At 40.6% G+C, this 144,179-nt stretch overlaps 4 protein-coding genes across 6 annotated transcripts in view; all 4 read right to left on the bottom strand.

Annotated features, from left to right (window-relative positions):
- Window positions 1–618: 618 nt before the first annotated feature.
- lrrc4ba (leucine rich repeat containing 4Ba) lies at window positions 619–34,071 on the bottom strand. The gene is made up of 3 exons (XM_042505380.1): window positions 33,933–34,071; window positions 7,934–8,475; window positions 619–3,295 (listed from the first exon to the last, which is right to left on the bottom strand). Exons 2-3 carry the CDS (start codon window positions 8,177–8,179, stop codon window positions 1,337–1,339), a joined length of 2,205 nt encoding a protein of 734 aa, XP_042361314.1. The 5' UTR covers window positions 8,180–8,475; window positions 33,933–34,071; the 3' UTR covers window positions 619–1,336.
- Window positions 34,072–42,737: 8,666 nt separating this feature from the next.
- Window positions 42,738–62,921, bottom strand: med25 (mediator complex subunit 25). Of its 2 annotated transcripts, XM_042505003.1 has the most exons (20): window positions 62,803–62,921; window positions 61,949–62,084; window positions 61,798–61,843; window positions 61,545–61,669; window positions 61,320–61,418; window positions 60,320–60,440; window positions 60,001–60,157; window positions 58,782–58,906; window positions 58,557–58,632; window positions 57,859–58,121; window positions 55,363–55,464; window positions 52,652–52,737; window positions 52,499–52,556; window positions 52,295–52,402; window positions 51,526–51,702; window positions 46,405–46,515; window positions 46,133–46,204; window positions 44,580–44,750; window positions 44,355–44,475; window positions 42,738–43,183 (listed from the first exon to the last, which is right to left on the bottom strand). In XM_042505003.1, the coding sequence occupies exons 2-20, from the start codon at window positions 62,071–62,073 to the stop codon at window positions 43,080–43,082; spliced, it is 2,247 nt and encodes a 748-aa protein (XP_042360937.1). In that variant the 5' UTR covers window positions 62,074–62,084; window positions 62,803–62,921; the 3' UTR covers window positions 42,738–43,079. The 2 variants fall into 2 exon arrangements, with proteins under 2 accessions (XP_042360937.1, XP_042360938.1); XM_042505004.1 differs by lacking the exon at window positions 46,133–46,204.
- A 10,109-nt stretch (window positions 62,922–73,030) lies between these two features.
- syt3 (synaptotagmin III) lies at window positions 73,031–110,767 on the bottom strand. Its single transcript, XM_042505840.1, has 13 exons — window positions 110,525–110,767; window positions 104,405–104,760; window positions 101,849–102,273; window positions 95,826–96,221; window positions 93,108–93,216; window positions 91,418–91,594; window positions 86,305–86,431; window positions 81,644–81,862; window positions 79,302–79,422; window positions 76,985–77,156; window positions 76,151–76,280; window positions 74,745–74,838; window positions 73,031–74,250 (listed from the first exon to the last, which is right to left on the bottom strand). Exons 3-12 carry the CDS (start codon window positions 101,997–101,999, stop codon window positions 74,749–74,751), a joined length of 1,692 nt encoding a protein of 563 aa, XP_042361774.1. The 5' UTR covers window positions 102,000–102,273; window positions 104,405–104,760; window positions 110,525–110,767; the 3' UTR covers window positions 73,031–74,250; window positions 74,745–74,748.
- A 20,181-nt stretch (window positions 110,768–130,948) lies between these two features.
- si:ch211-51c14.1 (protein kinase C and casein kinase substrate in neurons protein 3) overlaps window positions 130,949–144,179 on the bottom strand; it is a 17,429-nt gene continuing 4,198 nt past the window's right edge. For both annotated transcript variants that reach the window (XM_042505700.1, XM_042505701.1), the window contains exons 3-10: window positions 138,387–138,543; window positions 137,941–138,176; window positions 136,964–137,119; window positions 136,657–136,832; window positions 134,499–134,619; window positions 134,280–134,350; window positions 134,061–134,140; window positions 130,949–133,463 (exon numbers count right to left, since the gene is read on the bottom strand). In XM_042505700.1, the coding sequence (XP_042361634.1) occupies window positions 133,354–133,463; window positions 134,061–134,140; window positions 134,280–134,350; window positions 134,499–134,619; window positions 136,657–136,832; window positions 136,964–137,119; window positions 137,941–138,176; window positions 138,387–138,543 (1,107 nt within the window). In that variant the 3' untranslated portion in view covers window positions 130,949–133,353. The remainder of the gene's footprint in view (window positions 133,464–134,060; window positions 134,141–134,279; window positions 134,351–134,498; window positions 134,620–136,656; window positions 136,833–136,963; window positions 137,120–137,940; window positions 138,177–138,386; window positions 138,544–144,179) is intronic.

The raw sequence follows: 144,179 nt of genomic DNA on the forward strand, positions 1-144,179 counted from the left end.
TATGACAAATAAAGCTAAAGCTTGTTATCATTATTACCATTATGATCATTATTATTAATGCTATAGCTACACTGTATACCAAATGATGAGGAGCTGTATTTCATATTTTTCGTAGTCTCCCGTCACAGCTGATGACCCTGCTTATGTGAATGCGACAGGAGAGGAAAAACACTTTGTGTGGCTACAAAAAAGTTGAGACCAAAATAAATTCACTCAAATACTTTGCCAGGTGTTTGTTTTAGCTCCCTCTTAACGGACGCCACTCTCCTCCACGTGTCCAGTTGGAGTGGCCATCTTGTTCCAAGTTCAGAAAAAAGTTGTAAGGGAGGGCCACTACAACAGCTGTGTGTACTTCTTTTTTTTAAATATATTCTTCAGACATTGTAGTTTTCAGTCAGAAGCTTGATAAAGATTCTTTATAATTTATTTCTTTGAATGAAAATATATTTACGGTATATATAATATGTACTTTCGGTCCTTTTTATATTTCTCATTGTCCTTTATGCCACAGGATTTTCCGTCTCACATGATAACCCACTCTGTTTCTCTCCTCCTTCAAAGAGTAGCCAGAAAGGTGTAAAATGGAAAAAAGTGAGAAAGTGAGAGTGAAATCGCTCTGAAAAAAAAAAAAAAAACAATTGTTGTTGTTCTGTCTCCCTGCAAGGTATTACTCCGATCCGTGTGTCCTGGACAGAGTTGCTGTGCTGCTCTAATTTTGCTTTCTCTGTTTTGTTTTAGTGCTTCCTGGAAACCTGGGACCATACTGCTCACCCAAACCATTGTTTGTTATTCAGTGTCTCTGCCAAACACTAATCTGACAACATGTTCAATGGCCAATATTATGTCCCCCTCCAAATATATACACTGAATGTGTCTGGAAATATACGAAGTAATCTGTAGAAAACCTAGAGTGGCTCATGTGTTTTATTCATAGCTTTCCACTGTGATTGTGGACGCAAATGAAAAGAGCTGACTTGATCTCGGACTTTGGCAAAAACTATAACAGGCTGCACAGGAAACTGAATGATTCTGATGTTTGTGGTTTCCATCTTATATGTTTGTGTCTGATTTAGTTGAACAGTGTGTGTGGATGCTCTTTGCGGGACTAGTGCTGATCAGATATCGTACTCTGTCTCCTTCAGTTTTCCTCTCTGCTTCTCTCTGTCAACAGATTGACAACACAAAGCAGCGACTATGTGAAATATAATCTTTTCTGGAATCTGTCCATGAGGACAGTAGGCTACAATCAGTCTCATATACTCGGTCTCATGGGCTCTTTCTGTCTCACTGTCTCTACCAGCATCTTCTTACCTCTTACTTCCACTCTCACTTTTACTCAAATTTGAGTCTCTTGCACATTTTCCTTAGAGCCACTCTTAAAAAGCAGGGGCTCATTCTGGTTTTTCCCCATAAGGCCTTTCAGAGAACTGTGGAGACCCATCTGGGGCAGGGGCACTGGAGAGGGCAGGGTGCCACCTGTGGGCGTTCCTCCACTGGTTGGGACCTGGGAACAAGATATGGACGTGTTTTGTGACTGAGAACAAGGCGAGGGGTTGTTGTTGTTGTTGAGGACCACACCAGTGCCAGTGCCCATGCCCAGGCCCATCATGTTGTTGTTGAAGTGATGGGATTTGTAGTAGTGGTTGAGGTGCTCTGATCGGGCCAGGTTCGGCAGGTTGACAATCTCTGGGTGGTGCAGCCTGAGGCTCTGGCCCCCTCCTATTCCACTGCTCCCGCTCTGCGTCACAGTGGAGCCTCCTGAGATGCCACTGCCTCTCCCACTGGCCCCAGCCCCCAGCTCATCCTCTACATTGATAATCTCAATAGCACGAGCAGGGCCGTGGTGTTTGTGCAACTGGTGCTGCTTCCTCAGCTTGTAGAATACCACTAGCATCACCGCTGCCATAAAGGTAATGGCTACAAAGCAGCCAATGATGATCTTGGTGGTCTTCATCACATCATCCAGGCCCGAGAAGCCTGGCTCTGTGATGGGCACAGTGAACGTGGGTCGGGTGGCCCGAGGAGTGGAGGAGGACCAGCCAGCTGACAGAGAGGAGGCTGTGGTAGAAACACCATCGGGCCACAAGTGGCCTGATGGCGTGGGGCCAGGGTGGACACGGATGAATGTTTCGTTGATGGCTACCAATGCAGACTCTTCCTCTCCTGGCGTCTCAACTGTTTCCACTGTGACCGTTGTGAAGTAGGTGTAGTTGACACTGGCATCAGCAGCAGTGACATTGAGGACAGCAGTCGCTGTGGTATTGCCAGCAGCATTGGTAACCATGCAGGTGTACTGGCCTGTGTCACGCAGGGTGACATTCGTGAAGTTGAGTGTGCCATCATGCAGGACAGATATCCGCACCCGGTAGGAACCATGGGTCATTAATGTGCCATTAGGGGTGATCCAGTTGACGGATGTTGTGGAGGTGCTTGTGCGACACTTGAGTTCAGCGGCCATACCCTCAGTGACATTGAGGTCTGTAGGTGGCTCCACAATGACCGGCGCATAGCAGGTGAAGTGGCTCTGGTCAAGCTCTCCAATGTACTTTCCCTTTAAGAATGGGGGAGCATGGCAGCGGGCGCAGCAGGTGGTGTTGCTGGGCACTGTCTCTTTTAACCACCAGCTGAGCCAAAGCACATCACAATTGCAGATCCAGGGGTTGTGGTTGAGGTGTACCCTCTCCAGCTGATGAAGGGGTGTGAAGAGGTCATGGGGCAAGGAATGCAGGGAGTTATGGGACAGGTTGAGCTCTTCCAGGTTTTTCAGGTCATCGAAAGCATTGCGCTCGATGACGGACACCTGTGAATGCATTAGCCACAGCTTGCGGAGGGACACCAGGCCCTGGAAGGAGCCGGGTCTGATGATCTCCAGTCGGTTTCCCGACAGCTCCAGCTCCTCTAACCGAACAAGGGCCGTCAGTTTGGGAATGTCCTTCAGTCCGCACATGCCCAGGTTCAGGTAGCGTAGATTGATGAGGCCCACAAAGGCTGCGTCAGAGATGAAATCCAACTTCTTGAGCTCACCCAGATCCAGGCGACGTAGCGAGGGCACACGGTGGAAGGCATAGCCTGGCAGAGTCTCAATGGGGTTGTTGCGCAACCACAGCTCCCGCAGCTTGCTGAGGTACTCAAAGGCATGTGATGGCACCAGTGTGAGGCGGTTGTCGAAGAGCTCCAGTGTGTTGAGGTTGGGGAGGCCATTGAATGCTCCGACTTCAATCTGACGGATCTGATTCTTGGAGAGCTGGAGGATCTCAAGGTGCCTCAAGTGCTTGAAGGTGTCTGACTTGATAACCTGGAGGGACAGATAATGATGAAGTTACTGCACAACATGTCGAATGATTCATGTAGATTGCAAACACACATTGAAGTCAACTAAGTGCATTCTAAAGCTGGCTCTGGTTTCTAACTTTGTTTGAACAATAAAACACATATAGTAATTGAGGAATTTTTGATTATGAAAAAAAATGTTTGATTCTGTCCATTTAGAATGTTTAGTTTGTGCAGTTTCATGTAGCTGACCAAAAAAGCACCAGTGCCCCTCATACTTAGCATGTTTTATATTAAGAGGCTCCTGTCATAGGTGGGTTACAACACACTATTTTTATGGGGAGGTGGGTTCAAAGTGGGAGACATCATATATCATTCTGAAACTTTTCCCATGAATGGACAAATTCAAAATAAAGTTTATTTAAAAAAAAAAAGATGTTATGAGATATGGGGATCTGAATGATGTCAGATGATGACAGATACTAGGGCTTAAATGGTTATGTTTGTTAATTTTTTTGTAAGTCCCTCTCCATGTGCAGATGTGCTTTGCCAAAAGCTTCTCGGATATTAGATTTGTGTTGTAATTAAACTTATATATCCACGGAAGAACAACTGAGGCTCATCAACTTCATTTCACTAGTTATGAATTACTTGTTATCACATACAGTATAAGTTTCCTAAAAGTTGATGTTTAATTTACTGTTCATATATGATTTATCAAAGCCTTATCGTGGCTAATAACCTTTAATTAACACAAAGCTCTAATAATAACATATTATTTATTAAACCTAGACATGGTATGGATGAGCAAAACATTATAGGTGTATCTTGTAAAGAAAAACAAATCATCGTCGATTTAAGATTTATGGGCACAAGCATGGCTAAACGCATGTTTAAATAAGCAAACCATACAAATATAAATAATTCATTTCTCTGCTCATAATGCTGATCTTTCCACCCCAGTGACTACTACTGCTGTCTATAAGGACTGTCCTGGCCTCCACACTGGAGCTTCCGTGTTATTGATGAAACAATATATATATCAGGTTATTGATGATAAAACACAATACCCTAATCCTAACCTGCAACCAAGCACAGTTGCCTTGTTTTGAAGATTTCGTTAGCTCAGAGCTCAAAATAAGTAATAATAAAAAACATACAGTGACCAAAATAAGGTTCTCACAATTAAGGTTCTTCACAACCAACATGACTATGGTTTAATGGCATGACACAAGATGTAGGGTAATGAATGTGGAAAATGGGGGGGGGGGGGGGGGTCCCGCTTAATTTGTAGTTCTGAACCTTTTGTCAAAAATAATGCTTCAAAAAGAAGGCGTTAAACATTTTATCTCTAAGCACCATAGTAAACCTACAGTAAATCCTGTCCTATTGCTAACCCTGACCTTATTTTAGTGCCTGCTCCAGGCACTAAAGTGCTTTTCACACTGTTGTTTCAGTGAGACTCAGGGGACCTTTTACCGACACATTATAATCCCTCAATAATTAGCTGATTATCAGTGTTGGACTATTCACATGAAGCGTCACCACAAATTACCATGGAAGACAAAACCACGAAACTAAATGAACACTTTTTTTAAACTCTCGATATTCTGGGTGACACTTTTTTTATTCTGTTTTGCAAACAAACAACATACAGACATGTTTTTCTGCAAGAAGACATGATTCTAGAAAACATGAGCGCCACGGGTCCTGGGCAGCGCTATCATTGGGGCGGCCCAACTGGTGCTTAGTTGGCAAGAAGGCAAAGACGCACAGCAAGTGAGCGCAACTAAAAGCCCCTTAAATGTCTGATTGTTTGGGATATGTGTGGCCAAAGCCCTCAGTGAGACACACACAGACTCCTGGAGTCAGGCCACTGCCACTTCCGTATGTAGAGCAGGAGCAGGGGGGGCCGATAGGCAAAGAGGGGGGTAAGAGATGGAGGGGAGGAGATGTTAAGAGGGGGTGGGAGCTGTCAAGGCTTTACTCTCAGGGTACTCAGTGAAGGAAAAAATAAGCCAGAGAATCTAGGATGCCTTCAGGTGTTAAAACATTTTTAGATTTTTAATCATTTCAAGTGGGGCTGCAGGATACAACAAACCAAATCGAAATTTGTAGGCTAAAAACGAAACGCAACGAATATCGTTATTATTTCTGTAATTTGTCTTCCAAGTGAACAGCATCTCTGAAAGCATCACATTGTAAATCATGTGGCGTAATGTCCCATTTATGCTCCGCTAACATCACATAATGCTTAATAAGATGTTTTCTCTGAGGAATAGAGGACATCAGACTGCTCCGTCCAGATGAACAAAGCAGTGTGACACGATGAGAGATGGAGTGGACATTTTTAACAATGTATAGGACACTAGTTGCTATTCATTAGAGGAAATAAAATGGAGTGGAAATGAATTTAAAAATCACAAAAGAACAAAGCACTGTCAGCAACATAAAGAGGGACCCATTTACTTCAAATACTGCTGCAAAGAGTAAAATCAACCCACTCTGTTTATAAATGTAGAGATTCATGTGCTTTGTATTGATGGTCCATGGTTAAATGATCTCCCTTGCAGCTGTAAAGCCACATAAGGCTGTCTAGGGACTCTAGATAAATTGGTAATGAATACAAAAGGCAGCACAGTGTCATGGAAATATGCCTTGCTTTCAATTCATAAAGTATTCCCTCAGTTCAGCAGAGGCTTAAGTGCCTTCTTCTACCATTATCACCGTTTACGTTTGTGCCTTTTCTCACAACTAACGTTTCCAAGAGAAAACCTGTTTCAATAAGTTAATCCTAACATCCACAACTGGCTGCAAGAGCAAATGTTCCCTCTAATTATAGGCAAAAAATACATAGACACATAAACTGTATGTCTCTGTGAGAATTTAATTGTGTATTGTTTTTTCACTTTGAATCTGCCATACAGGCTTGTCTTTTCTGTCAACTAACATAAGTAGCAACAATGATACAATGATAATACTGAACTGTAAATTAAATCGTATTAAGATGTGTCAACTATTTGCTGAAAAGACACAAGCTGTGTTCGAAACCGTCCCCTCATTCACTCACTCACTATTCACTATGTAGTGTGTATTAAATAGTGCACTATGTAGGGAGTAACCAAACGAAATTTCGGACACTACGTTGGAATTTTTTTCCAACGGAAATATATGACTGCATTGAATTGTGGTAGATGGGAGTTGAATGTAGTGTACATCGTATGTACACTCAGATTTGCTGTGCATTGTGGGCATTTTATAGTGCACTATATAGTGGATGAAATTAACAGCAGAGAATTCAGACACCACTCCAAAATGGCGAACACACTATATAGTGCACTATATCTGTGATAGGGGATGGTTTCAGACACAGCTACAGTGAAAATGAAAGACACTGAGATGTTTAAGATCAAATGTATATTTTCTCTGTGTAATGTCAACCAGTTCTCATTCCCTGGTGATCAAATTCCACCGCTTTGATGCAAAAGGCTCCCCATTAGCATCAGCATGAGATGCACCGGGCTTTTAACAAACTCTATTTGAAACACATCCATGCAAATTTTTGATGCTCAGAGCAACTGTTGTAGTATAGAGTCAGAGAGTCTGCAGAGGGAGGAGGTTGGAGTTGATGAATGGGTCAAATCAACAAGGGACTTTCACCCTGAGAACATTGTTTGTGTCTCTTTAAAAAGCAAACGTCAATATTCAGTTATTTTAACTACCCAAGTCATGTGACCACGATACATACTTAACTTATGCTAGGTTATGTAACATGCATACTTATTTTCACTTTTATTTGTAAATCCACATACTACACGTGCACACAGCAGCTGCCAGCGCGCCAAAGTCAAATTCAACAATAGCTTCTTCCCCAAAGCAGCAGCTGCAATTGCCAGCTACTGTTGTTCAAGTCTAAACGAGAATAACAAAAGCAACATTTAACCAGTGCAAAATTGATCAGCATAGGACTAAAACATGGGATACTGCCATTGGTGTATGTCATCTCATTTGCAGATGGGCAAATGGCAGTCAACGGCGTGAATATCGATTGATACCGATGTTTGGCCAATGAATCAGTACATTCCTACCTAAACCTAACTGAAAGTTTATTTTGATAAGACACTGTAAAATGAGCAGAAACTGTACATTTCCTGTATCACTTGAATGTATATAACGAAAGGAAACAGACACATTCAAAACTGATGTGAGGGGTGCCTTCAGTGTCAGTGAACATGCTGCTGTATTGGACAAGCTGGGGGTAACATTATTATATAATATATATATAATATATGATTACATCACTTGTTGCAACTTAAGAGAATTTTACAGTGTTTAAAACATTGATTTATTTATTTTTGGAAACTAAAAGATAGGTTTGTTGATATTCAGCCTCATAGAATGGTTCAAATGATATCCTACAAAAATGCACACACAACAGTTCATATGAAATCCTGCGAATTGGTGCACTACGAATACATCCTTAACGTAAAGTATGGTAAAATTACAGAGGTACAACTAGTTTTTGAGAACAGCCAGTGATATTTCAACACATCTGTATATTATGTATTTCTGTGATAATCATATACAAGACTTTTTGTCATGTGATATGTATTTTCATTATTGTGTATGAAATGCATAACACAAATCAACATGACATATTTACCTGTATCGAGTTCTCCTGCAGGTTGAGGTATCGTGTGTTGACTGATATGCTTTCGGGCACCTCCTCCAGGTTTTGCCTGGTGCAGATGACTCGGCTTGCCTGGTTGGAGCAGGTGCAGAGGGAGGGGCAGGAGGAGGCGGCTCCCACCAACTCCGGCCCAGGGAGGAGGAGCCGCAGTAGCAGCTGGGCCAATAGAAAGAGGAAGGGGGAAGGGCCGGGAAGGCAGGTCAGCGTGGCGATGCGCATGGCAACTGGGACATGACCCTGCTCTTTAATCCGAAGGTACAGGTGAGGTGACTCCACGCTGGTGGATCTGCGAGAAAAGGTTTATTGTCCCTTTGGTCCTCCAGTGACAATTTGTTCTTTCTAATTCCGCATCCTCTGAGATGTTTTTTGTCCTCTGTCGATCTGTGTGTTTCTTCCTCTTGTTTTTTGTACATAGAAATATGCAGATAAACAGATGTTATTCCCTTTTTTTTTTCCTCGTGTCGTCTGGGGATTTGAGTGAGGCTTTTTGTGAAGTGAGAGGAACCCAGGAGTTACTGTGAAAGAACAAAAGAGAGAGAGACAAAGGGAGGGAGAAAGAGAGAGCAGATATTAAAGACAGAACACAGACTGCGCTTCATGTTTTCACCAGCAGTGAATGAACAGAACAAATAATAGGTAGACATCTACAGTATAGCTTATCATGGGAGGGATTGTCAAGAAATCTTTGCGAAGCATTAGAACTTCTGTGTCACTGCTCATATCAAATCCCACATAATCCCTGAGCAGACATTTTGTCAGAAATCAAATCCTCACACCCAGGGCAGGTGGAAGCCGATTTCTGTAATTAGCGGTTCAAGGAGGCGGTACCGAAATATGGAAACAATCAAAAGTAGGACAACATGGTATTTGCTTCTTTACAGCGATGCATTTAGCATGTAAACATAAATAAATTAGAGAGACATTAATTTTTGAAACGTTGTTATAACCGTTGTAAACAAATGAGCACCATCACACACAATCACAGTGAAGGCAGTGACTGGTTGCATTTAGGTCCCGCTCAGGGTTCTCTGGGGCAAATTTTCAATGTAATTGTGCTGGGTTTAGGCCTGGAAGTACTGGACTTATTTTCATTACCAAAAGTTTTTATTTACTAATCAATTAATTACACAGTCAATAGAAATCACTGTGGGGAAAGTGATCTTTGCTCCAAGTCAAGCACATGAGGGAATAAGTCATCTAAAATTTTCAGTAACAAAAAGATCAGGTCAGACAGACTGTAGACTCTGCATCAATCAAAAACTCTTTGGGTGAGAATAGCTACAGGCAGAAAACCCATGGTTCACATACATTTAAGTTCAAAACTACAACTTCCTGTTTACATAGTTTGAAATATGTTGGATTTATGAGGAAGTTACCATTTCCCACTGCATATGAATGATTACAATGGCAGATGATAAAAGGAGTAAAAGGAAAAATTATTTTCTCCTCAGTTAAAAAAAACTACCCTCTGACAGGAAGCAACAGGGTTCATGGGACATGTGGTCTTGATTTTGAGAACCATTAATAACATCCCCGGTGTGAGATAGAGGCTTCCAGTCATCTCAGCGGTGGTCTCATTTGTTCAAGCTAATTATACCAAGGTATAACAATTAATACGACAATGATGTATTGATGTTTGAACATGCGATTCTAAGCACCTTTAAGCGAACTCACACTCATGGCAGCAAGTCCCAAACCTTGAAAACAATAAGTATCCAGTAAGCAATGCCACTTTTTTTTCTTTTTTCTTTTTTTTTTTTTTTGTTGTAGTGGTGTTTGTACTAAAATGCTAATTCCATCCCTGTACCAGCACAGCATTGCATGCTCTAGGGGCTGGAGAATGGCAGCGAATGGTGCAGTCTGCATTAACACTAATAGATCGCCAGCTCAAGTCAGGCTCTACCAGCCTGGAGAGGCAGAGTGCCTCTCTTCCCTTTTGCAGGTTATTTAGACATGAATAACCTTAATAAGGGCATCCAGCAATCTAGATACGGTTATTAATGGTGATAGTTGTAATGATGGGACTTTGACACGCAAACTCATTTGACACGCTGAGCATCCTCACTTGGCACAGTAAGAAAGGAGACGGGGGGAAGAGGGAGAGACAGAGAATGAGAAGGGGAGAAGGATTATTAATCTGATAGATGACTGTATGGCTGCAGGCAGAGAAGGGAATTATCAACACTACAGTAATAGATGAATACTGAACAGCTGCAGAGAGCGGGCCGGAGAAAGAGGGAGAGAGAGAGAGATGGAGATGGAGACAGATGGAGGGAAGGTTGAGTGAAAGGGATGATGAGGGATAAAGACCCAGAGAGAGGTATAAATAGTTGGAAGAGCAGAGGAGAGATCAGCAGTAAAAGAAAGATTTTTTAAAAAAAGTGAAAGAGGGAAAATAGGGAGGGAGAGAAGAAGAGACACATTAATATTAATAATCTCTCGCTCAGTGAGAGAGAGAGAAAGAGGGGAGGAAGGCTCAATAGAGAGATGAATATAAAACAGACAGAGACGGAGGGAGGGGAATGACAACACAGAGACGCATATAAAACAGACAGCGACGGAGAGATGGAGGCAAAAGAAAATACGGAGGGAGGAATATGAAACAGGTGATGTAGAGGGAGAGAGAGAGGGAGAGGGAGGTGGGGCTGGATGGGTGGGAGCGAGATTGATCAATAATGCGTACGCAGTGCTCCAATGACATTAAAACACACACAAGGACACTATGATAAATCATATCGGCAGCAGCATCTCTGATCAGAGAGAACAGGACACCAGTGTAGTAGGACGACTGCAACACCATGCAACAATGCAACAGTGGACGGCAGCTCATGCTGCCCTGCAGCTGCACCTCATCTGTATCCCGATACATGGCACCGACGGATAAAGAGGCACTCAAGTGTTATTTTTGGATTGACTCTCACCTTTTTATGTATTTTAATTTCCAGCCACCTTTTTTTTCCCTCTCTCTCCTTTTTTTCCTTGCCAGCCAGAACTAAGTGCCAGAGCTATTTCAGGTAGACAGCATCTGAGCAGAGTCGAAAGGTGCAAAAAAAAAAGAAGGAAAAAAAAGAGAGAGAGTGAAAGAGAAAGCTGGTGGAGGTTAAGATGGTAGCTCAGATGGTAGGGTGAGGTGGTGAGTGAGAGTCCATAGAAGAGACTTAGACTAGTTGGAGCTGACAGCTGGTTAGAGGCTGGTTGATTGTATACTGCCTCACTGCTGTCACTATTACTATCACTTACAATAGTCCTTACCTGTAACTCTACCTCCTTATCCGCTCTCTCTTCTTCCGTTCTCCATCTCCCTTGATATCTTTCTCCCCCCTATCTCCCATCTCCTTCTACAAAAGTAGGAACACTCTCTTCCTGTCCAGGAACTCTTTTGCAAACTCATTCAACCACCGCTCCCCGACTTACACCTCCTTCCTCTCGACTACTACATATTTCCTGGACACCCCCCCCCACCTCCCCAGTGTCCAGTGACGGGGGTAAACGCTGCATTGACCCCGCAGTTTGATGAAAGATTAACCTGCTACAATGATGCATATTAACCCGTAACCCCCCTTTTTCTCCTTCCACTGCACACAAACACACTGCAGCTTCCTTTCCCCCCTTTTGCTCTCTCTGCATTCAAATCTTAGCCAACAGGGTTACCATGGTTACCTATTCACCACAGTCTACCACTCCGTCCAGCTGTATCCCACCAATTCCACATCCACCCCTCTCCTCCTCCTTCATTAGCACCCTATACACGCTCATATACAAATGGCACCGAGCAAACATGAGTGCGTATGACATCAACACTCCAAAAACCATGAGGCTGCATTAGAGCAGGCCGCATAACAGTTTTTAGCACAGACGACGATGATGCTATGATTTACAGTGAAGGTGAATGCACTTTAAATTGTCCTGTGTGTTGCTGAAAATGACAAGCAACCACAAATCACCAGTGCAAAGGTCAGGGTCTTCTGGCATATGTTTCAGTGGCAAAATGAAAGGTAAGTAGACTGACATTCTAAGGATTAAAATTAAAGGGCTACACCAATGTACTTGCAAGGTTTAGAGCCTTAAACCACCTGTTTTCTAAATCAGCTTTTTACTACAAGTCCTTAAAACAACGAAAATGCACTGCTTGTCCTGCTCCTATTGGCAAGAAAAAAATGTTACAAATGTTACAAGTCACCATTGAAAAATGCACAAGATATGGTATTTGACAATGCTTTGGTTAAAGGTGCTGTAGGACATTTGAAACATTAATATAGCAGCAAACAAGTATTGCTGTGTAAAGATATAGTGTATAGAGTAATGGAGTCCTTAGCAGAGAATGAAGTCATGCTCCCTCTGTGTGTGATGTAATCCAAGTTTCTCTGTTCGCTGTTGTTGCAGATGGTCCGGTCGCGCCAGCATATGTAGCCTATCCCACTGGCTAGCTAATTGCTGCTGTTTTGCACTGCATACACATGGCAGTTACGGGCGGTTACTGCTGATAATTGCGTCATTGTGCAAGCGTAACGCCCACCCTCCACAGTTGTTGGCCCGAATAATGAAATGAATGAAGGCTGATTTTTATTTAGCAACTTCAATTTCAGGACCCTGGTATCATCCATGCATGGCTCACTGTCACTCCAGAACACCTTTTATAAAACAGAGCCATCTTTGATGTTATTAGTAACACCTGTGCTTTTCCTACTATGACAACTTAAAATGTCTGCTGTCGAAAAAAGGTTCATCAGAGCACCCCTGATTATTATGGCATGGATTTAAATGTAGCAGATTTGTCAGCTTAACATTAATTTTGTGACTTCTACTTCACCATAGTCTAGTAAAAATAGGTTACATGATTAGTAATGCTGTTTGCACCGAATTTGTACCCCACCTTTGTTATGTAACCTAAAAATAGTAACATCAGACATATTTTGCCAAATTTTAAGTGGCAGGTGTGGAAATTAGTCATCCACATCATTTGTTGTTATGATTTCAAAGTGGTAGAACAATTACATAAAAAACAGAATGTAGGTTCTACAGGATTATTATTGTCAGCGGTAAGTGTCATGTTTTTAAATGATGTACAGATTTTTAAGGCATTTTATTATTTCATATGGCTTGAAAAATGGTGCATACAGCCGCTGTAAATGGGAAAAAATATTCCTCAGGGAGATTGTGTCCACACACCTCCAAAGGTGGACTGAACCCCAAATGTGTATATTATCTGGCTCCGCCCCTGGTAGATGGGATAAAATTTGCAAAGGGACTGTTAAAGTCTTTAAACATAATGACAGAAAAAAATTAGTTCTTGCTTGTACCCCCTTTAATCGTTGAACCAGAATGTTCCCAGTATTCCTCTTAAATTTTCCCTTGAGCTTCAAAGAGTAGCTTCAAAGTTGAATAAAACATTTTTCCCACACTGTTGGACAGCATTACACATACAGTATACCCTCTGTTCTCTTAAATATTAAAATTCAAGACCATTTTTAAAACTGTATGACTCCATCAAATGAAAAATTCCAAAGGCCCTGTGCATCATTTTACACATACAGGACTTCACTGTAATTCAGTCTGACATATTTGATATCTCTGGGATCTTGACAGGAATTTAAAATTGAGTTTTGTGCGTCTATGCTTGGTTGCCCAGTATGCTTGACTTGCCAAAGGCTCCGTAGGGTTGAAGAGGTTAAAAGACCCCTATCTTCATGTTTTTGATCCTAGCCGCTATGATGTATCTTGCGAATTTTATTTCATAAAGTTTTATGTCAGCCTCTAAAGGTTGAGTAATTGAGTTTGGATAATTTTACCCTCCAGTACATCTCTACCTGTGACCACAGAGCCATAATACGAGAGTGGAGGCTTGGGAAAAGAAGCAGAATATGCAGCTTAGGATTTCTGCCTATTTCTCCACCAGCAGTGATCATTGATAGAGTATACTGGACAGTGCAGCAAATGGTTAGATGGAAACTTCTCCAACAGATACAAATAGTGAGAGACGGGCGGAAAGATAACCAGAAAGATGTGCTGACAGTCGAACATGCGGCAAGACGAACAGACAGGAGTACGCTCCTTCTCTCCAGTGTCCTGTCTGCACATCAGCGTGGAGGCACATCAATAATGACTCGGCACACACCAAGATGGCAGCTCATGCAGCCAACGAGAAAAAAAAAAAAAGAAGGGGAGAAAAGCTCATCATGTCGGTTGTGTGCGGTGGGAATAGAGCCATGACCTTTCCTGATCGCGGTGACATCTCAGCAATCAGGGTTGTGCCTGTGAGGCTTTAAGACAGTGGAAAATCTGTTCTAACACACCCCAATTTCTGAGACAAGGAAGTAATTTAAAATAATAACCAAGGACAGATTTTCTCCCAAAGAGCAGATAGCAAATATACCTACTGCACCACAGCTGCTGATACTTCTGTCATATCTGGGGTGGTGTGTTTCATGGCAGCTGCTGGTTCGGTCAATTTATCGCATCAATTTAATCAATTTACTTTTTATTAAAATTCAGCTAGTGGTGATCCATGGCTGATGTGAGGGACAGTATCAATATTGATCAATGACACCATCTGAAGCTCTTAATCTGGGCTCAATTCGATAGTCAGATCCCACAGAAAGCAGTCAGATTTTTGTCAGTATCCAGTATTTTGGCGCAGACTTTTAGTGCCCCATGTTCTTCTGTAATGGCGGTTTCAGAGACTTTAACACTCTGAGAAAAATAAAATTCTGAGCGAAATTGGCTCCTTCGATCTAAACAGCATCAATATCAGCCTTAACAGCCCACATAACAGATACCAATAAAAAACGACCCAGAAACAACCTCTCAGAATTTGAAGTACACAGGATGTCTGTAAATAGGAACAATGCTTGTGGTCTAATTGGTCACGACTGGCAGTGAACTAGTGTAGTGGGGGTGATGAAGAGGGCAAGAATAAGAACCCAGATCCACCTCCTGCCTTGTTTCCTCCAACCCTTCTGTTTCTCACTTCAGTATGAATGCCAACAGCGACGAGTGGATGTCTCCTCACAAACTGACACAGTCTTGGCTCCTTGAGGCATCGCTAGGGGGCGAAGTCTCAGGGGAGAAGTGTATTCCTTGTGTCGAGCCTAGGATCATCTTCTCCCTCCCATCTTTGTTCTTTTGAAATCCATTTTCTAGGACTATACGACACATTTTTGAGTGCTTATCCAAATGGTCAAACTCACTGTGCCCCTGGCCAGTCCACTTTTTTTCACTGTGTGAGTGACAGAAGGTGATCTTTAAAAACTGAATTGATTTTTAGCAATTCAAGCAATGTATCAAATGTTATTTAAAAAAGAAATATCTTTTTTTGAGTATCAGGGGTTATTTTCAGTGTCACTTTATTATAAAAATAATGAAAGTTCATCTTCTCATTTCGCATTATTCCAAAAGCTTACAGTAGCCAAATGAGTGTTTAAACCATAGTCTGTATAAAATAATGGACATCGCTCACCCAATAGGTCTGTGAACTTCTGTTTTGAAGCCTTGAGTTTTGCAGTAGCCATCTTGGTTTTTTGGAGCCAGAAATGACCATATTTGAATGAGATAAGGAGGACCAAGGGATGGATCTGACTGAGAATCCAAGGACATCGGGGTCTATGAGGATTTACTGTGTGCTGGAGCCAGCCTCAAGTGGCCATTTAGAGAACTGCTGTTTTTGCCACTTCCAGGTTGGCTTCAATCTCTGTTTGGTTTAGACTTACAATAAACTTTTCCATAATATGGCTACAGTGGAAGCAAGCTGTGGATACAATGGGCTTATTTTTACAATTTAAGTTTATTCATAAATCGGAGGGTTCCAGTCCTTAATTATGATTGACTGAGCCACGTTTTTAAGCTGTTGTAAAATACTTACAACTGTGACCTCTTTACATTATCAGTATTACTGTGCCAATTGGTCACCTATTTTCACACGAGCAACCTGCCGGCTGAAGGCTGGATCATTTATCAACTGCCAGGACGAGAACAGTCTGTGTACATAATGCTGTCATTCAATGAATGCACAAAAAAAACAAAAAAACATAAAGACGATATGAAGAGCCCATAGGGATTTATGTTTGAGCAGCCAAGGAACCCCCGGTCCTGTTTCCTTTTTGGAGAAATAACTGTCGATGCTGCCGCCCAATCCACCATCCTTTTATCTCCAGCCAAAGCAAACTAAACCAACAATGTATGGCAAGTTTGCAATGTAACTTTAGCTAGTTTGCATGCCTTTATTTGTGGCATGTCATGCTCACCTTTCTCTATGTTGTTAATTGCCAGAAATGTTATTTTTGTGTCAGTGCTTGGCTCCTCAGAAAGAAACGTAAGTTACACAGTAACAAAAATGATGACACTGTCAAGTGAGAACAGCTCAGGGAAAGTGAGCATATATTTGCTGATAGTACAGAGCATTTGTCAATACAATATACCTTTTTTGTTGCTCTGTGTTTATGTTACGAAACATTGACAGCAGTAACCATTTTATAAAAGCAAAAAGCCACTTAAGGCCATGGTTAACTGTGGTTGTAGAACCACAGGAGATTTCTAAGCACTCCCCTCTGTGTTGTGTTAACAACGGCACTTTAGCTGTTCTAAAATCACTGTAAACCACGGTCACTAATGGCTTACTGCCTTAATTATTAACACTTGTTAATAAACAGGTGCTTATTCAAACATAGTAGATGTGGGGCAACATTACCATTCATTTAAAATGATGTTTCTGGCGACCTTGCAAAGCAGGTCAAACACTTACTCCTGAAAAAAAAAAGTTTTTTTTGGCTGGAAAAGGATCAACTATTCTCACCAGATAGTCGCTAGTATGTTAAAGGGAGACTAATTGTAGACTGCTTTCCTAATGACAGTATATCAGAGCCATGTAAACGACTCTGCAATAGATGAGTATGCCTTTTTGTTATGGTTTATTATGGTGGTTACTTGCTTTTTCATAGCTCTTACTTATTTAAACTCTCTTTCAGTGCAGACTGAAATCCATTTTTTTAGGACTATACAGCATATTTTTTAAACTAAATGTGCCCCTAAAATGAACATGTCTGTATGGGTGTCGTAATTCCATCACTGCCCATGGAAGCCAATTGGTGCTGATGCCAATAAATACCACTGCAGTCATTTAAACCGTGAGAGAATGTTGACTGTAACCGTTCCCATACAAAAGTAAGATGTTAGTGTATGTTAGCAGTCAGCAGCTGTTGTGGCTACAAATGACAATTGGGGGATAATGCAGAAAGCAAAGCAACTGTTAGGCATTTAGCTAAAATGCTAAGCTATTGTAACAGAAGTACAAGTAGAAAGGAATCATTACATTTGCAAACTAACACAGTAATGTGTGTTATACAGAAATATACACTATAAATATTTCCCATTGTTACCTACTCGTCATACTAAACCAAGTAAGGCTGTAGCAGTAAAACCCATGAGTGTATTCAAATGATAAATTGTGTATTTTATTCCTTATAAATTCCATTTTTTAAGTTGTAAACTTCTGCTAAATGCTTACTTTCTCTCAAAATACAGTAGTGAATGTTGGCAAGTGTTAGCATGCAGCATGTGGACTTTTTCAGATTTCTCATTATTTAAAAGTAATTTAAAAGCAGGCAAACGTCCTCTAAATACCACATCAGCTCAATCATAATTTCTTAAAGTGATTCAGATTTCCAAAGAGGCTGGCCCCTCCAGTGAACTGCATTTGAACACAAAGCGCCAAACCAAATCAGTCTCATCTCACTGCTTCTTATTAGAAGGGAATATGACGGACCACAATACAATCAAGTAAGAGGCTGCAGTGAGGTCTTTCACTTTCCCAGACGTTAATTTCTCCAGGCCTTCCCAGGCCGAGGCGGAGCCGCTCTATCATAAGTGTGATCTCCATACTGCACAGCTCATAAGAAGCAGACAAATTTAGGATATGATAAATCATTGCTAATATGATACCCTCAGTGTCTGCTAGTTAACATAAAACAACCACTAAATTTTCATTTGGCAGGCGCTCCTCTCTAAGCCTGCAGTATCTGGTTTGTCCCAACCAGGGAAAAAAAGCAGCCCAGGCAGCATAACATACAGTATGCAGAGGCCAAACTAAATATAAACTGTGGCACCTAAGCCAATCTAAAAAAGATTTAATAATTTGAACAATATAATGAAACATATTCCATTTGTTTCAGTATGCTTCTGTAGTCATGTCAGATAGTAATCCTGCCATATGAGACAGTTTCACCATAATCAGCCCATTATAATCCCATCCAGACCTTCCACAGTCTGCCACCAACCAGCATTAATTTTTAGCCCAGTCTGCTCATCTAGCCTCATTTTTCCTTTACACTCAGCCCCGTCCTGGTCCCAGGGTAGTCTATCACACTTTAAGCTTACACTCTTCACAGGCACTTATAAACATTTAAAGCATTTGACTAACCGCCAGGCAAAATTGACTTTGGGATGAAAGACCAGGGGGCTTTTAAAAAATGAAAAGGGAAATTCTGCATCAGGACACAGAAGCCCTGATTTAATGGAAAACAAACAACAGGAAAAAAGCAGTTTTATTCGGCAGAAGTAGCCGAGTCACGCAGAGGGTTTTCTCTTTTTAATGATCGCAGAAGGGGGATGGGGGTGGGAATACGGAGCTATGACAGAAGGTACTTGTGAATAGTTTTTAAATGAGGAGGCAGTGTTGGTGGAGGGGGGACACCACTGGGTGGTATTGTGTTGGGTGGGAGAGAAGAAGCCCCGCACTTCCCCACTTCCTTCCCTCTATCTCCTTTGCCGACCTCCTCTGCTGTGTCTACCCTCCCACCTCATGGCATTGAAAGAAAGCTGGACGAGCACTGGCCTTGCTGGTGAATGAAGCTCTGACGTCACTTACCCACGCAAACACACACACACACACACACACACACACACACACACACACACACACACTGTAAGCAGTGTGACTAATAGCGTACTTACGTCCTTTGTATTGCATCAGTTATACCTGATTCATGTCTGGCTCTCAGGGGAAGGAGGCCCCCCAGGTTATTGAAATATTCAGACATTAGATGTTAGTACAGGTGAATCAATGATGCCAGTCGATAACTCCCCCCCTCAACAGGGATTTAAGGATAGGGGTGTGTAAAACCAGCACGCTACCAGATTCAGGTGAAAACACGACCATTGTACTTGATATCGATTTTTTTTTTCTCCTATTGCACGCAGTGATTTCCTCACAAGGTTTATGTAGAAACACATTCGAGTCTGTCTACCTATTGACTCGATCTGTGTTTGATAGCTGATACCATTAAGTGGCTGGTACGTTGTAACAGGACAAACTGAAGAATGGCAGTGGGGGATTAGATTTCAAGTGTGGTTTCTTATTATTACTGATGAAACAAGCCTACAGTACAAAAACCCGAAGTGCGCTGAAGGAGAGATATGCATCTGCAAGGATGTAATGTTACACTGACAAACATGGCACCGCATTTATCTGCATCCTGAGATGTGTTTTACTGTAAGAAACAGATATGCAATCTTATAAATCCTTCTGAAGCGTACTGAATATTTAAAAGTCACAATCGAATATTTTTTTCAACTCATGAGAGAATAATATTGCATTCCAATTTAACCCCTCAACAAGCTGAAGGTAGTATAAGAGCTGCTACTTCAATGGGGCTACATCATCTGAAAGCACTGGAGCTAATAGCAGGATTGCATAAAAAAGTAAATGGTAAATTAGTAATAATAATTAAAAACACAAAAGGTGAGAAAATATATGTGTTTCACTAAGAAACTGACTCTGTAAATTTGGTTAAAGGAACACTTTGCTCACAAAATGACCATTTGTAAATCAGTTAGTCATGCCATGTTACCTTAAATTTGTAAAGAAAACTGCAGACAAATTGATTTATTGATTGATTGGGGACCACGTTAAACAGTAAAACTACACCAAAACATCTGCTAACAAACTCTTACACAACTCATGTAGTATAATCCAAATCTTATTTATCATATGCTCAGTGCTTTCCAAACACATGCATTTTTGCAAAAGAACATAATATTATATTAATAACATAATATTTTAAACTTAACTGAAAGTGAAACTTATCTCTAACACAGATTCCAATACTAAGGTTTTGCAAATACCTGTGAGGCTGATTGTTAACAAAAAAATTAAAGCAGAACCTGTGAAAACGGGAGAATTCCCTCCATATTTTTTCATGCCTGTTCATTTATCTGTATGTAAAGAGAATAAAATAAAGCTTTACAAATCAGATCTGGCTGAAAGAGCAAATGTTCAAGGGACAAGTGATTGGGTTTTGATGTAGATCAAGGAATTCATTAACATTTATGTTTTCGAACATTTTAGTTCACTTCTTATCAACGCCATATTTAAATTTAAAGAAATTACATATATCATACAACGGGATTGGAATTTTTTGCAAAATATTGACTGACATTGTGCAGTTAAAGGCAAAGGTGTGCACTCCAATTTTGTTCACTGGTGATACTGGTATCATGTTCATGATTCACTTTTGATCACATACCTTCAGTAACATTCAGCTCTGGATGGAAATGTGTCAAATAATGGAAACGAGATGCTCTGATAGTCACGTTTACTTGCATTAAATTGCATTATAATGGATTACAAGATGATTAGACGCTCATTAATATTTCCTTACAACAAATTCATTATTATCACAAACTTCAGTAGACTGCACTGATTTCTCATATAATGCCACATACTGTAGCACACACTAAGTTATTTTTTCTCTCATTGGTTTCATTATATCATGTTCCTGGTGTAATAAATATAACATGTCCATAATGCAGTAAATGTACTTTTGATGTCTTTTAATGCCTTGTTACCAGTTGAGCTAATCTGTCATTTTGTACTCCTCAGCTGAATGTACAGAAGGTCAACTGAGCTTATGATTGTGTGATAAACTATTAATTAGACAGAAACTCCTCCTCATTTCCTCCCTGTTTACTTATTAAGCTTCTTAATGTCATCTCATGACAGGACATGTGGCCTCAGATGCTGCTACACTCTCATGCATTTTAAGTGTACTACAACAAACTGCTCAGTTTGGTTATTGGAGCAATATTACAATACATGCTTATTTTTAGAAAACAGCAGAACAGCCCTGATGAGGTTTCTTAAACCGGAGCATTCGGCGTTCCACATTTTAATCACTACTCATCCTTGTCAAATAGGATATACTGCAGCCCCCTCTGCACTGTATCCGTCTCCTACCTCGTCCTCCCACTCAAAATGTCCAAAGACGCGCCGTTGCTCTCATTAGGATGCAGGATGCAGAGACAAGCCCTGATCTATTCAGAATTGCTCCTACAGGAGCGGGGACCTCCTCCCCTTCAGAGGGGGCCAAGAGCTGCAGATTAAAAGTCACTGTGTTCATCACCCTGCTAAAGCACTCCCATTAACAGACTTTACATTACCTACCCCACATGTTCAAATCCTTAACTGGGGGCTTCATACCACTTGTCATTACATGCTGGGATAAAAGTCTTTTTAATGTTAACATCTTCACATTCACTACACCAGCTCTCAACTTCAAATAAAATCCACTTATTACTGTCCATTCTGTGGCACCGCCTGGTTGGGACGCCGATTTTGTGAACAATTAATCCGTATTTAAGGTTGTTAAGTGTGTTGATACACTCAATTCTTGTGCGCTGAGGGGGAAGCCAAAGCCAGCAGCTAATCAAAATGTCTCTCAGCCATTTACAGAGCAGTGTAAACTGCACAATTTTTGGGTTGCTCTAAAACCTTTTCCCAGTGTTTCTGAGCTGAGCGTTTGTTGCTCCCAGCTGTTTTGGAGAGGAGGACTTGGTTCAGCATTTCTGTGTTTCATGCTGCCCTCGCTTTGGGTTTTTTTTTTTTGCTCAGGAGAAAGCATGGGTGTGTGTTTGTGTGTGTTATTTCTTTCGGGAGGTCAAACTGTAGTGTGTCAACTCTGAATGCATGTGATAGTCTGTGTGTGTGTGGTGACATTTCTGTGATGGGGTCAGTCTATGCCTCATACAGTGTATCTCATGATGAAAAGTTTCATGTGTGAGAGAACAAGCTACAGGGCTTTGTGTTTAAGTGCATGTACGTCTATAAAAAGAGGTTGCTTTAAAAGGAAACTACGGCCATTTTCCCAATTCATTACATGTTATTCCTTTGGTCTGAGACAGTCCAAAATTATTATTAAAAATGAATGACTTTCTCCCAAATACAAAAACTAGAATGCTAAATCTAAAATTTGTGATGTCATAGGATATAAAGACCAGAGCTGCCTACAGACAATGAATTGGGAAAGACGTTCTAGATGACTTGATTGCATTGCATTTTCTGTTTCAGAGCTGAGAACACCACAACAGAATAAAGCTCATCTGGGCTGGAAAACTAAAACATATATTTTGTGGGTCCACAAGATGAGCCTCAGATACATTGTTAAGTATTTCCCGCAAAAATCGGAGTGTATGGAGAAACAACGATGACAGCAAAGGTTTTTTTTGTTTTGTTTTTGCTTTTGGTTTATTCTTAAAATGTGTCCCTTTGTGTCATTCTGTGCCCCTTCTTTAAATTTGGTGTTTTTTGTGAGTCCGTGAATGCAGCACAGGCAAGGCTCTCTAGATCTAGAGATCTTTTTTTCCTCAGCAGCAGTTTGTAATTCTTGGGGTGGATAATTGATCTGTCTATCTGTTCAAAGCTGATTGGATCAGATCGATGGATGAGAGGAGCAGCTGCCACGAGTGACTGCAAACTGTTAGATCCAGCACAATGAACAGTTAAGTTAACTTTAAATGTGCTTGATGTTCTGCTACTCTATCTGTGGCTATAGTATGCTCTGCACTCCAAGACTGTGGTGCAGTGACTAACCAAACAGTATATATATTACAGTAGTGCTCCTAATTAACAGTGCAGCTCCAAATATTTATGGCGGCAGACATTTTTAGGGCCACCTAAAATAAATGAATGAGTGGGAAACCCTGTAGTCTATGGAGCAGCTTCAGACTTTATAGTGAATGACACCACAAGTTTACGACTTACTTCTCTGGTTTCTGGTTTTGAGAGAGAGTAGCTCATGTTAACAAACATTGGTTGACCTTCCCAAGACCATGGAAATAACATATTAGAATTACATATCAGAATTCTTAATTTAGGTGGTGTTCACTTTTAAAAATGTTTTCCTTTACAATCAGAAACACAAAACAAGACAAAGACCACTTTCAAACACCAGATTACATTCAGATTCAAAGATAAAGGTAGAGAAAAAAAAACATAAAAACATAAATTTGTTATTAGTTAAATTCAGTGTCATTTTCTGAAAAATCAATAGATTTTTCTACATATTTTCTTTTGCTTTCCTGCTAACGCAACAGGATGCATTTGTTGAGACTGAAAAAACTATTTTCATTTGGATACAGCTGGAGATGGGTGTTTTTTTCTTACTTACACTCCTTGGATTATTGATGCATTAAAGTGATTTTCTACAATCACATGATAATACTGAAGTATATCAGTGGTATAACAATAGCTGGCTGTCAGGTACACATTGTACTTTTAACTAAATATACATTTGCTTCTCCTGTATTGGTTTTTATGACAAACTATTGTTGCTTGTATAGCTATTTGGCTGCTAACTATTAGATCTCACATTTTGGAGCATCTCATTAGCACGTGAAAGCATCATCAAGTCAACAATAAGTGTTCCAAAGGAGTCTGCACTTAAAACCGAATTACCATAAAACAATAAGGTGGCATTCATGAACATAAAAAAAGATAGATTCCTTGTGATGTATTACTTTTGGTACCTCAGGGAATTTTTTTTACATCATACTGAAATCAAACTAATGCATGGAGAATGTTTTGCAGACACACACAGAATATGGGGCTTGATAATTACAGCAATTACAATTACTCCACTACACAGATCTCGAAAATACAAATATTTGACTAAAACACATTGTTTGTGCTATGCCAGATTTAGTATTCAGCATCATTTAGACTACAGTCATACTATTGAGAGTCTCTGGAGAAGCATTAGAGATTCTGACCCTTTTTCAGAGTTGCCTTCTGCCTTTTTGTTCATTTATTTGTGTGAAATGTGCTGCTGAAGGGATTTAGATTTTGCACCAGTTAAGTGGTGCAGTGCAACAGAATGTGCACTCTTACTATTAAGTATGGATCTAACAGTTGAAGGCTGGTGTGCTGCACATCCACATACCAGGACACAGCTCGCTGATTCTCTAATTGGAGCGGGGAACTTGCCTAGTTTCACCAACGCTGTGCAACAGCAACACTTTGGAGTTAACAGGTGTAGTTTTTTTTTTTTTTAAGTTTTAAGTCTCACTTTCATTATGAACACACACACTAACCCTACACTTGAGCACTGCTACAGAGCAAACACACCTGTTTGCAATCAGAATGTCAATGCAAGTATTACTTTACTACTCAAGGTCAAGGTCAAGGTCATCAGTGTGGGACTGAACAAATGGAACTATAGCTTCCTCTCATGCTACACATTTGAGAAAAGACATGAAAAAATGGGCTGTTCTAAAAGTACGCAGTTAAAACAACCAGAGAGTTAACAATGGCCAAACAGAAGCCCTATTATGTGTGATTGTTAAAAAAAAACCCAAAACTTTTAAAATACATAACAGACAGAGAATCGTATACATGTTCATATGTCCAGAAAAGTCAACAGAATCTGCTCCAAAATCATCTAAGTCTCTTTTGTTTTACATTACCTTCCTGCAGTTGTTGCATTCCCTATTTGGGTCAACTGTACAGTTTATCAGTTCTGTACTGTTATTACTATGCACAGACTATAATATGAAATTTCATAGAATATGTCACTTATGGGCCATCAGTTTATACAGTGATCGAAAAGGGGTCCCTTCAGGAAAAAAGGTTGGTTACGGCTGATTTACAGCATGAATTGATGCAGAAAAGGCACAAATAGGTGCATAACGAAGAACCAGGATACAGGAAATTAGGTGCTGATACTTAAAATATTCTTGCACAGCCCCCAAACCCCAAGTTTCAAACGTGTTCCCCAGTGTTGAGATAAACTTACGCCTTTAGGTGGTGCAAAGATTACAGTTTGAGAAAAGGATAAAAAAATATGGCGGAAAGTCTAATGGTATTCTAATGTTGTTGTACATTGTGGCATATTGCACTGAATGAGAAAGATAACATTAAAGAGATGCAAAAGAAAAAGGAGTTGTGCAACATCAGCAGTGCTCTTCAGCAACAGATCTTACACTGTTACTGGGCTCACTGTTTAATTAGGATTTCAGAGGTGCAAAAAAAGGAGGAATAAACATTCAGACAGTATGGTGCAACATGTGGAGCAGAGGTGGATGTAAGCTTTAATTATGTGTCCATCTGTCTGTGCATCTCCAGCTCCGTGTTTGTACTGCACCTTACAGTTTTCAGTGGAAATGGCTGTCTTTTTACAAACAAGCAAGCGTGTGCATGCATGCGTGATAAGCAACACTCTCTTGGCCCCCATCCATTCAGGCCTCGCCCCAGCTTTCTCTATGAGTGACACACTGACTAATACACAGACAGATAAACACTCACACTGACAAACACGATAAGGCTTTGCCCACGAAACACTGACACGGACTGACTGATGGACGTCTCCATGGAGACCAGTCACCAAGACTGACACAATGTCTCTCGTAGCCGAGCGCAGTGCCAAGCTAAATTGGAGAGGTGAGGGAGAAAAACAAAAAAGAAAAGGAGAGAAAAAGAGGAGATAAAGAGTGGAAATGCACTGTGCAGCAACAGAATGATTACAAAGCAGTGCTGAAATATCCCAGCGTCTGCGTGGATGCAGTGCAGATGTGGTCTAACGGGCCACGTGATCGTCGTTCCTGCCCTTCGATCTGCTCCTTTCACACCTTCAGTCTCACCCCATCACTCACACCTCTCCATCACTTCATCCCCCCTTTACACTCTTCTCCTACGGTTCTCCTCCACGTCTGCTCCTCTCTTCGCCTCCTTCCCTTTCCTACACCTAAGGCTTGTTTATTTCCACACCTCACCTCCTCTGCTGATTTCTCCACCCTTCTCCTCTCTGCGGGTTCTTCTCTCCACCCCTCTCTTTCTCTCTCCTCTCTCCCACGCTGTGCGAAATGGAAGCTCTCACAGAGACCTGAGGTTGCCATAGTAACCTGCCATAGTAACCACTCACCATCTTGCGTGTCTCTGTCACGTTGGCGGGGGCTCGGGGCGTCCGCGGCCCTGCTCTGCAGCTCCCAAAGCGGGGCGTCAGTTCAGTAAACCCTGCAGTGTGATGGAAAAGTCCCTGCATCCAATCTGCGTCTGCTTTGCAAAACTTCCAAATGACAACGTTTCTGAGGGAAGTGATGACTGATAACTGACAAAACAAGTATTACCAGCAGGTCAGTTTGATGTATTATTAGATGCAGGTCAACACAGTCACAGTGCTGAGAGGAAAACTGGCTCTGAATGCTCCAAATAAGCTTCACTCAAATTTAATAAAAATAACTAATTAGGACTCAATTGGGCTTCAGAAGTGGCAAATAGAAAACTATACCAATTAAAGGGATAGTTCTAATTTTTTGAAGTGGGGTTTTATGGGGTACTTATCCTTAGTCAGTGTATTACCTCCAGTAGATATTAATCAGCAGGCCCCCAGGTTTGGAGTTCGACACAGAAGCTGAGCCATGCTGTGGACAGGAGTCAGCAACAAAACGTTTTAATTTTAGCCATCTAAAAAAAGTCCCTCTTAAAAAGTCTTCAATCTTAAAAAAATCATAGCGTAACTGCTATATTGAGAATAGTTTCAATGCTTTACCCTACTTGTCTGTCATAACAACCCAATAATAATGTAATTTTGCTTTTCTTGATTACATGACTTTTGTATTTATTTATTATCCTCACTGAGGCAAGATTCCTCATGAGCCCCGAGAGGTTTCTTAATCTCACAACTTTGTCTTCTTTTGTTGTTGTATTTCTGTTGCTTTGTTTTGTGAAATTAAACCAGTCATTTTTTGGGCTGTCAGCGTTTATTCGTAAATCACGATGCAATTAAGATCAGTACATAACGAGTTATTTTGTACTGGGCTGAGTTTTGAAGCTAGGGGGATGATACTGTTATATGCTAGCCTCTTTGGAAGGGGGCTAAGTAACGCTCCAAAGTCAGGCTTAATTAAAAATAAAATAAAATAAACAGCATAGCCATTTCACATTGGTCCCTTGACCTCTGACCTCCAGATATCTGAATGAAAATGGGTTTTATGGGTACCCATGAATTTCTCCTTTACAGACTTGCCCAGTTTATGCTTGCAATTAATCGTGACTAAAAAAAAAGAATAATTTGACAGCCCTGTAATTTTAGCTCTCTGTACATCGGAGCTGCTGGTCTTCATGTCTACTTTTTATTATTGTTTGGGCTTTGATGAATCTGAACTATCTTTTTAGGTAGGACTTTGTTTAGGTGGCTAAAATACGTTTTGCTGATGACCTATTCTCCAAAGTGGAGGTGTCCCAACTGACATCTTCAGTATGTAGTATATTGTCAATGGATAAGTAACTCATAAAATTCTATTTCAAAAAATCTGAACTATCCCTTTGACAGCCATTGTATCAGTAGTCCAGACAGGGGAATTTGAGCCTGAACGCCTCATCGCTGCACCACCCAATCCAAACCTACCACAAGAGAAAAGTGCAAGAAGGGCAAATATATAAATAAACTAGTACAACTGAGTCAACACTCTACATATACAGCGGGGAGTCCAGGGAATGGGAAAACAAACAGTGAAGGCATGTACGGGTTCACGTGATAGCACTGAGAGTAATCGTCCTAACCACGCGGCCGAATCCGTGATTTATCACAGCAATGGCACATAGTTTCACTAACTACCTCCTCTGTGGCTGTTAGCGGCCTCCAGGGACTACTGCTGGCATGTCTCATCACCCTCTTCTGGAGCCACCATCTCACCGTGACATCAGCACCCACCCCCCACCCAACCCCTCTACTACTGCCCCTAAAAATGCGACAACCTCCAACCAGATCCAAAAAGGACGTTTGATTACGTGTCATCTTGTGCGACAGTGCGCCCACACTCCTCTCCAGGCGTCTCATCGTGATCTCTCAGAGCGCTGTGGAAACCAAACCTGTCTGTGTCAGGCTTGAATCACACAGAGTGAAAAAAAAAAAACAAAACAACAACAAGGAGAGAAAGAAAACTGTTAAGCATCACACTTTGGTCATCAGGGTTATAATTTCATGTTTACTGCTCTCATGCACTATCTGTTTCTTGCCATCTACATCATCAATATTTATACTGTCATCATCATCAGCATCAGTATGCCACTACTGCCTCCAGCCAGTACAGCCAGTCAGTGAGGCAGACAGAGGAAAGGCCCCAGCCTGACTCTGCAATGCTGTATTGAGCTCTTATGCCATCACTGACCCGAAACAAACTCCCTCAAGACTCTGTGCCTTGATGCAGCCAAGTCGGCAGTGGCTGCAAAGCATGGTGGTGGTCACTGAGGCCTGACCGCCTTCATTACCCAATCACATTTACTAATACTTAATCTAACCAGGAGATGATAATATCTGTTCTCTTTGCCAAACTCAATATCAGACACACAGGGCTGACCGCTCTCTCAGGCCGGCTCATTTCAAACAGAATAAAGCGCCCCAACTGTTAAGTCTCTCCAGTTACTGCAATGCTACTTTTGACTGTCCTCACAAACACATAATTGGATATTTGGCTCTTGCATTCCCAAACTCACGAGGAGGGAGGGGAAAGGAATCGCCTCAGTCCTTTTTTCCGGCATCCCTCTCCACTTTAGGTCATGATGAGAATATATTCCCCAGGGGAAATCTTACCATTTCTAATTATGTCAATTCAATGGATTATAGCATTAATTTTGTGTCATTAACCATTGCCATTCTTCCAACTATTATTCAATAATTAATGCCCGGACAGTCATCATGATCCCCCAAGGGCCAACACCCAGGCCTGGATGGGGAGACTCAATCAAACCAATCACGGCTAATTATATCCACCCCGCCATCACAGGCGGCTTAGCATTTCTGCTGTGGATGGGTCAGCGCTCATGTACCCCCATCCCCCTGGTTACTAAGATTCAAATTGTGCCATATCATGTGCAAAAACAGATTCTCAGATATCCGGCACGAGCACGTGGCAACCAGCAGGGGTGATATGATCCCTTTGTGCTGCATTATCAGAGGTGGAGGAAGTAAGGGAAGTATTCAGTTCCTTTACTTAAATAAAAATAATAATACCACATAATGGAAATACTGTTAAAAGAAGAAGTCCTACATTGCAAATGTTACTTAAGCGAAGTGAGTATCATCAGGAAAATGTACTCCAAGTATGAAAAGTCAAAGTACCCTATTCAGAGCAATATTTAAAAAAAAAAACCCTCAAAACTATTCATAAAAATAGAAATGACTTAATTTTTATTAAACAGTTGCCAAAGTACCCAATTCAGAAAATTAAACACTCAAAACTATTGGAGAAAAGATAATGACTTAAATTAAAATATTTGCAAAAGTAGCCAATACAGAAAAATCTATTTTAAAAAAGAAAGAAAGAAACACCCCAGAAAATTCAAAGCTGTTAAAAAAATGAAAAAAGTGAATGACTTAAGTGTTTATTTAAAAAGTTGCCAAAGTACCCAATACATAAAATTAAAAGCAGAAAAACACACAAAAAAAACTATTGGAGAAAAAAGAAAGCAAATGTCTTAAATGTTTTTCAAAATAATTGCCAATTTATTCTCTGTCAATCTGCTAAGTGGATAATCCATTAATCACTTAAGCAGTAGTTGTATAAACTGATGGGTAGTTAAATGTATAACAAAACATCATATTTTACTCACTCCTCTTGTGTATTTATGCAAAAATCTTGATTTGTAAAGTAACTAGTAACTAAAGCTTTCAGATTGTGAAGTAATAGTACAATTTTTCCCCCTGAAAATACTCATAAATAAAGTAAAGTACAAGTACCTAAAATTTGTACTTACGTACAGTACTTGAGCAAATGTACTTAGTTACATTCCTGCACTTTGCATTATTAAGGGACAGCTGGAGGTTGTTCCCGCAATATTTAGCCTCTCATGGCTGATCAGCGACTCACCCTTCAACCTGTATACATCAGCAAGTCGTGCGGCCATCAATCAACGACACCCTCGCCCTGCGAAAAGATCACCGACCAGCTTGCCCTGATTAGAGCATTTTCAGTGTCATCTATAATCTCTGTCTCTAAAGAAATACGTGTATGTGCATAAACACATGAGCATGCACAAACGCACACTCGCAAAGACACCAAATTTAGGGCAACAGTTACTCTCTTTGCATCCTAATGTAGCAGTGGAGACGTCCCTCAGAATTAATGCAGTCCTTTGTCCTTTTAGGTACAGTAAAGGGACGAGGAAAGGCAAACTACTTTAACCAGATTGAAAGCATCCTGGCTGCATTGGAGGCACAAATCACTGACATTGGGCAATATTTTAGGGGGTAATGGTTTATATGCTGGACTCCGCTCGTGCCCTTTCCCCCCTCGTGTGTTTGTTTTTGGGGAGGATTTGCTGTGACTTTTTTCCACATCTCCCCTGGAAATAATCCGCAATGTGCTCCACAATTCCAACAGCGCTGGAGCAGTGGGGGGGCTGAGCATTATCTCAAAGTCACACCTTCCCTCTAGGCCAGGTGTGCAGGTGTAATTTACCATGTCCCTGTTAACCTGCTTGCTTGTTTTCATCAAGCTCATCGGCCATGCATAAGTGGTGTGCCTCTGAAATTAAAGAGCAGCCTGGCCTGATTCCTCAAATGACTCGAATCGCTCAGCCGGTGCTTAATTTGCGACACAGGAAGGAGTCAGCGCTTCTCTGGGGCACGTGTGTGTTCAAACTGACCGCTGACAGTTAACCCCTTGAGCAATTTGGCTTGATTTTTTCATATAAAAGGCAATGAGCAACCAAAGAAGAAATTACCACAAAAATCGCAAGAAGTTAGGAAAAAGTACAAGAAAATTACCAGAAATTTAGTTTTAAAAAAAGAGGGGGGGTTATTAAGGCAAACAAGACTTAAAAAAGTGCTTTAAAAAATCATTATAATAATGTAATGCAATATTTATATAAATGTGTAATAATGATAATTGTAAATATAGTTTTCCCTGCCTTTTTATTCTAGACATTTTCCCTAGCTTTTTTTAAAAAATAATTCTTTAAATCTAATAATGTCTTGCAATTTGCGTTTCTTACCAAGTTACTTATTGCTAATTTTCCCCCATGTTTTTGAGAGAAATGGCATCAATTTGCTCAGGGTTCAAAGGTTAAAATATTTTTGAAGGGCAGCTGAAAGCAGCACAAAAAAGTGATGTCACCTTAGATTTCAAGTGGTTAAAATAAGTAAGATGGTCACTTTCTCTGCTGTTCTTTGGACGCCGTCAGATTGGTGAAAAAGATCTTTGTTTCTTCTCCCACAGTAGCTCAGCTGCTGAGGAATTAAAAGTGGATCTGCTGCATTACGTAACTGTTAAAAGGGTTCTGGATTTCAACTTTCTTACTGGGCAGACATGAAAATTTATAAAAATCTCTCTTTCCTTCAATTAACCAACAAAAGGCCTGAAGCCAGCAGTGCAACAGTCTGTTACAGGTGCAAATCCTTAAAGGGGGAATCAACTGAATAAAACATCCCTCCAGCACCCCATTAGCTTATCTGTGTTAACCTTTCCTTGTGAATCATGACATTGTTCAATTTTAATAACATGCCCATTAGGTCAAGAGGTGTCGTGACTTTGATCCTTCAGGACTTAAAAGGAGGTTTGACCTCAGTAGTGCAATATTTTTCCTCTACTTCCAGGCCTTTACTAATTCAGCACAATTTCTCTGCCACCAAATTCCCAGGAACAAGACTTGTATGAGTTCACCTCCATAAAACAACAGCACAAATGCTGAATAGACCTTTTTTTTTTTTTTTCAAGTGACTGCATTCTCATAAATGGCTGCCTTTTAAGCAACCTGGCCCATTTTGAATTTCGGCTTAGGTAACGCTTCTTCAGTCAAGGGAGTGGGAGGAGGTCACCGACAAAGTTCAACACAAACAAATTCCACTGACATTTTTTGGCCTTGCTTTTTGCAGCAGTGAGATGTCTTGATATTTTGAAGAGCTCGCCCTGAGCTGGAGGACCTTGCCTTTAAATGTAATGTCATGTGACAAGACTCTCATGAAGCCGGGGCCTTGCAGTGGCTGGTGCTGTTGCATGATCAGCTGTGAGAGAAGAGCCTCACTTTCTTCCTCACTATTGAACAATAAAGCCCACGATAAAATACAGACAGCATAAAAACTTACCATCCTCTTAAAGTTTTACTCCTGTGGGCCTATTTTGGATCTAATGGAGAGAATATGCTGTGAAGCGAGGGCTCGTAAATGGTATGTGTCATGGTCATTCACTAGATGGTTGGCCTTAGAAGTTTACAGGTGCTGTTACAGGCGTTAAATGTAAAACGGGTGCATGAATAAAAATCACAGGACATTAAATGCACCAGCAAAACTGGAGTGATTAATAATGCTGTGGGGAAATTGAAAATGACACCAGCCATCTGACAGTCATGTGTCAAACAAAATGCCTTACAGCAGTGGTTCCCAACTGGTGGGTCACGGTCCAAAAGTAGGTTGCGGGTCTATTCTGAATGGACCACAAGTGACTTGTGATTATGTCAAGTTTGTAAAAAAGACACTTTATTTTGAAGTATATTTCTGGCAAAGAGCTCTTATAGTGAAGTGCTATTTCTGTTTATTCTTGTAATACGTTTAATTTATTTGTGCTCTAAACCAATGTGGTGTTTACATTTTGTGAAATTAAATTGAAAATATGGTATTTATCTATTGTGTGGACCTTGAACTAATGACTAAGAAGAAATCTGGACCCCAAGGCTGGGAACCACTGCCTTACAGCATCCTTCTTCTTAAATGCAAATCTGCAAAAACTCTCACTGTTGGAGGGGTCTCTCAGTGCATCATCCCTCGTTGGAGCCTATACACACACAAACACTCACACACACCCCTCTCTTGTCAAATCCTGCCCCAGTGCCCCACTTCACCTTCCAACACCCCATTAATAACTTATTCTCTCTATAATAAAACTCAGGAGATCAACCAGCTGGTCCACACACTGCCAGCAATCTCCTCCCGCCAGTCCCAGTCTGTTCGGATTTCTCTGAAACACTGCACATTAGCATTCAAATCCTCTCATAACCGTATCATTGTGTTGCAGATAGAGGCAGTAGATCTTCATTCATCAGTCCTAATCTATCTGCTCCTTGTTCTCAGCCGGAGGGGCCCCAGGCTCTGACTCAGAGCTTAACCCACCGCGCATAAACCGCAAGGTGCCTGCGCATTTTTTCCCCTTCCGAATCTGGGGTCATCAGCGGGGGCCAGCCAGGGTAAATGAACCCCAACGCGCAAATTAGCACCGCAAACGGCTCCGATTACTTTAATTGACTATATTTGAGCGAAAGCTGCGCGTTAAACCGGATCAAATATTAAGCCCTGTCAACAGCTTGTGCTCCGGTGGATGCTCCGTTTATCGCCAAGGTTAGATTCACTTGTATGAACAAACAAAGATGAAAAAAAGCTGGGAATGGGAGAAAAGTTTGTGCGTAAATCAGAATTTATTTTTTCTCTCTCTCTTTCACACACACATACACATGTCTGCCTCGTCATACATGTAATTCCTGGATATTAGCCATGCTGTCAGTGAGGATGGGCCCTGCACCGGATTACACATGAGGACACTTCACACATCACATCAGGTCAAATGAATGCGGATTTCCATCCCGACGCGTTTTCAGTACTAGTTTGTTGCGCGTGGAGCAATATGCACAAAACTGTCCGGACGCGCGCACACGCCAGACACAAACAACAATAATCTCAGCAATCTGTGTTCATGTCATCGATAGAAACAATAAGAGACTTACCTTTGTTAATTATGATGATTTCGGATGCTGCGATCAAGTCCTGAAACACATCAACACGCGCTGGTCGGGTACTCCGAGAGCTCTCACCTTCCCTCAAATAACAGCGTATTCCACTGCAGAGCCGCCGCCGACGCTGTCTTCTTCTCCTCTCCCTCCCCTCTCTCTCTCCCCTCTGTCTCCCTCACTGTTTCTCCCCTCTCTCCCTCTCTCTCCTTCTCTCTCTCTCTCTCTCTCAGATTGATTCACCCTTTCCAAGTGCTGCGCTGCCACCGCTGGTAATGAGAATTGTCTCAGAAATCTTCAGGTGGATGGAACCACTGGCCGACGGTGAGGGGACGTTACATTTCTGTTGCTGCTTTATAGGGACACTGAATATGGAACTTTATTCATGCACTCAATATTTCTTATTTTTGTGTGCAAAAATATCACAATGTTGCAGACATATCACTATGCACACTGCACACAAGATCCATTAAATAGCCTTAAATATTTTTTTTTAAAAAATACATCAAGAACAAATATTATAATCATCTTCATCATTGCTATAATTAGTTAGATGAGCCCACAATTCTCCTCTACACTGACACACTATTGCATTCCAGCGGCACATTTTCTCTTTCTGCAGTTATATTTCAATCCTCATCACTTGCACACGTGTGTCCATATGATCATATAATCTCTATAATATGATGATGGTGGTGTTTACAGCTTGTTACAGGGAACGTTTGCTGTTTGGCCGGTTCCCTTGGCAACGCTCAAGCACACACAATGCTGAGCCCCACCTGTACAGCACTGCCTCATTGGATTGGAGTCCTGCCTGCCATTGCAGCTCCACATCATGTATATGATGGTACGTACAGCACATGTGGATGGATTGTGTTGAGATGCAGGAAAAGGAGTGCGTTTATTTTACAGAAATTCTTTTTCAAGAGAAATTATGGGATTGAGTTTAAATGGGAGTTTAGCAGAGGTTCCCCAACGATACATAATTAAAGGGGGTGAGGTTTAAGGTCAGGTTAAGGATACAGGTGTGATCAGGGCTGAGTTGTCAATCACCTCAGCAGGTTATTAACATGAGGAGTGTGTGGGTGGTTGAGTGTCCATCAGATAGCAGAGGGAAAGAGGGAGGTGGAGAGCAGTGTGTGTGTGTGTGTGTGTGTGTGTGTGTGTGTTGGGGGTGCAGTGGTGGTGGTATTGGGGGGGACGTTGAGACGGGTGATTAGTGCTGGATTGATAACGTTCTATATCGAGACTCAGAGGATCGCTTTCTCTCTCAAATCCTTGCACCTCAACGCCAGCTCTCCATCACAGGCACGTGTTTTCACACACAGTCCTCACACACGTGTCTTCCTCCCAGCTTTGCCCCAACACACACACGCAGAAGCATGATTAAGATGGGGGAGCAAGGCAGTGACTGACCTCTTACATATTCAGTCTGGATGCAGCAACAGGGTGGCCAACCTGTATCTCTCTTATTAAACATTGCACACTGCACAGCTCCGCATGGCCTCGGCCGCCCTTTTCCACTTTATGCACAATATGTTCTCGCTCACTTGACCCCCCTTCACAGCCCCCACACTCTGCAGTGAGGGTCTAGCGGCGTCCACAGCCTGTCCCACTCCTCTGTAATTCCAACAACAGCGGCTCTCGCTCAGTGCTTTTGCATTGCGTCGCTTCTTCCTCTCTCTCTCTCCTCACCCCTCCCTTGCTGCCTTCCTGCCTCCCTCCCTCTCTCTCTCTATTAAATTTCTAGTCACACAACAGTGCAGTGGATATCCCTCCCTCTCTCTAACTCTCACACACTCTCCTCCGCCACATCCCCTCCCTCCTTCTCTTTCTCCCTCTCCTGCACATACATACCTCTGTAGTCTGTGGAGGTGTTGTCGTCGTCCTGGATCTCTCCCTATCGCTCCCTCTTGATATTAACTGTTCTCTCCCCCCTTTACTTTGAACCTCTCAATCTCGCTCACTCTTGATATGGGGCTGCTCTCTTTTCACCTCCAGTTGTCTCATCTCCCCCCTTCTGCCCCCTCCCCTCCCCCTTTCTTGCCTCATTATTTAAAAGAGCCCCCTCACATTTCCTCTTCTTCCTCCCCAACCCACTCTGTTTGTATCTCTGTGCTGCAGTGTCTGCTCATGCTATATGGTGAGGAGTATAACCTCCCTCCTCCCTCAGTGTGGTGGGTGTGCAGGGTTCGCTCCATCAGACCAGCCTTTAACGGACTGATTGAGTGGACACCACAGGCCAATGAATGAATAAAGATGGGAGCCACTGCGAGGATTAATGCACCTCATATGAAGACAGAAAGCTTGCCATCTAGTATTTCTGCCTGTGCCCTGTGGATGAGGCTGCTCTCTCCTCCTGTGCTCTGCCTTGTGTTGCTGTGCGTTATGCTGTGCTGGCATATTGGTTTGAGAGACGTGCCGGCGCTTTCTTTTGCCCTGGGTTATGTTCAGGTCCTGGGGCCTCGGTGGCAGTTGCTGCGCCAGGGTGAAACCTCTGTCTTCGCCATGCTGTGCTGGAACAACATGGCGAGAGGAAGTGGGGCAGATACGCCGGTGGTGTTGAGAACATGCCTGCCTGCCTTTTTCCTCCTGCCGTTTCTGCATCCCCCCCCTCCTTCTTCCTTGCACGCTATCTCAAGACTGAACTCTCCACAGCCTCCAAGGCCCTAACTGAGCCCTGATCCGTATCTGATGGTGAAACAGCATGCCACCGGCTGCAGAGATTCCAACCTGTGTGATACCAAATTGAACACTCGGGCTGTCGTGACTAGCAAGCAAGGGTTGAACGCTCTGACGCTTATGCCTGTGTACACCCTAAAAACGCTATGTTTTCACCCACAGAGAAGGAAGCGCTTTTAAACACAGAGTTAACCAAGCTTGTACCTCCACCACTAAAGCCAATACTCCTCCCTTATCAAACAGCCCTGTCTGGCAACCGCGTCCATTAGGCCCCGATAGTACCATTGATCTTCCCACACCCAAGCCAAGTGGACCTTGACCACCAGCCCCTGAAGACAAATCCAATTTTAGGTGTTATATGCTCCTCCGACCCGCACCCTCCTCTTAATCTCTCCATGTGCAGGCTTAACTCATCTACTGCCACCACCACCATCAGAACACATTCACTTTCTGAGTGGGGAGGCTTAATAATAAGACTGTCTCTCCTGCTCCTCTGTTGCTTGCTCCTGTCAACACCTCCTCCGGCAGGGCGTAAAGCAAACTTTGCCCCCAGGCCTATAAACCCCATTATGCTGAGCAGCACTTGTGCCACCAGGCTGTATAATCTTCATCTCTACCCCACAGCCTCCTCTGACTGGGCCTCACACTTGTCCGCTACCTCTGTCCTTGTGATAGGGACAACAACCCAAAATGTACCACAATCAACATGTAGCAAACCACTCCGACCCAAACCACTCTGCAGCAAAGAGCAGTCTCAGCTCACACTTTGCTCATGTGTAAGGATGTGTGCAGGGATGTAATGGGCGAGGTTAAGTGCACTTAAAGTGTTTAATCACATTTTTAATGCAAATGTCATAAATCTATATGAGTCACGTATATTAAAGGAAATTTCCATACCCAGAAGCTTTATATTGAGATGTTTAATGCATGACAGGAGTTATTTTGTCCTGCCTGCTAATTTTACATCTTTTGCAGTTGGTGATTTTCATCCCTGTGTCCTCATTGCATATTCTATACTAATACTTTAAAGTATACATTATGTTCTGCAAATTTTTCCAGTTAGTATACAAGACACATTATAGCAAAATGTCATCAAACTTTGGAGCACTTTTTTTTTTTGCATTTAAGGTCCAGTGTGTAGGATGTGGGGGGTATATTGGCAGAAACTGAATATAATTTCTAAAGTATGTTTACTTTGGTGTATAATAACCTGACAATAAGAGCTGTTATGTTCTACTTACTGTAGAATGAGAGGTTTTAATCCACATAGAGGGTGGGTCCTAATTTTTAAGTTAACTGAAGTTGAATCATTACAAAATTACCCTAATATTTCTTCTCAAATCCAGACAATTTATAATCTTAAGGCAGCCAGGACCCTTACTTCATAAAGTTAAAAACAATAGTTTATTTTTACAGTGCATTTGTTTTGGAGAGGAAGAGACCTCTGTGGATAATTTGTCTCCTGGTAAAAACCTCCTGAATGTCTAGATCTTAAGTTATCAGAGAAATAAGATGAGCACACTTCAGCAGGTGCTAGCCTAACAGCCCGATTCCAACAAACTGAAACACTGATTTGAAACAGCTTTATTCAGTGTTTTTACCGGCTTTAAATCACCTGGTCCATTTGATTTGGAGATGAGTACATCTTTGCTGATAATTCAGCGTCTGGTAAAAACCTGCTGAACAATGAACATTAAAGGAATTCTAACGTGAAGTTTCAGCTGGTTGCAATCTGCAATACTCACTGCGAGATGCCACATGCTGTTTCTTTAAATGATTTCAAGGGAATTTATTAGTTGTTATTTTTCTTGGGCAATTACCAGTGGCATCACACTGTTTACAATGTATTCTATATTTGTAGGTCATCATTTCCAATGTGGGGTTTTTCTATTAACCCCAAAAATCAACAGACTTTTGTATGCATGTGATTTTTAAGAACACGTTAACCAATCAGACTTTTTACACACCGAAAATGTTGGAATTATGGTGAATTTGGAGCACTGGGCTTTATTTCAGAAGGGCCTGTCTGAACTTGTTGCATTATGAGGTGCAGGTGTATGTGGAGTGACTGTAGAAATTGATAGTTACAGCAGCTGAGTGTTGCTACATTGCATTTTGGTCTACATAGATGAAAACATAAGGTTATGGGGGTAAAATTGGTCACCACAGGAAAAACATTTGTCATGAATATTTCAGCCTCACAGTGCAGATGCAGGCAGCTTTGGTGTAGAAGGAAAACTGTTTCAAACTTTGTTTTGGTGGTAACTTTCTTGTGCTACACAATTCTAAATTGAAGTTCCATCAATCAGACGCCAGTACTGATTAAAGTAATGTGAATTCATGTGTTTTGAGTTCATAGCGTCACCGCTCCGGTCGTGACTCCAGGTTTTCCTTGTGTTCCTTTCCCTGTCTCACTCATGTTTCCACCTCCCCTGTGTGTCTGTGTGTTGTGGCTGTGGCTTTCCCTCACCTGGCTTCTGATTCAACCTGCACTCCTGTCTTCAATCATCTCGTCACCATGCAGTATAAGAACCCAGGGACTTCACTCATTTATTGCCAGATTGTTTCACCACACCCTGTTTCACCAGTCTGGGCCACATTGTAGCTTGATACCAGAGTATTTTTTACCTTGTGTTTTTGAGCCTCTTTTTGGCCATTTTCTCCTGTGCTACACATCTCCAGCTTCTGCCCTCACACCATCTTACCACCTCTATCTGAACCTCCACACCCTGCCAAGCAAGCCCATCCAGTCATCTTCCTGCTTTTCACTGCCCCAGCCAGTCCCAACTCTTTGTTGTCCCGTCAGACCTGTCTGCCCCTGCCATCTTAAACTTCCCACTTTCTCCCAGCTCTCTTCCTTGATAGTGATTGGATCACTAACTGTGTGCTCATGTCTGCTTTTCGGTCCTAAAGAACACTAAGCCCTAAGACATAACTTATTAACTTGACCACATGAATTTCCTCTTGATGATGGTAAGTTTGCCTTGATCTTAAGAAAAAATGATTGCTGAATATGAGAAATGAATGGCCTGGGAACCACACGAATCTACAAGCCTGTTTTATTTGCTCTGTCCAATACATAATTCATATTTGCGATTTGGTTTGACAATGTCAAGCTAAGACATCATTATTTTGGATGCTTATGAGATTGTTATGACATAGCACAAATCTTTAAATCTGCCAATTCCAATGGTAATTTGGGGGAAAGTAATGCACTTTTGTGAGTCTTTAAACATTTCCAGCAGTGTACTTAGAGTTGTGGAATATCTAAGCGGTGTCTATGCTGCTAATTAACTTCAATTAGAAAGCTTAATTTTTTAGATATCTTTTTCTTTTTGTTTCATGTGACCCAGAATTAAAAAAATTGAACTTCTTTTTACTACTTCAGTTACACAAGTTATCCTCACAGACAAAAAAACCCACTTGCAACTCAACAGCTTTTTTTCACTCTTAACATTACAATGATGCTCTTCTCCTAGATCTGATTTTTAACATTAATTTTGAAATAAAGGACTGATATTTGTGAGAGAATACTTCATGTTGGCAAAGCCCGCTACCCACAGAGAACATGCTACAGCTTTCTCTCTGGGTATATAAGGCCCAGATGGCTTTGATGGCTCATATTAACAGCCCTGCATCCCCATATTCCCACAGCAACCCCCACATGACACCCCGGGAGACATGATCTCCAAGTCCACAAAGCACGTGTAGACAGCTGCCTCCACAATGGAGGCTTTGAACATAGCCCACTCAAGTTTCAGTTTCTCCAGCCTCCCCAAGAAAGAAGGGAAAAGTCCCTCTGAAAACGAACGGCAAGTCCCTCCTGAACTGGAGACAACCAGACATTCCCAGTTAACTCTCACTACACCATTTCTGTTTGCCAGGTCTAACTATAAGACCTGATTTAACTCAGTATGACATACCCACCTGGTCTGGGAAGCACTTGAGAGAGGGTAGAGGCCAAGGGCTACATCACCTAAACTGCCACCAGCCACTGTAACCCAAATCATGATGAGTGGAATAGATGGAAACCCTCATAATTTCAAGAACCTCATCTCAATCATGACTTTTTTTCATAATTCATACATTACTGCCAAGCCATAAATGCAGGATTTAAAGCCACAGTTATGAGCCAAGAGCACAAAGTTATCTTTCTTTGTGAATTCAATCAGATGTCCATATTTCTAACCATCGTTGGTGGAGACATTGATATCTCATTCAACTGTAGTGTCTCCCCTATAGACTGTATAAATAATGGGCATAGCTACCATGACTTAACCCACTGGTTTGCAGAGTAATGTTTTGAAGCCTCAAGTTTGGCATTTTGACCATCGCCATCTTGGGATTTTGGAACCAGAAGTGACCATATGTGAATGAGAGGTTGGAGCTGTGGAGGAGTGAGGAGTGGATCCAACTCGTCTTCTGGAGCGACACCACACAGATAGCCTGTCACTCAAGCTGCCCTGCACTTATCATGGGTAACTTAAAGCCTTAATATAATGTAAAGGGCTGAGTTTTTATTTTTTTTAAATCACCGCCTGTACAGTTGAAATTAGCTATCAGAGACCAAGACTGATTTTTGTACCAGACTGTTAACATGTTTACTTCCGCTGTAAAGCTGGGCATTTTAACATGGCAGTCTATGGTCACTGACTTTGTTTTGAAATCAGCCTCAAGTGGCCATTTGATAAAGTGCAGTTTTTGGCACTTGGGCTTTGGCTTATGTTTTGGTTATTGCTACATTGTCTTCCCGCAGCCCCATGAGTCGTCAATGCTGATGCCATGAGCCATGGTGGGGAAATATAGTGGACTCAACTGGAACCTGAATTATCCTTGAAGAGTGTCTATAAAATGCATCAAATTGTTGTAGCTTATATGAGGCTATGAAGGTTTTAAAAGGAAACTTTAAAATAATACTATTCTTATAAAGTGATTTGTTAAATATTGATTTTTTAGAAAATGATTATGGAGGATGTTTGCCGAACGACCATCATGATCGGAGGTCAGTTTAGTCATCATTTTATTTACTGCTACAGTTCATCACAAGGACCTGTGAATATTTTTGGCGTTAATAAAAGAGAGACTGAAAAACTTATGAGCTCAGACAGGCGCTAATAGCTCGATAGTGAGATGGAGGCAGATAGATGGAGATGGAGAGAGAGCGAGCGAATGAGAGAGAGGAAGATAAAGTGAAGCTAAGCCAGGCACTGAGGGACGGCCAGTGATTAAGGGATGGGAGGGATGAACACCAGCCACTGAGGGACTAGTGTCTATCTGTGTGAGTCCATGTGAAAGCGGGGCTGAGGAAAAAGCTCAGAAACAAGAACCCACTGTCACGGTATCTTAGCAACCGTCTCTGTCTCCCAGGTGACAGGGACTGACATCACTTCCTGTTGGTGAGTGTGTATGTGTGTGTACACAGTGTCCAAGTGCAAAAAAAAAAAAAATGCACAAAGTGATACGTGAATGTGTCATGAATGTGTGGTTGAGCAAAGTTCATGTGTGTTTCTCTCCCTCTGCGCAGCTGGCATTTAGCTCTGCAGCTTCAGCACCAGTGTCACCATCAGGTACATGACAGCAGAGTGTCTGTTGGTGTGGAGGATTTAACTCGCATGCATCGTGTGTGCATGCGAGAGCATGTTCCAAAAGCAGACTGTGGGCATATATGTAGAGTTGGTGCCATGTGCGCATGCGGTCAGCCTGATTGTACGTTATGCCAGGGGAAACATGGCCAACTGATGCCATCTGGTAGGACTACTTGGCACAAGGGGACTCTCTATGGTTCCACGACATATTGGAGTAGTTAAAATTAACACTGTGACACTATTTGGCAGAAAAAGACACTGAACTATCTATTACTGTGTCTATTTCAGTCTCTCTCTCACCTTAAGTGTCCAAGCTGCATTCACACAGGGGGAAGCAGGACTGTGGAGACTCTGGCTGGCCATCACGAGCACATGTGCATGCTTCAACAGCAAACACTCTTCACAATGATCTATACTCCATGATTTTACTTTGTCCTCATAAAAACAACTTTATTAATAATAACAATAATAAAAAAAAAGAAGTCTAGCAGAAAAAGTTAAATCTCAATTAAAAAGAAAAAAATAACACTATTTCATATTTGAATGATAAAATTCAAAAACAAAAAATGAACAGAAAAATCCAAAAGTATAACGTAATCTATAATATAACTGTTTCCACTGGTTTCCTGTAAGTAGCATGGGGGATTAGCATGCTGACGGTTTGACCATTTACATGAAAAGCTAATGCTCACATTGTCTGCCCCTAATTAACTTCAGCCGCTCAGTCCCGTTAAAAAAAAAAACTCTTCATGATTTGTTCCTTAATTATGTTGGACATTTGTAGCAATAAAGCAACCGAGCGGATGCATGTGTCCAAACTGCCAAATGGCTGCTGAGATTCAACTAAAGATCCTGTTCCTGATTCAACGATGCTCAATCAGATAAGGTCCATGAGAATTTCATCCTCCATGACACTGGAGACCTGGGGCATCCCAGGCTGCGGTACAGTGCCTCTCTGACCTCCGGACATCAGCATTGGGCCTGCACACAAGAAATAGTTTAAGGAGAGCTTCTCTTTACATTTTCAGAATTGACAATTTCTATAAAGAATATTTCATAGTATTGTGTGCTTTTTGCTGTTATCCTTGATTCAAACATACAGTAAGTACAATGGATTCTGGAGTCATGTTTTGCCACTACATCTGAATACATTATTTGTATCACTACACACTGTTTGCCAAGTCATACCAGACTTCATCAAGCGTGTTTCTTCCTCCCATGCTGCCATCTGTTTCCATTCATTTTATTCGGAAGGTCAACTCAGAGGCATTCGAGATTTGATTGACGTGGGTAAACATCAAGGTACTTTACTGGTGTGTACAGTGATTTGAAATGTTTACGATGTGCATAAATGTACTGCTTCGAAACTGCGGGACTTCTAAGTCAACAGTGGGACTAGATGTATTCGTGTACGATTTTATCCAAAAGTCAAACCTGAACAACAAATGAGGCGCAAATAGGGATAATGTCGACGTGGTTGTTTCTTTATTTGGAAAAAATACTTATCCTCCATTCAGGCATATTGCTTAAAAGGTGACCCTATTATGCTCATTTCAGGTTCATACTTAACATACTAGTTCTATATCATCGTCAGTACACAGGACCATAATTCACAGCAAGTCTGGCCATCAAGAGGAAATTATTCTTTTAGCAATGCAGATCTTTAAAGTTGGAGCTTTAAATCAATAAATAATTTCACTGGAAGTTCTGCAAAAATCTTTTAATTGAAATGGCAAAACTTAAGTAAGTTTGACAGGATAAATTTGGGCAGCATTTAACTGGGATGGAATATCTGACTCAAGCAAGTTGATTTTTGTTCGATACAGATGACCGCATGTGAAACTGAAGCAAACACATTGTTTAAAAAAATGTATGCTTTCTGTAGAAATGCAAGGTTTGCGTGAAGAAAGGATCTAAAATTTTACTCTGGAAGCTTGATGCTACAGTTGTGTTTAAGCAAAACTGACTTATCTCCTATAAATTAGCCAATATTTAGCATCATGAGTTTTTGACACTCTTTTGAAACTCTTTTGGATATCAACCTTATAATCCTTCAGAGAGTACATTTTCAGACAGATATTCTAAAATTTCATGACTACTTGAGTCACATGTTTCTGAACTCTCTCCACCTCTGCGGGGGGTGCTTGCTGACCTGCCAAGGGCTGCCTCCACTGGCCCTGCATCTGAGCCCCCCCTCCTGGTGCCGGATGGACCAACTGCTGCCCCAAACCCTGGTGAGACATCATGCCTGGCATGTGAGACACCCCACCCTGCTGCAAGGGTACAGAGACAGAAGAGGCACGTTAACCTGTGCAAGTTACTGTATGTACTGTATTTACTACAGGGCGATTCACTCAGCTGTTTGTAGCACTCTTACTGGCTGCTGTTGGCTGAGGAGAAGACTGCGAAGCTGCGGGTTGGCTCCTGGATTTGACAGGCGGAGTATGGGTCCCTGGGGCTGGGCTTGTCCACTCTGTGCGACCTGGTTGGGTGGAGCGCCGCTGACCGGCGGCTGCTGGTTGGCTGGCCCGGCTGCTCTCATTGTCATCTGACAGAAAGTTGAGGATGTCACACACCACATTCATGTCGTTCAACAAAACGCATTTGGAACTTGTAATTAAATAAAACAAAAACAAAACTTCCACATACATGGATTAAAAATTCAGTTTCAGTTTTTCAGTATCTATTTCAATAACTATTTCTATAACATAGGGTAAAAACTTCCAGCAAATGGTTGCGTCCTTTCTATGCCTTATTAAAACGTGTTACCACCGGGCAACTTGCATATATTCTTTGTTGGTTTTATATGGATTGCAGGAGTGGTTACCACCTTCAGGCTGCTATTAGTGAGGCTATTATCTGCAATGTTTTCTATGACATTTATGCAGCCAGAGGTTGTATGTAAGCACATTTACTTGAGTACTCTACTTAAGTACAAATAAAAGGTACTTTTACATTGCTTGAGTATCTTAAATGTCATGCCACTGTTTACTTCTACCCCACCACACATCAGAGGGAAATATTGTACCTTTTTACTACACCACAATGGTATAATAACTTTAGTTATTAGTTACTTTACAAATTAAGATTTTACACACAAACCATATGAAAATATACAACTGCAGCTGAAATAATTAGTTGTTGGTTTATATTAACTCGCAACCCTTTTGAATTGACTTGACTAATTTTAAGGTTTTAAAGAGGTTTTTTTAAGTTGAGGTATTAGTACTTTTGCTTAAGTAATTCCTCAAACACTGAATGCATCATTGGGTGATGAACAGGAAAGATAACTGATACAGAGTGATGTAAACCATTGTGTTTGGAACAGATCTATCAGTACAGTTAGTTTTGTGCATGTCACCTCATGCACAATGCAAAGAGCTCCTATTCAATAAAATATAAAAACTTCCTGTATACATGCATGTTATCAATGATATATGTTTTTTTCCCCCAGTGGCATGCTACAGTACGAGAGAAACATTCAACAGAAGCTGGTAAAGTCAACACATGCTGAAAGGAAATTAGCTGTGCACCAGCCTGATGCTGAGCAGTGGCATGAGAGTTATAGTGTGTTTGTGCTTTTGTACGTGTGTAACACGAGATTCCTAACAACATGAAATAAAACAGGATGTCCAAAAAGACTGGAACTGCCTTTGATATAATTCAAAAATAAACAAAAAAAAGGCGGCTCACTTCTTCACTTCTTACCGATGGTTATTTCTGACAATAAACGTGGGCAACATAAACACAAGGACATATAAAAGACATTGTGCTGGAAAATGAGCACTTATGAGCAAATATATAGTTCAATAAAATGTGAGAAAAGATAAAACTGAATGATTGTGTGGTACTTTAAAGCCCCTAAAATTTCAATTGTGGACACCCTGACCACATGATGCTTGTATGTTAAGAGGCCACTGCAGGTCTCACCATGTTGTTCTGCCTCTGCTGCTCCTCCATCATAGAGACCTGACTAACAGGAGGCATGCCCACCACCACAGACTGGACACAGGACAGATCAGAGAGAAGGAGAAGGAGGGAGGGGGGAGAGTGGTGGAAAAAAAGGAGGAAAGGGTTACCAGCAAGGCATGCAGAAAACAGCGGGCCCCGGGGCAGTAAAGGTGTCAAAAACAGGCAGTGTGAAAAGGGAAACTGGTGTGAGACCACAGGCAGACATGCCGGCACAGAACGGCTTCATTTACCTGCTGCTGGACGTTGCCGTGGGAGACGGGAATTGGGCCAGGGGGCCTGTTGAGGAAGTTCTGGTTGGGGGCGACCTGACTGGGCTGCATCGGACCGGCACCGCCCAACTGCTGCTTTGAAAAACAGAGAAAAAGTGAAGCAGCAAAAAATCTATTTTTTCCCACAGTGTCATGCTTTTATCACCTTTATTTATCAACTACGTATGCATGCTCCTCACTCTCACCTCTGCTTCACCTCAATACTCATTAACACCTTACAGTTGCCCAGAACAAAATAATACACTGATTTTTCCTTGTTAGGTTTAAGGACTGAAGGTGACTGTGGCTTTCCATTTTGCTCAAGAGCTCCACAGCAGTCAAAGTAGAGGAGATCATCAAGGTCGCTGTGATCTGTTGTGTTCACATTCATTAACAAGAAAGGTCCATGTGTCTAATTTGTGTCTATGTTGTATAGCCACGTTAATAATTTGCATTTGCTTGAAAACGAGATTTTGATCTCAATGACTATTGAAATAGTTAAATACATAAATACTCACAAGCCCATAAGTGCATTAAAAGCTTTACCACTTGCTGTAATTGCTCTTTCTCATACTGTCCCCAAAGAGATCCCCTCTTAAAGCAATTTTAATTTGAGTGATGGGGGGGACAAAATCCTCAGTCCTCATTTAAGGCAAAAGTATTCTGAAGTTCAACTAAAGCTAAATTTGAGGCTTCAGCTGTCTGATTTACACAAATCTTCCAAGGTTTAAGTCTTTTTTGTACCAAATTTACATTTAATTTTTCACCAAACAAGGACTGTGGGTTTTGTCCCATCCCTTTCAATGTATAGTCTTGTAAATACTGTTTTAAAAAAATACTTCACCCCAAAAATGACTGTTTAAGTATTAACTACTCAACCCAAGCTACCTTTAAGTCATAAAAAAAATATTGTTTTTGTAAATGGATGTTTTGATATAGTTTTGCTGTTAAATGAGGACCTGGTTTACTTCATCAAGAATGTTCACTTTTTTTGGATTCTTTGTTCACCGTGGAAGCATGCAAGAAAAACAAAGTTTTCTTCATGATTCAACATAACACGCAGTAATTAATATACAAATGGAGATTTTGCAGGCAAAGTGTGTTTGAACATGTAAAAAAAAAATCATGCCCATTACAAAAAAAAGCTGAACCAACAGCCCTCTGACCAACCCTGTCGTCTGCATGAATAGTCTGATATTTGGATATTTTTGTATTGCCATAATCAATCCATAATCTGCTTTTTCAGTCGACATATTTTCCGCATGTAATGGATGTTTACTGTGTTAACAACCTTGAGAGTGTTGGGCTGAAACCCAATATTCACTTTGTTTATGAGTGTACAGATGGGAAGCAAAAACAAACATGGATAGGATGATACACCAGTGGAGATTTTAATTCAAGCACCACCTGCTGAGGTGTTTGCTGTTTTGGATTTCACGGTTAAAAACAAACCGAATGCTTGATGACTAAAGGGAGTAAAGCAAAGTCTGGAGTGGGAAAAGTCATATGCAATATCCATCCAGAGTTAAACGCCAAGTGAAAAGAAAGGGAGCAACCTGTTGCTGCTGTTTCACCTGCCAATGGATTCTGCAAACGCACCTGCAAGGCAGGTTCTGATTATTCAGAGATATATCCTCACACCTAGAACGCTAAAGATACACTGAGCCCAGCTCACATTCTACTTGCACTATCCTGTACTTAAAGTGGAAACAGAAAACTCCCCTCAGACCTTAACTTTCCAGGTGGTATTATTCTTGGCACCACTGTTGCAAGGACAACCTTTTCGTTTTCCTCAGATCCTGGCAACCAGTTTCCTCAGTTAATTCTGTAATTTAACCGCCCGCCATTTCCTTTACTGGAGGTAGCAACTACAAAGAAACTGAATTGATACTCTCTGGTAATTGGAAATAATACCTGCCAGAGAAAACAAAAGCGCATCTTTTTCCTGTTTTGGTTGCATTATAATAATGTATATAAAAGCACTAGTGAAATCAGGATATTTAGACTGCAACAATCCCAAAAAATCAAGGAAAAACCTGGAGGGCTCCCTGTAATAGGGAACCAATCCAAACCCAGGTGGTGTCATTTATCAATAGCTGATACATTGTGCAATTAATATTTACTTAATTACATTTTACATAATTATAAGTTTAAGCAAAAAACTTTTCTATTTCTATTTTATAATCCCAAGATGAGGGTGATAACTGCTTGCAAAGGCAACATTTGAAAGTGGCAGCAGTGCTCCTGAGGTAGCTGTGCTCTGCAGGTGCTGTGATGGTTTGTGTGTTTCTACACTGAGGGAGAGACGAGGAGGATGAGGGGCGTTTCATCCATCCTCTAGCACAAATTATTAACTACAGACTCAAGAAAAAAAATGCAATGGAAAAACACCCTCACCCATCCATCTTGCTGAATCTGAACAAATCACCCTGGGATTGCACTAATGCATGCTGTGTTTTCTGACCAACAATAACAGTGCAACACACAGCTTTAGGTCTTTTGAGGGAACTAACAAAACGGCTGCCTCTTTCTCTCTTCTCCTGCCTGTGATTTATCTCCTGTCTTTAACCCAGTAACCTGTAAAATCCTAGATCGCGATTTAGGGCCTGCATCACTTTTTGGGGAGAAATATTCAATTTTGACTCACTGTAAACAGAACAAACTGCAATCTGGCTCCTGAAGAATGCCACTCCAGGGCTTTCCACACAGAAATCTTAACTACTGGTCCAAATTGAAATTTTAATTACGTTAAGATTGCTGTGGCGCTTCCCTATTAGCAATGCAGCACTGAATATGTGATGATACACAAGAGCCAGGAAAAAAAAATCTTCATTACAGTTTCATGTCTTCTGCCTTCTCTAAATGCCCTGATGCTCACACACACACGGCTTCAAGTTACATATAGGGTTGACGCGTTTTTGCGAAGACATAAAATTAGCAGGGTGAGTAAACAAGCGCTATCACCGCTGATGAGAGCAGACTGCGAGGAGAAATGTAATCTAACTCATGTAAACCCGACAACAGGCTTCATTTTTAAATGGAGACTTGCTGCTTCTCTGTGACTGGATGCTGCATCGCTCTGAAACAATGCAGCATCCCTCTGTGCTGGATGCAATAAGCTGGAGTGGAGCCCTGTGATGGAAAAGACAGCTAATCCAGAGGACACATTTTAAATCACCCTGTCTCCAGGGATGAAGATGAGCAGAGAGGGAAAGTGAAATTTCCATGTCATGTGGACATGGCAGCAGCATTTGTAACCTGTAATGAACTCAGAGACAAGAAGTGGTCTACCTCTGCCAGAGAGGCTGGAAGGAGTGGCCTTTCCTCCACAGTTCTTTATCCTGTCCCGAAAGATTGGTACACACCACTGCAACTCCATCGCTTCTCCTACAGCAAGTCTCATGTAATGTTAACATCTGGGCAGCCTCAAGTAAAACATTTATATCTTCCCCAGTTGTGCTTTGTTTAAAGCTGAATCTACAACTTAACACATTTTCTGTTTTATTGTTGGTATACAGTAATTTGCCATTAACTCACAAGGTAACATAAATGTATTTTTTTAACTGCTAGGATGATATTACGCAGCATGAGTATTGTAAAACAACACAAGTGCAATAGGATTCATCATTGAATCCATGTGTACATTTGTGCCAAATTTGAAAAAAAAAATCCCTAGAACTGTTCTTCGGATATTACTTTCACAAGAATGAGACAGACGAGGCCACAGTGACCTTGACCTGATCGCCAAAAATGAATCAGTTCATCCTTAACTCAGACGTTTGTGCCAAATTTGAAAAACATTCCCTCAAGGCATTCCTGAGATATTGCATTCATTATATGAGACAGACAAGGAACAGTGAGTGACCTTGACCTTTTACTACCAAAATCTAATCAGTTCAAGAGTACAGTTGTGCCAAATTTAGAGAAATTCCCTGGAAGTCTTCTTGAGATGTCACGATAATAGGACGGGAGGATGGACAACCTGAAAACATAATGCTCCCAGCCACAGCTATCGCAGGCACAGAGGCACAAAAAGCCAAACAGCTTTGAAATATTTGGAATGTTAGCCAGATAAAACAAACCATATGAAAATGATACCCTGGGCTCTGGGAAATTATACAGGTCATGTTTCACTATTTTCTGACATTTTGTTGACAAAACAATTCAGTGATTAATCAAGAAAAAAATGGCAAATTAAACAATGATGAAAATAAATAAGTGTTGCAAGTGCTGCAAAATTATTTTTTCTGTTCACCGGCCACATGACAAGTGATTTTTCAATTTTTACCAGCCACTCAATAGATTACCGTGTTTTTTTTGGCTGTGCAGCAAACCTACCAGCCACTTGCATGTAATTACCAGTATCTGGCTGTTGGATGGTGCTAATTTTGTACCCTGGTTGCAGCCCTAATGGAAAGTGCCTCACACTACAGTCAATGTCTCATTTCTGGTGTATCACCACATTTCACCACAAAGTTACAGTAGGTGTAATAATTATAATGATTAAAAAATATTACAAATTTAAGCTTTAAGATTGTTTTAGGTTCATATTTTCAACAGTTTGCAGTCAATTGTACAGGTGCCATAATTAAACGGACACTATATAAACCCCATGAGTAGTGTACTGTATGGACAAGAGCTTAAAAGCCATTAAGCCCTGAATGCATGTTAACGCTGTGTGTTTACTGTAAATAATAACCTAACAATACACAATGTTAGGGAGACACTTTTGTTGAGGATGCAACCATTTCAACATAAACAGTGCATATGTATTGCACCTATATTTCCCTTGCTTAAGCATAGATAATGAGGTGGGAGTGCAACAGTCAGCTAATGCTGCGGCAGGAATTTAGCTAATGCTAGCCCCATTAGCCTCCACTAGAGTGAGAGACGTTAGTGGCTGCTGTGAAGATACTGGGCGCCCTAAATGAAATGTCAATAACAATGCACCTTAATGCTGTAAACAATGCACCTCAATTCCCTGGTGCTCCTCTATAATGCCTGCTCATTATCACCTCCTTTTGGTCTCCCCACTCCACACTGAAACCTTCCTCCCTCTCTTCCCCCTCACCAACCCTGCTCCCTCCTCCTATCACCGCTCACCGCTCTGTGCTGCTGGACCTGCTTGTGGTTGGTGATGACTTGCCGGATGCCGTTGACGAAGCCGCTCTGGTCGTTGGGGATGAGGCCCATGAATATTCTCTTCTTGGATGAGTAGAGGAGCATGAGCACCCGCACTTCACAGGGCGAAGTGGTGTGGGGGAAGTGGACGCAGCCAGCCTGCAAAGAGGGTCAAAGGGTGGATTGAGGCCTCGACATGTGACTCTGTGGTAGTGATGGGATGGGCTCGAGCTTTGAGACATAGCCTACTCCTGAACTCCTTTGCCCAGTCAAACATCGGTTTTATAAACTGAATGTAAATAGTATTAACGTAATTCATACTGTGCTTTCCCTGGGCTGTAAATCAAATTCAGGCAGAGTTCAGCTGGACTGAATACTATAAATGCCTCTGCTATTCTTCAATGGTGTTACCTGATTAAAAATGCAGCTCGGTGATAAAAAACCCTAATATTTTACTACCCTTCTGGAACTGAATCAAAACGAAACAATTAAAGGTTTTTGTCTGAACTGATGGCAAAACATGTTCGAAAGCTGGCTTGATTAAATGTATGGCCTGTAACCCCCTCTAGAGTCTTCACCACAACACTGCAACACAAACTCATGTTCAGCCCAACTACTGGACAGAGGAGGGACCTGCACTCAGTTGCCACTCATGGAAAATGTATTCAGGCATACTGAATGATGGATAAGTTTGGGGACGTGGAGGGAACACACATTTTAATCTCGGGAAATAAAGTGCTTGAAAACTCACAAAGCCATTGGCCATAATGCGGTACAGGCCTTTCAGCGACTCCATGTCCTTGTTGGTGAAGAGAAACTGAACCATTCGAGAGTTTCTGAAGAGGTGACCTAAGGTTGTCTGCAGAAAAGTGCGGGCAAGAGAGGACGTCATTATGCATCATTCATAAACACAACACTTTCACACACTGAAACAAACGCTAAAGAGCAGTCTCACCAGTAGCTGCTGTGGAATCAGCTGCATGATGAGCTTCTGAGGCCACTGGTCTGTGTTTCTGTTAAGAGACACAATGGAAGCGGTAAACTGCGTGCATGAAACAACCTGCTTTTCACTACAGATGAAGCATACAGTGTTTGACTGGCAACTCACAGGTTTTCTCCCTGGTTAACATGTACTTGACATGGAAGAGAACGTGTCAGTTTGGTGGTTGAATCCATAGAAGAGGCTTTAGGCTTCTGCAGGAAAAGGTGAGGGTGAGGAGTGACACAGAAGAAGAGAAGAAGTTAGACAGCAAGTCTGAAGAACAACTGGAGGAGCACACGGCAAACATCTTAAATCCCACATGATACCTGTAAAGTAGAGGTCGATCTATTTTATCTGTTTTATCGGTGCAGATAGGAAGTTTCAGAAAATAACGTTATCAGCAGAAGTCTGATGGCTGCACAGCCTCCATCAGTTATGTGTGGACGTAGATCACTGCTTCGAGCTGAATAGGCGAGGGCTGCGTTAAATGTTCAGTGAATAATACTCCAGAGAAGGCAGAAGAATTGGTCTTCATTTTAAGATGTATTTACATGACCAACTTTGAAAGATGTGTGCGAGAGTATTTAAATTGATACCTGCACTGTCCTGTACCTGTGTATATGGCAATAAACAAATCTATCTGTCTAACTAAATAAAAATCTAAGTTGTCAGAACCACCATACTTTCAATTCAAGGAATACAGAAAATGACACATAAATCCTGATTGTGTTGAGGAAAAAAAAAATTATGATAGCAAGAGAAATATGTTTGCAAAATGTTTTGCTGAGCTCAGTCTGCATTAATAGGTTCCCTCTGGGCTGGTTTTACACTATTTTGCTGATCTACAGGTAGCGGTAAAAGAGTGGACATGTGGCTCAAGAAAACAAAATACTGTAAGTAAAAAAAAAAAAATGCTTTTAACACACTTTTATATAATTCACACCTCCATATTCCTTTCTTTAAAAGAGGACTGGGTGGTTTGTTCTAACTGCCTTATAACAGTCTCTGAGAAAGCCTACGCCAAAGTGGTGCAAAGGAGTCTTCAAATATTCAGACTTTATGGTAGTCCACTCTTCTCTCTCACAAGTAATTAAATGGACATGAGGATTTTCTACTTTTTTCTACATGTTTTTTTTTTAAATATCTGGCAAATACTTATACCTGTAAAGGCCTTATATTGGGGTGCATGAGCTGCTGTTGTGGAACGACTTACTTCACTTGTGGTGACCTAAGGATGCCTCCCGACTGTCTCTGTCTGGAGGCACTCTGGGAATGAACAAGTGCTGGAGACACCAGGGAAGACCTTGGACATGCTGGGGGTATTACAGCCCCCAGCTTGCCTTAAAGCAGTTGGAGAATATTGCTGAGTAAAAGCACATGTGGGCTGCCCTGCTCACCCTTTTGCCACCGTGACCCCAATCAGGACAAGCAATTAAAAGCTGGACGGATGAATGTACTTTTAAAGACGTGCAGATAACCCGTTCCCTAGTAAAATGTCAAGAATTGAAGAGAAAAAGAACTACTCTCTGAGTACATCAATGCTATAATCCCACTGATAAAACCGCCAGTGTGCTTCATCTTCAGGGCATCAATGCAGGATCAATGATCAATCAATCACATATTAGTCAGGCCCACTGTAGTCTCTGTGCTGTCCATTACAGATGTTTTGTGCTGGGCTTTCTCTGCAGACAAATGGGTTATACATTTTCGGGGCTCGCTAACGCAGGAATGACAGCGAGCCAGAGATGTGAACAGCAACAAAACAATCCTTTTCAAAAACACATCTACCTTAAATTAGTGGTGGATTTAAAGAAAAATGTTCTGGAAAGTCCCCCCACATTTTAGACAAGAAAAGCTTTCAGGAATTAACAGATTGAAATTCAGCCAAAGCAGAACACACCATATTGATAACACTGTACTGAGAGCGAGCTCCAGCCAAGTGTGTTAGCATCCTTTGTGAGTTTTTTTTTGTTTTTTTTTTTTTTTATCAACAACCATTTCTTCAAACGAGTTTTAGTGTCTGTGGTGTAATTCTCCTCAACATTACAGATTACTCCAGAGGAGAATCACTTACACAGCTGAAAGCCTAACAAATGAACTGGAGGAGGAAATAACAGATTAAAAGCAATATTTCATGCTCCTAATCTGTCCACTCAGTTTGTTTGCAGCTGTAAATGCTCGCAGAGAAGATTTAGAGTTTCCTGAGCTTCCCACTCTTATTCCTGTCCATTTAACTGACTTAGATAATTTTGACAAACAGAAGAGGGAGGATGAGACTATAGTCGATAGAGGCCATTGATCCGAGTCCGTCCACAAACACAAACACTTGAAGGCCTCATGAGTGTCGCATAAAAGCCATTAACATCCATTTTCCTGGCTCAGCACAGCAACTGCAAACTAAATCGATTTGACCTTGAGCTAGAGCAATGGTAGTAGAACGGTAAAATAATGTGCAATTAATCATACTGTACAACAATCAGTGACAGGTGGTTATTAAGACTTACAACAGTGATAGGTCGTTGACAGTGGTGATGAGAGCAGTATGAGGCCCCCAACTCTAGCTTTCACAGTTTACAGCTGAGATGTCAGACCAGTAAACTTAACTTGAGCAAGAGTTTGGCATTTTGTGAAATACATTTATTTTCTTTCTTGCTAAGAGTTAGATGAGTGGATCAACAGCCCTCATATATCTGTAAGACTAATATAAAGCTGAATGCAGCAGCCGGTAAGCTTAGCCCAGCATATATATTGAACTGCAGGAATTTTACCTAAAAACAGCTTTGTTTTTAGGGCACCAGCCATAAAAAAAATAAATAAAATAAATCACTAGGTATTACCTCTTGCCACTCTAGAACACCGGTCCACGCTACAATCTTATTGGCCACACCAGGCTGCTGTCCGATTGGATTTGCATTGACCTGAGCTCCAGACACACCAGGCTGTCGAGAAAACAGAAGAAGATTACATGCAGTGAAAACCTTTACAATTTAAGACCCTTAGCAGTCAGAAATATAAAAAGGGGAAAAAACAGACTGATAGATGGTTTTTTAATGAAGTCAATAATATAGAGCAAGTTAATTCTGTACATTTGATTAAACTGGAACATCATTAATATTAGATTAGGCAAAGTTTAGACTATTTAATCTATATCAACATAAGATTCATAAGTTGGTTGTACTACGAGGGAGAAAAATTAATGAATGAACTGGAAAACAGAAAAAAAAACACTGACTGTGCCCACAATGATTTTCTAGGGAAAAGGGAACATCTTCTGGTTTTGATCTGATAGTAGTACTAACATTTAAAATTCATTTTGATATTAGACTTCAGACAGTGTGTTAGTCTGCAAACTCAGCTCCAGGCTGCTGGCAGTGCAGCATCACAGACTAAAGTCTTAGTTCTCTTTTTTCTAACTTATGCAAGGCCACTACATTTGAAAATATCAATATGATTTAAACATTGATAGTACGGGTGTAATAGTACACAGAAGTTCAGTGCAAGGTCGGCACAGTGTAAAGAAAAATGCATAAGTTTACATTTCTGTTAATTTATTTTAAACAGTCAGACATGCACGTGTTGCTTGCTGGGCACTGGGAACTTACATATTTTACTTTATTACTTTATTGTAATTTTTTCTATTTTCTATTAATGTTTGTTGGTGATGAGCTAGATTCTGGTTCTGCTATGAGACTGAAAACAAAATAAATGAATAAAAAAGGAAGAGTGTTAAACTTATTTCACCTTGGCTATAGAAAATGTAAAGATGACATCACACCATGTCAGTTTTTTTGGACGTGGCGCCATCTTGTGAGGTATGCCATGGTGGTCAACGTGTGTTAGAATGTTAAGTGTGATTCCCTTCACAGACCCTACAATGGTGGAGCAAAGCTGATACAGTGCCCTCATCTTATACACAGTGTATGTATTCTGCGTGCAACTGTGTGCACTGAACCATGAGCCCCATACCAAGACAGTTTGGCATAAATTCACAAACCTGTACAGCTCTAACTGATAATCTTTACAAGGGGGTGAGAATGCCAAATAAAGTCTCCAGCTGAGGGCGGTGAGTTATTTAAACTCCACAGAAGGCTGGCTATGATTAGCTTTTCGACAAACATAATGAAATGCAATTCAATTCAAGGTTAAAAGCAAACATTTCAGATTAAAGGATTCTGTCACCAACGAGTGACCAGCTATCTAAAAGTAGCTCCTTTTATAAATTGGGGTATCATCGTGTTTGACTCCGTGTTAAAATATAACACACAAATCAATTCCATCATTAGCAGTAGCTTTGTTTATCAGGTCGATAGCAAAAATAAACCCTTTTCATTCCTTTTAGAATTCTGGAGGCTGTTTTGCATGCTTTTATTACCTCACATCTAGACTCCTGCAACTCTCTGTATGTGGTATTCAGTGAGTTCTTCTCAGCTTGCTCTGATCACCATTCTATGCTCCCAGTCAAAATCCAAAAGTGATCAAGCTTTCTCCATTGCTGCTCACAGACTGTGGAACAGTTTGCCCTCACTCTCAGTGTCTTTTCCATCTATTACTGCTTTAAAATCCTAGACACAACTATTTCTCCTCATTATAAATACAACTATAAAAGTGTTTTAATTTCATCTGTAAAGGATATTCATATATGTATTTGTGCTCCAGCTGTTAAATTGTATTCCATATGCTTTATAAATAAATTTGATTGGGTCAATGGTATGACAGTACAGTTGTTCACTCTGTGGTTGGTCAGATGGTTGCAGAAGGACCAGTTTACACTGGCAGATTTTGGTTGATGGGATAAATGATGCAGTTGCCTGCTAGAGCTCAGTAAATAGGTAAATAAGTGAATAGGTATTGAAAATTTAATATGGTGTCACTTGATGGACCTAGAAGTAAATATTAAAAGCAAGACAAGCTGATGAAGTGCATAAAACATAATCTAATTAAAAATTTCCTTTGTAAAAGATGCAACAAAACCTTGTTTAGGATTTTGAACTGTAACTATTGCACTACTTGACGAAAATTAGTGTAATTCTGAAAATGTTAGAATGCAGTTAAGAAATGCCACAGTTCAAGCTCGATTTCCACAACGGGAATATCATGGCTCATTATCTGATGCTTAATCTCATCTAAATTTATAAGAAGCACTAAGGTTCTCGTGTTTTTCATTGTATTTTACAAATCAGAATGTTTTGACTAAACGTTATTGAAAAGCTGCAAACAATCTAAAGTTTACACAGAACAATAGAGAACGAGGCACGGCATTAAAGGGATTAAAATAACAAATGAAAAACTAAAAAGGGGTATTTATTGATTTTATATTGATTATCATTATTTACCATATTGGGCTGTGCTGAAGGCGCTGTGGCTTGATTCACGTTGGGTTGCTGCTGAGCTGGCGCCTGAGGCTGCTGGTTGGGTACAGGCTGTCCTGGGGGAGGGACTGGCTGCTGCTGATTGGGAGCAACTTGTGTCTGTGGTATCATGGGCTGTGTTGCTGTAGTGACCGTTGCAATGCTGGGCTGATTGAGCTTTACCCCGGCGACTGATGGGATGGTTGGCTGACCCGTGAACGGAGGACCTTGATTGACCATTCCTGGGACTGGAGGAGGCAGAAGGAACACAACAAGAGCAGATACCAAAATAAATACAAGGCACAGTATCGACCACTGCCAAAAATACTAAGGAAATGACAGTGGAATTTTGATGGAACTGACATTCATAGACCTTATGTGAAAATTAAATTGTTAAAACCTACTTGACCTTTACAGTTATTTTTGGTAACTTTTTATTTTTTAACTTGACTTTTTATTTTTATTATTTATTTGTGAATTTAAGGACCCCGATATTGTCACTCGTAGTGAGAGAATCAAGTAAAAACCAAACATGTTGAGAATAGAAAAAAAAAGCATTACTGTCTTTACTGTAAAATGCAGGCACAGGCACACATACAGAATGCAGACACAGACACCGCAACTAAAAGCTTGGCTGACATAAATTGTTCACAAAAGGCCCACAGAGTCCACTGGTAACTCACAGCGACTCTTCTGGTTGTTGGCTGCATCCACGGCCATCTGTGCAGCCACCTGAGCGGCAGTCATGGGGGCCGGATTCTGTCAGCAAGCAGATTAAAGGAAGACAATGCTGGGGTGAAACGTTTTAAGGAAGGAACATAAACACTACTGTCTGACACGGAGCCAAAAGCAGGCGGCAGGAATTAGTCTCCAGGCAGCCTTACGCTGTGTGGCTGCTTGCCCATTACCTGATAAGGGTGGGTTGTGTTAATGGGTGGAGGGGGCTGCGAAACTCCACCAAGAGGCTGACTGACAGGCAGCGGCTGAGGAGGGAGGACAGGTTTGAGTGGCCCGGGTCCTCCACCTGAGGAAACTGGAGACAGACAGTGGGATTAGAGTTTCTACACAGTTCTGAGATGTAAACTTGAATGCTGAGAACACATATTTACCAACTAATTCACGCCTACTCGCAGAAAGGTGTAGGAGGAGGAGGAATAGCTTAAACTGTCCATTTACAACTGCAGAAGCTACTGCAACTAAAGCATGACTCCACATGATCAATCACATCATCATATTGTGTGAACTGTGTGACATTTTAAATAACTCCTGCAGCCGGTAGCAAAAAAAACCCCCAAAAAAACCTAATATCTCTCAACTGTATTAGTCAGGATGTAAACAAAGGAAACTGGCCAAAATGAAATCAAAACCAGACTGGAGCTTGGAGGAAAGTCTGCTGCTGGTAGAGGACGGATCTCAGAGAGAAAATGAAGAATAAAAGGGCAATTTAGCACCGCACTGAAAAGCACAGGCAAAAAAGATGCATAGAAGGAGAACAAACAACATTAATGCCAGCTTTACTCTTGTCAGTAGAAGCCCTTAGGAATGCAAAAAAAACTGGTGTAACATCCCATCAAAAGTGTGTCTGGAGATAAAAAGCTTACAAGAATGCAGCTGCAGAAACTATAAACTACACTGTTCTGCATGTTGCTAACATATTGTTAATTATTGTACAGGTATTCCAAAACTCCTTTTCCATGGTGTGTGCTTGTCTTTGGCTCTGTAATGTAAGGAAATTAAGATTCTTGGATATATCCATTTTATCTGAGGCATTTGGACACTAGGATACTAGTTCTACAAACTGAGTAATGTCTGTATGAGTGAGGTGTTTTAGTGCATCAGTTCTGGGTTGTGAAACAGCTATCAACTGCCACCTGTAGGTTTTCATGATAGTAATTATCCCTAATGGTGTTAATGAAGGAATTAACTGCTTTACCTGCAAACCACAAACAAACTGCTTATCACTGATATGAATTAAAGCTGAAGGGCCAATAAAACATTACATCAACCATACAACCTTACAGTCTGGTGCAATTGGATTTCTTTCAAGAGAAATTTGAATGGATTTGAACAGACTTGTCTGAGCGCTGAGGACTCCACACAAATAAGGTGTTAAAACATGTTTCTTACCAGGAAGAGAGATCCCTCTGACCAGCACCATGTGAAAGGGGTCCTGGCTGTAGTCTGGATGGGGTTCAACCGCACCTCCAACTGGAGACGCCCGCTCAAACAAAGACCTCAGCGCAGGTAGTTTCCGCGGCGCCACCACAGAAAAGTGAATTCCTCTCTACGAAATATAAAAATGAAACACATTCAACACTTTTGTTTTTTTTACCTATCGCTGATACTATCCCATTTATAGCATGCTTAAAACAAAAATAATGACATAATCAAGTTTGTCATCGCCAAGTCAGAACTTAACGAAGAGAAAATGCAAGCAATAACTCACATCTCTGATGATTTTGACCAAGTTGTCTGCTGTGCAGCCAGTGTAACTGACACTCTCCACAGCAGGGAGCAGGTACGGAGGAGAGTTACACAGCAGCACACACACCTTGTGGGTTTGACCTCTGGCAGAAAGAGAGGAAGCAAAAAGCTCAGATCTACAACTTGTTGTCAACTCAAAGCAGCATTTTAAAATGAAAACAATCTTCACACACACGAGTGTTTTAGCATCATTTCAGAAATTATCTCTGTCCACACTAACACGCTTGAAAACCCATTTCACATAAACACTAACACTGGGCCTGCACGTGCTGGTGTAAACAAAAGGCATATTGTCTACTCTGTGGTCGGTTGATTACTTACAGTATATAAAATGAAGATGGTGAAAAATAAGACCAGAGATTTCTTTGCTTAAGCTAACAACAAGATGAAATTGTTCCTGAAAGTAAATTAAATATAAGGCAGCCAAGGTGGTGGAAAACAGATTGGGAAATTGCGAGGAAAATACAGCAACATATTAAAACGATACCAGGAGCATCATCCCCCACTGGAGTAAGCCATGGCTATGGGAAAGGAGTACCCACAAAATATGGAGGAAATAACAAAAGGTATGTAGCTATAATGTTGTGAAGCGAATGTGGATGTTGATGTAGTCTTTCCCTTCCCAGACTTAAGAAGAGAAGCCGAAGTCTGTTTATCTATTTCCAGCTGCTGTGTGTGTATTTTTTCATCATTTTTCTTGCTATAGTGGATCAAACAGAAAAACAAAAAAGAAGGTACTGCCTTGATCTCCCATATAGATTTTTTTTACTTTAGAATGACCAAACAGGACACTCTACCAATGTGTCATAGGCTAGGTGTTAAACACTCCCTAAAGAAGTAATATATTGTAGTGATGAAAGGATCACAGTTATCCCTTGATTAGTGGCCAGTGCTTGTACTTTAACAATGTTTAGACTGTTCCACGTAAATAGTGAGCTGTATGAAAAAAAACACTGCCTTACATTTGCTCCCTCATCTTCTTAAAGTCATCAAAGAGCTGCAAGGCCACAGAGAGTCCCTCTGCAATCAGACTACAGCTTTCTGCTCCACCTCCCATGAACCTGTGCAGAGAAACAGGGTCATTTTTAATATTTGTAAAATCACACTGTCTCATTCATCTCTGTTATCATCAAATAAAGCAAGAATGTCAACTTTGTAATAATCAATTAGATCATTTTTCAAGTTACTGGATGCTGTCGATCCACGAGACAAACTCAAAGGCAGAGCTGGTTGGTGCGTGACACTGGACATATGACTCAGGTGCACAGTCCACTGTGTTGAACACCACAAGACCGTACTGTGTCCCCCCATACTAGAAGAACAAAAGAAACACACAAATATATATGATAGCATTACCAAATACTTTTCAGCACACTCATCTGAAATCACCGACAAACAAATGTAAATTAAAACATTTAAAAAATACAGGGAAGCACTCACATCTCCACCAAAATCTGTTTCTGCTGGGGGCCCACCATTGAAATATCTATGGTAAATGAAATAAAAAGAAATAAAACAGATGCATTTAGACATGGCAGTGTGAATCGTAAAAAAAATACTTATCAAATGAAAAGTGTCTTAGTTCTCTTACTCAATAGCTGGAAGTATGTAATTCTTCCTTAAAGATTCAAAGTAAGGTCCAAGATTTGCCGTCCCTTCAATGACAAATACCACATCAGCTACCTGGTTGGTCCCGGGCTTAGTGGACGGCTCCATGAGGGCCGAACCTGAACAAGAAGAAGGGACAGATTTTAGACTGTTAGACAAGTCAAATGAGAGACCTCTATGGTACTGCAGAAAATGATCACTTGGAAATTTCACTGCAGGTACTTTACCTGCATTTCAACCAAAAGAACTGGGATCACATTTATTTCCTAAGTTTAAGTTCTTAACTTCAGTGCAAAATAACATAACAGCAAGAAGAGATGAGCAGCAGTGCTTTACAAGCATCCTACCTGTCCAATATTTATTAGTACTGGTGCATAGAAATCTGTAATTATATTAAAAGGAATTTCTCTCTGTTACATGGAGAAACATACAAATAACGTCGTTCTTCCAAGAGCTGTCTTTCCTTCTAAAAGTAAACGTTATACAAAGCAGCTTAGTGTATATAAAGTTCAATCTTAACAATCCGGTCTCCTCATATACCTGCTTACTGATCGACGTATTAGTATTCTGCTGAACTACACTGAGAAGTGAGGCAGCTTAAGTTACTGTGCACTTGCTAACAATGAAATATTATCCAACTTAGCTCACTGCTAAATACACGCTTCCATAACTTATGCTTTCATTTCGGCGCCCCGGTGAGTTAGAAAACAAAACCAAATGCAGTCTGCTCTTCTTTCAGTGTTAGCTAACGTTAAACGTCAATGAGCGATTTCAACTAAAACTATTCAAACAGCCCTAAATGGACCGCGATCTCGCTAGAAAGTGATGTGGACTGACCTGTTGGTATACGGCTGCTAATCGTATCGTCGGGATCACTTAATTAATGAGAGATATAACGTATAAATGAGACTGAATTAGCTCTCCCTTCACAGCATGCTAGCATAATTTCATTTGTTTTATTTTTGACGGAAGTGACAGACACAGACCCGCCCACAAACTATGACGTAAAGAGCGTATTCTTCTTCGTCGTCTTTAACTTGTGTGCATACAAGACGCTCTGTGGAGGGGTGCTGCCTCCCACAGTTCAAAACCTTGAATCAAGCTAGACCATCGACTGTACAAAAAATAAATAAAATATAGAATTTATAAATTTATACAAATGTTATTTAAATAATATCTATAAGCTAGACCTTTTAAATATTGGTCCGTAGGATCTAAACATCGGAAAACAGTCTTCACGAGCTCATGGGGATATCTCAGTGGGTTTTCCCAGCATGCCTATAGCATGTGTTTTAAAGTGTATTTGGACGTGTTCTGAGTCACCCAGCGTCAATTATCATACCATGTTTTGTCTTAGTGTTCTTTGCATATGTTTCTGTTGAATTATTGTTATTTTGTAAAAGAATACTTCTTATACCATGAGGTAAGTTAGTCTCAAGGTTGAACATTTTCCACCTCAAAACTGTCAGTTATTTATATACAAAACACAGAATTTCTGATTATGACAGTTGATCCACTCTCTTAAACAAAAAAAATTAAACTTTGACATTACTGAAAATTCAGTATTTAAAGAATTATGTCAAGTCAGAAACACTTGTTGCGATTGATGGTCTCAAGAGGATGACGCATTTATCATCGTTTGATAACACGAACTGCCAAGGTAAAATCCAGGTCATGTAAGTAGTTGGTGTGATGTTATACGCTCTTGTGCCATAGGTGAGAATATACGATCTGTCAACTATCAGAGAGAAGAAAATAATAATTTGAAATGAAAAAGGTGTGCAAGTTTCGGATCAAACAGAACTTCCCACTAAAGAGCTCATCTCGCTCTCTCTTTTTTGCCATAAGGAGACCCAAGCTTGTCACAATAATATCATGCTGTAAAAAAAGGTAAGACCAGTTTATTAATGAAACACCATGTGGAGTCCATATGTTTCATTCTATTCTTGGTTGTGTATACCTCTTGTTTGATTTATTCTATGTATTATTCTTTACTTTTTTATTCATCTACTTACCTGCACTTATGTCTGTCTTGTGGTGCTGCAACACCAAAATATCCCCTCTAAGGATTCATTAAGGCTTATTTTAATCTTTAAATACCAAGGCAACAACTTTACATGAGATATTTAAAAAAAGACAGTGCAAAATAAGATCTAAAGGAAATGATAACAAATAACAAGAAATGATGGACCTGGCATACAAATTACCCCACAGTTACAGTGCAGTGCAAATATATTAATGAAAAGCCCAAAGTGAAGGCAGTGGCAAACAAGAACGTTTTAAACATTAACTTTAGAGAAATGAGAGCAGGACCAGGCCTCAGGTTCCAGATGTGTTGTGCATCTTTTTCATGTTACGTTTTGCCCCTGGTGAGTAAGCACACCTGGTGTTCCAGATGACCTGACATCTGGATGGTTCATAACATGACAGCCCATTATAAATGCATTTTGGCCCCAAACCTTTCAATGCTTTAAAAAACTAGCAGTAAAATGAATTCATTCTTTGACAAACAGGAAGCAAGTGCAAATGCTGAGAACTGGATTGATGTGCTCCACCTCCTTGAATTAGCATCCTGTCTGATCGACTTGTCCGATTGACTTCTTAGAGAGACCTGTAACGATGCCATTAGAATTCAGGTCTTTTAAAGATAAAAAAAAAAAATCATCCACATACAGTATTGTTCAGCTATATAGTCCTCACAAATGAACCTCACTTTAATGATTTTTTTAAAGCATCAAATGCAATCATGTAAGGTAAAAAGCTGACATTAGGCTATGACTAAACTACATCATGGTGGCATGACCAATGCAACAAGGCTCTAAAGCTGTGTCTAGCTTGGTGACGTTCTGTAGTCTCATTTAGCCACTTGTTAGCAATCGCCTTTTGCAATGTCAAGTTGGTTAGACAATTTGTTATTTAATTAATATTATATTAATTTAACAGCACTCTAAACAGAGAGCTCAGAATATGACTGGGAATTGTATTCCAGAAATAAACAAGCTCTGGAAGCTGAGAAAGAGGCTAACATAGGCCCTCTCTCTATCAGTCCACAGACACCCTGTTTAGCCGGTGCAACCCTTACTTGTAGTCCGGATTCCCCCTAGGTGTGGTCCAGTAATATATGTACATCCATTCTTGGCATCTGTACCAAATGGACACATCTTTCATGATTTGCTCACCACCAAATTGTAACATGCTCCAGGGAAATTACCTGAAATTTGCTGATCCTTGAATGGTGCATACTTCAGATGTCACCTCAATGTAAGAAACATGTTGAAGGTCAATATTCGGCAAAGGCTGGGGTCTAGCAGGGCCAGCATCATCAATTCTGCTGCTGTCCACATGATGCCAGGGAAATATTTATGATTAAAATTCCCGCTAGACAGAGCAACAGACAAATGGTAACACCACAGTAAAATCAAACATACTTGTTTTTTTATGACACATATCCGAACGTGATCTTGAGCCAGTCAATAGACTAATACTGATGATCATGTTTCTGATAGTTTAATCTGGAAAAGTCAATCACTGATGCTCGTTCTTTGTCGGTCAGAAAAAAGTCTTATGCCTATTCTCAATTTTACTCGTGAAAAAGCCCCCTGCTCTGTCTGAATCAGGACGGCCAGTAGATGGATTTGAGGCAGATGCGATAACAGATGACCTTTCTCATGACTAATGCCACTGCCAGAGCACTTTCAAAGAGTGAGGTTAAGAGGTTTAAGCCAAGATAACATTCAGTGATGACCTTATACCTCCAAGCTTTACTTACACTGAATGTGGGCATCTATTAAGTGCCTCTGTTTAACAGAAAAGTCAGTGCCATAATAATAAAGCCAAATCGAATAAATGTAACCCAGATCTGAACTAGATGCACAAAACTAAAGCTAGAAGCTTAATGTACTTTTGCTTTTGGTAAGATGTTTCAAATAAGGTCTGTGGTTAACATAAGAAACTTTCGCATTTTGTTCTGCAACAAAAAATACATCAGTAAATACCCCACTCGTGAACTTTGAAGCTTTTATATGTCTCTAATGATGTAAAACATTCTGACTGTAGGAAAATAAGTGTGCGTGAATTCAATTATACCAAATAATACCAAATAATATAACTCAAAACACACATTCACTTTAATCTCATAGTCACTCACATTTTAACATAAACAGTCCTGCTAACATTGATTCAGCAGTAGTATACACAAAACTTTCTACCAAATTCTTATAGCATGCTCCAGGAATGAGTCCTAAAACCCAGAAATGAGTTAGCTTTTCAGCACCTCCGCCCTTGTCCCTTGCTTCAGTGGGTTTTATAAACGTATTTTTGGTAAGATGTCTGGTCTGTGGTTAACACGAGCTTAAGAGACTTTCATGTTCTGTGCTATGACATAAAAATGTGTGAATTTTGAAGCTTTTATTTGTCTTTAAAAATACATTTGCCAACAGGTGGCTAAATGAGACTGCAGAATGTCATCACACCGAACAGGGCTTTACAGCCTGGCAGCCGTAGGGACCTTAAGTCGTGACCATGGTGTAGTTCTTATGTACAGTCAGTGGGTACTCCTTGATCTGACATTTTCAGCTGAAATCAGTTGCAAGCTACTCTTACCAAGAGGCCATCCGTGTATGCAGGCATGACAGCAGCGGTCTCTGATAAATATAGTGAGTAGCTAGTAAGATGAAACGACCAGTTGATTATTTTGTTTTCTCGAGATGACAAAATAATTAACTTGTGATCTTGAGATTATGGCATCAAAAAAAAATGCAAGTACGGCCTTTCTGGGCTTCTGTAATTTGATAAAAGAAAAAGTAGGCTACACTAAGACTCCAGAGAGATGCAAAGACATCACATGTGTTTCAGACTAAACTGTCCCTCAGCAAAGGCAATAGTCTGGTGTATTCTCCTTTAATGCCTTAAGTGCTGTTGAACCAGATCTCCAGAAGATGTCAGCAAATATCTACAGTAAGTACAGTAGATGTTTGGTCTTTATCAGAGTCAAGGTTACAGATGGTAACTTAAATAGCCTTGAAGTGATGTATCTATGGTTGGCCTATGAATTTATGTAGTGAAGTTACATAAAGAAAAAGCTCCAGAGACTCATGTCCATGATGTAATGCAGAAATCATATATTCTAACCATTATCTAAATGAATATAAAATGTTGGCGATTTGATACTTTAGAAACTGAACCTGGTTGTCAGGTTTGGCTGGTTGGCATATCTTCTCTCTAGCTTTTTTATTTAATCTTTCCTTCTCAACACATGCTCGTCCCCTCCAAAACCTCAGAGCTGAAACAAGAAATAGAGCGTAATCACTACAGCAGCAATCAGCATGCTAACCTGCTGTCAGATTACCACAATGCACCAGCAGCTAACCTATAGTTGTAACACATTGGTGCGCTGTTCCTGTGGGTCCAACAATAGCATCTAGTCCCCTGTGGCAGTGCCAGCCAGTCAGCTCAGCACAGTGTTCAGCAAAGGGCTTCAGAGCTCATCAAACTCAAAACCTCCCACAGAAACAATGCTCCGTATCAATTTAACCCAAATTCTATGGAGGGCAACAAGCTGTGGGCTCAAGCAGCTTTTCCATTTGGGCGTCAGTAAGCAGGGCTGCTTCTGGCGACCTAAGAAAAGTTCATCTGAGGGAAGGTTTACGCCCAAGGCGATCTCATGGATGCAACAGTTAAATTCCACACAGAGCTTTTTTATTCTGACTGAGTTACATGGCCGAATTAGACAGACAGAATGGTTCATGAATGCTTGTGAGTTTATGCATGTGTGTGAATGTGCATGCGTAGGCACCCTTTTACTTTGCAACTGATGCTTTCTGCCACTCTGAGGGATATACTGTGTGCCTCGCTGCTTTGAACTTCAACACACACAGTGCCAGCAGTTGCCAAGAAATTATAAAAAGCCTGCTCTCCAGGAGTGCCTTTTGGAAAAACCAGTCAATGTTTTCTTTTTTTGTCTCCCCCCGTTTGTTTTTTTGTTTGGTCAGAGAATGACATAATAAAATATGAATGAGAAATATGGTCGGTGCCTCGGCGCTCCATGTCTGCAAGGTCCAGGTGGTGTGGTAAAGACAATTCGTCTCCTGACCGTGGTACCCAGCTGGGATGCTGAGGGCCAGATGGTCTGCTCACAACAGGTAATCACAGCCAGCATGCTGATACACTGACATCCACACAAATGGGTTACCAGGACTACCCAGAGCATTTGGGATACTTTGATAGTACCCCCACTGTCAGTCCCTGGGGCTTTTTCTATGGAGTCTGGCACAGGTGCTGTGCCATAGATGTAGTGAGTAATGAAATGCAGGCTCAAATATGGATTTTTACTCTTCATTTCTCAAAGGAACTGTGCCTCTAAACGACTTCTGTTAAGTTGTGATGTCACAACCATACTATATAGACCGAATCACAATGTTTATTGACTTCTGGGAAGAAAATTCTTGCCTCATGTACATAAAATCAAATGGCAAAAAGCAAATGCTGCCTCAGTTTGTTAGATTTTAGCCACTTAAAGAGGCCCATGGAAAAATATATATATCAGTTTAAGTGCACACTATATTTAGAATATATGTACTGCTTTACTTTTTCTGACCGGGAATTGGAGCCTTTATATCAAAGCAACCAACATCCTTTGACAAAAACACTAATTTATCCGAGTAGAACACTGAGTTGCTGGTGTACTGCGGCATTGATTGGTCAGTGTTCAAAAATAGCTTACGTTTTGCTGCTGCCCCTGTCCACAGCAGTACATTACTTAGATTCCGTGTATTTTGTTCATCAAAGATGATAGTAAAGCAACAAAGTACTTAAATTAAGCACAGCTGAACCCTCAGATAGGTTGGACCACAGTGTTTAACTACATATTATTACACGTTACAGATATGGCTGAAAAGGACACCAAAAATCAACAAGTTTGCCAATTTAAATATCTTTGCAATTGTAATAAACTTGCAGTAGTCTAACTGAAAGTGATTGCTGTTTGCATGACATCACAGTGATTTTTTCTATAATGATATAAAGTGCCGCTACAGTGCCATTACAGTCATTTCCCTGGAGGCTTGAGTGCAGATTTGGAAGATCCATAAACACTGACCAATTAGAGGATACTGAGCTTTTTAAGGAAGAGAGGGGTTTAAAGACACAGTTGCTAAAAAAAAAAGAGTGTTTTGGGTGAGTGCAGGTGTATTCAGGTAGACAGTATTCAGAAAAATGAAGTGTTTTTAAACATAAAAGCATGTAAACATATTATAGTAGACAGCCAAAATACAAATATGAACCTGTAAATGAGCATTACTTGGGACCTTTAAAAGGCAAGATTATTATTTTTTAAAGAATTTACACATTCCTTTTTAGCATTCCCCATTTGAGGCCATGATAGCAGAGATATAATGTCAAACCATGTTTTACAAAAGTTTTTGTTTGTTCGGTGAGTATCATTACATTCTTCAGTGAAAGCAATTTATAGAGAAGGTCAGGTCCTGGGGCCCAGCTCCTGTACTAAAACACCATTCCCCTGCAGAGGCAAGCTACTTTAATACACCTACGTGGTTGAGGTTTCCACTTGCATGCATTCATTGAATTCATTATTTTGAAAGGTTTGGGGTATTATTTATAGTGTTGGAATAAAATGTTAAAAACTGTGTACGCGGCATAATAAGCGGCCTCATAAAAAGGTCGGATTCCCTTTGCGCAGTGCTTTCAAGATGAGAAAACAAAAGTTTGCAGTTCCAGTCACGAAAGGTTTTTGGCGCAGAGGTAATGTCACGGTATCAAGTGATTTTAACACATTACATAAAGATATACATTCGGATGGCAGATGTCAGGGAAATAGAAACACCAAAGTGGCACCCAAAGCTGTTGCATTCATCTTCAGTGATGCAAGAGAATGTGTTATCATTTAGGATAATAATCAGATATATTAGCAATAGCAGCTAACGCGTGGCTGTCAGCTTACTTTAGATAAATCCCTCCAGTGTGATACAAACAACTCTATATTGCACACACACCTCCCCCAGTCTCTAACGTGCTCCCCCTCCCTCTCTGCCTCTTTCAGCTCACTGAACTGAGTGAAATGTCTTTCCGACTAAATGATTTTTTTTTTTTTTTGCACGGTGGGAACGTTGCCATGGAGACAGCAGTACCCCCCCAGCCCCTCCTTTCACTTTTCTCTCTCAACAGTCTACAGCGTTAAAGCTGTGCTAACTGGTGCGTTGTCACGTGTGTATGTGCACACATGATCACTGTGTGTGTGTGTGCGTGTGCGTGTGTATGTGTGTGTTCTTCGCTCTTCTTGAACTGTTAACACTGTCAGTATGCTGCAGGTGCCCCATGATGAGTGTGTCTATATATACACTGCCTGTCTCCACTTCTACACACATTTACACACATCCTGCAAGCAGCTAGCCCCCTCTCTTCTCCAGGTTTTCCCATTTACGTCCACCTCCTCCTCCTCCTCCTCCACTTCGCTGGCATGCTCCCGCTCTTCATCCTCCTTCATTTGTTTAATCCTCTCCTACTCCTCCTTCTCTGTCATTCCCCTGCACATCTGAGCTCTTCCTCCTCTCTCTCTCAGTTGCAGATCGCAGCTGGTGTGCACCTTCACTTTAACAAGAGATTATAACCACTCGGCAAATAATACAATTATTATTTTTTTTTTAATAAAAAGGGGACCAAATCAGAGTAGGGAGGCCAGATGGAGCAAAGCACACAGGGCGAGCAGTCGTGTTCCATTTTACATTTAAGCAAAACGCGGCCACAATAAAGAATTCATGACAAAGTGGCTGAATAATTACACACGACGTAATGCACAGCAGAAAGTCGGAGAGCTTGGTGATAAAAAAAGGAGAAAAAAAAAGTTGGGTTCAGGCTGCTGCTGTCCAGGTAGACTGTCTAACCTCTAATGCCTGAGTCAAATATGGACTGTGTGCATGTGAGATGCCCAGGGCCTTGCATATTATATATAGCACACTGCCTGGGATGTGTGACAGTAGCTTCTCTTCTGCCTCCCCATCCAGTGGGATTAAAAAGAGTCAGGAACACAGCACTGGATGATACATATCCTTTATTTCCATTTGCTTCAGCCACACCGTTACTTACACATTCACCGATATTCTGCGACCTGGTACAGCTGTCCTGACTGAACCCCTCACTCAAATTCTCAGCATTAACCAATAAAAAAGTAAACCTCTTGAATAAATCAAATATAAAAAAAAAACAATTGAAAAAAAAAACAATTTTGAGATAAATACAGCATAAACAATGTTATTTCATCATCATTGTTTTTGACCACAGAGATAAACAATTGCTAGGTCTCCATTTAGTCGTCATTAGTAGTATTAGTATCAAGTTCATTGTCAGATTTTGCTTAAAGCATCACTTATATAATTTTTCATTGCATCAAGTTGACATCATTCATGTTAATATAAGCATGCAAACATGTTTCCCCATGACCATTCAGAACTGCACTAACACGAGAAGACAGCGAGAGAGAATACAGAGGAGGGGAGAAGGGAGAGGGGTGTCTTACACAGAAAGAAAGAGGGCAAGATGGAGGGATGTGAGATAGCAGAGGGAGCTGGAAGGTGGTGGCGGTGTTGGTGGGGGGAGGAAAAATAGAGTGAGAAATGAATAGGTGAGGGGGAGGTGGAGGAGTGGAGGAAAGGTAAGGATCGCTGGAGGAGAGAATGAGTAATCAGACAGTAATCAGACAGACAGAAACAAAAAGAGAGGGAGGGTAGCGGACAGCGCGAGGAAGAGAAAAAGGGAATGTGCTGGTTTCACTATGAGTTTTCGTAATCTATCACCAGGCAGTAACACAAGGGCTAAATAGGGTAGACACAAGCAAAGAGAGAGAGAGAGAGGCTGGGAAAGAGAGAATTATGGGGCCTCGAGACCAATAGATCAATACCATATCTACTTATACAAGCTGGTCGATAATCCACCAGCTGACAAACCACATGGAATACTTGCAGGTACGATGCAGGATGTGTTACCTCCCGAATACCCGATCAAGCATGCCGGTGACTGCGCTTGCAATAGTAAAGAGAAAGAAACTAGATCCCAGTGCCCTGAAACACACTCCTCCATAAAAGTGTGTGTGCAAGAATGAGAGCAAAATGGCAACGATTGCAATACAAGTAGCTGTAGTGAGGTGTTGTACTGTTGTTTTGCTGAGGTTACAGTCGTAGTAGCAGTGACAGACATGGCTTTATAAGTCCGTATCGGTTTAGAAAGGAAGTGCAGAAATTCCAGGCCCTTGTTTTCTCACAACACCTCCTCCCTGTTGTCTTGCTCTAAGGGGATGTAAATTTGTCATGATCTGTAGGCCGTAACAAATGAGCCTCCGATGTTTGTTTTTTTTTCCCTTCTTTTTTTGTGTGTGTGTGTTCCTTCTCGTAAATTTAATCAAAAACACACCCGACAATTCAATTTTCAATCACTGTGCCATCTGTTTTTTTCCCTCGGACATACAGTACACAAATTACTGAAAGAAGTACACGATCAACACAGTTACTTACATCAGGCAAAGGGTTAGAGAGGAGAGGAGGGTCGAATGATTGGCAGCTGATTTCAGAGACGACATAGACAATACAAACTAATGTCTATGAAAGACAGTGTTTCCCCACCTAGTGCAATGAGGCACGTATAGTACACGCACATTCTCAAACACACACTCACACACAAACACACACACACAAAATGGCTCCTTGTAAAGACACGGGACAGAAGACATTTGGCTCCGAGACAAGCGTTCCAGTCTTTGGATGCCGGGTTTCGGGAGAGTGAGGGGGTGGGGGTCAAAGACAGAAAAAGGACAAGGGAGGGGGTGAGCACAGAAACGTGTCACACACAAGGTCACAGTGACACACAGGCATACACACGCACATGGACGCGCCACAAATACAAAACAAACACGCCCACAAACACGGAAACACACACTAATAAAAGCAACACGGACGTGTGTGTCCTCCTAGAGTCTTGTCACGGACATGATGTGGACTTGAAGATTTTCTCAGTTGAAGCTGGACAATGACTTCTTGAGAAAAGAAAAAAAAGTCCTGGAATGATAAAAAATAAAATAAAATAGAGTGGTGATATCCTTCCCTGTGGTATATGTCCTCTAGCGAGTGCATTCCAAACAGATGCTGGTCCAATCCTAAACACAGGTTTCGTTCAACCTGTGTAGTCGTACTTTAGGAAAAGTCTGCCGGTTTGGCCAGAAAGCAGAGGACGATCAAAACAGTCCATGTCTCTCAGAAGTTCACACCATTGAATCCTCAGTGGACTGTAAAAATGGCATGAATAAACTCCTTACCTGATGGTTATATGTGTACAAACAACAGAGAGAAATTTAAAAAATAGATACTGATGACCACCATGAGGATGGTGACAAAAAGCATGAGGAAGAGGGACACATTTCAAGGTTGCGTTACATGCTTAAACCAATGAGTCTGTCCTCATTTTTTTTCGCTCCTCTGACATCAATAAAGACCACTGGACGCTTTTGTTGTCTGTCTCTGGGGAAAATAAGCAAGTTAAGTCTGAAACAAGACGATGTGGAGCCTGAAGAAGGCGTCCAAAATGGTCCGGGAGAATCCACCTCAAATGTTTTGTCCTGCTAAGAACTACGTGAGACGTTTTTCCCATACAGTATGGCACATACTGTACACCACTGTTGCAAAGAAAAATATCAACATAGTGATTTTCTTCTTTTATAGTCTGTACAAGGGCATGAACCTTTGGTCCTGGTTGAAATGACCATTCTAGGATGGCTTTCTATTTTTTCTATTTTTTTGTTTTCAAGAGAGAAAAAGTCACATCACACTCCCTCCTAGATGAAATACTACACTAATCTGAAGCACACATGAACTACGCACATACTACAAACTCTGTGTGTATTCGTGTGTGTGTGTGTGTGTGTGTGTGTGTGTGTGTGTGTGTGTGTGTGTGTGAGAGAGTTATGTATGTTTGCTCCCTTGTTATATCCCAAATTTACACCCGAAACCAGTCCTACTGTACCGTTTAGTGTCTGCATGTGTTTGTAAATGTGTAGTCTGATGCTCAAAGTGTAGCTTGTGATGGATGTTTTTTTTTTCTTCTTTTTTTTAACCCCCTGGCTTGGTAACGATGGCACAGGACTTAGAGGAGTCATTAGCAGGAGCAAAACAGCACTAGCAGTCGGACACTAGCAACGTCTCTGTGTCTCTCTTTCTTTGATGGAGAGAATTATTCACAGATGAGAGGAAAGAAAGGAAAGTCTGGAGCTGCAGAGATGATAATGACCTGAGGAAAGAAGGGATAAGGGAGAAGAGGCAGATTAAGCAAGAGAGAGACAGCACAGGGGGGAGAGAATATATAAACAGTATGCAGTACTGTAAGTTTGGAGGGAGGAGGGGGAGATGCATTACATAACCCATAACATCTAGATTATACAGATGCTTCTGCCTTAGAGCTCCTACATCTGACAGCAGCACAGCTTCCAATTTATCACATACTCGCAGTCAGGTCATGCCTTTAAAGATTCCACCAGTTTTACAGTGTAAATCTGACTTGAGAGCATCTGCTGCACAGTACGTGGATGTACTTTAAGATACATTCCAATACAGTGTTTAGAAATCAAGGGGGTATTGAATGTGGAATAGTGATGCAAATTTCAATACACTGTTGCCGAGAGAATTCTGCCACAGTGTGCGTGCAAGCATGTTGATAAGAAAACATAAATATACCTTTGTGTGTGTGTGTGTGTGTGTGTGTCAGATAAACCAGGAAAGGCTCACAGTTTTAATCGGAGTGAGGACTGTCCACCACGATATGTGGCTTAGGGGAGGATGTTGTAGCACTCTTCGACACAAATGTACCGATTGCTTTTTCCTGCAAGGAAACAGAGATTTTGCTTTTGTTGACAAAAAGAGCCACTTTTTAAAGAAAACATAAATTCATTTATAATACATGATATTTGAATATGTTCTGATATTAAGGAGCTGTATGTGACATTCAGCGCATTAATATAGCAGCAAACAACTTTTCTCTGAGTATCTGTCTTAGATATAGTGGAGTAATGGCATCCTGAGCAGAGAATGAAGTCACGCTCCCTATGTGTGTGTTAATTTGAGCCTCTCTGTTTTTTGTTGTGTTAGACAGTCCACCGGCTCAGTCACCTCCATGTTGAGAACAGTGCGCACACAACCTAGTCAGACTTTCAATCATAGATACGCTCTGAATGTTGTACAGAGCTCTTTAAATGTTTCTGTTATGAGAGTTATATAGAGTGCCACTGCTACATGTAGGCTCCTACTACTATAACTATTGTTACTATTGTACTTCACTCAAGTCTTGTACCTAAGGGAATTGTTTCACATTTTGGGAAATGTGCTCATTCACTTTCACAAGAGAGAGAGGTATAGAGTTAGAGGAGAAGATTGATACCATTCTCATTTCTTGATAGCAAATATGAGGCTACAGTTGCAGTTATCTTAGCTTAGCACAAAGACTGGAAAAGGGGAAAAACAGGTTGCCTGACTTGAAAGAAATGTTGTGGTTTAACAGCGGACTTGCTAGCTTCATATTTAGGGAGATGAGAGTAGTATCAATGTCGTCATTTAACTCTGCAACAAAAAACACATAAGCACTAAGAAGTACAATTTTGAGTATTTCCTTATTATGCTTCAGTATTTCAGAGGAAAATATTGTTTACATTGTTATAGATTAATTGCCCAACAATAAAGTAATTAAAATTTGTTCCACATAATGGCCCATTTTGCTCATTACATATTGTATATTTCATTTAGAAAATGTATTGGGTTATATTTTAATGCTAATACTTATAATGAATTACACAAATGTGAACCTTGTACTTATAATGGAATATTTTTAAAAACTGCTACTACTTCCTTTTCTTAAGTAAAACATCGGAATAATGATTTTATCACTGTTGCTTTAATGTTGCTGCACGAGTACTTCTACTGCTATCACTACAAAGACTGCTATTCCTCAAGTCACTCATACTCTTAAAGATAATGATAATCATCATACCATAAAGTCATTTTGGTTATCAGGCCCCGAACCAACAGAAGAACTGAACATAACATATGTGGTATGAGATCACACTCATGACACATGAATGCACACACTCACAGTCACGCTCACACACACACATGAACACACATGATCATATGCTCATTACCTCCACAAGCTGATGCCAGTGCTCTATTGGTTTGCGTGGATTGGCCAGCATGGCTGTCCAGTGCTCCCTCCCCGGACCGTCAGCTTCACTGCCCACACGACACATCCCTATAACCTCATTATGACCGATACTGGCACGCAGCAAGGGATGGAAGCAAAGACAGGAGAGACAGAGAGTGACAGAGAGGACAAGAAGGAGAGGGAGGGGTGGAGAAAGGGAATGAGCGAGGATATAATAAAGCAGGGTGAGAGAGGGAGACAGGGCTTGTAAGAAACAGGCAGGGAGAGTCTCATTTATCAACCTTGAGTACTGGGAAAACAGTACAGCAGCTGAGGAAGGATATTGAATAGCAGTTCACAAATACACACAGCCCCGCATAAAAGCTTGATGTCAGCGGGGGAGCAGGCACGAGCACAAACATACAAAAGCACACACCTATGGAGATGCCAAATGGAGGGCAGACTACATAATAGGAAGGCGGTGCATCTATACACAAACACATCAACCAGCCAAGTGTTGCTGCCAGCGTCAGACAGACAAACACTGGCAGGGTTACACTTCTTCCCTCACCATTAGCATAAATCATGCTTATTCATGAGGCGCCCGTCTATATAAAACAGGGAAACTTCCACCAGGAGGCTGACTCCTTGGGGGGGGGGGGCACACAGTGCATTCAACACATCCGCAAACCATGAAAATGTGACAACCCAAAAGAAACACCACGCTGCATGTGCAAACACACACTCAATAAGCAGCACGCTTCACAGTAATGATCAGTTTCATGTTAAAGCCCCCGGGGCACCCTATGATACAATAACACCTCAGCTTGCTCACCAGTCATAGTCCATCACGGCAATGATGATGGATACACTCTCTATATTTTCATTGGGAATGTCAAACACCAGCGCCTCGTTGTACGTGGGGTTCAGTGTGTTTTTCTTAATGGAAGTCTTCCTCTTTTTTAGCCTTCGCCCATCACAGATCAAAGAGGCCTTGACGTAAGGGTCTAAATGAGAGACAAGCGAGAGAGAGAGGGAGACGAAGACAAGGAAGGTGGAAGTGAGAGGTTTAAAAAAAAAGGGAGTTGTAGGAGAGAGAGGAAGAGAAGGGATGGGGATGAGAAGCAGCAAAGAAGAAAGGGAGAGACAGAGAAAGAGGGGGAGGAAGCATAGAGAAAAAGATAAGGGGGAGACTCCTGCAAACGCTGTTAGGTATTATGCTCACAGGTATCCGCGTCTGTAACACATAAAAAAGCATGAAAATCAAGTCACCTTGGCAAAGCTGGATTAAGAACACAAAGGGAGAAAAGCAGCACAGGTTGAATCACTCCAGTTATCCATTCAACATGTGCAGCTCGGTGACAGCAGCCAGGGAAAACACACACACACCCACGACTCCATTTTTATGCAGCGATTTTCAAGCATCTTTAAGAGACCTCAATCATCTCGGGATCACTGTGGCAATAATTGCGGCGTGTGGTCATTATCATTTGAGATCTCATTAATCTGTGGGGGCATTGCCGTTGCAATCATCAAGTGTTAAACTGAAGTATAACTGAAGAATAAAACCTTACGATAATGCTTTTGTTCATTCAATATAAGCCTTAGCGATCACATTGCTTTACATCAGTCTCACAGGTATAACTTGTTTTTGTCTATTCCTGCAGATTAGTACAAGGCTTGCTTGCAACAAAGCACATAACCATTTTTACTGGTTGTTGTGTTTGTAAGTAATAAACTTTATAGCTTTGGGTTATATATTCATAATGTATAAACTCCACCTCAGATTCTCTAACATAGTTAGAAACGATCAATCTGGCGATACAGTTCAGGAATTATTTAGCAAAGATGTATGGTAATTTACTTTTTTTGCACTTTCCCTCAATATGCTTCATCTCTTTCTACTTCAGTTTTTGTTTTAAAATCAGTTTTGACAAATGTCTTCTGCTTTTTTTTTTGCACAAACTTGTTGGTTAAACAAGAGTCATTATGATCGTAAAAGCAAAAGCTAGAGAGTGTTGCAGGAAAAGAGGGGTCGCATCCCCAAATCAAAATGCAACATAACACAAGTAAGTCAAATCTTTGCACTCAAGTCCCAAGTTAAGTCTCAAGTCAAGACAAGTCCTGAGTTAAGTACCAAGTCAAAATTGACCAATTCCAGGGCAAGTTCCAAGTTAAGACAGACAAGTTTTGAGTCAAGTCCTGAGTCATACAGACGATTCTGATTATTCTGATTCTGATAAATTTTGAATTTTGAGTCCTAAATATGTCATAATCAATGAATCAATGAATGCCTTTTAAATGTTAATTGGAATTGTCGTGTCTCCGTCTGTAATTTTTCGAGCCATGTGTTTAACAAAATGTTTTGTATTTTTTCTCCTGTCATGTCTTATCTGTGTGTGTGTGTGTGCGCATCTCTCTCTGTTTTAGGTGCAGCTCACTAGTGAGCAGTGACTAATCGTACTGATTGAGAGCAGCCGTGAGCTGTGGGCAGAGCCTATAACAGAGGCTGCATGCCCTGCTCATTCTGTCTCTGACTCCGTGCACCCAAGACAGCTTTTTGTGTTTGGTATAATTTTCTTTGACCTTCTTGTAAAGAAATGTTTTCTTTATGCATTCAACCTGGTGTGTGTCTCTTATGTTGCGACATTTGAGACAGTCGTAACAGGTCAAAAGGCTCATCTTTAAGTGAAGTCCAAGCCAAGTTGTAACTCTCACATATGTGACTCAATCTGACTCCAGTCCTGACTCAAATTAATAGTGGAATAAAACTATTTTTTCAAGAAACTGGCACCATGTGCACTTTGTTTATTCATTTATTTTGCTTTTATTTAACCAGACAAGTCAACTGAGAACCAGTTCTTGTTTACAGTGTGGACCTGGCCAAGAGACAGGGCTTGTGATATTTGCAAATGAAAAATGTTTCTACTGCAAGTTTCACCAGTTATTAATCAAAAATAAGAAATAAATCTAAGAGAACTCAAGGAGTCAACATGCGTCACCAGCGGCTGTTTTTTCCGACAGTATTAAAGCTGTTCTCTGTCATATTTTTCCTTCTAATGAGTTTCCCGTCAGATGGCTTGCTGGAGGTGTCGCAGCAGCATGACGTGTGTGTGTGTGTGTGTGTGTGTGTGTTTGTGTTAATCCTTTACCTGAGAAACCAGTCAGGTCCATGGCTTTGAGGTTGGTGGCCTTGATGATTGTAGCAGTGAGCCTGCCTGCAGTGGGCAGGTAACACAGCGAGAAATTAAGCTCCCCGAGATCAGCCTTCTCCTGTAGGTCACCACACACACACACACACACACACACACACACACACACACACACACACACAAACACACACACAAAGGGATCAGAACTGGAGCAAGGACGTTGTGATCACATATCCACATGGCACCAGAAACAGAGTCAATTAGGAAAAACACTGACAGACAGACATTCTTTGGTGTGCTATGATTGTCTGTGGCCCGATAAGAACTACATCTGTGACTGACGGCGGCTGACAGCGGGCATCCTAATGCAGACAGGCAGAGTGTTTAGGCAGTGGGGAAGTGCCGTCACTGTAAATGAATCATATGCCAATCTGTCGATGTCCCCGAGTGGAGGAAAGTGTTAAGTAGAGGTGACGATTCTCCAGGCTTTTTATATCTCTTTCCCTCCCCTCCCATCTACTGATCTTCTCACTGCCTGTGGTCTCAGTGGCACCACAGTAATGACACCGGCGGTATTCAGGTCACACTGTGGCATGATGACTCCTTAGTGGCTTTGAGCCTCACTAATCAATACTTCCCCAAGTGAAACACTAAAATATGATGAAAGGCTGATGCTTTGAACTTATTTTAAAAAATGAAACATCCATGCCAAAAAATTAAGACTTTGCTCTGTCTAATTTGCTAATAGCCTTCTATGAATATTTCATATAAATCTACTTGGACGCCCTGTGATAAAAAGTTTGGATGTGGCCAACGGTGCCTTTCCAGTAATCTTTCTGGACTCTTCTGAGCTGTATTTTCATATTACCAGACTCTAAATGTACTGCAGATAATTCTAAGTCTGCACTATTTCTGTACATCTGCTCTATGATCTTCAGACATTAAAGTGCTTTTTGTTGTGTCATTTGATAGACAAGGAAGAAAATAATCATTTGAATCCTGCAAGAACGGAAAACTTAACTACCAAAAGATACTTCATCTTAAAAATGTAAATATCGCTGAATTGATGGCACTGGAATATTTTATGTTGTAAACCATTTATGTAAATGTAGGTGGCTTAAATTCCCTTTTCTGATTTTTTTTTGAAAGGAAGGTCATTTCAAGTTTTTTCAATTTTTAAAAAATCATACTCAACTCCAGATTTTTCATTGAAGCGTTTGAAATTCTTTTTCTTGGCATGTGTGAACACAATCTCACAGAACAGGGGTACAATTGATTCCATTAACCCTTACATAATGTTCATAAACCTTCACAGAACCATTACAGTTAATTTTGACCCTGCCCAAGAATCGCCTCATGACAAGCGTAAATACCAAATTTTGAACCACATAATGTATGAATTGCTTATCTGACATTAATAAATGGGTGATTACTCCTCAATAAATTTTTCAGCAGGGAGATTTTTTTAGGTTTACACTACTTGGTTATAGAGAAAAAAAACCCTACTATCACACAATAACATATCCTATTTCACTTAGACATGAAAAAATAACAGCCATACTGATTTAATTAAAACTGAAAATGGCAAGACCACTCTGGAACAGGGGGGTTTCATATAACACCATTTATAGCCATTACAACCATCAGACCCTTCCTCTCTACTATATCATAAAATATCTAATATAATATAGCTATTATTTTAACATTAACTAACATTTAACCAACAAGCAAAAACCAAAAAGTGATTGAAAATCATAAACCACTCTTAGTATTCGCAGCAATGGTAGGACATCACTGTTGCTGTGATACCATGAGGTGATCTGGCATCTTTACATGCCCCATACATCTGTAAGTTGAATATAATTTATATTATGGATCTGAAACATGTATGCATGCATGTACAGCCCACAAGGCAAATTGTGCAGATTGTGTAGACAAAAGCATATCCACATTTGTTTTATTTTCCCCTTTGTACTGTAATGTGCATAAATCTTATTGTATTTATGTTTAATGTTAGGCTACATACTGCAATACCATTTTTGGACATTCATATCTTTATTTTTAATGCGTTTTCTCTTTCTTCTAAGCTGTAATTCAGATTCATTTTCACACCATACATTTCTGCTGGAAATCTAGAATTGAAACTGTCACTCGTGTCATGTTTGATATGCTCCAATCCTCATTCTATCCTATTTATCACTGCTCAGGCCAATAATTTTGCAGCTGCAACTGCCCAATATCACTGCAAGGCTCATTCAAATCTAATCTAATCTTACTTGCAATCTCCTTCAAATGAATGTGATTGTTTTGAGGGTTTTTTTGAAGCAGAGCTTGGTCCTTACCGCAGTGCCCTCCACGATGTCCCTCCAGACGGGTTTGTCCCCGCTGCCCTCGCTAAAGTCCAGCAGGTTGTCCACCACTACCTGGCCGATCAGGTCATGTCTGGAGAAGCGGTCGAAGTCGTACACAGAGAAATGCAGCTTTCTGGAATGTAGCTCATTCAGCGGCACGCTGAACTGAAACGTCTCATTGAACACTGGGTTTAAGGTCTTTCTGTGGACCTGAGAGAGAAAGACAGAGTTATAATTTATAGTAACATTTTAACATTACAGCCCACAATTTATTATTTTATTTAGTACATACAGTTTCAATGCGTAGGTACAAGGGAATCAGTACAAAAAAATGAGGGGGGAACAAACATCATATTACCCTGCAACACTATAATTACAGTGAAAAGGGGGTTAACATGGGACTACTTTCTTTTATAGCCCACATACCCCTGACTCCTACTGTAATAATGGGTGCTTTTGGCCACATGTCTGCATTACTGATTCCTGTATTTATAGCTACACAGGTGCACCCTTATTTCCGGGCTTAGCCTGATGCTTTGCTCCCCAGCAATTAAAAAAAAAGAATACTATATTAATAATATTAAGTACTCAATATTCAAAATCTTTTTACATTGTTAATTTCCTGAAGCATTTTTTGTAAATATGTCATAATTCTTTTTTCAAGCTCCTCAACTGGCAATTTTCTCATGGAAGAAAAACCTTTATGTCCTAACCCAGCCTTTAGTAGCTCATCAGCAGCTCGAGTTTACCTGCTGACCTGTGACTCTGCTCATCAAACACACAAACTTCTGCTTGCTTTTTGTTTTGCAAGCAACTGCATGCTATGCCATGGCAAGTTGTAATATAGAAGTAATTTTAGTATAAGCTACATGTTCAAACTGATAACCAATTCAGAAGAAGAATAAGAAGAAGAGCAAAGTATAACTTTATACTTCTTCCTATCCCTTTTCACAAATGTAAACTGATGCAATTTGTGGATGGAATTTAAAGTCTTTTTGAGTTTTTTTCTTTTTGTTATTCATATGTTTTTAACCACTATTTGTGACTGAATAGTTTCTCAGTAATTTACTGAAGTGTCAGCAGATACATTTTCTGGACGTGCCCCAGTTGGTGCCTTTCATGTTACCATCATTTTCACATCTGAGACTTTTGCATTGCTGATTGCATTCATGTCACAGACTTCAAAATTTCCTCAAAGATAAATTCAAGACAGATTTTGAAAAAAAAACAGCAGCCTTTTTGACAACACTTAATGCTCTTTTGAAGATGCCTCCGAAATCAAGAAAGACTTGTATTTTCCTGGTATAAAAGGTATTCGATACGCTGCCAGGTAAAGTACATTTTCAAACTGTTTAACAAGATACGTCTGGATTTCTTCCACCAAACGAACTGGATATTTCTCATACCAGCAGTATAGGGAAGACACTGAGGATTCTGGGCATGTCTTCGAAAACACAGTAAGTGCTGTCAAACAACCCGCTGGTTTTTTCAAAGTTTGTCTTGTTGCTTTTATCTGTGTCTCAAATGTAACCATTAATGCAAAACTCTTATTCTTTAAAACTCTGCTTATCTAAGTGGCACAAAACTGGAGCTATATTTGGTCACAATCCTTTTCTCTGAAACCAGTAGTCGACAAGATCCTGTTTCTTTTTTCTTCTTTTTAGTCAAATCTTTGGCACTGAGCTCTCAGTGCTGTGGTGTTGAATATTTTTCCTTAGATTTGATTAGTTAGAATCTTGGTGGGGTATTTTTTCCCTTTTTTTCTGTTTTCTGCTGCAAACCACCCATTTTTTCCAAAAACAAACTGCAAACATAAAAGGCGTCACTCCCTACGAACCAAAGAGTTTTTTTTTCCTCACAGAAAAACAAGAGACTGCTGTAATATAAAAGCTTTGATTAACTGCCTGTAGGATGAATCACAATTTGCTGAAAGCAGCACAACAGACGTTATTGCATGTAAATGTCATGAATCAACATATTTCAAACTGACCTACAAAAACCAGACATATCAGGACACAGAGTATTCCAGAGAGGTTTGATTTTCCAAACCTGCCAAAATGACCTTTAGCAACATAATTAACCTCTACCGCATAGGTTGACCTTGCTCCTCCGCCAGAGGGAGAAAAGTGAATTTCACCTTTTCTTGAGGGATGAAGAATCAAATCAAACCTGCTGAAATTAAATAAAAGACCAAGTACAAGGTGCAGGATTTCTTTCTTTCATCCTCACAACACATTTCCTTTTGTTAACTGTATTTATTCCAGGTGAATCTACCTCTATTTCTGTATGTTGTGTTTCCTGCCTTTTCCATCTGTCTCCTCCATAACACATCAAATAAGACAGATCATTTTGTATGCAGCCTGATTGAAAGGGAGTGGCTGTAATTTCCTGCTCATCATGTTTTAACACATCACAGACAATTTGAATTTGTCTTCAATATCATTCAATCTCCAGTGCACTTTTTTCCCCCTACTATTTGTTGATTTACTGGGGGGATTTATTTGCTATGAAAGCATTTGATATGAACGTTGTCACGAAATGAGGCTGATGATAATTAAAATGTGACACATGCTCGATTTGACTGGAAATCCAACTTTTGTCACTGCATGAGTGGGTCTGTCACTCCAGCTTATTAGCACTTGATGATTACTTGTTAGCTTTGGATTAAACGTGCAGCCGATGGAGACGCTGCGCCTTTAGAAATCAGCAACACAAAGCTCCGGTATCTACTAGGTGATGTCTGCTTTGCTTTTGAAATGAGTTGGAGGGATAAAAGCGTGGCAAAATTTGAGTGGTGTAAAAATTGCATGTTAATGAGGGGGTGATTGAAATGAAACAATCATCTGCACTCTAAACAAAAGAGGAGCAGTATTATGCAAATGACTGAAGCATTGACTCTTTTCAATGGCTGAAGGGGCTTTTGTGATATACAGGAGACAGATGCACAAAAGGGGGAAACCAAAAGGGAGAAATTTCAAACTGCTACAGCTTCATCTTCACTGAAAACGTACTTTTCACACTTTGTACGGTCAATTGTGACAGTTTTCAGCTTCAGAGTGTCTCCCTGTTTTATCCAAACACTGTACAAAAGTACTGCTGATACTGATGGATATAAAAACCAAGAACAACTCACATTTGTGAGGCGACTGAGCTCATAAGTCTTGAGCTTCCCCACAGAGAATAAATTAGAAGAGAGGAGGATATTTTGAGGGCTAAGGGTACATTTCCTGGTACAGAACATCCCAAAATGGACTCAAATATTGACTCTACTGTCCTCAAATACCAGAATAACACACAGGAGTTGAGTAGCGGTGCACAGTAATAGTCTGAAGCACATTATCTTGAATAAATTATGCCCCAGATTAGATTAGATTACATTAGTGAAACTGTAATGATTCCCCATGAGGAGGCCGCGGTCATCAGAGCAGCAGGAAACAGACGGAGAGAAAACAGCAAGTCAGACCTGATGATGGTTTAAAGACTAACGTGTAGGATGTAGGGGTATATATTGGCAGAAATGGAATACAATATAATAAGTATGTTTTCTTAATTACCTGAAAATCAAAATTGGGGTTTTTCTTCTTCTTTTTTTTTTTTACCCTAGAATGAGCTTCTATATCTGCATAGGATGTGAGTCCTTGTCCATAGAGTCCATCATATTGTTTCTACAGTATGCTAGAACTAACAAACCAAAGACTGGAGTGTTCCTGCAGGCAGCTTTATTTAGCAACCCCTAAACAACAACAACTTCAGAAAAACAGATTATTTATCCTTAAACTGCTAAATTTAGTGTTTTTAGTGGTTTAAATCACCAGGTCTGTCTGTTTTTTGAGAGGAAGAAGCATCCACACATAACTTAGCTCTCAGGAAAAACCTCCTGAATGTCTAGATCTTAAGTTATCAGAGATAATGAGCACACATTAGTGGATGCTGGGGTAGCCAAACAGCATCAGAGAAACACTGATTTTTAATGTGAAACTGCTTCATTCAGTGTTCTTAACTGATCAAATTACTTGTCCGGTAATTGTTTGTTGTTGTTTTGTAGGGAGCAAGAAACCTCTGCATATTCATTTATTTGTGGTGGCATGCCACGATGAAAATATCTGCAACCACAAAAAGATTTTTATTTTTTTTTGGAGCTGGACGGTTCATTCGGAGTGTTGCTAAATATATATACATTGCAAGGTGTCCTTAGGGCACAGATGGAGCATCAGGCGCATGACAGTGAAACTTAACTGTTCATTGTGCTGGATCTAAAACTCGCATTCACCTATAGCAGCTTCTCTTCTCATCTTCTGATGTGATCAGAACAGCTCTGAACAGATGAAGAGATCAATTATTTGCCCCAAGAGTCACAAACTGCTGCTGCCCTTTGTCATGTACCGCCACACATACACTCTAATTCTGTGTGAAAACCTATCTGCGAATAATTCTGTTTACGGCAAAAATCTCCTAAACAATAAAAATTCTAACAGGACATCACATTGGGCACATGGTAGAAGTTTCCGCTGTTTGCAATCTGCAATCCTCACCACTATATGCCGATAAATCCTAAACATTGCTACTGTAAATGTTGACAGGGTTTTTTTGTTTGTTGGTTTCTTTCCACTGAGCATACATTTGAGTATGGTGAGAGTGAAAGCGGGAGTCACCTTGGTCTGGTATTTCTTCTTCCTGTCTGGCAGTAGGTAGATCTTCACATACGGGTCAGAGAAGCCATTGGCGTCCTTCGCTGGCAGGTCCAGAGCTTTTAGGATCTTCACCACCAACTGCTCTGTACTGACACACACACACACAAACAACAAGCTCCATTAGACGTTCACATGCTCAAAAAAAAAGACATAAAAGGCAGGGGTCGCACAAATTTACACAAATAATCTATGAGGCCCAGACAGGATCAACCCACACACAAACACAAACACACACCTGTGCAGGCTTTATACACACACACAATAGTGTGGGAGGTTCCAAGTCTCTGAAGCTTAGAAAAGCATGCGTGTGTGTTTGTGTGTCATCCCTGCAGCTGTATCATGTTGCACTATCAGCGATGTGAAATGTAAGCACAGTAAGCACAGATGTACAGCCAGCAAGAGTCTGGCCAAAGCTGAGCTCATTAATAATCCTTAACACTATACACTTGATTCTACACTTGCTGTGGGCCGCATAGTTCTTAAAGGTATACTATGCAGGATTTTCCTTAAAAAAAGTAATCCCTCTCAATCATCTCTTATGATCCACTAGAAGTATGTGGCAGTGTATTTATCTGCAGAGACTCTACCCTCTGACTGTATTTTCTTATCTTCTTATTTTGCTGTTTTCAGGGCGTTCCTGGGCTGCAAATTTTGGGTGATAGTCTGTTGCCTCAAGCCAATAACAGCACGAGGTCAAGCCTGGACTTAGCAATTAGGTAGTAGCGCAGGCTGTTCTCATGCACTGTGAGAATACGATGTGCAAGTACATATAAAAAGTAATGCACTAAAATGTGTATATATCCCATGTAATCATGAGCCAGTTATTTGTGTTTAAACCATGTATTTGAGAAGGCTGCATTCATGTGACCAATGAGATGACGGGAGTGAAAACAGAAGTAGTCTGTGTGAGGTGGTACATTGGGCGGGTGGATGGCTTACAAAACACAAGACTGTCCCCTGGAAGACCAGTGTTCAAAACTGTATAAAATCAAGGTGAGGTATGTTAAGTAATAATAACATAATAAAATAAAAAAAACATGAAAACATCAAAGACGAAGAGGACTTTTATTTTGACAAAATGTAACAAATTTAAATCATAAATTGTTGCAGAAAAGCAACAGATTGCTGCATAAAAATCTACTGCAGGAAATTAAGTGTTTGATTCTCAGAATTCCCCCATTTCATACATAATTTCTAATTTCTTTTTGTTATAGTTAAAAATCATTTTCAAATGAAAAAATCTGAAATCATATGTACAGACATGGCTTTACATAATGAGCAACCACTGGTATAAAAGAAGCATTTACATAAACTGATTGTAATGGAGCATTTTCATTTGATTTTAGAAAGTACGGTACAAATAATGAGTTTTATTTGCTCCTGATCTTTATTTATTCTTCGGCAAAATCTGTAGTCAAGCTGTCAACAAAAGTTTATCCCCAGTACCAAAATCTAAATTACAACTTTGATGTGGCATTCTCAAAACTGACAGATTTTTTAAAATTATTATTAGCAGTAGTATTATTAGTAGTAGAGAGCAGCTAAATCTTAGCAATTAATATTTTCTAATACTGCTAAAAATAGGTGGAATAATTGTCGATTAATTATTTTAGAGATTGATCTTTTAATTTGTAAAATACTTTAAACAGTCCAAACTTTTGTAAAAAAAAAAACAAAAAAAAAACAAACAAAGAAATGCAGCTAATCTTCAATGTCGAGTCGTCATCTTCTTTGCTTGTTTGTTTTGCTCCCTCAAGGCATGAGCAGGTAGCAAGTGAATGCAACAGTATAAAAGACTGAAAGAACACCACATGAGTAGACTGCATTTTTGCTAAATTAATGACTCAACCTATTAATTGATAATCAAACTGTTGTTGTAAATTGTATCATGATAAGTCAAACTCATTAAATTAGCTTTATCGCTAACTCTGGCTCAACAGCTGTGTTGTGCATGGTCCCTGTCAAATAAACAAATAAAAATAAATTTGTTATATATATAAATATTTAGTACAATACATGACCAAAAATTGATATGGCCTTTTGGAGGAGTTTATTGTTTCAAGCTCAAAGTGTTATGTCACTGACAAAATAAAATATCAGGAATATTACACTGCACACTTCTTCTGTATTTTCTGTTACATTATACAGGTAAACAAATTTGGATGATAAGCAGTTTTGCTTCAAAAATAGTATAATTGGTATTCATAGCAACAAACCAATTATCTTTATTCACAAATACACGTAAGCACTACAGCGGGAGTCAAGCCTTTTTTTTTGGTCATGCACACAAGCATGTAAACATAAATACACACACATGCACACACACATGCGAGCACACGTAACACATGTCTTTACATTCAAATGCTCTATCCAGAGTCATGGCTGCATCTCACGCACCGTTTGTTATGTATTTAATTACCGGATGAAGATGAGGACAGCTCAGAGGCCTTTAATCAGACCTCGTTAGACTGTGTCTCCCCTTGTTAACCAGTGTGTCAGCACTTCATTAGCTGCTTTAGGAGAGCAGTGTGAACTTTGGGGCTGAGGAATGATCAGCAGGGCAAACGCCGATAGTGACCCCAGCAGTTATAACATCCCCTGTCCATGTGTACCAATCAAAAATAAGATACGCTTGTTGACAATGCAACCGTAGCCAATGCAGACATGTGTTTACCTCTGTATCACATCATCATCACAATTAAGGCAATCGGATAAACATGCCCACTCTGCAATCATATCAAATCAGGGAGATGATATACAGTGCAAATTGCTGGAGGAAATTACATTTTCAGCTTAGCCAGATAAATATTTTAACAAGAAAGCCCTGACCAATTCAGATATGTATCTAACGATCTTTATTCCAGTATGATTTTAAGTCATTTTGGCGGTTTAGTCGCCATGATTAGCCAGTGTGGTTCATAGCAACACTAAGATGCACCATAATTGGAAACGAGAGGAAGCTTGTGTACAAAAAAAAAAGGAGTAACCCTCATAAATTTTCTCACATTTGTTGTTTGTAACAAAGACATAATCACAGATTTCCCTGCACTCACGTGTCTTATTACAGAACAAGAACCCAAGCCAAGGCTTTTTACACAATCCACAAGGCATGCTGCAGAGAATATACCTATTACTGCTCGAGCACAGAGGGAAATTCATGGCCTGATTCCTGGCAGACAATGCCTGAAAGCTAGCTGTTATTCCCACAGTGGAAATGTGTCAGCTTTTAATGGGATTGTCAATAGAAATGCCTTTCCCAGAGGATCTGAGGAAGATTGACATTGTTGTTCTGACTGTTACACTCCAAACAGCTGGGTCTCACACACTGACATACCAATCTGATCATAGTTCCAGTGTGAACACACCTCTATATGTGTGTTATCTACAGACATGCCCTCACATCTCTAACCTTTCTTCTTCGCTCCCTCTCTTCTCCTACTCTCACTAAAACAATTTGCCTCCATTGTAATGACAGGCAACTACGGCACAACACAAATTATCTTGAGACTTTATAAATAGGGAAAAGGGACACATGAATAGTTTTCATCATTAACCTCCCTGTCCATCCAAGTCCCTTGCTAATTCTCTATCTGTAACTGCAGCTATAACACAGTCTGGTGTTATTATGTGTTGACAGGGGCCGCTGTTTAAAGTGGCTCGCTATATATAATTCATGACTGAAACGGCCTCTCGCTCCCTTTCTTTTCTGACCATCAGCACTTTCACCTCTTGTAATGTTTCTACATGTCAGGGAAGGCAGAAATGGGGGACTGCCAGCTGAGCCGCAGACAGACCTGGCAAGGGAGCTGCCAACTCCTCCCCACAACCCACAGCCAACCCTGACTGAGCACACACACACATTCATACACACTCTCTCCCATCAGCCAGTCCTCACAGCATGGCACCCACCAATTACTTAGACCCAAATTCAACGGAAAGAACCGTCAAAGGGGTCAAACGAAAGTAACTACAGAAATCTGTGCCACATGGTACATAAAAGCCACAGACACTGCTTTCGCTTACATTTATTGCAGCCAATCTCTTATTTTTAAATATTTCAGCATGATTATGATAAACAGAAGACACCATTGTCGAGACAACAACTACCAGTCACCTCTCACATCTCATGCTCATGGTGTGTTAGCTGGTGTTTTTCCCAAAAAAACCCCTCACTGTCACAAACTCAATTTTCTACTTGAGTTGAAGGTTTTTTTTTGTGTGTCTACTGAAGGGGATAAACACGCTGAAAGATATTTTCCCAAGAAGCACCCTCACTCTCTGTTCTGTGGCATAAAGAAATTCAGCAAACCAATGTCTGTTTTCAGCCCTCCTGACTTAGCATTTGAAGAGCTGCACACCCACCGCTATGATCAAAGTGGTGCAAAAACAGATGCATCAACATTCACCAGCGACGAGCAAAACTAGTTCCACTCGGTGTTGGATTCATCAAACAAGATTCAGGTCTCATTTTCAAGGATCAAAGGTATAGTTCAGCACAAAATCAAAAACACATATTTTATCTATTTTATCCTTTGTGCTTGGTGTGAGTGTTGGAGACATCTGGAGATATCTGCCTCCTATCCTATCTAATGGATAGATGGCACTTGATTTGTGGTGCTCAAAGTGCCAAAAAATAGAATATGGAAAAACTCAACGGCAATGTCTTTTTCCAGAAATCATGATCCCTTTACTCAAGACCATGTTGTGAGCAGTTTCATATAGGGACTATTTTTTACTGAGCTCCACCCGCCAACTGTAACACTGTGCAGAGGGAAACATGCATCTGCACATGTGAAGGAGAACAGTAGAATACTTTTGTGTTTTGCACTATTTTGATCAAAGCAAGAGGTGTGCAGCTTTTCAGACAGTAAGTCAATGGGCACTCCACACAGACGCTGATGCAGCGTCTTTAGGCTAACCCGGTGGTGATGTAATAGCCTCACTGTTTACAGTTAAACTTTGTATCTTAAAACTATTGTGGCAATAATTTATTAATGTTAAAAGTCCACACTTTTTACATAAGAGGACACTGACAAAGCAGGTAGGTTGTTTAGATGTAAGCTCACTGACTTACTTGAAGGCATAGCGCAGGAGGAAGCTGATCTTGCCGCAGTTGTCGCCCTGTTTGCCTTCACCCTGATCGCCCTTGGGCCTGTAGAGCTCCGGTTTGATCTGCCCAATGCTGGTTACCTGCTCCTTCTCCTCACCGTGGAAATCAGGGCTGGAGAGCTGGTGAGTCATAGGCTTGGGCCTAAACAGACACATAAGAGCTCAAAGGGTGAATATTAAGTAGAGAGCACAGCACGCACACACACACACACACACACACACACACACACACACACACACACACAAACACACACCAGTGCTATGCAATAGTGTAATTCAGCAGCTTAATCAGACATGCTGTGGTGGGCAAAACATCTAAATGGAGTTTACCCACTGCTTTTATTTGCATAAGAGTTTGCACACCTTTTTTTGTACACATGTATGCATCATAATACTTGTTACTTAAATCAAGGCCAGTTGTGTGACGCTTCTAGAGTACAAACAATGAAAAAGTGCCTGTTTAAAAAAATAAAAAAAGGTTTTCTGTGGATGTTTTCTGTTTTTGTGGCATTTAAACCTGCAGCTGTGATTTTAAAAAATCTGTTTAAGGTCCAGTGTGTAAGATTTAGGGGGATTTAGTGGTGTCTGGCAGTGAGGATTGAAGATTGCGACCAATTGAAACTTCTCCTGGTCAGAATTCCTTCAGTGCTCATATTCAGGAGGTTTTTAACGGAAGCTGAATTATCCATAGAGGTCTCACCCTCTCCAAAACAAACAGAGCAGTTGATTTAAAGCAGTAAAAAAAACACTGAATAAAGCTGTTTCACGTTATAAATCAGTGTTTTTCAAATGCTGTTCAGTCCCTGGGAGACAAGCCACTGGCCTATAGCACCTGCAGACTTAAGATCCAGGCGTTCAAGAGGTTTTTACCTTGAGACCAATTGGTCTCTTCCTCTCCAAAACAAATGGACGTCAGGAATTAAACCAGTAAACACTGAATAAGGCATTATCACGTTAAAAAAATGTGTTTTTCCAATGCTGCTCATCGCAGAGTGGCTTCTAACTAACATGAGTGACACAGAAATGTGAGAACGTCAGAAACTGAGAACTTGAGAACCTGAGAATGCAAATGGCCCTATCTGGAGCCAGTGTTGGGGTTTTCCACTCTGGGCTACTGTAGAAACATAGTGGTACAACAAAGCGATCTAACATGATTCTAATTTCTAGGTGATCATTTGATAAAGAATACATACTTATCATATTATATTCCATTTCTGTCATTTATCCGGTTAATTCCCATACACTGGACCTTAAATACCGCCGCAAGTTTTAAAAGCTGTTTTTCAAGATTAAACTTCATATAAAACGAATGTGGTTGAGGTTCAAAACAAAGTCTTAGATTATTTACAAAACTCAAAAGTCCTCATTGAAGGATAGCAAATTTAAAGCCAACATCAACCAGTGTGGTCTTCATCAGTGCGCTTACAAAAACATAACTTTAGCTGGTAAAGCCCTCCTTCCCCTAAATTTGGATCACGTGTTATTCAGTCGATTTTGATCACTGGCTGGAGGTTAGGCTTACTCCTGTTTTTATTCATCACTACATCTCTGAGTTCAATGGCAAAAAAGACACAACACACAATGAACAATATACACACACTCTTATAGAGCCATACACGCACACACACACACATATACAGTAAACTCACACTGACCTGGAGGTGACCTGCTGCTGGGAGTGAGCATTGGGCAGGTCTTTATGGGGCTGGGCTCCAACCTCTGAGTTGGGGACATCTGGAGACGTCTGACTCAGCTTCAGAGTTCCTAATAGAGTGACAAAATGGACAAAAACAATCCTTGATGACTCACATGTCTCTTTTGTTAGCGCCATTGTGGCCTGAGTCACTACAGCGGCTAACAGTGATGTCTTTCTTTTGTAATGCAGGGGCGGCATCATCGATTGAATTGATTGTATTACATTGATTTAACAGAGGGTGATTTAACAGCAGAGAGTAGGGAGGGAATGAGCAGACATGTTTACAATAGCACACTATGAGCCAGCATGAAAGGCATATAATGCAGAGATGTGAAAGAGGGCACATCCAACTGCAAAAAAGGCAACCAGCAAACATTTGACTGTGAATAATAATACACAACCTGCACCGGTGTTGACAGCCAGAATAAATACAACAGCAGGGGGGAAAACTCAAAGCTGTCACCTGAACTGTTTCATCAAATCGTGTCGTGAACATCTCTCTGACATCAGTTTGTTACAGCTCCTAAAACTGTTTCTTGTTCTAATTGCGGCTTATTTACTGTAGCTAACAATTCCAACCAACGCACCATCACATGCTCTCTTGGAAGGATCTCTTAAAGCTACATTAATCTTGTGGTATAGCTTAAGAATATTTCACAACATGCACAACTATTACTTTAAAGTTAAAAACCATCCAAATTTGAGTTGCAAACCTTTGTGGTATATTTTACATAATTGTATACTCACACTCTCTTATAAGAATAACAATTTGAAGTAGACACTTACAAAGCAAGTTGAACTAGTATTGAATTTTTGTGTAACCTGGAGTCATTAACTGTTATTTTTGCCAAAAATTGACTCTTGTTTTTGCCAAATGGTATAATTCTTGGAGTGGTAGTTTGTCCCTGGGGTGAAATTTGAACCTAGTTTTTCAAATATTACTGGAATATGTAATATCTCTATCTTGTTTTTAACAAACAAATGTCAACACAAGTAGGAAGGTGTTCATGTGAAAATGAACACTGCTAGGATGTCAGTTCAGTGCCTAACCATGTATAAAGTTTTGTCTCTCAAAAAACACAACTCTGCAGACTGGTTCTGCCTTTTTTTCATGTCAATAAAGGTCTAAACTGGAAAGATCTTTGCCTGCTCTTGTCGTTCTTCCACCACAATATCTTCATGTGTATTTGTGTTAAGGATGCAACTAATATTTTTCTAATTACTATTTTTAAGTTTAGCCAAAATAAAAAATATGAGGAAACACTGACAAATGTCGTTACATACCATTTTTTTTTCAATTTCATTATTGAAATAGATGCCAGTAAATTTTCTGTCAATTGACCAATCAACTAGTTGTTACTGCTCAAATCTGTGTATTTATTTTTTATACTCGAAGCTTAAATAAAAAAAGTTTGTGTGTTATGTGAAAAGGTTGCTTGTAGTAACAAACCCACACAGGGTGATGAGCCAGCACGACAGCTCTTGAGAGCTTTTGAGCTCATTGTTTTTGTTTCATGGCACATTTACTGTTTGGTTCAGTTTCATGACATGAACTTTGTGTTCAGCCGTGTCAGGCTGCAAACACGTTCTGTTAAGACTAGCTTGTGAGGAAAGTTGAACATTTAGCAGCTAAATAACATGATTCCTAGGGCACAAATAAAGTCTTGAACAACTATATGTTGACATGTTAGCAGTAACCCAAGTAACTTCAAGTAACCTTGAAGGGGACCTGTCACACTCATTTTTAGGTTCATGCTTGTAATTTGGGTTTTTATGTGAACAAGTCTACATTAATTCATATTCAGAAAACACTTTCTCATTATTTTTATTTTTATTCTATTTTATTTTCCCCATACTATCTGCCTGAATATGTCTGTATTGACCCTCTGCCTGAGATGCTCCATTTTAGCACCTGCGTCTGCTCTGACTGGTCACCATATCCAGGTTTTTCCTGTCTGGGCTAACAGAGTCTCTGTGCTACCACTGCAAACGGTAAATGACTGTAGGAGTGCTGTGACCCTTTCTACAGTTCAACAAAATCACCAATAAAAGATTCTAAACCAAAATCTTCACAATCAGACACATTTCAGCAGGAATATGATCCAAAATCAAGCAGAAATTAACAACATCATTCTCTGACAATAACATGTAGCTACATATAGCAGTAGGCTATGTAATGTAATGTGTGGATTGAAGCCTGAGTTTTTACTCACATGGATTACTTTTACATATGTTTACCTCACTATTTGAAACTTTGGCCACGTTTAATGTGAACATCCAATTATTTTACGTTATATATGTGACAGGAAATAAGAAAAATCATAATCCTCATAACCCTCTTTAAAAGCTTATTATGTCTTTGCACAATATGCTGCTTGAGTCATAAACAAATGAATCCTTTGATAAAAACATGGCAGGCATTGCAGTAATTGACACTTCATCTTAAAGTCAAAGAGTACCTTTTCCCAAATTTCCCTCCTGTAACTGTGTGCAATAAGAGATTAGGCTGCTAACATGAAAAAGTAATATTCCTAATATGGTAAGGTAAATGTATTAAATTCAGTACCCTGTGAGTGTATTAAAATAAGAAGTTATTGACCACAGCTTTAAATTACTTGTACAGTCAGACTGGGATTAAGAGTGCCTAATGTCTGTGAGCGTGCTCTCTTTCTCTCACCAGCATTGTTGGGATAGGAGTCCATGTCCAGGTAGGAGGGCTCCTGGGTATCCTGTGGCCCACCAATTACGCCTCCGACCTCCCCCCTCTCCAGCCCCACCAAGTCAGAGAAATGTGGGTGGTGCTGGCCCTGCTGGCCCAGGGAGGGGTAAAGCGAGGACGAGGAGTGGCCCTCCTTCCTCTGCAGCAGGGGGGGTAAAAGTGATGAACCTCCGGCACCTCCGAGGCTTCCGACACCAGCGCTTCCGGGTAGCAACCCCGACGTCAGACTCAGGCCTCCGCCCTCCTTGTCCCTCCATGGCAGCCAGCAGAGTTTCCAGGACACAAAGAGGGAGACGGAGAGGAGTACGATGCCACAGAAGGTCACAATGACCGACAGCAGACTGACAGAGATCTCTACAGAGGAAGACAGAGAGGAGGGGGAGTAAGCTAAAGACAAACAAAAAGAAGCCACAACTTCATCATTTGAAAGTCTGTGTTCACACACAAAGAAAGAAATTTCATTATAAAGTTGTATGAGGAGACTGTAGTTTTCACAAGACTCGCTGGCAGCTCTATGAGTCTGTACTCAGGCACAGCAGTGCTTTGAGCTAAATGCTAACATCAATATGCTCACAATGACAATGCTAACATGATTATGTTTAACAGGTATAATTTATATCGTGATCACCAGTTGACCAATTAGCAACACTAAGCATGCTATCATGCTGGTGATAGCATGCTTAGTGGTGCTAACACCTATTTAACACTAAAGACAAACTACAACTGAGGCTGATAAGGCGGTCAGTAGTTTTATATGAATTATAAACATAGACTCTATATAAAGATGGACGACATAGCAACTACCCAAAAGTGGCAAGAACATGATCGTCCCCTTGGTGGCTGGCTGCAATATAGGTCATAAATCTCACCCCCTACATGCTGGTGAAAGGGACACGGGCCAAACTATAAACTCATAATACATGTCAAATAAATTTTTCCTTAATATGGTTTTTGTCATTTAGGGTAGATTTTTTTATTCCAGCTGTTTGTTCAAGTGTTCATTTTTCCAATAGGTTTGGTTGTAATTGGTTATTTGATGCTATCCAAAAAAAGGGGGATTTGAGGACATGATTGACACGATTGATCACGATTGGTGAGACAGAACTCAATACGGAGATTGCTACTACGCAGACTCTGGCTCCAAAATGCATCACCAGAGCGAGATAACAGCAGCCATATCCAGGATATTTTGGTTTAATTTTTGTACAGTGGGAGTAAGTTGAGACAAGTCACTCAAAACCACAAATGTGAACTGCACTGTGGTGATTCGTTGTCTGGGAATAATGAATGTCCATAGAAACTTTTATTACAATCACTCGGGTAGTCATTGAGATTTTTAACTCTAAACCAAAGACAGACCTGCCATCTATGGATCTTTTTCGCCAGTCATCTGTTACACTGGCTAAAAAACAACAACGAAACCACATGAGTGCACATCCTGTATTTATTTATTAACACATTATGCCTTGCAAATCAACAGTAAGCCACCGCACGATCAACAATCCATACACCCCCTTCACGAGCACACATCACGGCAGTGTCTCAAAAATCACAAATCACGGAGCAGCAGAAGGAACCCGCTGTAGGCGTAAATTGATGCAACGATCCCCTGAAGCTCATATCCCACATTAAAATCCTGAGCTTAAAATGGGGGCAAACATTGGTGGAGTGGATATTCTTAGGGGAGGAGAGGAGGTGAGGCAAGTGGGAGATGTGTGTGTGGGGGGGGGGCAAACAATAAAAAAAAAAAAACACACTAGCATCCGTAATGATGTCTCTATGCAATGTCATCCTGCATTTCCTCATGGTTATGCGCTTTTTAATCTGTGACGGCTCAAGGATTGTGTTTGAGGGGTGGATGGGATTGGGGGCGTCGGGGTAGCGGGTGGGGGGGTGAATACGGGGCGGTAGAGGATGTGTGTGTTGGAGAGGAGGGAGGAATGACTCATCCGGATGAAAAAGTACACAGAATAAAAGAAAAGCGCAGTTTCAGCACCAGACTGCCGGACAGTTCCAGCAACAGCCTCTGTCAAAGAGAGCAGAAATGAAAGAGAGTCGACATCAGCTCCAGAGATGGGGAACTTTTGTAGTTCTGTTTATGGCTTAGAAGTGCACAACCGCACATGTCGGAGCTTATGATACGTAAATTCATGAATTCATAAATTTGTAAATACCCTCTAAATATTCCATGAATATTTATAAATAAATAGACTAAATATACAATGAATATTTATAATTATCCTGAGCCATTTGAAGTCTCTTTATAAATAGCATGTTTGGGGTCTGATGACTGTCTTGACAAAAGAACCAATCAGAGCCCACAATGAACTACAGGCCCAGAGCCCCTAACATGAATATTCATAGGTTGTAAGTAGACCAAGAAGACTCATTACGATACAGAGTGCAGATTTCGCAAACCGAGTATGCTTCCCACCTTGCAGCGTCTAATTGCAATTTTTGCCTCTCACCATCTTGGGCTCCGTCCAGACTAGGGCCACCAATTAACAATCTTTCCTGTCTGCGGGCAGGCCAATCATCACCTTTGTGTAGAACAGCAGTGTCTTACTGTGAGAGGAAAATGTTCCCAGAGACCCTCACCAGCTTCATAAAGAGGCTTCATTTTCTTTAACCCCCTTTTCCTTCCATTTACTTCAATTCAGAGTGTCTTTATAGGCGTGACAATGACATAAACACTGTTAAATCACACAAAAGAGAATGGAATTTTATCTGTAACAGACTGACAACAAGACTGAGAGCAAATGAGTGAAAACAAGACAACAGCAGCCAATCCTCCAGCCCTGGGGTACGTCTTCTGGAATTTGGTTCGCCTTCTGTCTACACCCGCCCTCCCTCTCTCTTTCTCTTTCACTCTCTCCTCTATATAATCCCCTCAAACACCCCTCATTCCTCGCTGTCATTTCTTTTCCCATGCTGTCTGCCTCTGCACGCTCTGACTTTATTCCTCTCCTCAGCGACTGTCTCTTTGTTCATCACCCCTACCTTCTCTCTGTCCCCCCTCCCTCCTTCTCCTCCTCTCCTTCCTCGCTCACTCTTTGGTGAATTATTCATCAGTCTGTGTATGTCATTAATCAGCACTTGTTCAAAAGATATGATTGGGGGCCGCGGAGGTGGGGGAAGGGAGAGGGGGACATCGATCTGTCGCGGTGGTGAACAAGACGGGGTGGGAAGTGTGGAACAAGGGGGGAAAAAAGGAAGAGAGAGAACGTGACGATGGAGATCAGGAGATGGGAGGAGGGTAAAATTGATGAAGCCGGAGGAGAGGAAAAGAGGGCACAGGAAAGGATGAGGTAGAAAACATCAAGAAAGGACTGTGGTGATGATGGGCAATGGAGTGAAAGGAAAAAACAGTCCAAACGACAGAATGGCCGGCAGGGCTGAGAAAGACAGGGAGAAGGTTGAAAACAGATTGGTACACATGTTGAAACAGACATATAAGCTGACTAGGTCTATTCTCCCTTTCCGTTTCCTCAGAGGAGAAGGGGGAGGAAGGCTGATAAAGTCGATGCAACTACCACGCCATGTGTGAAAGAGAAGAAACCAAAGAGGCGATGGTTGAGAAGGAGAGAGTCAAGGAACAGAGCGATGGAGGAAAACAACCTGACAATGATTTAGAGCGAAACCAAAAGAGGGGAGGGGTTTTAGGATGAGAAAGGTTAATGTATTGATCTGGAGGGGGAAAAACAAAGCGAGGAGGCAGAGGAGTAGGTTGTGTGTGGTTGGCAGATCAGGGAGCACAGATAAGACACGGCTGTGATCAAACGTGCACAGGGACTGTCGGGGCCAAACCACTCTCCTCCATTTGTCTCTCTTTAGGGCAGTCGCTGTACCTTCACGAGCACTGATCCTGCCAAAGATCCATCCCTAATCCACAAAGCATAAAAAGCGAGTCAGCGGGCGGGTAGGTGGGTGGGTAGGAGGCCTCTGAAGTGCACTGTGAAGAGGGACTGAGACTCCCTGTCAATCAGCAAATGATGCAAGCCCACTGGGAGTTGTACATTGCTCCACATCAAACACATCTTCGCTGCTTACACAAGGCATTCGCTGACAGCTTTCGGCGGTCGCCGTCCTCGGAGGGTTCAGGGACTTCCATCAGCAAACACCGAAAAGGCACAGCTGGTAAGCGAGGAGGCCAACGCCTAAAACCATGGTGTGACATTTCTTCATAGAGCCATCCAAATCTCCAGCGGCAACATGCAGCCAATCCAGGCTAATCTACACTGAGCCACAGATATCCACGCTAATCTGCATAACAGCGCATTGCTCTTCCAAATGCTTTAATGAGAACCCACACACAATACTCTGCACACAATATATTCCACAGTGCAGTATCATGCACCTACTTAGTTTGGTTAAAAAAAAAAATGAAAAGAAAGAAGAAGAAATAAATATATTTATAATCCAGCTCTCAGATAACAATCCCAGAATTCTACTGAGACTCTTTTGGGGCTCGTAAAAGAAATGGGATGGACTTGTACCGTTGCCATTTCAATCTAGCAGATGAATATTTCATGGTTTGTTGTTCTGAGTGCACACTACCTCTAACAATCTCCAAACATTAGCACTCATCTTAACATTTGCCTTCTCATACCTTAAAATCGAACAGATGTCATGTTGCTGTACGTGTCCACAACTGCTGAGGCAATCCTGAAATGTTTCTGCTTAAGTCAATTTTCCAGCTGTTACTACTTTTATGACAAAACATACTACATTTATGCTTCAGCAGTGTGTTTTTTGTCCATTTCAGGGTGTGATATCCTGATTCCCACCATAAGGAGTACTTAAAATCTTCAATGCAACCCATATTAACAGAATTCCTTTTGAGTTGGTGATCAGTTCCTTAAAGCGATTCCAAAAATCTTTCAATATCAAAGACTCGCCTCTTATAGCCTTGAAAGGTGTCTGTTAAATTTAAAGTTTCCTCCTTTACAGAGTGCAGCAGCTGTGGTCTGCTTGGAAACATTACATGTAAAATCTGCACCAGTTGTGTTAGTTTTAAATGATAATAAATACTAAGTATATGGATAGATGGAGTGGTTTATTCTGCAGGAGATGTTTGAGAAGTTTCTGCAGATGTCTTGACACTATTTCCATTGTAAAAGCATGTTGTCATTGGAGTACATTTGAACGGACATGAATCATTCTGACCACAGACTCTCTGTTCTGGATGAAGCAGAGACTACCAAACAGTACAAGCCACCTTTCAAATGTACAGGATGTTAGAGCCTTTGATACAGCAAGGGTGGATGAAGTATTGCTTTGAGGCAGGGTGAAGCAAATTTCACTGCATGGTATGGCCCTAGGAGTGACTGTGCTGGTCTGCCTATTAGATGGATCACTATGAAATTTTGTATAGACATTCATGTCTCCCCCAGGATTAACTGTAATCACGCTGGTGGTCCCCTGACTTTTCATCTAGCCCCATTATCAAGACAAAATTCTAATCATGACCAAATATCTGCAAAACTAATGACATTTCTATCAGTGTAACAGTAGATTGTGTTTACTGTTAATAAGTCAGGCTGCCCCCTGAAAGTTTATTGTTTAAATCGTTAGTCTGACATCCTTCAGACGACTGTGACTGCTTCAAGTCCAGCAGTCAGGGTTTTTGTTTGTTTGTTTGCTTGTAGTCAATGTTCAACGTGCTTCTGGGGACGCTTTGGTCCCCATAAATACACCATATTTAAATAGCCCAGCTACCATCAATAGCAAATTTTGTATTTGCTCAACCCAGATTTTAAAAAAGTGCAGCCCACAGTACACGCACACTATGAACATTACGCCATGCTGTGGAAATGAGACATTAGTCTTGTTCTTAACTGTATCCTCCTCCTCTGAATCCTCTCAGAGCAAACAGGAGAAAATCTCTCTTCATACTCATGATACTTTGAAAAGGAGTCTGTCTAGACAATTGCAGACATTGTAAAACTCAATTTATGAGATGCCCCAGGTGTGTCAGTTACCTGTGTCCAGCTGTCTGTTGCGCCCTCTCAGCAGGTAGCTGAACTCCTGGCAGCGTTCACTCTGGCTGTAACCTCTCGGGGAGTTGAAGCACAGCTCCTCCACCAACACCAGCGCCTTCTTACACAGGTCTTCATCCCAGTCCCCCGACATCCTCCAATCCGCATCGCACTCTCACCAGCAGCCAGCCAATGACAGCTCAGCCCTCGCCGCCCTCACCTATCGGACGGCGCCTGGGTAAGTAGATTGTTGGCCCGTCCACCTTTTACAAGGTGCGGACTGAGAAAGACGAGGCAGAGGAAGCTGAAGGGGCAGTGGCAATAAAGGAAGAACACGAGGGGCTCTGTAGGGTGCCTTGGTCTGGATCACAGAGACCAGACTGATGTGCCCATGTGTGACTGAGCGACACCCACCCCTCTCACTTTCCCTGGAAGAGATAAAGGGAGAGAAACTGGCAACGTAAGTGTAAGGACATAAAAGTGTACAAATCAAGTTCTTTGGCAGATTGGTCACCTTACCCATTAAGCGAGAGCATTGATGCCAAAACCATCAGTGTGTCCCTGATAGATCATTGGCTCTTGTGCTACATAATATCACTTTAGCATACACTATAAAGAGTGATGCTAGACAACTGGCATCATGTAAGAAGTGAAAGAACTTGTTATAAGTACAGCTAAATGTTAAAGTCTGGTTGATTTCCTTTGAGATTGGCAAAGGTTACATCAAAAGTTTACCCATATTATGAGGAAAAAACATATTCACCGCTTATCTAGCAGTGAGCTCCACTGCCGTTACCACAAAAGAAAAGCCTTACTATTGTTTTGTGTTTTTACTTTATAGAAAACAATTTTGGAAAAACTGTTTTGAGGTTTGTGGATTATCTTCATATGCCAAGGCATCATTTCTGCAAGGTTGCATTTGATAAACATTACATAATCAATGCTTTAAGCACCACAAATTAATTTCCATTTACTTCCATTTTAAAGGGATGGCAGCAGAAGGCTCATGGCCAAATAAAATCAACATATGGTTTATGTGTGGCCAGAAGAACTAGTTGCACAGTCATCCAGGGGTGTTGATGCTTAGTGGGTTCTGCACTAAGAGCAACCCTTTTTTTACAATTAATTTCATTTAATTCATATTATTATCAACAATATAATCTAATGCAAATTTAAATATACTATAAATAAATTAAACCAGTTTTGAACAACAAAACAGTACATGATATATTCACTTGGGCATTATCTATTTTTTTATACCTTACACCTTTCTGACATTTCACCAGAGTATATGGTTTATGACAGTATTTGTGTAAAAAAAAAAAAAAAAAAAAGTTAAAAGGTCCAAAAAAAACCCATCCCCTGTTTTTGTTAAATCTACAGTCACAAAATGTCAGTGAAGGAAATATTGTCACATCTATTTTCCATTTTGAAAAAGACAAATACAACCTTAAACTTTTATTGAAGTTTCTCTCTTTCACCAAACTAAGACCATCTTAAGTGTCTTGTGAAATAATCATAAAACCTGCTTGATTCAAAATCAATGGACACAAAATTAAACTCATCAAAACTGTCATAGTTAGTCCACTGTTCCAACAATCAATTAATTTCCTGAGTTAAATGTGAAAATATGCTGGTCTATAGGCTGTTTTTCCTCACTGTCTTTCTCTGCCAGCTTTTTATTAGTCCTGTGATGTTATCCCCACCACTACCAGTTGCCATCTTTCTCCGCTCAGTTGCCTGTTTCACCAGTAGAGACTGACCTCTGGTGGTGCAAGCTATGCACTACAATGCATTGCCTCAATACAGCTTCAGTTTTCTATTCAGTTTAATAGAAATTGGGACATCTGTATTTTCGACAGTACTTAAAATCAATCATTGGGATCACACTTCCTACTTTGGGAAGTGAAGGTGATAAATGATGGGTAACTTTGTAAAGCTAAAATTGTGTACTTGATAGTGTTCCAAAAACTTATTTACTGAGTTTCTATTTTATTTTCAAAATGTATAAATGGAGACATTACAAAGGAAAACTCATCCACTTTTGCTGCATAAACATCAGTCTCCTTGATTTGAATAATCTCAGATGCTTGAGTACTCACTCAACATAGTGTATAGTTAATGACAACGAGCCCTACTGTCAATGATCTTGTGGGGATACAGTGATTATTTTTGGTTTCTAAAACTGACCAGTGGGTCAATCATCCTGAAACTTCATGTAATGTTTCAAAGCAAAACACTCTTTACTGTAATTACAGAGTAATTTAGATAATTATGAGCTGTCTTGTGTTAATTCCCTTAATTACGAAAATGCTGAAGAAACCACAAACAATGTGAGAGTGGAGGAGACCGAGTACTGTTTTTTCTTTTATTTTTAAAAGGTGTGTGTGTGTTTTTTTTTTTAATAATTCAACCTATTTGGTCTATTGCATAGAAAAACAGCCAGCTACCTCAGATTTAGCTTTACATCTTGCTATATGTTGTACTGAAGAAACAATCCAACTGAAAGCATTTCATCAGCTTTAATAACGTAATAAACCCATGGTTTGTGTATTTTACCTTTATTAGACTCGACTCTTGAGGATCTGGGCCATGTTGAATTTGCAAGCCAGAGCGAAGACACTCTTCATGTAAAATTTTCTTTGAAAATAGATTTGGCCAAGGGATGCTGAGTTATGCCTGCAGTGCATGCATAACCTTTAGCGTGTTATTTTCCTAATGTTTCCAAGTCCAAAAACGCTGGCCTGCAGACAAGTGGCTTTTGTTTTTAAACTTAAAAATGGGAACAGAGTCAACCTCTTAGTCATCCAGCTCCAACTGGAAACATCAGTTTTCAAGGCCTCTCCAACACATCAGCGTGGATTTGCACCCACTGTCAAACTGGTGGAAACTCTTTTGAAGTTTTCCAACATCACCTGAAAAACAGAATCAAGCAGTCAGTATGATCAGGCTGTTCTCATTTACTCTTCGTACTATTTTTCCATGAAAAGTAATGCATCAAAATTTGTAAATAACACATGTAGTTATGAGCCAGTAATTTGTGTTTAACCCTCATATTTGGGAAGGCTGCAATCAGGTGACCCAGCACTGACGGGAGTAAAGAAGGAAGCGGCCCCGTAAGTAGGCAGGTGGACGGGTCTGTGTGAACTGTGTGAACTAAACCTAACAACAGTTCTCTAACTTGCCTAAACCTTACCTCTGTTACTTTAGGTTAAGTATGTAACATCATTCGTGGGGCACTAATTTGCAGGATAATGTAGAAACTGTTGTTCTTTGCACAATTTTATAGGATACCATACAAACAATTTTATGAGGATATATTGATAATTTGAAGAGACAGAAAAAGATGGACACAGACAAACTGCAAAACCAAACTAAGGTACAAAATCTCCTAAAACATCAGATGGAGGTATAATTAGATGTATTAAGTCTGACTGCCTTATGTGTGTGCTCCTTGTCCTTTTATCCAAGAGGAACTAGACTTCTTTAGCATACTTTCTTTATTTTTGAACTCATTCTGTCTAAATAAAAGCAGGTCAATGCCCAAACTCCAGTTTCTCACAGTCTGTGAGTCTCCAGGGACTCTGACTGAGAAGAGTGTATGCAAAGTTGTGTCTAATAATACAAAACCGTTGCAAAAACCCTGCTATTGAATGTGTCTCGCCAAAAAAATCTTGTACAAGCTGTAGTGTGGTTGAAAAATAAATCACTGGCAAAACAATGTTCATGGTGAGAGGTCAGCTCACTTTTCCACCAAGCTGTTTTGTCCTTACGAAGCAGTGGACCTATTTCTCAAGCAAGGTGCCTTGTCGGACAGGCCAAGGACTATTGATCATTTGATGTATGTTGTTCTGTGAAATGTCAGCGTCAGTCTTTGTGCATTGAGTGGCACCTTCCTAGCAAAGAGCTCCTTATGTGTCCATCCCTCTCACACCCATCAATCAATCACTGCATTAGGCAAAGACATATCTCACTCTGAACAAGTTCTGAAACAAGAAATGCTTCCACTCCCTTTCTAGTTTTCTCCATCTCCTTTTGAAGACAGGAACACCTTTTACCTCTCTTGTTCACCCTCTGTCCCTGTCTCTTTTGAAAAGCTGATTGTCACATTAGGAGAGTCTGTCAGTCTAAAAGCAGCCCAGATAATGCAAAGTCTATTTATCTGTCCATCTCGGCTCAGCCTATTGCAGAAATGAATCAGAAATTAGGGAATCAAAACGCCATCCAGACCTTACATCCTACACCAGCCCTCCTCTCACCCCTCCTCACCACCACTCTCTCCCATTAAGATAGTAAATCTGTCTGAGTGACTTTAAAACTCAGGATATCTCAATCTGAGGAATGGCTGTCTGGCACAATCCTGGCCGCCTCAAATGCCAGTGAGAGCATCAGAAGGGAGGGAGAGGCAAAGAAGAAATGGAGGAGACAGACAGACGGAAGGAACGATTGTGTAGCAAGACAAAGAAAGAGGGAGACAGAGAGAGAGAGATGCTGACATTAAATTGGAGGCGAGACAGATAAAGAGGGTGGAGAAAAAACTGGAGCAAAGAAGGGCAGGAGAAAAACATAGGAAGCTGATGGCGAGGGGTGACACAGCAACAATGGTAATCAAGGGTTCGGGGATGCAATTTACAACAAGCAAAATATTTACTGAGGCTGGTTATTCACAGATAAATATGCCTTCAAAAGCATGTTGACGAATCATTCCATCCAAATAGCACCATGCCCAGAAATGCACATTCCCCCTGTAGTGTACAGAGCAACACTAAACCTCCCACAGACGCTCCATTGACTGCTGTTCTGCATGGGATCAATAACTCTCAGGGGACGAGCGCAACACAGACCTGTCGTCCAGCGAGGTCACTGTCCGACTGGGCAGAGGAGACATGACGGCACACAAGGTCACAGTCTAATCAGACTATGGAGAAAGGAGGATCTGTATACAGAGGTCTTATCACATAACTGAAAGAAGAAGAGGGAGGTCAGTGTCCAATTATTGGAGATCATCAGATCATGAGCTAATTTGGGGGGAAAAGGCCAGTTGCACCAGAGAGAAGGACCAGACACCCTGCAAGCATCAATAGATAAAAACCAAAATTCAAGGGTATATCAGTGCAACAGAGGCTGCACTCTGCATAGGTGTCCCTGAGTAAGACACTGAGCCCCTGGCTGGCCCTTCCTGTTAATCACTAAGGATAAGAGCATCAGCTAAATGTCTAATTTTTAATGGCTCAGTCCAGCCGTTACATCCTCAATCTAGCTTATAGGCGATGAAGCAGATGAGGCGTTTATATTTGTATCCTCTCATAATGAAGGGATCATTCTTGTATTTGCACTGGAAGGACAGATTTGGAGCCACCCTCAGGTGCACAGAGAGCCGAGAAAACCCAACAAATTCGAGAGAGGAAGCACACCCGAAATGTGAGGGAAAAAAAAAAAAAAACTCGACACAGTACTGCCATTTTGTTATTGCTGGGGCATACACCAATAAATATTTATCTAATATCGAATGCACCCCCCTCGCTCTTTTTTGAGTAGTTGTATTGGATTTCGTATTTTTTGGCTCAGCACACCCTCTGACTAGAATTCCAGTGTTTTTTTCCGTTGCTCAGAAATTCCACCGAAAAACAGCTACAAACAAACAAGAATCCTCGAGCAGGACAAATGTGAATTTGATAAAACCCAGGGGGACAAGGTTTTCAGTAACAAGGATCATGTTAGAGAGTGCGACTGAAATCTGTATGTGCAATCTGTCTCTGAGGGATGAATCACACACCTCAGCTGGGTTTGGGAATTACAGTGATAAGGCATTTGAAATGCTGCTGTCTGCTGAATAAGAAGTGGAAGACATTCAGATGCTTACCACAAACCTGTGATCTATTGCAACCTCATATCATCACTTGGGATTTCATTTGCTAGTCAAATTATATGTTTGTCTTTGTAATGAATGACATTCGTGAAACGTGAGTCTGCTACAATTTTAGCTTTTCCAGTTCAGAGATAACTGGATCCAGGGGCGTTACAGTGAGGGAAAAAAGTGGGAATGATTATCCAGGGCCCCAGTGGGAGGAGGGCCCTTGAAAATCCTGGAATGAAACCTCTGTTTGCAGTAACTAAATTGAAATTGGCTGAATAAATCAGTTGAAAGACTGAGTTTTGGATAAAAAAATATAGTAATGGAGGCTGTCTGAGACCCCTTTTACACCTTAAAGGTACAAAATGGATTAGTCCATCCCTGCACTAGGATTTGTATCTAAGTGCAGCTAAAGCAGAGTGCTTTACAACTTATGCTGGTAGAGCACCAACATACACTGTCAGGTTTTTCCTCAAAAAACAGGAAATCAGGGATCGAAGAAATAAAAGAAAGGAAAAATAAGGAAAGAGAAAGACAGCAAACTGACTTTGTAAAAAAAAAAAAAAGAACTTCAAAAGGTGCATGAGAAGACGGGGGGGGGGCTCAGAGACTGCTTATGCCCAGAAGGCCCAGAATTTGGTGCTACACCCCTTACTGGATCAATACTTTTAGCTGTAGCAGTGGAAACAGCAGTACTTTGAGGTTCTTCTGAATTTAATTTTGCCTAACAATCAGGCAGGTTTAAGATCATATCCGTATTCATTTAATAAAAGTCCTTTTCTGTCTCACATCCTCTCTCTAATACCTTTTATTGCTTAAATGTCTAACTATTTTTATGGGCAGAACGGAACACCTTCATAATTGCAAAATTTAACTGAGACCAGTCAGACCCCTCTTTTTTCTGTGAGAACATAATGCTTCTGTAGACAAAGGGGACTAATCCATTGGATATACCTAATAGGATGTTTCAGTCGGATCTCATTGAACCTGCTTTCAAGTCCTCCTATCTGCCGCCACGCTCTTTCTTTTGTTTTCATCTGCACCTGGAAGTCATCTTTTATTGAAACTCTCATCCTTACCCTGTACGCTTTTGTTGTTGTTTCTTGTTCTGAAGTCTGCAAATTTGCTCAAGTGTTTAAGCAAATTTCACACTTCTTATGTCCATGCTTTCATGCCAATTTTTGCATTAACTGTATTTTCTTTAATAACCTGTCATTTCCAGTGTGCTGTATTCCACAGACAGGCAACTTGGCCCTGTGACCCACTCCTCTCTGTTCCAGACTTTGAATCTGTCTGCTCTGCTGTACCCTGCTGTGCTGTATCATGTTGTGTAGCATCTCAAATCGATGTACTTGTGTACCCTTAGATCATCCACCATTCGTCAGGACTCTCCCTGATTCATAGAGGTCGTGACCTCTCTCCACCGGTACTGGCACATCCTCCTTTTTTGCTTTGCATCACTTCCTTTCGGGGCCACAGCGATATCTGTCTGAGACAATGCTATCATCGCTCCTCTCTGCTCATTCGGCTGTGACAGATTGATGCACAGGGGTAAACAGATACAGCTACTACAACACATCTTTTTGGTTACTCCAGTGGAGCAGTACTGTGTTTCGCCAGGACAGAGACGGCGCCGTATAAGGCCAAGATTGAGCGTAGGGATATTAATGTCTATTGACTAGAGGTAATAGCTTTGCCGAGCCTAAGCCTCGAGGTTGTTCCTATAATAGCTCCTGGACACCCTTTCAGCTCCTGAACACCCTTTCAGCAAATAAATAACATGAAGGGGGTAGCAAGCGGGCCTTAATATCTTCTTAAGACCATATATCTTTATAAACATGCAATCAAATACCCGCTCACATCCAAGCAGACACAGCCTCCTTTTATCTGTACCTTTCGATCCTACATTCACACATATTACAGGTTGCTGTTCAGGCTCTCGCACCTTTTCCACCACTCTGGGCCTGTTGGAGCTGCAAGTGTCTTAACAGTCAATAACATGGGACAGGAAAAAGAGAGCAAGTGGCCAGCCAGGAACCCTGGGATACTGGTGCTGCTCTTCCTGTCTCTTGCACAGCCAGTGGAGCTGCAGAGCAGGACCTATTTACAGACAGGGAGTGTAATCACACACACACACACACACACACACACACACACAGACAACGGGCCGCCCTCACTTCATTTTTCACCTACCGCTATGTCAGAGTCGGTGAGTCAGTGTGTCTCAGTGGTTGGGGTTTTTTGCCCATTTGCATAAATATGGTTCTCTGTGGTAGGAGCCAAAGCAACTGTGCCTTTGATGGTTGGGGTTGGGGTGTGGGTGGGGTGGAGGGGGGGAATTACGCACGTCTTACGCACGTCAACCTGTCTTCTGTGTGTTTTCTGCGTGCTCGTGCGCGCACCCCGCTGTCTGTTCATCTTTTCTCGAATAGCGTTTTGAAGAAAAAAAGTTAAATCATCATCTTCTGTAAGGATAGCTGCTGTTGATACAGTTGTAATACAGATACGAGCCTGTTATCTGTTGTAAAGGCTAGTACGTAGCCCGTACAGGCTGCCTCCACACAACATGCATCCCACTATATGCTCGAAACACATACCTGCCAACGGCAGAATGCAATATGGAAGAGCCTGGGTGATGCACAAATAATATACATTAAATATTAATGGAAAACAGACACATGCTGCTAGATTTAGGACATATTCAGCAGAGCCCAGTGCGGGATGCAGGATCAAAGGAGAGATGATGCGAAGAACGCACACATCGCAGATATCACAGAGCCAAATGCATGCTGCTTACAGGAGTAACAAAGGGAATATCTTCCTACCTTGGCGTTGCAGAAACCGGTCTCTCTCCCTGTCCAATTTTTACGAGCTTCTCCGCTGTTTTAGTCAGATGCGACGCTTGTAAAGGGGCATTCCGCCCTCTTTCGCTCTGTCCACCCCCTCCTCTCTCTCGCTCTCGCTTTCTCCCTCGAAGACTCACCGAGCAATAAGCCGCGCTACCGGGATGGCAGACTGTGAGAGAGAAATGAACAATATGATATCTGTTCCCTCCCCGCGTTTCCCTCCTGTTTCCTGTGTTCTTCTCTTATATTTCCCCCCCTTCTTGTGTTTTTTCCTCCTCTCTATTTCACTATCCCCTCCCTCTCACTCTCTCACTCGGTTGCTTGCTCGCTCCCTCTCCTTTTTTTCCTCCCTGTGCTCTGAATACTAATACTCTGTCTCTCCTCTCACCGCCTATACAGCCCGGCCAGTGCTAAAGACATACTGATGTATGTGGGGCGTGGAGAGAGAAAGCCAGAGAGGGAAAGGTGGCGTGTGCTGGTGTTTGTGTGTATTACTGGGAACCTGGAGGAGTGGGGGTCTGGGGATGGGGTGGAGGGTAATGGACACTCAGCCTGGAGGGCACACGGGTGGGTTAGAAGGGCCCAGGATCTTGTTTGGTCATATTACAGCTGTGATTAGACAATAATACTCCTGCAGATGCCCCTGGAGAGATGGTGGTGGTGGTGGTTGGTGGGGTAGGTGGGTGGATCGGGGAACAGATAAAATGTTTTTTTACTCCTTTTTATGGTCTCATCCCTGGGATGAGAGGGGGAGGAGGTGGAGGTTGAGGTGGGGATAGGAGAGTGTGAGAAGGAGGTGTTGCTTGGATGTCAGGCACTGGAGAGCAGAGCTGGAATGGAGGGCCAATGTTTTTTGGCTCTGGGCCAGAAAGAGGACATGGCTCTTAGCCTCTGTGTGTGTGTGTGTGTGTGTGTGTGTGTGTGTGTGTGTGTGCGTGCGTGCGTGCGTGCGTGCGTGCGTGCGTGTGTGCGTGCACCATGGAAACCTCAATGAGAAGAGCAGCTGAGGTATACAGAGGCCATGATCTTGTTAGAATGAGACACAGTCTTATTCAAGTCGTGATTAGATTATGATATTCCGGCAGGCCTCATATTTGGAGAGAGGGACACATAAAAATGTTTTGTGTTTTTTATGGTAACATCATTGGCAGAATAATGAGGAACCACTACGGTCGACCAGGCATAGGTTTAGACATTGTCTCAAAACGGTTGTTTTTATAGTGGTGTTCCTCAGGGTGTCCTTTTCGGTCCTTGACTTATTCCCCAAATGGAGTGCTAACCAAAATGAGGAAAACTGTAATTCAGTTGTAATCGAATTTGTACATCAAGCAGTGGGAGAATGTAATAGGAATGTATTTTGGATATCCAGATGTCCAATTCTGTATCAAATCACATTCATCAACAAAAATCTCATCAAATCTATCAGACAAGATAATTAAAAGACGGTCTGCATGCCATCCTTCGGGTTAATGAGTTGAAAACATGTGTGAACCACTGCATTAGGTTTTCTGGTCTGCCTGCCACTGAGACAGTGCCAACTTTAGCCGTTATGTAAGACAAGTCATCCCTCTGCCCCTCAAGATGTTCATTGCATATGGGCCTGCTGCCATAATAAATGAGCATGGCGAACAGTGTGTGCCTTTGATTCTTGTTCTCTGTTTGATGTATAGCTGAGTTTTTTTAGATTGCCAATCACTCTTTGCGTTCCCCGATTTCTAATTACTTACTGCATGTCCTGTTGTTTATCTGCACAGAGAATTAGTCAGGGTTGTGTGGTTGAATAGAGCTTGTGCATTAATCATTTTTGGGTCAAAAGAAAGTCCTGCTGTGAGTCCTGTTGTCAAGATGGAGGAAAGCACCTTCATATTTAAAGACAGCACACTAATGAATTAATCATTCTCACAGACTGTCCCCAAACAACACCTAATGGGTCACACAGCCCAGAGAACATCCAGTTCTTATACCAAACTTTGGTACAGAAATTCTACCTGTATTTGGCTCAAAAATTAATCTCAATGCACGCTTTAAAAAATGCTCTGATTAATCTGTTATTTATTCATAAAATGCTAATTACAGACATCAGATGGGTTTGGCAAATGAGTGTGAAGGGGCACTTGAATTACATTAGCTTAAGTGAATCCAAATTTGATCTTGTGCTTTTTACTATGATAATGGAGAGCAAAGATCAAGACAAAGATTTAGAAAAACATTTGGATTCCACATCTTAAGGGTCATATTAAAAAGAGTATTCAGTAATAATGTTCCCACTGAGTATTTAGTGATCTACTTCAAAGATTTTATCAAAACAACAAAATAATTAAATCTTGTCACTCATCATATTGGAAAATTTAACCAAATGGGCAAAGTAATATTTCAGGTGTCCCTAAATGATTTATTACACTGACCACATGACAATCTATTCCAAGCCCCATTACTAATAACTCATCACACTGTCAAAAATAATAATATCATGTCAATTGTCATTTCCCTGACAAATGGCAGAAAAAATACATAGTGTAATGAATAAACACCCCATAATTATTTGCCTTTGTCTTCATCATTGTTCTGGAAGCAACGGTGGCAAAAGAAGGATGGTGGATGGAAAAATAGCTGTGTTTGGAACCCCGCAGCTGGCGATGATTGACTGATAAATGAGAGTAAACAGTGACCTCTGTTAACTGTCACAGCAACGCACAGAGAGAGGCTGAGACATACAACAGAAGAGGACAGGGACACATAGCGAGGGAATCGGGATACAAATAGAGGAGAGGAGAGGAGAGGAGAGGAGAGGAGAGGAGAGGAGAAAAATGGGATTTAGGGAAAGGAGGACTAAAGCCTCGGCCAGCAGTAGCAGCTACTGTCAGACCAGAGACCTCGTTTCCTCTAAAGCAGGCACTGGCATGACAATATTTCTTATACACGGGGCAAATTATCCACTCTTGCAAGTGCACACAAAATACACTGAGGCGCTTGCTTTCACACATGCATACTATATAAAGCACTCTGGGTGCATGCATCTAAACAACACACATGTGGAGACATATTAAGGAATGTAGACCAAGAGATGCTAGAGGGGAGACGAGCCCACAGAGAGTGATTAAGATTGACTAACACCATGGGTGTTAACTCTGTACAGGAAAATGAGTCCAAATTTGAATGTGGGCCTAATCCTTTGGGGAAAAATATTTTTTTAAAAGTCACAAAATTTGTTAGAAGGTTATTTACCAAATGTAAAATAAAGAAATTGCCAGAGGAAGCCAGTGTTTTCGCCAATGTTTCTTACAAATGTATCACGTCGACCACATAATGAGTCATTTTCCATTTTGTCCCCAGAGATTTAGTTTACTCTTCAGACGGGTGTCTTCCCCACCTCCTTTAAAACGGCGGTGGTGAAACCCCTTCTGAAGAAGAGCAATTTAGATCCCAACATTTTTAATAATTATCGACCTGTATCGAACTTACCATTCTTAAGTAAAATCTTGGAAAAACTTGTGTTTAACCAAGTAAATGACTTTTTAACCACAAATAACATTTTAGAGAGGTGTCAGTCTGGTTTTAGGATGAATCACAGTACCGAGACGGCCCTTGTAAAGATTTTAAATGACATCAGGCTCAACTTAGATAACCATAAAATCACTGTCTTGGTACTACTGGATCTAACCGCCGCCTTCGATACAGTAGACCATCACATTTTATTAAATAGACTGAGGAACCTGGTCGGCCTCTCTGGTACTGTTCTGAACTGGTTTCACTCCTACCTCACAGATCGACACTTCTTTGTAAGTATGGATACATGTTCCTCAGGAATCCATGAGATAAAGTGTGGGGTTCCCCAAGGGTCAATTTTAGGCCCAACTCTTTTTAATCTGTACATGCTTCCCCTTGGGGACGTCATCAGGAGTCACGGCATCAGCTTTCATAGTTATGCTGACGATACTCAACTGTACATCGCTGTGTCTCCTGATGACACAGGGCCTATTGATGCCCTTTTTAACTGCATTTCAGACATAAATTCATGGATGGCAGCAAATTTCCTACAGCTCAACCAGGACAAAACAGAGGTTTTAGTCATCGGTCCTGAAGGCCAGAAAGAGAGACTTTTACCAAAGTTACAGGCTTTTAGAACATCACAATCTGTAACAAATCTGGGTGTGATTTTTGACTCTGAGCTTACTTTTATCCCACACATCAAAAACACAACAAAAATTGGTTTTTATCATCTAAAGAACATAGCCAGAGTCCGCCCGTTTCTCTCTCAGGCCAGCACGGAGGTACTGATGCATGCTTTTATCTCTTGTCGTCTAGATTATTGTAATGCCCTGCTCTCTGGTCTTCCCAAAAAGAGCATTTCCAATTTACAACTATTGCAGAACTCGGCCGCACGAGTGCTGACGAGGACCAGAGGGCGGGAGCATATTACACCGGTTTTAAAATCGCTTCATTGGCTCCCGGTGCGTTTCAGGATTGATTTTAAGGTTCTTTTACTTGTTTTTAAGTGTCTCAAAGGTCTTGGGCCTTCTTACCTAACTGAGCTGCTTTTACCTTATCAACCCTCGCGGACCCTGAGGTCCTCCGGCACTGGCCTTTTAACCATACCACAAGTTAGCTCTAAAAGAAATGGGGAGGCGGCTTTCAGTTACTATGGCCCCCGTCTGTGGAACAGCCTCCCGGAGAACCTCAGGATCACAGACAGTGTTGAGGTTTTTAAAAAGAGGCTCAAGACCCATCTTTTCAATCAGGCTTTTAACTAACTAACTAACTATTTATTTATTTATTCTCCTTTTTTATTTTATCTTATCCCACTGTTTTAGTCTCCCATTTATTTATCTATCTAATTATTAGCGGTTATAACCTTTAATCTATTTTACTGTGCACTTGTATTCTTTGTCTTATTTTACTGTTTCAGTCCCTTACGTTCTTAGGTTTTATGTTCTTTACCTTATTTTATTGTGTTAGTTTTTAGCTCCAGTGTTTCCTCATCGGGGCCTACCGGACTGGGAGTGGTCTCTGGTCCACCATTGGGGGTGCTGTACCGTGGACTGTTTCGGCCCGGGTGGCTAGAGGGCTCGGCATCTTGGTGCGGGCACTCCTGTCCGCCCGGGTTGGGATGGTCTCTGTGGCGGCGCCCCGGCGGTGCTGGACCGTGACCTCTCTCAGTGAGGTTGGCCCCCAAAGGTAGCTTCTCCCTCGCCTCAGGTCTCAGTGCCTAGCCATGTCTCTTTAGTAACAATTGGTGTGTGTTGGTGTATGTGTGCGTGTGTGTGGGTGGTAAGGGTGGATGTTCGGGTGCCTTTGCGAATATGTGTGGGAATATCTACATGATTGTGTGTGTGTTGTTGCGTACGTCTAGGTGGGGGTGGGGGGGTCAGGCTGTCTGTATTTTTCTTGATTTTCATTAATGTTTTTCATTTCTGTTATTGTTTTTAATCTCTGTGAGGCACTTTGTGTTACTCTTTGTATGAAAAGTGCCATACAAATAAAGATTTGATTGATTGATTGATTGATTGATATCAGCAGGCTTGACAGTTCCTGGTTATGATAAAGATGATAAAGGACCAAGCAGGTCCTGAATTGGGAACGTGGGAGTGAAGCACTCATTGTTATAGAGCCACTGGTGTCCTAACCTTTCTTTTCAGTAGTACAGAAACAGAAAAGTGACTTACTGTGAAGGGATCTAAACATGTGGTTTTCAAAATATTATTAACTAGAAGTACATTTGCGAGAATATTCATAAGTGGTATTATGTCACTATTTGGAGGGTGGTTAGTTTGCTGCAAGTCCATAGTTTACTTTTCTCTTAATGCTTTGCATTGTTCAAATCACAATTTGACAAAACAGATGTGAAAGAATAAAGAAAATCAGCCGATTGATTTACAGCCTTATGTATTTTTTCCATTTGCCAGCAGTTTTACTAATTTTCATTTCAATTGCTTAATAGATGCACTGCCTCAAACTCTAAAATTCAGGTACAAAAGTCTAATTTAAGTGATAAACATCAACTTTCCGACAATTCTCTGCTGTGACTTATTTCTGGTGGGTTGCCTTTGAATTTTGAGAGGTTTAGTCCACAATGGCACCAATTGGTGTTTATTCATCTTTTAGATTAGTTGCACTAGTTTTCTGTGACAACAAAGATGCTTGGCCACTCCAGCTGACACCTGTTGTTCTCTTAAAAGTGCCATATATCATTATGTATTTTGTGACATCAAACCAGGGACTCACTGTAGTATATCATCCCTATTATGAATTATCTCAGTGGAGTCAGTGGGTACAATTTCTGCTGTTCTAGAATTTGTAGAATAAGCTTCTCCCCTGGACTGGATCCTGGCTCTTCTCTTCATCTCTCACTCTCTTCCACTTCCAACTTGCTTTTAAGCAATAAAAGTGTAAAAATATTGACCGATGAGACATCAAATTCTGAACAGAGATCCATGACTACCCATTGTAGGAAGTACTACAGCCAAGATCAATCCAGGCTTTGAAAAAACAAAAGATTTTTATTATCCGAGCCTTGCCTGATATGGGTGTACGTAATCAGTTCTCCAAAGTCCTCATATTTTGAACAGTTACCACCTCTATCAACCCAACACACATCAGAATTGACCATTTTCACATCTTGAAAGACGCTGGTAACCTCTTGAACACTGAGACCTCCTTGCTATTCTTCAATAGTTCACTAGTTTTAGAGACAAAAAATCAGTTGAGTCATTTTCTTCTCTTATTTGCCCTTTTGCAGGTTTGTCATCGTTTGGAGCTGCTAATACTGTATGTACCACTATTATCACTCGAAGATCAATAAGCTGTGGAGGCTGACAACAAGCCAGTCAATCCACTTAACCAGTTGGTTGGTTGGGTTAATTTCCATACCTTTCTACACTATAGTTTTCACCTATAAGTCAGCCATGTTCCTACACTCAAGACTATGTCTTTCACTAGAAGAAGAGGGGCTTGTCCCTCTTGGCAAGGCAAGACAGAGGAGACAGACACACACATCACTTAAAAAGCAGTGTCTTTGTCTGTCTGCTCTGTCTTGTCTTGCTAAAGGGGACGTTCAAAGATGCCTATAGCTCACTACGTTTTACTTTCTTAGCAGCACCTACAAAACAGAATGGAGGTAGAATTTAACCTCAGCCAAACATGGTCCTGCGGCAAAACAATAGGACGAGATGCCGTCAAATGAAGAGTTAAGGGCAAGCAACTAAATATTACAACTGAATTTTTCTTTTGTAATTTAGGTAATTGTTTCTATTAGTTATGATAAAAGTGCACTCTCCGAAGTTGTTGCTGAGAACTTGGAACTTGCAACATTGCTGAAAAATGGATCCAACTGGGTAGTAAACACAAACTGCCAAACAATCGGGGTTTTAAACAAACTGCCAGATTTTAGGGATGGTCAACCCCCCCACACCACCACACACACAGATATATCATGTACAAAGTTATGGGCTAATAAAAGAGTAAGGAGAACTTAACTCAGACTATGCTAACTTAATACTTCACATATACTCAATAAAACTGAATGGACTGAAGTGTCCTAAAAATGAAAAATAAAGTAAACCCAAAAACCTTAACCTGAACACAAAGGGGCACATATATAATGGCTGATCAGACCATTTCTTTTTTAATTTCAAGGGAAACACAAAGACAAACTAGTAGTTTTCAAACTAAAAATAAAAAAACATCACAGGACCATTAGTGTATCAGTAAAGGTATTTTAGCAATTTAACCAACACAAAAGCACCAACAAACTAATCTGGTCTAAAGAAATACACAAAATCTCCAAACTAGAAGGCCTATGCCCCCCTCTGCTGTGGCAGACACTTGGTACATTCCTTTGGCCTCTTCCTGTATGTAAGAGCTGTGTTTAAGGGGCACATGTTTTGCTCCAGTCTTCCAAGAAGTCTCTCCAGCAATGGTGCCCTCAGCACTGGTAAGTCAAAGACATATAAATTAGACTGACTCTAAGAAAACTTATCTAAACACTTTGCTAATATATGTGCAATGTGCATGAGGTCAAAAGGTCATCAGACTTAGAAAACTAAGGTGTGTACAGGAGGGTTACTGAGGGTTACTTGGGTGCGGCCATCACAAGGACCTTGAAGACCAGGGTGTAGAGAGGCATTTTGCTTACTATGTACGCTGCATGCAACCTGTACCTCCATATGAGACAAAATATGTTTAGGCCCATTAATGTAATAACATGTGATTGGATGTGCAGCTATATCATTGTACAATTACAAAGTAGCATAAAGACCCCACTTAGTTAATGAAAATTATTTAATGAAACAATATTTCCCATGAGATCTGATTTGCTGTACTTGGCTTAATCCAATGCAAATTAAATGGTGGTTTGTTAAATCTAAAGTTTAAAACTCAAATTTAAAACCAAACTTTTGAATTAGTTTTCATCACACGTTGCCAACTCTGATGTAATACTGACCTGATCTTGTGCCTAATGTAATAATGTATCTTCTGTATATATTTACACTTTCTTTCCAAAAGTCTTCTCTGATAATTCTCAACCTCGTCATGATCACTTGTTACCATGACAACTCTCTCATAGGACCAATCGCCCACCTCTCTCTCTCTCTCTCTCTCTCTCTCTCTCTTTCTGGCTGTCTCTCTCTCTCTTTCTTCTGTTGCTCTTTATTGTCTTTGTCATGACACCCCCTCACCTATCAGCCACTACCATCACCCACTTTAATTTCTCATCGGAGGATTCCATTTGCTCCATTTACCTGATTTATTATTTTGTTTTTAGTTCTTTTTTTATCTGATAGGCTACCTTCAGGGGAGAAAGACTCAGTAGACTCTCTCCTCTTTGTAACATCATCAGCAAGTACAGTCAGAGCATCTGGCAGAGAAGCCCTCCAGCAAACTCAGCATGGTCAGTCTCAGGGGGTTTTCCAACCTCCTTGCCCTTAGCCTGGAGCAGTTTGGACAGGCCCCGTATGCAGTATGTGTTAAGGTCAGGAACCTTAAAATCCCCTGGTGAACCCCAGCGGCAGGAGCTAGTGGCTGGGGTTTTCAGAGGAGCCCTACACACGCTTCTACTTCTGAGGTCAAGGGGGCCGCAGTGTGGAAGAAAGGGCATGGAGCAACCAACTGCGTTTTGGCATGTCTTGGTTTGAGGCAGCATGCGCTTTCTGAGACCTGTCAAAATCATTTGCCTGTGTGTTTACAATGGGATTTTTGAGCACTGGATGTTCTGCATGTTTGGTGTAGAGACAGACTTTCACTGTTAAATTTGTGTCCAAGTTGGACATTTACAAGAAGAACATTTGGTGAGGCGCCATTGAGTTCCTAGAAATGTTGGAATAGCAGCGAAGGGGATCTGATGGGAGCTGAAAATTTTGGACATAAACTCACAATTTACCTTTTATCCTATCCCTGTTTGTTCATATTTTCCATTTATTTCTGCATTTTACCTTGAAGCAGCTAACACAGTGTGACTGCTCGGATGTCAAAGGAGGCAGTCATAGAGACTGTTGATAAATCCACTGTACATTACCTGCTTAGCACCAAACAGCAAACAGACAAAGTTAGAGACCAGCTGAGAGAACACAGTGGAGCAGTTGAAGAGCCAGATATTTCCCTCAGGAGTTGATGGACAGAATAATAGAGTGTAATGGAGAGGGAATATTGCTCTTACATTTGCCAGGTGGCCAGAAATTAATGATAATGTTGCTGTGGGTCCATTGAATATGTAAAACAAAGAAAAAAAAGCCTGTTTATGGCAAGCAAGTTTGTTTTGCGGCCCCCCAAGTGGCCAGAAAAACTTTAAACACACTCATAATTTACCATTTTTTGTTTTGACATTTTAATCATTTAGGACAGGAGAGAGAAGATCAAGAGGATGAGGCTGGAAAGCACCCTAAATTAGATTCTTTTGGATTTTTTTACAACCAGTCACCAGCTCATGGTCAAGCCTCTTGCCGTGTGTCAACAAACAAGCAGCATGTAGGCTAATCTTTAAAGGGTTACTAGTAAATTAACGTTTGTACCAGATGAATCGCCAGCCTATGAATTATTATAGTAAGCTAGCTAATAACCGAGTAGATGCTGGCTATTCACTAGCATTAGATAGCCATTATCTGTACATGTTTTTTTTTTGTTGCAGGCCCAACCAGCCAGAGCCAGAACCATTCAAATAGGTGAGTACAAGTGCCCTTTCAGGGGGATTTGGTGTATGTGATGGGCTGCCATGCTCCTGTTTAACAGGTTATCATTTCAGTGTCAGGTAATCTCCAAGCACCTGTTTCATAGTGTGTTTTTGTACTTTTGTGAGTAAACTGTGTGTGTGCTGCTGTACCACTTTTCGGGACATGGTGTTGTTTAGTGATTAATTTTAATTATTTATTATTGATTAGTTTATTAATTAATTGAGTAATGCATCTTTCCTCTCTCTTATTTACTATAATCTCTTGCCTCTATGTCAAGGAGGAGTGTAGTTGTTGTGAGTCGCAAGATTTTTGTACTAAAAATGCCTGAAAAAGCCCATGGTCATTTAAGCACCAGAGTGAAATGGACAGCTCCTCTGCTGTCAGGTGCTTGTTGTCATGTTTCAGAGCTTTGACACAGCACTCTCCATGATTCTGATCACTTTCTCTTTGACCTCTGGGATTTGTGAATACAATAGCTTAGGTAACATACTCTGACTGTAAAATCCAACACATGGTTGGTACTGTATATACACGCCTAAATGTGTGAGCATAAGTGTGTGAATATGTGTGTGCATGTGTGCATCATAACTGAGGGCCGAGGGCCTGTCAAAATAGCCTGCACTGGGGCCCGTTGTTAAAGTATAAAAACATAATCCAAAGTGGTATGGCATGGTTTAAGGAACTATACCGTATATTCAATTTGCTAAACATCACTCTGATTAATAAAATAGGTAAGCATTAATGTATAATGCTACCTAAAGAAGGTTTCTGTTAGAATCAATGTCGTCAAATGGTCCAGAGAACACTACAAACATATACAGTAGCTCACTGAAAGTAAGAACAACTAATCTAAAATAGGTGGCTAATGGCAGGTTTATACCCACAGTCTACATTCTGTGAGACGGACCATGCTCAAATAGCTTGCTAAGCCAATAATCTGGCTTTATGGTACACCCGTAACGTAGTGTACAGTAGGTATTTAGAGCTTTTCCAGTGGAAACAGCTTCCTGCCGCAGCTGAAAACGATGCTATGACAGTGGTGAGAGTGACCCAGAACAGTAAAGCTGCAGGTTGGACAGATAAACAATGAGCTGAAACTCACCATAAAGCTCTATAAGGCTGGCAGGAGCTGCAGTCTCAGGTGATTATTCTCTCTAGGTTCATCACTATGACAACCCCTTTTACACTGTTACATCATAATATTGTCACTTAATACATTGTTAGATTAAAAAAAGCATTTATAGCTGCTTTAAACTCTGTGAGATTTGTCTTCCTTTCTTTTAAATTTACTTCTGTTTTTCAGACATGCATGTACTTGAACTGAGCTTAACTTGGGGTGGGTTCCAATGGTGGACCTCTTGGAACAAGGACAGCTCTCTGCATGCCTCTTATTCTCTGACTGGACAATATTTTTGTCTCAGCTATGAATATTTGGGGGCTGCAAATGTCAGTTTGTATGGTGGGAGAAAAGGGTCTGACTCACAGAAGGCTATGGAGGGGGTTGGTGAAGCTGATATTTTGAGATGTGCACTTCTTTCTGCCTTTCTTCCTATTTTTCTTTACTTATATTTACTGTTCCATCCTTTCTTGTATCTCCAACGTTAGTAATGTCTCATCCCATCCTTTTCTCTTGGCGCTACAGGAGCCACGGAGCCAGGAGACTAATCTAATCATTTAGGGCCTGCTCTTGAGTAGTAAATAATTTTCTTGGCATATCACAAGATTTGCAAGTGGGCATGAGTGGGTGTGTGTGTGTCTGTCTGTGTATGTGTGTGCATTTACGAGTGTTGTGTAATTCTCCTCTCTCTTTCCAGTGTTTTTCACCACAGGCTTCCACGTCCCCCCTGAGGACAGCAGCAGACCTAGACCAATTTTTGTTCTTTTTATCTTGTTCTACAGTGACACACCATGGTCTGTATTTCACGTCACTCTGACTAAACTGCTCTGCTGTTGAGATGTCCACTTTAAAGCTTGATGCACTCCTTGTGTATGGATTTAGCTGCCATGCCAGCAAAGCACTTTGCCTTGAGAAAGGAATTAAACCCCAGAGGTTTTTCTAAGATAGATTAAATAGGGAGGGGAGCTGAGAAGGCTTGGCTTATGGGAGGGGCACTACCCAAATATAGAGAACCTGCCAAATGCCAACGGGTGTGGGCGGGGAGGCTGGCCTTTCTGATGTGTGTCTGCACATGTGGGTGGGTGTTTGTGTGTGTTATGAGGATTTTAAGGATATGTGTAAAACAATACATATGCCTGTTCCTTTGTGTGCGCGTATGAGCTTCATGTGCACATAATCTGCCTGCAAAGACGATTCAGTGGAAGAAGATTCAGCAGTAAACATTTTGACATTAAATATATGAGTTTAGGGAAGAGTAATTTTTTACATGGATGGATTACCAAGCACAGGCCCAGAAGCTCAAAGTGTTAGGGGCCCGCCTCGACTTCACCTGCAAAATATCACTCAAATTAACACATACTGACCAGGAGAGACACAAAAAGACCACAAAGAGATGCACATGAGCTGCAAAAACACACAAAATAACCAAAAAAGGGGCTCAACACCACAAGGAGACACAAAACAACCAAAAAAAGGTTATATCACAGAAACGCCAAACGACTGCAAAGGGACAAAGTAAATACAAAATGGGGCAAAAGAGACACAATAAAGATAATAAAAATGTCAATTCAGGGTGAGTGACAAAATTACCTCAAAGAGACACAAAACTACTACAAAGACACACAAAAAATATAAAAAGGCCAAAATAATCAGAAAGAGACAAAACAGTAAAATACAAAAAGAGACAAAAAATGATTGTAGAGACATAAAACCACCAGAAGACACAGTATTACCTCAGAGACAAAAAAGACTACAATCAGACACAAAATAAACACAAAAATAGACACAAAATGACTACAGAAAGACATAAAACCACCAAAAAAGAAACACAAAAAACCTACATCAAATAGACATACAAAGAGACACAAAATAAATACAAAAAGGGACAAGACAAGCTAAAGAGACACAAAATGAAATAAAATTCAAAAAAAGAGGCAAAATCACCTCAACCTCTGTTTGTTTCCAGACCTGTGTAGGGGAGGTGGTAAAGCCTTTCACATGTCTTTGTCCAGAGGCCCATTTGTCCCTGGCATTAAGTAGGTGCAAGGCCATAAAAAACTGTGTACATGAAGGAATATCTATAAATGTATATCACTTTATGTAGTATGCCCTTTACTGTTTTTTTTCTATATGTTTCATGAATTTTATATTGTCAATTATTTTACCACCTGGGGTGGTTAAAATGGTTTAACCATACTTGCCATAATAGAGTTATGCAGCCTATTTTCACCTGATGGACATCCAAGTAATACTGAAACATTTTTATTAAACTTTTGTGGCATGTAGTAAGTGTGCAGGTGCTACTTTTTGCCTTCATGTCACATTAAATAGATTACAATATACTGTAGAAAACCAGCATAAAAAAGGAACATTTGGGTTTTTACCATGCCAACTTGTAATGTGAAAAATTTCGATTTATTTAGTTTTGCATTGAACTCAGTCATCTCTGTCTTTCAAATGTTTTCCAGTTCAGGGTGAGTGGAGCGACAAAGTGAAAGATGAAGCGACAAACAAAGGCAGGTGATGCGCAGAGAGCCACAGGAGTGGGGGGATGACTTGGAATAGGAATTGCAAAAACATAGTGCAGAGCTGAGTGAGAGCCAGAGGAAGGTTTTTGTTTGCTACGTCTCACATGTTTGGTTACTCAAGCTAATGAGCAGCAATTAGACAGCAGCCAATTAACTCTGGCCATCAGACTGAGACCGAGGGAAATGAAAAGAGGAGGAGCAAGGAAGTGAGAGAAGGGAAAAGGGTTGAGGGAGAGGGAGGGAGAGGAGATAGATGGGTAAATGACCTGGGAATCACAGCCGCTGTTATCTGCCAGAGATGTTCATGTGTGCATTTGCATGCAAATGAGTTGTGTGTGTGGGTGCTGATGGGAGTGTGTGTGTGTGTGTGTGCGTGTGTGTGTGTGTGTTTTGAGAGAGAGAGAGCGAGACAGAGAGAGAGAGAGGATTCCAGCAGGGGGAGCTGTGTAGGCCCATGTCACTGTAAGTGCTCTACATGACCATCTGGCTCTCACCATCAGACTGGATGCTGCCTGCACATCCTTCAAATCTATACAATGAAAACACAAACATAAACAGATACAACCTTTTTCCCACTGAGGAGAGTTAGAGAAAAACACACTTTCGTCCAATATTATAATGTGAACTGCATATTTTATCCATTCAGACCACAGAATCAGATATAAATGATTAATGATAGAATGATGGACATGCTGTGTGACTCTGCATCTTCTCTGGCAGCCGGTATGCTGACCAGATTGTGTATCTGCTTCAGGCTGTGGAGGGAAGAAAGCAAATGGTTAATTTCTCATTCTGACTGCTGATGCAGTGTTCCAGCTGAACCCCTTGGAGAGCCTCTCGCTCTCCCTCACATATACACACACACACACACCTACAAATACACACTGCACTGTAGTGCTTGCCATTCTTTTGACTAGCCCATTGCCCTCTCTTTAATTAGGCTAATTGAAATGCGAGAATAACCATTTTCTTGATTGCTCATTATTTTTGGGCAGTTTAGAATGAAAAGCATGCTTATACATTTAGAGGCCAAGAAAGGCGGTCTTACCTCTCTCCTTGGTTGACCCTGTTGCCTGGTGCAGATGAGTCTGGCCCCTACAGACTGGGGCCCAAGGGCTGTACCCCTGGCCTAAAGTCTTTTTACTCACAGGACCCAGCTCTGTTCGTGTGACTCCCTGCACCTTTGGCATTCTAACCGTTACCTTCCCTCTGCATTTCCACGGGAAGCATCCCCCTCCAGTGGCCTTAGTGTTGTTTAAGCAAGAGAGTCAAGTGGGATTTTCCAGACATCCTTGAGACAAATTGTGAGAGACTGTTTGTGCTTAAGAGCACTTGGCAGGTCCACAGGTGGTTGGGTGGCTTTTCCTGTGTTCTTACTCTGTTAACCCCCGAGCAGGCCCACTGTTGAGTCTTAGCCGCGACAGGAGTCTCCCCAGGGCAGCTTGAGCTTATGAGAGAGGATTTGAGGGAGAGAGAGACAGTACATCTGGAGCAGAGAGCTGGAGAGCATACAGTATGAGTGTGTGACAACCTGAGAAAATGTTCATATGTTTTGTGTCTCCCTGAGAAGGAGGTGAGTCATTCCCTCGACACACTCACATATACAGACACACACATTAATACACCCACCCAACCATGCACACACAAACATACACATCTAGAGTGTGACACACACACACACACACACACACACACACACTTCCACTTCTCGACAAGACTACACAGGCAGATCACATGCTCATCATTAGCCCTGCAGAACCAGCTGCAGCATTGTACAGTAATGTTCACCTCATGGTGGGGCTTCAAACATTTATCATATGTACACATTATACACATACAGAGTCATTTGCCTGCAAGGAGCTGTGTGATTTCCTCATTAACTTCTCGAAATGTAATGAGTCATTGAACCGAGTTCTGTGGCTCTGTTAATTATGGCCCCGTTTCAGCAGCTCTCTCCATGGCAACCTAAAGTTCTGCCTGTCACCACATGAGAGATGAGGGAATAAAGACATTTTCCCATTATGCTGCCACCCCAGCGTGCATATTTCTCCTCAAGACAGGCCTGCTGAGGGTTGTGCCACTGATCTCTTAGCTCCCTCTGCTGGAGAAGAGGATAACATCAAATTAGTTCTTTTTCATTACCAGGATGCAAAGACATGTGACTTAAGTAAGCAGTACACCTGATAATAATCACGCAATGTCAGCATAAACAGTAATATGATTTGGGTTTGTGAACCACTAGGAAGTCTCATTTAATGAATAGGTTTCAGGGATCAGCACTCCTGCGCTGTGTGTGGGTTTCCACATGTTGACCTTACTGAGATCAATAGACCAAACTGTTGAGCAGTTGGTATTTGAAAGCTCCATGGCATCAAATTGAATATCATGAGGCTATTAGCATGCAAATGAGCCGTTTCCACTCATTATTGTTCTGACAAATAAGCGTCTGTTAATGGGTGTGTGTTTACATTGCACCTACAGTACGAATGAGCTTGAGCTAATGAATTTAAACGAGCAGGGATCAGAGTGGAGTTTCGTGTGAGGCGACCAATTCGCTCTGAAAAGTGTGATTGGAAGAGGTAAAATGATAATGGGTGTTAACAGACCATGTCAGAGGTAAGAGAAGTTGGGTACTTGATGTAAATTGCAAAGGTCTCTTTTTTTCAGTATTGTTCATACGTACCCTTTCATTATTCCCTGCTGAAACAAATGAAGCATAAAAACAACTTGCTGCCTCTCAGCTCTTCCTCTAATGTGACATTCACCCTGAGTCTCAGTCAAGTCAGGAAACCAGCGGGGCCTGACTTATTTCTTCTGGCATGCCGAGTCTGGGCCGATGCTTTTGGTATAACAGCCCAGTGATGGCAGTGTCACTTGCCAGAACTGGGCTAGTTTATTTGACCCAATGCTGGGGTGTCATTTATCCTGAGTCTCAGCTGAGTCGGGCAACTGGTCACAGCCGGACTTATTTCTTCCAGTGTTCCGAGTTTGGGCTATTGCCAGTTTTTTTTATAACAGCCCAGTGATGGCAGTGTTGGCAGCTGCAATTGCGAGAGTTTATTTGGTGTCATTCTGGGGTGTCATTCATCGAGGTCTCAGCCTAGTCAAGCAATCAGAAGCAGCCAGACTTATTTTTTCTGGCATGCCAAGTTTGGGCCAATTTTGGGCCAGATCATTTTGGCCACCTGGGAAGTAAAAGGAGTTGGGTACACAATGTACTGCAAAAGTCCCATTCTTTCAGTTTTGCCGTTATCAGCTCATTGTTCCCTTGTAAAACAATTGAAGCATCAAAACAACTGGCTGCGCTTTAGCTCTTCCTCTAATGTGACATTCATCCCAATTCCTAGCCAAATCAGGCAACTGGATGCAGCCTGAATATCTTCTGGCATGCTGAGTTTGGGCTAATGCTGGGCTCCAGCATTTATGATAACAGTCCAATGATGACAGTGTTGGTAGCCAGAAACAGGCCAGTTTATTTTGCCCAATTCTGGGGAGTCATTTGTCATGAGTCTAAACGAGTCAGGCAACCAGACACGGCCCGATTTATCTCTTCCAGCACACAGAGTTTGGACCGGGTCATTTTGGCAACCTGGGAAAAAAAAAGTTGGGTACATGATGTAAATCGCAAAAGTATTGTTTTTTCTGTACTGCTTGTGCCCTCTCATTGTTCCCTTGTAAAACAACTGAAGCATGAAAACAACTTGTTGCCCTTCAGCTCTTCCTCTAATGTGACAGAAAAAGACATTGAGCTCTGGACGCAGATCAAAATTCTGCACTACCAATTACAAGCTTCAGCTTTGTGTCTAAAGTGGCTCACAGGTGAAGCTGCCAAGTAAAATGCCTAGAGAGAGTTAATAACTTTCACAGCATTTGTTTCTTATCATGGGTTGTTTAATTTTTGCATTTATCCAGGTATGAATAAGGGTCAGTTTGATCAAGAAAGGTTCATCTCCCACCAGCAAAGAAATGCGCCTGAGAAGATGAGTATAATCACTCAGGATTTGCAGTGTATTTACTGGTAATAACCTTTTTCTTTTAAGACTTCAATGGACCAAAGCCAAGACGGAATACAGTCTATGCCATAACAGAGCTGGCAGGACACTGTGCTGCGTGAAACAAGCTCGCAGGTCATGGGCTTGGTTTGTCATTCCCCATAAATGAACTCCTCAGCTTGTTGAAAACAAGATGAAGGATGACTCATGACAAAGTGACTTTTTCCCACTTGCTAGTCGACCACTGCCTGTGGCCTTTGTGCCACTTGTCTCACTGAAGTGCATTTTTAGGTGTCATGAGGGGTTTAGTCATTGGTGAACTTCTTTTTGATGGATTGTTGCGGGCAAAGCTGTCTGTTCATTCCTTACAGTGGCCAGCTATCACTCAATGTAGTCAGGACATGCTAACATTAAAGAGTGGAGCACCAGGGATGATCCATAAAGATCTATAAAGAACACAGTGTCATTTCATTTTACTTCTTAGAGTGGATATAAAGTTTAAGTTGAGAATTGTTATTATTTTTATATATAATGACAAAAGACAAAGGAAATGTGACATTGTAAAAGGAATGTCTCACAGTGATAAATCTACAGAGAATTATCATCTAAATCTGCCACTCAGCTCAACTTTGCAGAGCTTTATAATGAGTTTTTGCTCATTGGTAGCTGTCCACCTTCAACTCAACTGTTCTGGTTCACTCTAATAGTCTTGTTTTCAGCCACAGCAGGCTGCAGTTTTCAGTGAAATTCTCTAAATGCCCAAATACACTACCTGTTCAGCAGCAAACAGCATGCAGATACAGAGACTTGCAGGTGAACATAGTGAAGCATTTTAGCAGCTAAAGATATTTCCCTTGGGAGTTGGTAGAGACCAGAAATGTTATAACATTACAACAACTTTCAGCATGCTCAAACATATTTCTAGTTTGATTGTTTTGACCATGGATAACAGCACTGGACTGTCCTTAAAATATTTTTTCAGATAACTTAAGCTACAGTAACTGTATGTGTAGTCAACTGATCTAATAATAAGTTAGCAAGTTACGTTGGCTAATGTTACTTGCAGCTATTTCATCCGAACGAAACAGGGCTGCAGTTCTTGAGTCCAGTCTCAGTCTTTAAAGTTTTGCACCTGTCCTGGACTGTTCCTTGGACTCCAACTGTTTTTGGTCTCACAGGCTAAGGTCTTGAGAATTTGTTAAGTGGTTCCTGGCTGCCGATTTAGTATCAGTTCTACAGAAGGTTGCCTGATTCTACCAACATGATGCATGAAATTAATACCCCTCCAAGCAATGCTGACTCTGAACTCAGCTTTTGCTGCCACTTGACCACTAACAGTAGCATTACTTACAGTAAGTCACTAGCAGGTTACCTCAGCTGATTTTAGAAGGCAAAATGTCTGAAGTCTACCATATTTAATTTTGGTATCTTGAAGAGAACTTAATTTGCTGTGGACTCAGTCTTGACTTCTATTCAATTGCCTTTGGACTCGGACTTGACTGAACCTGCTTTTAGACTTGACCTTGATTAAACTGGTCTTGATAACAACTCTTGAATAAAATGAAATAATCCAAATAAATGTGATACAACATAACCTAAATAAAACATTCCCTCATTCGTGAAGATGGTCTCTGCCGCAGTCACATCAGATACATTTTCATCAGCAAGTGTGGTTGTTTAACAATGAGGACAACAACTCCCATGAGCCCAAGCTATTTTACAATGTCATCAAACTCCATCACATTGTAATCATGGATTTACATTCTCTAGGTGGCCAGAAACACAACTCCAAATGATACATTCACAGTTTGTTTCCACTCCCCCAAAGTAGCCAGAGAATCAGTTATTGCAGGTTTAAGTAAAATATTAATTGCAAGACTTTGCTTGACATAGAGTGTATTTATATTGTATTGCTATTTGTTCTCAGGATGCTTTGTACTCTCCATCTTTTGAAGGTTTTCCAGTATTTTGTCGGAAATGATATAGGCAGCAGAGGGAAGAGTGTCAGAGCTCAGGTGAGGCTGTCTTTATGATTACAGATTTGTCTATGTCTGCTTCAAGCTCGAAATCTGTCATCAGTTGAGGAAATTCCTTCCAGGGTGACATCATTATTTCCATTACTCCTGTGGAAACAGACATTCCTTCATACTCCTGTCTGCTTGTATTTACTGTAAAATTCTCACTGTATGTGTTTATGTTGACTGTAACAATATACTAGGATTTATCATCACGCTTCTCGCTATCGGCTGGCTCAGACATAAACACTGTGGGACAGTTTGCTTGGCTGATGGCCATGTGTGGATGTCCGACTGCATTTGACTCTGTGGTGGCATCATCAAGTTAAAGAGCAGCATTTGACCTGGATACAGTTGTTTTGACATGGACACAAGGCCTAAAAGTGAGTGTTGTGTGAGTGTGCGTGTGTAGGATGATGGCATAGTGATTCACAAACTCAAACACACACATACAACAACATCTCTCTCCCTCACTCACTCTCTCTCTCTCTCTCACTCACTCACTCACTCACACACACACACACACACACACACACACACACACACATTCATTCTCTTTACCCTTAACTCAAAAAAACTTTTTTTGTGTAAAAGTTTTCATTTTTTATTTTTTAAAAGACAGGCAATTTGCAAAAAGTATTGGAGCAAATGCGTAGTTTTTACATGACAGATAAAGAAACACAGCACATACACAGATACTGAAGAAGGTCAGGAGAAGCGAAAGGCAAACCAGCAGTTTCTGGAAGCCCTTTCTTTACTTTGGTAAAAATGTTCTCCGTGATAAGCGTCGTACATAGCTACAGATGATTACAGACAGACAGGAAAACTATTTGTTCCCCGGTACTTATCTTAAAGGAACAGTCTGACATGCTAAGAAATATGAATGTCTGGCATCAAACTGAGAATCTGATGAAAAAGAGCAATATCAGTTTAATCTCTAAACATTCTGTGCTGAGAGAGCTTCAAGTTGGAGATGTGTTTAGACCTGGGCCCTGTTTGTCAAAAGGTTCTTGATGCTTAGATGAACCCAAAATTTAGATCATTTTGGCCTTAAATTTCTTTAAGAAACTGCATCCTAGCTTAAGACTGGAAACTGGGTGAAACTCCCTGCTACATCAACACTGAACAAATAATAAATGGACGGCACTTATGTGGCACTTTTCTACGTTAGCAGGCAGAATGATCCACAATTTGCCCCTCATTCACTCAGCTGGTGGCGGAGATGCTGTGCAAGGCGCAGCCCTGACTATCAGAAGCAATTCTGAGGCACAGTGTGAAATTAATGGACAAACTGCTCTTCCTCCTGAGCCTCAGCCACCCCAAAGTATGCCAAACTCCAAAGCTGTCTTATGTAAGAATGCAAAACAAGGTGTCCCACTACAAGAAAATAATTAAGTGGAGGCATAGAAGACCACAACTTACTGTAAAGTGGGGTACCTCTCCCTCTGTCAAGTGCATTATTCTCTATATCAGGACCTCAGAGTGCATTATTGTCATTGTCTTACCAAATGAAAATAGGAAGTTTTGTTTAAAGGTAGACTGGATTTTCCTAAAGAAAAAAAATCAAAAGCAAAAAAACAAACAAACACAAGGTATATTATATAATCTATATATAACCAAGGAAGTGCCATCTTACGGTAACACACTGCAATTGAGTTAATGGACATGCTTACAATGGATCTAGATAAACCCTGTCAGGAAATAGAAGGACAATGGTGGACTCTTAAGGCCTATTTCCACTGCGCAAAAATACACTAATATCCGCTAACATCTGTCTTTTTAATGCAATGGGAAAGTCTACAACCGCTATTCACATGCTGGTCAAATGATTCTGTGGTAGTCACAGGTATTTCTTGCCTCTGGCTCGGATTGACATTAATGGAAACACAACACCCAGGTGAAAGTGCTAATTTCAGCCCCTTAACCGCCAAGATGCAATGACACACTGCCACCAATTAAAATCCGTCTCCACCTAGGCGCTGAAACATCACTACAAATTAGTCTGCACTGAGTTGGAAATATGTTAACATTAAGAATTTTTGAGGGTTTTCAAATATAAGATTAAAACCAGAATCTGCCAGCCAATCTAGTTTTTTTCACGGCCATAATATACTTTAAATTTTATTAACTATTAACTTATTTACTAACTGATCTGAAGTCTGATATGTTACGTGCGGTCATGGGGTCAGTTTAGGAGTTCTTCAGAAAGATGTTACATAGGTGTTATGATATGAGTTTTTAATATAAAAAAATATTGATTATAGAAGATACAAAATAAGACAGCACTGTGGTTCCAGGAATATGTGTTGATACTGCTAGGCTAGCAGTTTCGTACCTGACACAAAGAGTTGGAACTAATCTTCCCATGTGTGTATTTGACAGCAAATAGCCATATTCCTAAAAATGTTGGACTGTTTCTTTAAACCACAAAAACAGAAGAGAAATACAAGTCCTACCTACTTCTATCAAGCTGACTCCACTTGTGCTTTGCTGCTTTGGATTAATTATAATCACAGTATTAGCGTCACTTTCTTCATATGTTGAGAGGATTGTGAGCATTTTAATAGAAATATGTTGAGGTGCAAAAAAATGAAAACAGCTCAAGTAAAATTGCAGTCCTGTAATGCAGTGTCCGCACCAAATGGCTAGTTATATAGTGTACCTTAAGAGCACCTTTTTGTACATTAAAGCATTGTTTATCGTATGGCTTCAATACAAGTGGTCTATGCATATTGTATATATTAAAACATTTCTCAAAATCCTTCTAGAGATTACACAGCCTGGATTGTTTTTAAAGATCTCTGTTTGCTAAAATATCATCTTTAGTGCCCTTATACTCTCATCACAGACCAGAACTTTGGCTAACAGCTACTTGGTGTTGTTCTTTACAGCATTGGTCTTATGTTTCTGACATTTCAAACCAGGTTGTGACTTCCACGGTAAAACAAAGCATGTGATGTAACAAGATCTTTCATTTTCAGTCGATGAGCTAATTACACAACCTCGACATAGTTGGCTGGGTAAAGCCCCTCACTCCCACCGTCCTTCATCCCCCGACACCAGCCCTGATCATCCTCATCCTCAATCTTCAAAAACTCCTCACCTGCAGGGAGACAGGAAATGAAAACTTTAAATTGCTTATTTTCCCTATCAATTAAAATGCTAGTTTGTTTTTTTTTGATTAATCAATTAATACTTCTATAAAATGTCTATAAAATGTTCCGAGATTGTAAAAAAAAAGCACCATTACAGTTTCCCAGTACTTTAATTGCTGTCTACAGATTGCTTGTTTTGTCCTATCAGCAATCCAAAACCCCAAAATATTCATTATACCATCCAAGAAAAAAAACATTTGCATTTGACAAGTTGGAACAAGTAAACTGATGGTACTTTTACACAAAAAAATACTTGAATTACATAGTAACCAAAATAGCTGCTGATGAATTTTCTGCTGATCAACTACTCCACTCAATTAATCAAGTAATTGTTTTAGCTAATATATATATGTGTATATATATAAAAATATATATAAATATATATGTATATATATATATATTATATATATATATTTTATATAAAATATATATATATATATATACCATAATATTCCACACAATAATACATACTTCTGCATACTGCTTTTCTTTAATTAATGCTATACACAATGTGGTTCAGTAAGTTTAATAGGATGCGTGTTTACCTGCTTTAAATGACAGCTCATCTGTCTCCTGGCCAACATAATCATACAGAGCTCTTACTCTCACTCCTCCAATCATCACGCTGGAGCAAGAAAGACAGAAAGACAAAAGAAAGACAGATGAATATCTGATGAGCCGTACACCAACAGCTACAAAGCATCAGATCACAGTAAAATCACAAACTTGCAAAGAAATATTTTCTCTGGGATAAATACACTCACCTCCTCTCTATTGTTCCTTTCTTTTCTTCTTCTTTCTTCCCTTTTTTGGTTTTCTTCTCAGGAGTCCATTCCTAATAGATAAATAAAAAAAAATTTTTAAAAAACCATTTGAACAAAAAATTCAACTTCAGACCAAAGAACAGACAGAACAGCGAAGAATTGAACTTGTCATTGAAATGAGTAATAGAAATGGTTGGAGACAGACAAAACCTGGAATACCTCAAAGTGAGGCCAGTCGGTAGGCATGCCAGGTCCATAGGTGTTTTTCCACCAGCGAAGGTCCTCATGCTCATCAATGGCCATCAGTGTGTTGTGGAGCTCATTGTACACAGCCCTTACACTAAATGAGTGGTGGAGAGTAAATAAGAGTACCTAAATTATACTGAGCCCAAAAATACAGACGTGTTTTCCATTACTCATTACTTATTTTAAAAGAAAACTTCAACTAATACTTCAAACACTTCCAGCCTCTACACAGCAACTGACAATTCAACTTATTCTTACTCAGTAGCTGTTTTTTGCAGTACACACAAGTTTTACTCTTATTTTTTAATGACAATTCAAAGTGTTATATCATAGGCAACTGAACTTGCCTAAATTTTTAATTTTTTAATTTTTTAATTTTTAATATGTTTCACCTCTCATCCAAGAGGCCTCGTAAGTTCCATAAATTACTTTAAATAAATTTCCAGTGTGTAGGAAAAGGTGGGTATATTAGCAGAAGTTGCATTAACTCCTGAAATTAAGAATTATTGTGTTTTCATTTACTAGAGTGGCCAGGAAAAAAAACTGGGTGTGCATCTTCAGCACAAAATAGGTTAGACTTATGTGCAACTCCACAAACATATAACCATCCATCCTGATTTATGTTCGGACACTCAATAGAGTGTCACCTTGAATTAATGAGCAGCATGATATTTTCAAGCTATGCTTCTGCAAAATGTTTATGTCATCTCCATGATAACCAGACACACCCTGCATTTCTTTATGGTTTGAGTCTGTTTCTGTTGCGTTTAGTAAAGCATAATCTGCACAGAAAGCGATTTAAATTGAACAAATATCCTGCTGTATATGTGTTTTTTTCCTTTATAACCATATATTAATTGATTGATCAGCTCAATAAAAGCTGGACAATAAAATCAATAAATACAAACACTTTTGATTTCATCCTGTGGCATCGTCATAAAAACTATTATGGTTCTGTAAATATCTACTGTCAGTTAGCCTGGTAAAGGCTTCCTCTCAGCTCTGCAGGACCTGCTGCTGTCAGACGGCTGCTTCAGTGGACAGAGACGCTAAATGCAGGTCGAGTCAGAGTTTGGTTTTTTTTGCATTCACTGTTTAAGCTTTATGTATCTATTATAATTGTTTACTTATATTATTTAAAAAACAGTAGAAACAAGAAATTGATTGGCTGAGATAAATGTGATATACAGTACGTAGCTCAGCAGCTGTTTCAGCACCATGGACAGCAGTGTTTGTTCTGTGGAGGAGCCTTGTGCGCTGTCCATAGTACTGAAACATAACTGAGGAGATAAATTAGTACCGAGGATTTTGCGATGTAGCATATGGAACAGCAAATTAAGCTAATCTTCGCAAATTCTGCACAACTTTGCATCTTTGTCCACTCACCATAACGCTACTGCAAATCTGAATCATTTCATTGAGTCATTTCATTGTACTGCTGCACACAACGCATTGATCCACAATGAGAGACAATAAGCTGCAAGACAAAAATGCCGTACATTTCTGCTGTCATATGTTTTTCAGTGTCAGTGTTGTTATTTTCTATATTAAAATATCCACCAGTCAACAAAATTGTGAAGTTAAGGCTTTACAATTAATTCTAATTTTAGCATGATATAATAAACCTAACATGCAGGAATGTAGGAAGTTGAATACTTTATGGGGCAGCTGTATTGATAATGGCATGGTATTCATTTAAATTTGACCTGCTGATGCTCCTTTAGTTTTTATACTGTAACTAAAGTTTATTGAAACTTCTAATTGGCACATAATCAGCTTAGAGCATTTTAAGCAAAGTGTTACTCCAAAATTAAGCAGATTCATAGAGAATATAATGTCTCTCATCTACCCTATATCCCCCTGTGGCCCTTGCAGAGTTTATGAAGTAATTAAGTCTCTGTTCTACCTATTATTTCCCTGATTAGAGTAGAAGAGAGTCACTGAGAAACACTCATAAGTCATATGTAGTGGAACAGCTTTTCATCAGGGCTAAAGTAAGTCAAATGATTAATGTTTACATACTTATCTCTAAAAACACAACTACCTGTCTCACCCCGAACACTGTTCTTCATCTAATCAGAAGATACAACAACTTGCAACTAACACACACATGCAGAACACTGAGGGTCACCTCTCATTGTTAGTAATGTCCAGGTGTTTGTGGATGGAGAGAAAGGCCTGTTTGAGGAAGACAATCCTCTTGCGCTCCTCGTCTTGTGATTGATCAAAGATGGACTCCATCTCCTCCATGTAGCGAGGAGCGTACCGGTTCACCTCCTCAAGGACTTTCTCATAGCGGGCACGAACCTGTAAACATTAAGACACACTTTCACCACACTGCTCATAGGCTCAATCATCATTTTAACATATTTATACACAATATATTATATATATATATATTATATATATATTATAATAGTTTATTCTGCTATCATTACCTTCTCGGCTTCCTGTTGAGCCAGCACTCTCTCCTCCTGGATCTTCTTCTGTTTGTCAATGGCGACATCCGGGTTTCCCTGAGCGTGTACCTCTCGCTCCCTAGCTGCCTGCTCCTTACGGCTCACTTTGTGGTATGCCCTCCTGGCTTTATCCAGCTGTGGCCAAACCGAAACACACATTATTATTTTAGTTGTGATTGGACTTTTCTTGACACCAGCAACCATCTCATCCATTCAAAAGCAATTCAAACTGAGATGCACCTGGCTTTAAAACTATTCTTGCTGATGCCCAGAATATAATAATGATGCATTAGGTCTCTGTAGGCTAAATATAGACTTGGATTGAAGGCATTTACTAAATGACTATCCATTTGCATTGCTGCAGTCAATTTTTGTATGTATGAAGTATTGATTCCCTAAGGGGCTCGTGTATATTTTTGATGCAAATATATACTTCGGCTTTTGATGGATGTCTTTTTGTCCTTCACAGGCAAGCAGATTGTGTAACTACAGATTTTATTTAATAAATATTATTTAGTCCTAAATATTTAATGCAATCAAGAAAAAGGATTTAAAACCAAGTTTTCAGGGGCTTTCATTTTTTTCTTCCACATATTGCTGTTTGCATAATGTATAATGCATAGTGTATTATGTATCGGTTCTGCGACTGCAATTTTGCACACTGTAATAATGCAATTATTCTAACTATGAATTATACATTTTTATTATTATCTTTTCCACTATATTAATGCAAAGCCACAAACTGTATAAAATTATGGATGAAGCCACACTGATGTCACCTATTAGGTTGTAGACCCCTGTTATGAAGCTTTGAGTTTGGCATTTTGTCCGTTGTCATCTAGGCTTTTTCGTACCAGAAGTGACCATATTTTGACGAGAGGATGAGGAAATGAATTGGAGCTTTAAATCATTTGTATAATGCTGAACATAACTTTTGAATTTTAAAAAATTCAGACCTTTTTAAGTCGTTTGGCCCACGGTTTCTGAGCACGAGCAAAACCTGTCTCAATGTCCTGGGACTCCTTGAAGCCACCAAATAACTTCTTGTGGAAGGTGTCCTTCTGCCAGGTCCTGACCCGGTCTCCATCCTCTGACACCAGGGAGCGACAGATAGAGGCATGTAAGGAGGCCAGCCGGTCAGCGGAGGACAGAAAACACTGCCAAGCCTTCAGAAGAGACCCATAGAGAGGACCTGAGGGAGACAAAGACCAGGGAATCACAAACTCTGATAATTTTCTTTGTGCTTTAGAGACAATTCTGATGATATGCCACTATTTACGTGAAACGTCAAATAAAAACTGGAAGGAACTCATTACAATCTCTTATCACAAAAAAGGAGATTTTGTTATCACAGTTTGCAGGCTGTAGACAAGCCAGCAGAGGTTGTAGCTGCAGTACTTACTGGAGTCCACTACTGGTTTCCACTTGTTGCTCCATTCACTGAGCTGCTGGGCATACTGCCTCTCCACGCGAGCTCTCTCTTGGAAACATGCCACTATGTCATTACAGGCCTGGAAGGCATCTTCTGTTCGCTTCACAGTGGGCTGATAGTTCCCAGGCTGCCAGGACACAAAGAGAGAGGAAGATCTACTGTTTACACAGAATAAACACAGAGAGGAGGGAGCTTTAATTGCCGTTATGCTTTAAACACTGATACTTATACCCAATAACATAATCATTTTTTGGAATGAAAAGGCCAAAAGTGGCTGATATTTTTGCCAGTATTCAATAATAGTCTCTTTTTTTTAGTTTCACCATTTGTGATTACAACACTGTACATCTGCTCACAGTTTATTCCTGGCAGAGTGGAAACAGCATGTAGACAGTAAACTGATTCAGACAAACTAATTTAGAAACTAAACAGAACATAAACAATATAAGCAGTTCATGTCAGCATGATCTTCTAATCTTAATAAACTACTGTACTACTTCTATGGCACACTGTTAAAACCATTTTGTTAGCACTGGCACTATGAGTAGCATTTCTACTAATAACAGTGTTATTGATTAATTAAAACCACTACTACACCTACTGCTACTAAAACCACAACTACCCCTGCTGCTACAAGCACTGAAACCTGTGTCCTACTGCTGTCATTATTTGTAGTCCTTGAATTACTACTTATACTGTTACTAACAGAATTATCCAGTAAGTAGACTTTATGCATCACTTTAAAGCAGTACTGTGCTTTTGTGATCCTGTTAATAATAATTAATAAATATAATCATATATAGTTAAACATGTTTTTTGTGGGGGGGGGGTTCTTTGTTGTTAGTTAAATGAGACGATTGATACAACCCTTATTACCATAACTATGTAGCGGTAGCCATCTGCTGGTTAGCTTAGCTCAGCATAAAGACTAGAAACAGGGGTAAACAGCTAGCCAGGACAATCCACCTATCAGCATCTCTAAAGCTCACTATTTAACACATCATGTCTCGATTAGGTAATCCATTAAAGAAAAAAAAAATTCTTACATGGGTGCAGTAACTTTCCAACCCAATCTCTAGATACATGTTTCTGCAAACCACGGAAATACAGTAATGACTTGCTGAAACACAGTGGTCTTCAGGTGTCCAGCCTAGGTGACATGTCATTCACCACCTCCTCCACCTCCAGGTGACAGTCAGCTCATATACTGCTCATCACTTAAGAAATGTAGCATATTTATGGTTTTCAGAAACATATAATGGCAACATTTTCTTCTGGTGATTGGGCTGCTCTTTCTGCTGTCTTTTGTGGTAAAAAAAAAAAAAAAAGAAAGAAAAAACAAACAAAAAAAGCATTCCCTTGATGATTGCTCTGTTCCATTATGTTTCCCAGTCAGTCATGCCATTTTACCAGCATGAACAAAATTCTTGAACTGTAGCTAAATGGTATGCAGCCATGATTAATGTTATCAGTTACACTTTTATACTATAAGAGCTGCTACCTGTTCAACGTTAAACAGTCACTTGTGGTTTGTATCACATTCTCTGGTCAGTCAGTCATAACAAGCTTCAGCTTGTGTCCTCATCTCCTTCCACAGCTGAGACACCGTTGCAGCCGTCTAAGGTCAACCCCCACGTGCCACAAGTGACACTTTACTGGCTTAAGGTTTCATGTGGTAAACTTTAATGCTGACAGCACCATGGGGTGTGGTCCGAGGACATGAAGACGAGGCATGGCCATAAAAAGCCAGACAGAGAGAGAGAACAAGAGGGCAGCAGAGGCAAGGCCCTGAGTGTAATAACATATCTGAAGCAAATGTGTTGTTTGTGGATGTGGTATTTGGAAATCTCTCTGCAATTTTCCTGGCAGTCGCCATCAGCTCCTACTCAGCACTCACTCCTACACTCTTTTTCACTTTCTGTCAGACTCTATCTGTCAGTCACTGACACATTAGTCCAGCTGGTTGAAAGTCTCTGGACACCGTAGATATTGTCATGTTGTGTTATATCATCTGAGGCAATACACTTATTGTCAAAATCAACAGAAATAAGTGAGAAGGAGACATAAGTGAGCAGAACCTCCTCACAACTGATGATTCTCACTTGTCAGACACAGGAGTAGCTCTATCTTATAAGTGATGCTAACACTGTCTGTATGCTTTTTATATACAGCTTGTATAGACAGAGTACCCAGTGCAAAGCTCTTCTCAGTTCCTTGATGCCTTTTGATATTGTGAGTCTCAACACGCTTACTTTTTCTTTGGCAAATTCTCTGTAAGATGATATTTTACTCTTCACAGTTACAGCTGTTCTCTCTCAACTATGTGCAGACCTTTGTTTCCCACAGTGACTTGCGTTTGTCAGAGTAGTCAACCAAATACCTAAATCTTTGTTTTTTACAACTAATTGACAGTCCTTATGGGACTCATAATTAGTGGCTAATTAACATCTGAAATTGACATCTGAAAGGTTGAACAGTTAAGTCTTTACATGTGAAAGCATGTTGATAGTGGTGATGCAATTGTAAGACAAATATGCGGTATATTTTCTGCAATTGGTAGCCATTAGGGGCAGGACAAAGGATCGATATGGGACACACATGACCTTCTCTTATAATATGATATCAGTATACTGGCGCAAAATATGATATTTTTATTAAAACATGCAGACACTCAAAACAGATTCATCTGCTAATTGCACTTATAAAAATCACTACTTCAAGACTCCTTGTGGTGGCACTTATAAAATGAATAATCACTCTGTGTTTTCCACCTAGTAGATTAATCAATATGCAGGACATCTCCTTTAGAATATAAATTTCTGAATCAAATTACACCTTCTTTTCAAACTGAACTACTTGTGTTACTATAAATTTATATTTCAAGGTTTAATTTTCTAGACTTTAAGTGTCACCTGGTCATCATATAATTTTAAATAGTTAGAAATTAGAATACAGCATGTATGAAAACATGCACCCAGCCTGTAAAAGTTATTGACATTCATACTTCAAAGGACATCACACCACTCAAATGTGCTTTTAATGAAACACTAGTTTCCTTTTGCCCTAATCAGAATCAATTGGGGCACTTCTCATCAGTGCCCCCCTGTTTCTCCTTCTCTCTCCTTCCTCCTTACTTTCTTTCTTTCTGCCTGTGTTGTGGTTTGCACTGACTCTGCTCACTCGTCTGAGAATTAAACAGAAACAGCTGAGGAATCCAGTTTGAGGCCAACGGCAACGCTGCAGAGACCCAGTTGGCCAATCTCTGAGGCAGATGCAAATCCGCTACTAGAGAATCTGTCCAAGCAACAAAACGCAGTATAAAGGAAAATGGCCACGGGCCCCCATTGAAAAATCACATTTTACGTATACAACTTATCCTGTCCAGACCATAAAGCATGTCAGTGCCCAGAAGGAGTACTCCATCAGGAACAATATGAGCATTTCTCCAGCTACTAATGGTTGCAGTAGAAGTACTTATGTTGTACTTGCAGCAATAGTAGCAGTGATGCCAAAAGTAGTGGCATCAGTGATAGTTAGTAGTTGCAGTTATAGTGAAGAAATAGTTGTAGCAGTAGTAAATGTCATAGCAATAGTATTAATGGTAATAGAAATAGCAGAACTAAACTATATTCATGCCAGCTTTTATATTTATGTCCCTCCGAAGTGCCTTTAAACCAAAAATAGATCAGTGCACTAAACAAAATTAAATCATCTCACGAGGCATTTCACAGCATGAAGCAACAGATAAAAAGAAGGCCTGACAGAAATGTTTGTCTTAAAAAATAAAGAGGGTAATCAGTCCAGTCAAATATTTACAGTCTGAGTCAGACATTTAAAAATGCTATCACCTTCTCTTTTACACTCAAAACAGCAAAAAGGAAGAGTTTAGAGAGACACCACATGTCAGTGATCATCAAATGTCTAAATATAATCAGTAGAGCGTAAAGAGAACAGTAAATGTGTAATATTTTATCCAGGAACAAGCCCTAAGCGTCATAGCAGCCAGTATGTAATACTATGACTGTAATATACTTGCCTACAGAATGCACCGTAATTGCAAATATCTTAAAGTGGTGGTGACTTTGCAAATCCAAAACAAAAGAGCTTAAGTTTGCAGTATAATGACAGACAGCCCCTGAGCATGGCGGCAGGATAACACAGACAAGAACTGGCCTGGAAATGCATCCAACACAACAGGAGGCTGCCAAAATTACAGGAGGGGAGAGATGAAAGTGGGGCAGCACATTGAGGCCAACGGGAGACAAAGCCAATATTAAAGCGGCAGCACACTCAAATTAGACAGTTGGGCCACTTTAAAAGTTGGAAGTGTTTACAGCTTTAAAACATGGTGGCAAAGCAGAACTATGTCCTGTAAACAGAGTGTTGAGCGGCTCACAGCACAGTAAACTACAGTAACATAAGTTATTGGTGCTAAATTGGAGTAAAATTAAGTTAATTTCCAACTATAAAGGGCACTTGTTACTTGCATTGTTTTTGTTTGTGTTAAAATAAAAGTTGAGCTTTATTGTCAGTGTAAATCCTGTGAATTATTCTCAATGAAATAGTCTAATAAGCTATTGATGGAACAATAGTCTATAGAGCTGAATAATGAAATCCATCATCTACACTTTATGTTTTTTAATTTTGAATAAAATAAAACAATACTGCATCCTATGAAAGATTGAGGCTTTCTATCAATAATCGTAGCTGTCACTCTTTTAGTATAATATACAATGCACAAAATGTTATAATTTGTGCGATTTTACTTTTCTTATCTTCTTCTACTCATAGAGTAACCCAGAAATGAGTCCAAAAAACTGGAAATGAATTAGCATTTCAGCACCTCCAGCTCCCTTGTCTCGAAATCAGTGTTTTATTTAATTTTATTTTTTAATGGGTTTTTGGTTAGATGCCTGCAATAAGATCTGTGGTCAACACTAGCTTAAGAAACATTAATGTTTTGTTCTACAACATGAAATATGTCTGTAAATACTGCTCTCTGAAGCTTTTATGTGTCAAGTGGCTAAATGAGACTACAGAACTTCATCACGCCATGCCAAACACTGCTTATTGTGTTGTTGTGGTGACACCATTAAATTATGCAGCCATGATGTAGTTTGTCTATAGTCTAACATTAGCTTTTAACTTCTTGCGTTTGCATTTAGGCTTGAAAAATCCTGAAAGTGGTGTTCATTTGAGAAGATTATCTAGCTGAACAAACATGTAGGTATCATTAATGTTTGTTTGCCACAGAGCTTAATTTCTGCCATAATCCAATGGAAAAATCCTATAGGCTTTTTGACAAGGGAACAAAGGCAGTTCCACCCTATACTTGGCAGCAATATGTTGTTTCAAACTAATTCTTATACTGTATAATGTAAATTATACTATAATTTATATAATATTATTTCAGAGGTAAGACACTGGACGTAGACTAGTATTACTCTGCCTCTCAAACCTGATTCTTTGATGAATTCTTCCTCACTGTCACTTCCCTCAAACTCATGGTCCTCAGAGACCCTAACTGTTCAATTAGGCTTCTTTAACCCTTCGAATATCCCTGCATCCATTGCTTATTCGACTGAATTTTAATGGATGTGATCAGTAAAACCATGGCAAAGACCTTATGCATCACAAGACCTTCACTGAGCACAATGCTAATAATACTAAAAACTTTTTCCAAAAACTTATCAAATGTACTTGTTTAAGGTACTCCTGCACCTCACTGGATTGTTTACAGACATGTCATAATACACTCTCGTG

The sequence above is a fragment of the Plectropomus leopardus genome, chromosome 17 (genome assembly GCF_008729295.1).
Source record: "Plectropomus leopardus isolate mb chromosome 17, YSFRI_Pleo_2.0, whole genome shotgun sequence".
NCBI lineage: Eukaryota > Metazoa > Chordata > Actinopteri > Perciformes > Serranidae > Plectropomus > Plectropomus leopardus.

Excerpts from the sequence above, each read along its gene's own strand:
- lrrc4ba (XM_042505380.1), bottom strand. The coding sequence starts at position 8,179 with ATGCGCATCGCCACGCTGACCTGCCTTCCCGGCCCTTCCCCCTTCCTC. Across the intron at positions 3,296-7,933 it reads TGCAGGAGAACTCGATACAG|GTTATCAAGTCAGACACCTT; the intron begins GTAAATATGTCA and ends CTGTCCCTCCAG.
- med25 (XM_042505003.1), bottom strand. The coding sequence starts at position 62,073 with ATGGAGCCGTCCACTAAGCCCGGGACCAACCAGGTAGCTGATGTGGTA. Across the intron at positions 61,844-61,948 it reads TACATACTTCCAGCTATTGA|ATATTTCAATGGTGGGCCCC; the intron begins GTAAGAGAACTA and ends CATTTACCATAG. Across the intron at positions 60,158-60,319 it reads TGGTCAAAATCATCAGAGAT|AGAGGAATTCACTTTTCTGT; the intron begins GTGAGTTATTGC and ends TATATTTCGTAG.
- syt3 (XM_042505840.1), bottom strand. The coding sequence starts at position 101,999 with ATGTCGGGGGACTGGGATGAAGACCTGTGTAAGAAGGCGCTGGTGTTG. Across the intron at positions 91,595-93,107 it reads CAGCAGCAGGTCACCTCCAG|GCCCAAGCCTATGACTCACC; the intron begins GTCAGTGTGAGT and ends GTGTCTGTTTAG. Across the intron at positions 79,423-81,643 it reads ACATCGTGGAGGGCACTGCG|GAGAAGGCTGATCTCGGGGA; the intron begins GTAAGGACCAAG and ends GGTGACCTACAG.